The 130,528-nt window shown below is 40.8% G+C and overlaps 1 protein-coding gene and 1 non-coding gene across 7 annotated transcripts; both read left to right on the top strand.

Annotated features, from left to right (window-relative positions):
* The first annotated feature begins 13,041 nt into the window (after window positions 1-13,041).
* Window positions 13,042-112,691, top strand: TMEM170B (transmembrane protein 170B). 6 transcript variants are annotated; one of them, XR_003533114.1, is made up of 6 exons: window positions 13,042-13,122; window positions 64,965-65,126; window positions 65,320-65,459; window positions 65,845-66,017; window positions 96,877-97,156; window positions 110,514-110,624. XR_003533114.1 is itself a non-coding variant. In XM_027676195.1 (3 exons), exons 1-3 carry the CDS (start codon window positions 97,997-97,999, stop codon window positions 110,642-110,644), a joined length of 399 nt encoding a protein of 132 aa, XP_027531996.1. In that variant the 5' UTR covers window positions 97,539-97,996; the 3' UTR covers window positions 110,645-112,691. The 6 variants fall into 6 exon arrangements, 1 of the variants encoding a protein (XP_027531996.1); XR_003533112.1 differs by having other exon boundaries at window positions 65,320-65,501; window positions 65,850-66,017; XR_003533111.1 differs by having other exon boundaries at window positions 65,320-65,501.
* Window positions 112,692-124,856: 12,165 nt separating this feature from the next.
* Window positions 124,857-124,928, top strand: TRNAE-CUC. The gene has a single exon. It is a non-coding gene; the product is annotated as a tRNA-Glu (tRNA).
* Window positions 124,929-130,528: the final 5,600 nt, after the last annotated feature.

The following is a 130,528-nucleotide window of genomic DNA, read 5'->3' as shown; positions in this document are numbered from 1 at the left end:
TGACACTTTTTGCTATTTGTCACTACTTCACCCAAATATCTGGACAAGTAAAAAGTGCATCTGCATATTTCAGCCTTTTCTTTGCATGGTGATACAATGAAAGACATATGATGTAGAGAGGAATTTTTCCACCTTAAACTCTGGACAGCTTTCAGCTGTGCTTTAATGTTTGTCTTTGTTGTTTTCTCTTGTAGGGTTTGTTCTGCATTTCAGAAAATGAAAACAAACGTGCATGTGGCCTGTTTATATAGTCATGGTTATAGATTTCAGATTTTGTGTGAGCAGGTGCCCCCAGATAATCTACAATATATCAGGCATGCCATTTTTAAAGATGTATATGATATAATCACTTAATTAAACTAGCCACACATCCTAAAGACTATGCCTGTCTTTGATTGGTTCAAGATCTTGGTGGTGTTGAGAACCCAGAAGCTGCACCGAAGCTGCTTAGTTTTATGAGTGATTACTGTGTCTTGACACCAGTTGATAAAACTTGCGTTGAAGTAGCTGGCCATTGCATTCATAAATGTAGGGTAATAATTCTGACTAACTACATATAGACCGGGCTGCTGTACCTTCACTGAATCTCCTCCACTATATCCTTGCCTGTGTTGTAGTGCTACAAGTAACACCTATCTGGATTTCCCTTGCTCTATGGCCTTTGTCATCCTTCTCCTCAAAAATCAAAGTGGTTTGGATGTTTGGTTCACTTAGGCATGTGAATGTTGAGGGCTAGACTTTCAAAAGTAAGTGTGGGTCCATCGGGGATGGAACTGGGTTGCCTGCGCATGGAGTGTATGGACAGGTCTGTCTTGGGGTACTCCAGCTGACATACAGCTGCAGCTCCAGGAAGACAGCAGTATTCAATAGGTCCAAATGCATTATATTCACCCTTGCATTGATGCCTGAGAATTGGGGGCCTGAGCCTTTTGAATCCAGGCCCTGAATGTTTATTGGGATCATGGCCAAGATATCTGAACACCCTGGCTCAGCAAAGCTGAGCTGGGATTTCAGACCTGCATCTCCCTGTCCTCAAATCATTTCTTCTGGCAAGAAACAGACATGCAGAGGAGAAAACACATAAAATAATAATCATCACATCTTCAAAATGTGTTTGAGCTGTTGTCAGGTAAAATTTTGGTACAGGAATTCTAGGAGCAGGAAAGATTTGGTAGTCAGAATAGTAGTAGTAGAAAAATCTGGACTGTTTCCGGTTCCTAAGTTCAGCCAAGTGAAAATTCATCCCTTGTGAAATTGTCACAGCCTGCTTGCTTAGGCGACCATGACCTCTGTCGCTTTGATCCTGTAAATACAAAGTGGCCTCTTCCCCGGTCCAGCAAGGAACAGAAAATGATTCATTGCAGTCAAGCATCTCAGTGCTCAAAGTAGCCAGTAAGCTTTTCCCAGGACTTCTGAAAAACCTGCTCATGTAATAGAATGCACATAGAAGGCAAAAATACCACAGAGGGAAGCTACTCTTTCCAGTTTTCTGTTTCAACTAATTTGTGCCATACATAAAAGACCCTTAAATCCATTCCTGACAGATTCACTAACTTATGCATCAATATCCTGCTCTGTGCACCACTAGTCTACCTACTGTCACTGCAATGACAAAATGGGTCTTTCTGGTTTTATAAAGTGAAGTCACACCTCACACTGAGAGTTTCTAGGTCATATGCTTACATTCAGAAAGGATGTGGTTTTCCTGTTCTGTAGCTTGCAATACCAAGCTGCACCAAAATGGACTCAGAAAGCTTGCTGTGTAGTGCCAGCTGTGATCAATGCTTCACCGTTATTCTTCACAAAGAGGTGAAATCCACTGTTTTAGTCCTCTGAACTGGTCCTTCCCAGCTGGTATACGGGGAAGGCTAGACTCGGGTTTAGCTTGCACACTGGGTACAGTAGGACATTAACTAGGACAGGAGGGCAAATGGAAATATGTAGCGCGATGATTCTTGCCCAAATGCTCACTACAACAGACCCTTCCTTACTCTTTGCTTTGTCTACTCCTCAAATTGAAGGTCCCACCACAATAAATCTTGACTCTTTCATCCTCTGTGGCAAGTATCTAACTATTCTCTGCATCCTGGCTTGACTTCATACTCACAAGGCTGCCCTATACAAGGAATCCTTATATGCTACCTTTTTGGTTGCCAAGCATCTGCTATGTCCTTGCAGTGCTTAAGACTGAGCCCTCTGGCTTTGGAGTCTGCAAAGGGCTTCCCTGTGCTTCCAGGAGCTACTTTCTGCAACCAGTTCTCATTCAGCTGTGAGAGGCTTAGCAGAGTTCCCAGGGGTGTGGAAGAAATGTAGATGGGGACAACTGCTCCTTAAACCAAATGATAGGGAAAAACAAATGCAGTGGTTCTCCTGAAGCTTCTTCCAAAAGGGCTAGTTTCTAGGAACACAGGGCTAATTCAGCAGGGACTAGCTATGCTACTGAAGAAGCTTCATTCATTTGGTCAACTCAATCCTGCTAGGTGTTGTAACACAGAAAAGAAGATTATCTTTCCTTTTTTTTCCAGCAGGCAGTCATCGTTCACTGTCAGTGCAGTTATATTTTCAGGAAGGGATACACTCTTTTCTGGGAGCTCAGAAGGCTTTGAGTGCTTGTATATGAAGACCAAAGGTTCTCTGTCCTCCTTCCTGATAGATTTGCTAATAAAAGGAGACAAAAAGGGGTTTGCCGCATTAATGACATTCCTGCACTCACTGGTAAACAGTGGAGCCTCTTGTGCTAGGTGCTGAGGATAGCCCTGATGTGACTAGGAGATATGTGCAGTTGTGCAACTGAAACATCCACCAGCATCCTGTGGGTATTTGCCCAACTCATTGCTGGTGGCCAGAGGGCCAGTGCCTGCTCCTTGATAGATCTACAGCAGCACCACGTTTGACAAAACTGGAACCGCTGAATGTACTCAGCACAGTTATTTACTGCTAGCACTGAAACCAAGTCTCCATTTTTCTTTTCTCCTTTAGAGAACAAAGGAGAAAAAAAAAAAGCTTTATAATCTAAAATCCCTCAAAACCATGGTTTGAAACTGCTACCAAAGAAAAGTTTGAAGGAAATATTTGCCCACCAATTAATAAACTGATCTTTAAGGACAAGCTCTTGAGATTATTGCATAATTCCTGGTCTCTGACACCATAATGAGAAAAAAAGCAACCCTTCTCTAAAACCACTACCTAGGTACAAATCATGATTTTGTTTCAAGGAAGAGTTGATATTAAAATAACAAGACCAATTATATGCATTATAATTTAATAATCTTCCAGACTATCTCACTTATGCTGAAGTGGTTTCTCTTTTTCTCAAAAGAAAATATGTAGAGCATAGTCATCATACATAGGTTGGGTTCTTTTTACCATAAGTATGTTTTGAGAGTGAAACATGGGGTTCAAAACCATTTACTTTTGATCTTGATTAAATCTGGATTCTAATGAGTTGCACAATGATGTCAAAATGGCTTCTGGCCTAAGCATCTCATCATTCTCCTGATATGGCTGGAGACCACATGGGGTGACTTAAGAGACAATAGTTGATAGTGGATCTCATATAGAAGATGTTACTGCAAAATTTCAGCCCATACTGAAAAAAACCTGCAAGCTGAGTCAAGGTAGACACAGCAGTATGGAGACTGCAAAAGCAAAGGGCCAGCTCAGGGCATGCTTGCATTAACCCAAAGGAACTAAATATATTCTCCAGCTCTTTTTTTGTTTGTTCATGTGGGTTTTTTTGTTAAAGACAGCCTCAGGTCTGCTAAATCATTTATAACATTCAAAACCAGAGAGTTCCTAAAATCTTGCATTAGTTGAATTTTCACAGTGGATATTACAAATCTACCCATGGCAGCATGCAATATTTATATCTCATCTGATATTTACAGCCCTGTTCTGCAACTGTGCAGCTTCTTCCTGGAGCACTGAAAGAGCTTCAAGGGGGCTCCCACTCATGGGTGGATCTTGTGGTTATTGAGCCAGGCCCCCAGTTTAACAGCAAGGCTTTTGATGTGCTAACGTGTGAGCATGTCTCTTCCCTCTAATATAATTCTTTAAATATAAAGAATACTAAACACAGGTGAAAATGGCCCTGAACCCTTCTACCAAACCAGCAGTATTGTTCCATATTTGTGCTTTAGTAAGTGGTTCTAATAGTGTGAAGCCTGCCTGATTCTATGTATATTTAGCTGCATTTTGTTCTGCTAATAGTGTAATATATTTCAAATAGAACAAAGGTTGCCAGGGGAACTGGATGCTCTTCCCTTTGAAGAGCACCCTCAGAATCTGCTCCCAGGTCATTCTTGTCTCTGAATATTTTCTGAATACTTACATTTCAAATTGTTCCTACCAGCTTGGCATGCAAATATCTCAATGGTGATGACTGCAGCTGCTCTTGTAGAAGTTTTACAGAAGTCCATAGGCCAGATTATTAAAAATATCACTAGGGGAGAATTCTACTTCATTTGTGAAGCATCATAACTGATTTCAATTATGCTACTCATCGACTGATTTTTTTTCAGTCAGAATAATAAAATATTGGGTTCTGTACCTTCTAAAAAAGGTAACTGCTTTCAGTACTTCCTAACTGATAATGGATATTAAAATGTCTTCATTTTAATGTGCAAATTATATCCACATGTAAAGATAATCATTTTACACTGTAACCAGTTTAAAACTCATATGGTAAAAGACTTCTCTGGTTTTTAAATACCGTACATGCACCTCAACACAGTCAGTAAGTACTGACTGCATGCTTCATTCAAAGCACTGGTATTGCCTTTCTTTACTCATGTTAGGTAATATTCGTCTTAAGTTGTCTATCTTCTTTCATAAGTGCAACTGAGAAGTAAATATTCTAGTTGAGAAGCAAAGTAACAAACTCTGACCCAAACACCGGTGTTGATAAATGTAGTATGTAGTTTTGCAGCAAGCATGTCAAAGAAAAATGAATGTGAAATCAATTTGACCCATTTTTTTCCTATTTTATGCCATATTACATTGGGAGACCTTATCACTCTCTACAACTACCTGAAAGGAGGTTGTAACCAGGTAGGGGTCGGCTTCTTTTCCCAGGCAACCAGCAGTAGGACAAGAGGGCAAAGTCTTAAGCTCTGCCGGGGGAGGTTAGATAGGAGGAAGAAGTTCTTTACAGAGAGAGTGATTGGGCATTGGAGTGGACTGCCCAGGGAGATGGTGGAGTCACCATCCCCGGAGGTGTTTAAGAAGAGACTGGATGTGGCACTTAGTGCCATGGTCTAGTAGATAGGGTCGTGTTGGCCTTGGTGATCTCGGAGGTCTTTTCCAACCAGGTTGATTCAGTGATTCTGTGATTACTGAAAGGTACCCTCCCGAGTTAGGAAAAGGAATGGCTGATTTTTTTTTTTTTTCCAAAGAGTAGCTCGTAGAATTTGGTGTCAAGTGCAGACTGAAGAATGACTGTAAAAATTTCAGGCTTGTCCTTTGCCTTAGTGCAAGTCATCCTAGTTCCACTGATTTGAATGAATCAACACAACATCTTCACCAACCAAGGACCTGGCCTTTTGAAATGGCTGTGTGAAATGACCTCTGCTTTCACAGCATTCATGACTGATTATCCATGGATTTGCATTGGATTAAGGTTCAGTGCCTTTCTACTAGATTGCAAGAGATACCACCTCTAGTGCACACTGCTTCCCACCTTTCAACTGCATCTACATAGAGAATCAAGAAAAAAACTTCTTTCTTTTCCCTTCTACTTTCATTTAGATCTTTGACTTCTGTAGTTGCTAGTTGTTGCTAGTCCTCTGCAAAAGGACAAAAATTAGATCAATCAGAAACACAGAGGGTTCTGGTTGGAAGCTGTCTCTATTCCTTGGTGGGATGGGCTTCTGGGTGGCTACTGAGGAAAAGATTGTCCACCTTATCCTCTTACCCCCTTTCCAAAAGCTGCATCTATGAATCTTTCCATCACTGTAGTTCAGCATTGAAAGAAACAGTAAATGCATATGGAGAAATTTAACCGGATCCCCTTCTGGGCTACTGAACAAAGGAAGATATGGAAATGTCAGTATCATCACCATTTTCCCTCTGTAGGTTTTCTTAAAAGATGGGGATTTGTTTACTGAAAGTCATTGTTCCCTACCTTCTTGGGCTCCTTCAAAATGTAATTTAGAATTGCAATTCACCTAGCAAAAAATTACTATTAAGGAACTTAGAAACTTCCCCTTGCCTCTGCAAGCTTGCTTTGAGAATATCCATAAATTAAATATCTCCCAGACCTGCAAACCACATCTGTTGCCAGAGTTTAATCCCAAATACGAAAAATGCAGAAAAAGCTGGCTCATAAAATGTGCAGGGATACTCTTAAGTGCAGATAGATCATCTCCTTTTGCGAAGTCCCTAACAGATCCCCAACATTTTCAATATGCAAAATCAACTTGCAGCTGCATAACTGCTACAAAGGGGATTTCTGCATTGCAAAGAGATGGTTTTCTTGGTAGTATTGGTTTATCTACATCAAGGGCTTCACAGGCAATTTGGAATTTCATCTCACTGGGCGGGGCTCTGAATGAGCTACCAGCCTTGGCTCCCTGGTAGTCAAGAGTTGTGAGTTTCTTAGGTTTAGATAAATGGTCATCCACATACATGCTGAAGTTTCTAACAAATATATATATATGTACATCCCTTAAGCTTTCATTTCCTTAGGAAACCAGGCACACGCACACCTCACCCCCACAGGTGCACACACATACAGATGGGCATTTTGTAGATTGATTTAAGAATCAGTTTGACAAGTTTAATAAACTGTACTGGTCTCTCGGGTGCTGTTTTGTCCTGTGGCACACTTATATAGGCTGCACTGGTAACTGACTTTCGGAACTGAACATGTGTGGTTGGTGTAATACTTTCAACATATGTATTACTGCAAATCTCTACTTCTTTACAGGGTAACCAGACTTGTGAGTTTGGGAGTACTTTTGCATAACTTCTATTCATGGAGCTGAAAATCTCTCCTCTTTCTGCATAATCAAGTTCTGACCATTAAAATGAGAACCCAACAAAAAAGGCCAGCTTTTAACACCCATCCATTATATGAAATGTCCTAATGTTGTTTCCTATTCCCTCCCTAGATAACCATGATGATTTTTTAGGTACTTTTGTTCTGTCAGTTAACACATGTTCATCATATAGTTTGTGTCTGTATTCAGGTATTTTGAAAGTTGACTTCTTGATTGCTTTTCTGTAATTTACTCTATGTAAGGAAATGAGGGTCAGACTCTTCCACTTGTTTCTCAAGAGTAAGCTCATTCTTCTGTTGCTGCTGGACTGTTTATCCTGCGCTGAGGTAGGACCAAGTTAGACTGTTCAGCTAATGTTTAGTTCCTCTGATCCTTCCAGCAAGTGAAATGTGCAATTCCTCAAGTATTCAGTTGGATAACATTATGAAATCATATATTATTTTTTACCAGCCAGCAGATAAAATGACAGCTCTCCTTGTGCTCTGGAAGTCATTGTGGTGGCCTCTTTTACAAGTTTTGTCAGCTTAAGTAAAACAAATACCCTACTCATTTGCCTGAGGTCACAAAATAACAACCAGCCATTTAGTGTTGTTATAGGGAACCATAATTATTATCAATTACCAAGTATGCAAACGTATTTTGTTTACTCAATGGATTTAGTCCTATTTTCATTCCAGTCTAATTAGAAAGCTACATGGTAATCTCCAGCCTCAGGCTTTTCCTACCCATCCTTGACTTATCCCTTCAAAATAAACAAAGAGCTGCCACATCCACAGCAAAGCTCCAAAAGGAGGCCCCATACACAGTGACACAGCACTGGGATGACTTTTTTTTAGCAATATCCTTTTATTTTGCTTTGAAAAATTGCTTACTAACTACTAGCTTCGATGGGAAGATTTAACTTTGAAATTTAATTTTAGTGTTTCTATACAAAGTTAATATTTTCTTTCATACATGTTGGGAGAAGAAGAAAATGAATTTGAAGCAAAGATTCATTAGTTGACTACATAACAAAAAAATACAAATTCCTTGAGTATAAAGTACTGAAGTAGGTATCGGAATGAGGTTATGGGCTCTCCTTTCTTGTTTGCCTTCCAGAGCATGTTAGATAAACATGGGTTGGGGTTAGCTCACAGATATCAGACCCTGCCTCTGGGCAGAAAATGATAGTAGATGATCTCATGAGGTCCCTTTCAGCCCTAGTTTTCCAAGATTAATTTCCAATTATACAGGAGACTGAGCTGTGTGAGTCACTGAACTTAATCCACTACTTCTAGAAATCAGGGTGCCCACCATGTACCCCAAAAGGTAAGAACAGACCCTCCATTTGAGAACTGTGCTGCTGTGGGAGGAGGTAGACCCAGAGATGAGAGGCCACTGGCAGAACCTCCCCAGGGTGGAAGCTGTGAGCCATGCTATTCACAGTGGGTCTTCCCCCTGGCCTCCGGCAGGGTATTAGGGCAAGAGTTCAAAAGGGAGTCTGCTCACTCTTCCCTAGGGAAAACAAAGAACTGGCTGGTCCTAAGGTTTGGGTCTCTTTCTCCCTGCTGGGACTTGGTGGGTATCTCAATGTTTGTTGGAAGGTAGCTTGATGCTCAGCTTCCAGGTGAGCATCCAGTTTGCTGGATTACTGATTTATCCTCTTACTTCCTGTGTTACTCTCTCCCAGTTTTAAGTGAGGGAGCAGAGTGGAGTAAGTCCATGTAGTGAGGGCGTGGGAGGACCACTCCTGGATAACATGTAACAAAGCAGCTAAGGCAGCCTCCTAGGAGTTTGAGAAACCATGGTCAAGCACCAGTTTGTTTCACATCAGGCAAAGAAACATTTGAGCTCTCTCTTCTGGTGTCCGAGAAATAAGATTTAGCCATTGGCCCTCTTTATAAAAGAGCAGTATAGTCCTCGTTGCCTCCTCTTGTGGCATGTGGTTGTTGTGAACAAGATTAATGTAAGAACAGTATTTAATGTGTATTAGGCACAAAAAGCCTAATAAGCAGTTTGGAGCTAAATGAAAGAGAAAACAAGGTTCAGTGTCTGCAGGCTGAGGTTCTCAGGCTGCAAACCACAGGCTTTGTGCAGAACATGGCAACTAGACACCAAAACCACCCCCCAAATCTCATCCCATCAAACTGTGGTGTGTTTATGTTTATAATTATGGTTATATTTGTATTTTAGATGTAAACACAAACAAACATCTTTGGCAAAAGAAAACATCTCATTGCACAAACAACGTTTCTGTCAGAAAGAAGGGACCCAATACTATAGAGATGGTCACACCACCTGATGTGCAGCCAGGAGGTATTTGATACCACAACAATGATGCTTCTGTGAGAGTTTGGGTAGTTTAGAACAGAAGTTTCAAGCTTCAGTGAAGGGCAAGTGGGCCCTCATGTATATATCCTCATGTTCACTGTTGTGTGCATGACAGCACATGTGTCTTAGTTGCAGGATAGATGTGTTTCATGGGGGAAGCCAGAATGTCTCATACCTACTGAAAAGGTTAGGTAGCCAGACTCTAGCAAACAGTCAGACTCTTGTCTCTCTCTATCACATTAATATTTCCACTCAGGGATATACAGTGTCTTTAGGACCTCAGGAAGACATGTTTGTGCAAATTACCAAGCAATTCAATGGTATGTGCATTCCAAGGGCTCATAACTCAGGCAGGAAAAAAACCCAACTCAACAAATTGCTCAAAGGAACTTGTTTAGGGTAGCAATTTCCTTGCCATATTTTAGCTCTCTGTCTCCAGCTATTCAGGCTGTCTAAAATAAATCACTGTCTTTTTTTCTTCTTCTTTTTTCCCGAACAATGGGTGAAATGTGATGAGTTTGTTTGCGCTCTTTTTTTTTTTTTTAATTAATTCTCCTTCTCCCTGAATCCAACCAAAACCTGTGACTTTCTGTTGACAGCTCTCCTCTAAGACCTTAACATGCAAAAACTTTCAACTGGCTTAAAGTAGTATTTTAACCAGGAGAAGACAAAATAGCTTAGCTGTTTTACCCACCACCGGAATGTAACGCAAGCCATGTAGACAAACCATGCCTCACATATTAAAAAACATCAATAAGAAGTAAGATCCATTCCCCCTTTAGAAGCTACAAATTTCATCCTATGCTGGAAGGATGTTGAGTCCAAACTCCTGTTAGGTGGCCTCATCCCAGACAGTGGTGAGTCCATAGAAAATCATAACCAGTTGTGGGTTACGTTTTATTTTTGCCAAAGCTGTATATATTTCCCTTTGAAGTACTGTTGGTGAGGAGCATGCTTTATTATGCATGGTGTTAACAGCAGTGCAAAATTTTAACTCATTTTTCATATTAAAATAAGAAATGGTGTTCATGAGAGCTTCAGGCTAGCTTTTTAGCTACAAGCTGCAACTCTTTTTATCTCAAATGAAATAAAGGCACTGCTTGGGAGCAGGAGACCAAAAAGATGTTTCTATGCTAAAAGGCAGGCAGAATAAGCTTGGCTTGTCACCAAGTTGCACTGAATTTGACAAATGAAATTTCATTAGAAGTGCAGGGGTGGTTGTGAAACTGCCAGAAAATAACTGTCTCCCCAGAGTCTCACACTTTTTCCAGAGGCTATTTTCTCTTTGGACTCCATTCTGCCAGGGACAGTATTTTAAAAGCAAAAACCAGAGCTAAGCATCAGCATTAGAAGTTAGTAGATAATAAAGGTCAAATGTATTTCTTCCAGGAGCTACTGGAATTTATGCCATTGTTTTATCTTTTCTTCCTCCCTTGCACTTTCCCTCACAGTTGTTACCACTAATGGGTCCAAGCCAAGGCCATGAATCTAGACAAACTCGGGAATGATTCCAGAGCTAAACGCTATAGCTGACCGCTTTCTCTCCAATATCCCAAAGCAAAACCCAAGCCCCATGCCTGGCACCCTGTACTTTTAAATGCTTGGAGCTGTTTCAGACCTGGATCTGAACTTCATGGCTGATGACCCTCTCTAGTCATCATCTTTCAGTAATCCAAAATATAAATGCACATCATTATTCATCCCACCAAACCACATCTGTGTGTGCAGCTACTTTTGCCCTCTCAGGGCATTACAAAACCATGAAGTATCTCTCTTGGTTGTTACCAAGCAAAGGAAAAGAGTTCTTTGTCTTATTTCTTGCTGCTTCTGTAAGGGAGGTTCTCTACCCTTTTGGGCTCAGGGATGTAAGGCACTTCAATTTCCAAGCAGGAGGCTCTATCATGACAGTGTGTGTTTTCTGTAAGGATCAGCTGTTGAATTTATTCTTGTGTACCACCCCTTCACTGTTCCTCAGCCAGAATGTTGGCTGGGATGGCCCTGACAATGCAGCTTCTTTTGCTCTGAATCTGAGGCAAGAGGTCCGGTGATCGTCCAAAGTGTAGGAACGCAGCTTTCCTGCATGGATGCTGTCACTTGTGAGTGACTGAGACTGGCTTGAGGGACCACCTGAGCTGTTTCCACAGGAGGGTCCCCACTCAGCGACACAATCTGTATCTCTTACAGATGGCACTCCGAAGGACGCCTACTTCTGAAAACACATCTATCTCTCTGTGTTGTTAGATGCAATTTTGATCATGCTAGAGATGTTTTGTAAGCGAACTCTTCCCTGCATGCAAGGGAAGAGCTAGCTTTTATTGGTAGCAGGTAAAACCAGGTGTACGAACCCCGTTTCTGAAGTGCACAGCAGTGTCCTCAAATGGCCAAGAGATGGAAAAGGAAGTGTCCTCCAACTAATTTTCTAGTTTTCTCTTGAAAAACTTGACACCATGTGTTTTGGGCAAAATTAATATCTGCTGCTGTCAGAAAAGCAGAGCTGGCATTTGAGCTCCTTAATTTGGTTGCTAGTTTAATTTGCTGGGAAACAAGTCCTGCGCATCACATGCTTCAGCTGATAAAATCAGCAGAACGTTACCACCTTCCCTCATCAGACCATGTCACTGATGTAAATGGAAGTCATTACCATGACAGTTTATAGGAAGAGGATTTAGAGTATTGAGATAATAGAACACTAGTCTTGGCTTTTCTAAGTTTCTTAAGGCTATAAATGCTTGCAGAACTAATGTGAAGAGCATATTTCCAGTGCAGATGAAGCTGAAGGACTCAATTTTTTGGTATGACTTCTGTTTTCTAGAATCTTAATTAGAACTTTTAAAAATCACTGATAACCTAAATGTCTTGCCACTGCTTTTAGTGGAGGTAATCCTACGTGACTTTTCACAAATCCTTTTTAATTAGCCGCTTTCTCAGGGTGTGCTTTGCCAGCAGATGAATAATGCATTAATCTTACTGTATTTGCAGCTGATTCTTTTTTCTTTCTCTACAGATGGAGTTTTATTTTGAGGCCCCGTGAAGTTACAGCTTGCAATCATCCACTGTAAAATCTATTCTCGCCCTTAAAGAGTCCAGTCACGTTTTGGGGAGGACAGGGGGCATGGTCTAAAATAAAATGTTGCAGATGATATTGCACAAAACACCACACACAATTGCACACAACATACACAGTGCTGCCAGCAGTCCTGCTGCTTAAGACCAAAAACTGTCTCTCATGAAATCTGAATTTACAAGTTGATTGTAGTGCTATTGAACAAGCTAACAAATGCCATACCACTGTACAAGCTCACCCAGGAGGCAGTGCTAACACATCCATGAATGATACCAAACGGTGTAGATTGTGACATCAGATAGACTTTTTAGTCTTGAGAATTAAGAATTTATTTATGATGGTGCTTATTCTTGAGGAATAATATAAAATTGGTCACATGAGAAAAAAATTGCCATTGTCACACTTGATATTCACCATTGTTCTGCGTAGAAGATAGCCATGTGAAAGAAAACTTGGGGGTATTTAGCCAACTAGATTTGCTAGAAAACATGCCCTGCATAATTTTTACCCACGGAAAATTTGATCCAAGTTTGGGTCATCAGTCAGATGTTAGATTGAAATGTAACATAACATTAGGGAGGGTCAGCAGAATATTGAGCTTTGTGTTTAAAATATTACCATCTATGTTCTGCATTAACTACATCAGCTGCTATATATGGCACTATGGAATGCCTTTTGCAACTGGTCTCAGTAACTCTGAAAACATTATCCCTGAAACTTTCTGTTGGGAGGGGAAAGGTAAAGAAATAGGTAAGTACACTTTTGCTGTCTCTGGGCTTTATGAAAGTGTAGCTTTCACGGGGAATGAGGATGGTGAGGTTCTGGGCAGCAATTGGTCACATGAACCATGGGGAGCCTGGAAGGACAATTGATCAATCTCTTTGTTCGAGTTTATCTGTCCTAGTGGTAATCTGGGTACCAGCAGGTATTTGATGGCTTTATGGTAGGGATGGGTTAGAAGTCACTGGAAGGGCTATAAATTTTCAGACCTGAGGAACAGGCTCCCCAGGGAAGTGGTCACAGCACTAAGCCTGACAGAGTTCAAGAAGCATTTGGACAATGCTCTCAGGCACATGGTATGATTCTTGGGGTGTCCTGTGTAGGGCCAGGAATTGGACTCAATAATCCTTATGGGTCCCTTCCAACTCAGCATATTCTATCATTTGGTGATATTCTATGTAACTGGTAGAGGTTAGGGAGAAGCTTCTCCTTTGGGGAAGCTGCTAAGTTATTTGTATCTTAGCAAGGCAGCTGGTTTTACATGAATTAGAAGGATAAGTAGTTTTTTCAAATATGGTGGTTCCTATGTATTCCAGTTGTCAGGCTGGGTAGGGAAGCTCTGTCAGATGGTGAAAACACACGGTGAAAGAGATGTGGCAGGAACTTCTTATAATAGCTCTATAGATACTGTATAGTTATTGCTGAGAATCAGGTCCTACAAGACCCTACCAATGCTGTCATTTGCTGAAGTCCATGTAAATGGAGGGTATGCTGTACCTTGCAGAATGGGAACCTGGGGCACCTGTCCTTTGAGTAGCAAAGGGGAAAAGTCAGGGAACAGGGAGATCTAATGTCAAAAAATCTGAGACAAACTCCAGAGAAGATTTTCAGCTGTGGTATTTTGAATTGTTTCCTACCACATTCTGGGAACCAGTAAAGATTCCTGAAGATATTTGCTAGATAGAACACCCATTGCTTGTTTTAATTAGCTTGATCTCATTTTTAATAGGCACCAGCTGAAAATTTTGAGTGGGATTTTGCATGCAGTGTTAATGCAGAAAGATGGGCCTGACAGAGTTCAAGCTTGCATCCCAGTTATTGCAGGTGTAGTTCCACCAGTCTGGTCTGGTACAGCATAGAGGGAGCAGCAAGACCCAGCCAAATTAAACTGTGTGGGTTGGCGCTGTCTTTCATGTTTCACTTGAAAGACTTAAAAGATATAAAAGCCATTTAGGTTCCTTTTTTGCTCATCTCTGTTTAAAGCTGCTGAAGACTTCTGTTGAAAGCAAGTATTGCCTGTAGTGAATAGTTTTTCTATTAAGAGAGAGTTAAAACACGCCAGCAATCTTTGACTGGTAACAAACAAACCAAGCTCTACTCATTTCCCTCACACAGAGCCTTTAAGACTTATTGACATGCCTGAAGTTGAATAAAGCCAAAAAATGAGCTGTGATAATGGCTTGTAAACACAGACTGTGGCCACACCTTGCAGTGTCTGCAGCTTAAGTGAACTGATCTGCCAACCTAGACCTGCCCCTAAATGCCAGGAAACAAATCACTGGTAATAAAACACAATGGCTGTCCTCCATCTGCAATCAATTTCTGTTTAACTAATGATGTTAAGTGGAAAATAGCCACAGTCATCCCTTATTAGGTTCTTGAATAAACAACGGCTGTAGCTCAAGTGCTTCATTAACAGGGAGGGAAGCAGCTAGCAGTTCTTTTTCCAGGTGTCTGTAGTTGCTAGGGTTTGCATAGCTGTGGGCAGGCAGGCAGGCAGGCAGGCATGCATGGCCCACGTTACTGCCATCATCCTTTGTGTGATGAAAGGAAGTGTGCCTCTGTTTACTGCTCGGCTGGATAAGTAGGTGTGCTTGTAACCATAAGGTAAGTTCTGCAACTCAGTGAGGAGACTAAAACCTTCTGCTATTTGCAAATGGCTTTGGGCTCGACCATAAAAGAAGTCCAGTGGGGTCTGGGAGAAGTTCTGGGCCTCTGAGAGGAAATTACTGAGCTATGTTTATCTCTAAGCTCTCATACAGAAAGCCTAAGACAAGCCACTTTACGTGTTTACTAGCTCCCCTTGAGCAGGCTTGGAATGGCACTGCTGGTGTCATTGCAGTCCCCTCGAGCAGGCCAGCTGCATATGGCTAGGATGCTTTTTCAGGTTCAGTAGCAGAAAGAGGTTCAAGATGTAATGTTGGGATCAGGGCCAAAGGCAAAAGTTTTCTAAAGCTGAAGTTGATGATATAACTTTGATTTGTCTTGCTAAAAGCCATACACGGATAACACCTCTCAACTTTTCTAGGCTTAAGGTTATTCACTCCTTAAGTTAGTTTTTTGTGCCATCTATAAATTACAGAACTCAGCTCTCTTAAAGTGGAAATTCTGTGCTATGTATGCATGCAGGGCTTGGCTGTTCCCTTACATCAAAATGCCATGCCAAATAAATAATCATAAGCATACGAAAATGTCATAAATGAGAGAAGGGAGAAAAAGAATAAAATAAGGCTCCTTAAAAATATTCTGGGAAATGAACAGACATGGTGAGCAAAGACAGTATAATTTGTAGGCCGATGAGTGAATCTGTTCTTCAGTGACATTCTAATGCTGCCAATAAGGAATGCATATATTCATGGGACTTAAGTGGATGCTAGAGCCTCTTGCTTTAGTATTAAAGCAAATAAAGCTTTAAGATGCTTTCAGCGAGCCCCTTCACTTCTTGCCTGCTCTTTGTTAGTTTAAAGAAAAAAAAAAATCCAAAAAACAAAACAGAAGAATTTCTAGAGAAAAATATTTATGTTCATTTGGGGCAACCCAAAGCCTTTCATTTGTTTTTGTTGTGAGAGGCAAATGTTTACCCTGGGTCTGAGCCCAGCCTGCAGGTGTGGTGGCTGGTCCTGTCTCCCTGCATGCGCCGGCTCACGTGCGGGCGGCTCTCAGGGTGGCCCTCGGGGTGTCCTGCCTTGCTGTGCTCCGCTAAACTGTTTGCATTGCTGAGTATGTTGTAGAGCCGTCTTTCTTGTGAAAATCTGAGGTTTTTCTGGCTTAGGTTACATTAGAGAAACTGTGAAAGGAAGGCGCTTTTTTTTCTGGTTTTCTCTTCGTGCTTTTCGAATCTAATGGCTTCAGTCAGTTGAAAATTGAGAAATGCAAAAGGGGTTTCTCCCTGGCTTCTCCCTGGTGTCTGACTGCTTCTGACCATCAAAGTATTGGTTCTAAGCATTTAATGTTGGCCCTGATCTATTCCAGCCCTTTTGTATGTATCTGTATTTAGTTAGCTACTTTGGATACCCCATCTCTAAAGGAATAGTAACAGTGCTTGTGCAATTGGGGTTTATATAAAATAGCCATCCAAAAAAACAGGCTATATATTGGTGCAAAGAGTGTTTACTTTGGTTGTTTCTTAGGTGAATCCTGGTGATTCTGATACACACTGTGGTAACCTCACACAACAGTGAAACAAAACAACTAGAGGTTATCTTTAATTGGCCAAGGTGATATTAAAAAAATGTTATGAGGAGTCACTGGAAGAGCCCAGCCCTTAAATACCAGGTTTCTCAACAGCTGATAACCATGTCATCTAGATCTCTGCTGTCCCTTCTGCACTTACCCTTGCTAATTCGGTGGTACTTTCTCCAGTTGGTCAAGGATGTATTAATCTCTAATGTAAACTACAGCTAAATCTCTGTATCTCTGTTTCTCTTAACTCTCCAGTTGGCTGGAGGTTGAGATGTGCCTCACTTGCATTTTGTCATACTTGGAAAGGAGGGAGGATTAAGCTGGCTTTAAACGTGTACCTGGCTGCAGTCTAGGAGTTACTGGGTTGGATGCAGGCATAAAACAGAGGAGGCTTAGGCTTTTTACTACTATTCATTTTGTCTGCCAGCATCCCCTGAGGGCTGCTCTATTTTGCATGAGGATTATCAGGGGATGGACTTCAAGCTTGTGAGTTGTCCCTGAGGCCTTACTGCTGCATTAAAGAACAGCAAATGCAGGAGCTGCTCCCAAGGCCAGGCTTCCCTTAGATAAACTGTGGTGAATGTATGTTGTTGAAGTAGCTACTTGCACAGCACATGGGAAGCAAATGGAAAGAATATAAAACTTGCTATATAGCTTGTATATTTTCTACCTCCACTGCTAAGTTAGTCTAAAGCTCTTAATTTTTTTCCTTAAAAATAAATAAATATAAAATCTAAGTACTTGGTATTTTCTTCAAGATCCATTACAAGGTACTCTGTTTTTCTTACTGCTTCATTGGACACTATATCCAAATTTCTCTATGGTGATTTTTAATCTAAAGACCTGTGCACAGCATCTCTGTAATTGGGTATATTTTAGGCAGTTGCTACTTCAGGCCTTCATCTTTCTGTATTTCAAAGGAGATGAAAACAACCATTTCTGTCAACTGGAGGTAGAGGTTGTAGATGGAAAAATGAATAAAAGTGTTATTCATGGCATGAGATGTAATCCCCAAAATCCAGGCTGGGAGAACTGCTGCTCAGCTGAGACGAGTTTAAAACCTTTAAGGCAACTTGCTTTCCTTGTAAACTAAGGAATTGGGTATAAATATGTTTTACTGTACCTTAAAGTACAAAACAAAACAGATGGTTGAAAGGTACTGCACTCTCTTGTTAATTCTCACCCTCTTTACAGGGACTTCTTCTAACTCCTCCACTCTTATGGTCTGGATTTTAATACAGGTATTGATTGCAGTTTTCCTCCCTTCTTGGCAAGGGGCCTCTCCCCTTTTTAGCCTTTGGTCAGAAGGCTACTGAAGCCTGATTCAGAACTTTCTGCTGATGCAAACCTGTGATTAGGTATTGTCTGGAAACCCTACCAATTACACAGGGTGTATCTCTTCAGCTGAATACCAAGGATCTAGTGCGGAAGGTCAGGGCCTGGGGATGAGTTGCCGGACAAGTGTCACACAGCAGCTCAGTTTACTGTAGTGCAAAGCACCAGAGAATGTGGAGAGAAAATCTAAGATGGTATGTTGGGAGAGGACATCCTCCGGAAGGGCATGTTGTGCTGTCTGCACAAACCAGGTGGAGTAGTTTTGTTGTCTGAACTGCAGAACCAGATAAAGCACTGAGGTCTGAGTAAAAAAAAATGTATTTTTCTCTAAAAAGATATACAAATAATTGAATGTTGGAATTCTTGCAAAATATGGGAGCTGGCGAGGCGCTGTAGAAACCAGCATGTATTCTTGGTCTCGTACTCCAGAAAATGTATCATAAGCTGGCAGTGCTGGACAGTGGAAAGCTCATAAGGAAAAAAAATTAATGCTGTGTACTCTAAGGTGTTGCATGTCAAGAGGGTAGTGCTTGATTCAAATGTAACTCGACTGGGGGTCATCTGAGCCTGCAGACTTGTTTCAGTTTGTTACTAACTTGTGTCTTTCTGCTATCTGCCTCCAGATAAGCAGCTAAGAGGACAACAATTTAGTTATGCAGCTCTCCTGAATCCAAGTGTGAGGTGGATTGCGCCCAGAGAGGAAAATGTTGCCCTTGCCACATTACCGTGCAGGCAGAGCTTAGTCATTTGTTTTTTGGAAGATGCTAGTGCTAGGTAGAAGTTACATTTCTCTGGGAAGGAAGGCTGAAATGTATCCTGCCTAGCCGAGATGCTGAGAGTGAAGTGTCTTCAGGGGCTTATTGAGTCTAACACCAGATTCCATTTACTGCAGAGACAAGAACCTAGGCTACTTGTCTTTGTTAGGTGAGGTTAGGATGCTAATGCCCCAGATCCTTGGGTGCAGGACTGGCTGGAGAAATAAAACCCTCTAGCATTTCCTTCTGTAAATCCCAAGTATGCAGTTGGGGGATGTGGTGGGAGGGGATGTCTGCATGGGTGGACACCGAGACAAATGTGATTGTCCCATTTCCATTGATTGAGGATGGAGTGATCCTGTTCCTCTCTTTGGTGGGCTATGAGATGTGTACTTCACTCCTGCTGGGCAGCACTGCAAGGCAGAGACTTCCCTTCCATCACAGTGACTTGGCATTTTGGGCAAGGTGCAGGGAGATGGGTTTGGTCAGTTTCTGAGAGTAAGAAAAAAGCTGTATCTGAATCCTGCTTTCTCTTACCAGGCACACTCCAGATGCAAGCAAGCCAAGGTTCCTCATTTGACCTCAATTTATACCTTCCTAGAGAGAAATGAGGAGGCTCTGCAGCAGAGAGTCCTGAGTAGAAGAAAGTAAAGTCTGCCGCAAACATTTCTCTACCCATTGTAGTAGCAGGAGAGAAGGGAAAGTTTCTGCTTAGTGAAAGAAAGAGAGTGAGTGCAGCTAAAACCTTGCTAAACATAGGGAGATACTTGCTACCTTTCAGCTCCTGCTTAGTCCCTATGATTTGGCACCAATCCATTCTGCCCACACAATTTCTTCAGTGGGACTTGGCTTTGCAAAAAGCTCCTTAATCCAACACAGAAAGGTTTAATGCAGTTGCATCCAGAACAGTCCTATTTCACTTGATTTAAATGAGAAAGTTAAATCTCAGTCTAGACAGAGTGCTCTCTAGCTCCTGTGAATCTTGCACCCTGCAAGCTGTATCATCTATGAGTATGTTTCTCATTTTCCAGACGAGCCCAGGGGATCTGCACCCCCACCCCATAAAATTCCTGTCTGTGCTAAATTGCCTCGTAGTCCTGATTTATACCTCAATAAAACACATCACGAGAAGGAGAAAATGTTTAATTGTATAACTGACATACTTAGGCAGGACACATTTTTGGTGGTTATTTATGCACTTATCTTCTTTAAAAGGGGTATAAAGAGCCATGACTCATTTACAGTGGAAACAGCAAAGGATGAGGAAAACAATGTGGTGAAGGGCAAGGATTAAACCCTAAACTAGTATGGCTTCTGGGAAAGGACCTCTGTTAAAAGATTCATGAAAAAATATGAAGAGATGAGGTTGGATTTGAGATCTTAAGGTATTTCAAGAAAACTTTGAGATTCTTCCTGTCCTTTATCAAACGAAGCCAGAAAAAACCCTTACATTGTGACTGTTTGATGCTGGAAGTTGGAAAGTGTATTCTTTTTTCAAAACAGTAACAAGTGGAAAAAAATCTTTTATGTTTCTTATGGAATCATCAATTCCAAGTTCTTATTTGATTTCTTTCAGCCCGACCCCTTTCAAAATGGCACGGTTGTTTTCTTTTAAAATAGTTTTCTCAAGAATTAATACAATGCTAAAGACTGGGACAGGTATGCAAGCCTTTCTTCAGGTTTCTGCTGCTAAGTTTCTATTGGCAACCATGTCCTACTGACAAAGCACCCTGACACCACCTTAAACAAGTGTTCAAGCAGCACATACAAGGTGAGACAATTCCAGGATGATTAGAAATTGGTTCATTACTGGGAGACCAGCATGTTTTATTTAATTACATCATAAATGTGCTTCCTTATCTTTACTATCACCTGTGTAAGAATGTAGTTTCTACAACTGTTCTTTGGGTGTCAAAGCTAAGGAGCAAAGTTAAGATTGTAGTTCAAATCCAATTTGGTATTATTACTGATAAGATGTTTATAATGGCATGGAGTTTGCACTTTGTTCTGCATGATGTAATTCTTGCCTCAAGGGCCATCTGGACTTCAAATGCTGAAGAGCAGGTGTGTGGTAATGCATAGACATGCCATATGTTTGTGTGTTAGTCAGGCTGACAAAGAGAAGAAATAGTTCATTAAATGTCTAGGTCAGTAGCATTCTTAACTTCCTTGCCTTTCACTGTCTAAGCCCTTACCTGTGGCATTGCCCTTTGCAGGGAAACTTGGCTGCTATGGTGCCATGGACCAGCAAATGGGGAGTGTGAAGTCAGGAACCTGTGCAGGTTTCAGAGTGGTGGGGTACAAGGCCTCCTAAAATGTCTTATACTGTCCGTAGGAGATGCTGAATTTTTCCTGCTGGCATCTAGAAATTTCCCTTATATATGAGAAATGACCAGTGCGATCTTCAAAAGTTCACCTCTAATGGCAGCATGGACCAAGTTGTTCATGTCTTCGTACTTATGTGCTGCACCCCAATAGGCTGTACTGATCCCCTGGGCCATTTTTTGCTAGAGATAAGCCTTTCCCTTCTTTCCCAGAGGAAATCCTCCTGGCAATACATTCAGTGCAAATCCATTTACTACCAAGACTTGCAGCATTATCCCTACCCAGGATACGAGCTCTTGCTAACTTTGATGCTATGACATACTGCAAGCAAGCTGAACAAGGAGCACTCTGCCTGGCTTCTGAACAATGTGGGTGTTCAGTCAGTCACTGAGAAAGAGAGTATTTTCTTGTGGAACTGAAAAGAAAGGCAGCTACACTTCTATTAAAACAGCTTTTGACTTTGTAGAAAGTGAAACTTACCATTATCCAGTGTTTTTGGCTTCCACCTACAGTATGTTAATTGAAGGAACACAGGAGCTTTGTGCATCAATGATGGTTATCTCCATAGGAAATCCAGCATTGTGGTTACACTGGCTGGTTTTTTGCCTTTCCCAATTGTAGAACTTCTTTTCACTTGCAGGATATCCTTGTTCCAAATATTTCTTCACAGACCCAAGTACTTTTTTTCCCTCCTCTGAAAGAAAAGGTCAGTGAAACAGAGATAAGCAAAGGATGAAGATGTCTTTCCATTTAATTTTTGTCCTGCCAATTCAAACAGTTCTATTCCACACAGAGTTTCCCTACATGCCTCTCCTGATAGTACACAAGATTGTCCTCAGGAAAAAGCTCTGATTCTCTCCAAAATATGATTAAATAACTTTGCCACTGTCAAAGGTATGTGTTTTTAATCAATGGCATGACTTTTTTTATATCCCTGTTAAGGTCTAAGGAATTTTGGTAGGTATCATAAACTGATATATGCTGTATGGTTGTACTTCACTGCTCCCAATGCATTTATCAGGGAGGCTGATATCCAGAGCTGTTCAATAGCTCTGGAATGCTTATTTTAGCAGTTCCTTCATCTGCATATCTGTAGCCTATGTTGCAGCTTTGTGCTGGGGAAACAAAAGGACAAACAGACCTCATCTGGGATAAAATCATCTACTTTGTAGGCTTCGCCAAATAAGCTTTGAGAGAAATGCAGCTGGTAAATCAAAGCACAACCAAATCACATTTTTGGTTTGAAAATATAATACTTTATGAGTTTGAATAGCTCAGCCTTTTCTAAAATATTTTTGTTACTATTTTGTTGGGATAGTGTCTAGAGCCAGACCACCATATGGATTATGCAAATCTAAAACAAAGAGTTGATCTCTACACTAAAGATCATTAATCTAGCTTTAAAATGAGCAGTCTTGCTTTCAAAGGTCATTTTGGTTTGTTTTTTAAACCTGCTTGTTGTCTTGATAACATAAACAAAACATTGCTGAGGCCCCACCTTTATTCTGATAAGGGATTTAGAAACCGTCATCATGCATGGAATTTGCCTCCTAAGCATGAGGTGTGTGGGTGACTCTGCACTGATGATCAGTTCCTCAATGTGAATTTTCTGAGACACTTCATGTTTCAAAGACTGACTTGAACTACATGGAAAAAACCCACCAAATGACTCATGGGAGTTGTCAGGAAATAGCTGAGCAAGCTTGTGAGAAAATTGTGAATTAAAGGAATATGCAAAGAGTTTATGCCATGCATGAGGGTGTGAAGTTTTAAATGGGCTTAGGGCACGGCTGAAGTAAGCCATAACGTAATCCTTCTAGCACGCAGGATGAGCTAGAGGTTGAGTAGAGTTACTTGGCTTTGGGATCTTTTCTGTTTGCCAGGAGAGTCAATCTGAAGGAAACCTTGGAAACAGAGCATACTTACTTTGTTTTCAAGAGCTTGGTAACTTTCACTACTTGTACTTCCAAATCCAGAAAAGTGGTTGTCACAAATGACTCTTTCTCTTGGCTTGTCTGGAGAGTCTCTGAGGTGTGACAGTGGCTGCTGCACTTCAAAATGCTTTCACTATTCTCTTGGTACCATGTGGAGAATTCACGAGGCATGACTTCCTTCCTGCCCTAAATTCTTTTAGACAACATTTATGCTTTGTCCAAAATTATGGAAGACATGACTGCACAAAATGACCGCTGCCTTAAAGTATGCTCCTATCATGGCACTAACAGCTGCCCCCACTCCCAACCGAAATAGATTTATAACAAAGGCCCTGAGTAAGCTGTAGGGTCCTTCAGCTGACAGCAAAACTGCTGGTAAAGGTTGCACAGCAGTCTCCTTTCTCTGCTCCCACAAATGAGGGAAACTGATGACCTGGCAAAGTCTTTTCCTATCTGCCTGGGTCTTAAGCACAGAAGCAGCACTTTCCAGGGAAAAAAAAGAGAAATTATATTTTTGTATGCAAATAGCAGCTGGCTGCTGGTTGTATTTTTTGTTGTTTATTCCCCCATTCTTTATGCCCCCTTGACTTCTAAAAACTTTTTAACATGTTAAACCCAATTGCTTACTTCTCATCCAACCTGCAGAGGATTTAAAGAACATGATCAAAAAACCTGTACATCAAATATGTTAAGTGTCCTGGGGATGAAGGGGACAGAAGTGACTTCTTGTCCCAAGCCCAGTGTACTTAGCTCAGTATGCATTTGGAACTGTGATCAGACATGGGCCAAAGAGTTTGGCCGGGTGAGGGACAACTTCATTGGGACTCTTCATGAAAGCAGTATGTACTGCCTAGCTGCAGGACCACTGGTTTTGGCTTCACTTAGTTCGTGTCTCTGGACTGTGTTTTGTAGTACCTTTAGTGATAACTTTTGCTCTCCTCTTCCCCTTCTTCAGCCCCTGTAGTGTGACCCAATGCACTGCTTGTGGCCCTTTCCCTTGGAGCAGAGGGCAGGAACCTTACTTCCTTCTCTGTCTTCCTACCTGGCAAACATTTTTTCTGCAAGGTGTGACCTTGAGGAAGGGCAATCTGTGCCTGTGTTGTCTCCCTTCAGGGGAGTGATGGTCAAACAGCTTGTGCAGGGTTTCTTGTTCCTGCTGAATTGTCATCTCTCCTATGACTTGGAATCCATACAAGAGTAAAGTAGAATGGCCTTTTGCTGAGGGCTTTAAGTAAGAGTGAAGTCTGTTGACATGTTATTTCATCTGTTGTTATGGGAGTTTTGCCCAAGAGTAAGGCACAAAGCCTGCTTGTGAAGTGCCTAGAGCATTCATCACTTTTTACTTCAGAGACTCTTGAAGGGAGTTGCATTACTTGCCATCATGTTAGGCAGCAGTAACCTCATGCTAGATTCCACGAACCAAAGGCTGCAGGATGATACTTGAGCTTTCAGCCAGTGCTTGACTTCATTGCTTAGGCAACCAAATAGCACTCCAGAGGTAAAACGGGGTTTCTCAAATGACTGCTTTGGGATCATTACCCTTACATTTCAATTAATACCTTCATTCATTCACAGTTTGAGGCATACAGCAAACATTTGTTTTGACCAAATGGTACCAAGAGCAAAACTACCCTTCTATGATCCATGTGGTTTACCAGCGTAAATCATAGTACTAAAAATGATGGAAAGACAGATCCAATTAAAATCCTTTTTTAAATAAAAGCACTACAGAAATTCTTGTCAAAGGCAAACATAAAATCTTAAGCTCCCCTCCTCTAAAGAAGGATAACATTGTACTTAGAAGGCTAACTGCTGTTCTATATACTGCAGGATTTTACTTTGTACCCTTTCATAGCAGTGAGCAAAGAAAGTAAGACACAAACCATGTGCCTACCAGATCTGCCATAAGGCATTTTCCCCCCTTTCTCTTGCTTCATAATGAACAAATGCTCTGTGCCTTTGCTTCACAAACAGATTATTTACTTCTTGACACTAAATTCTCCTTTTATTTGGTACGTTATTTACACCAGTGTATTTCAAATGTTGTTCTTTCAAGTATGAATGAAGTGCTACAGGAAGGTATTGGTTTCTAATTAGGAGAGCAGCCTGAGGAACAGGCTACAGAAGCAGTCCTTGTGACATGAGCAAGTAACAGTGAGAGAGCAAGCAACGGTATGAGGACCTGAAGTGACTTGTAATGGTGGCTTTGGCAACAGAGTCCACATTTTCTGCATCACAGAAGGGTCTCATCTTTGACAACTCTTGATATCAGGATTCCAGCTACTGTCACTTGTAGCTGGAAATAGCCATCTAACGTGCGCTGTTCACAGGGTAATGGGTCAGAAGAATTCTTCCTGCTAGATGAGGAAGTGCAGAGGAAGTGTCAGTAGGTAGGGGTGAAGAGAATTGGGAGAAGTTGGCTAAGTGCCAAGGGATAGATCATAGAATCAAAAAAGGGTTTGGATTTGAAGGGACCTTAAGGATCGTCTAGTTCCAACACCCCTGCTATGGGCAGGGACACCTTCCACTAGATGGCTGAGGCATAAGGCTTGATTAATGTGTGTTTGGTTTTGCTGTTCAGAAAGTGCATGGGAGCTGAGAGATTGCAGAGGTGCATTTGATTTGAACTACAGAGAATGTACCCTGGTTCCTGAGTAACCTGCAGTGAGAATCACCTGATGCTTCTCTCTTGGAAGATCCTGCCTGAAGGTGTTCACAAGTCTGCCAGGCTTTGACCAGGTGGTCTGATGGCTTTTGGATCAAACCACAGGCATTGATCCTGTAACCAGTCCCAGTTCCTGGAGCAAGAGCCACTTCTGATGTGGCTGCATGGGACAGGTCTGAACTGCAACTTTACCTCCACACTTAGACCATAAATACCTCTCAATGTATTGAGCAATCTGGAGAGTGCCTGGTTGAAGAGCACTGCCCCAGAAGTCACCCTTCTTCAGGGCTGCATTGCCTTTCTCAGCAACTGGCTGCAAACCTGCTGGAAGCCATCTGCCTCACCTTTTGTGAGGAGGACTGCAAGGGGAATAATGATGGGTTATTGCACTATCTCTAGTAAAGAGATGTAAAAGTTGCTCAAAGAGCCCATTTCACAAGAGAAAATCTGTTGTTTCAGTATATTTGTTGTAAAATATTAAGAAAGCAATATTAGAAGCAACATATTAATGCTGTCCTGTGGTTTTTGATTATACTAACGGTACTTTCAAAAGTGAATAAATGCCAAAGTCAAGGTCATCTGTATGACCTTTACTTGAGTTTAAGTTCATAGAATGATAAAAGTTTTCTCCTTGTCACTCAGTGTAGTCAGTCTCTGTTTCCTTTTCACACTGCAAGGCTCCATGTATTATCTGGTATATACTGCATGTCCCCTTCAGACCTGAACCTACGTAGTTATTTTTATGTTTGGCTGTTGGGTAGTGCTGCTGTTGTATATGTCCATGCAGTGTTTATCTTCCCAGTGATGAGAGGCAGCTTTTTGGAAGGAGCAGAGAAGCACAGAAAGTTAACTCATCACCATCCAAGGCAGGATGTACTTCACCTGCCATCAGGCATCTCATCTGAGCCACTTCTCAATGGATAAGGAAAGACACGTCTAAAACCTCTTTTCAGCTGAAGTATGCTACTTTCAATTTACTTTTTTTTTGGGGGGAGGGGGTGTAAAAGTACGCAGTCTAAAATATTGCTTTTAATTTCCATTTAAAACATGCTTTTTATATCAAAATTTAGATACCTATGTTCTTAAACAGTTTTGTTTTGGGAAACAGTAAAACCAAATGTTTGAATTTTTGATGATACTAGCTGAGATTTTCTGACTTTGACCCAACTTTGCTTGCAGCTTGTTGTACTGAAAAGCAGATTTATTTAAGGTCAAAACAAACTGTGAAATTGAGGAAAAAAATTCCAAACCGTTATTACTTGTACGTAACATTTTTTTATGCTACTTGATTAATTTAAGTATAGCCCTGTGCTTTTGGTTCTTGTTGTATGTACTTACTGTCCTAGCAGAGTAGGCCAAAAATGTTTCAGAGTAATTAATTGGAAGTAGATGAAGTATCTATTTTCAAAGCCTGGCGTTAAACAAGGTAATGGGCATTTTGCAGGAACTGTGCAAATGTTATGGATGCAATCTGACACTATGGAAACCTTTTTTGGTACAAGAGCCCATGACTCTTCTTTCAACATTGTTCACTTCTTTAGCAGCACATTATGACCCCTGGTGGCCTAGTGGTTAGCGTGCAGGACTTTCACTGCTGCGACCACGGGTTCGATTCCCAGTCCCTCCCGGGCAGATGGAACCCGTTAGCCCTGTGTGGCCATCCATCTATGAGAAGGACACTCTAAACAAACCTACGTCCTGAGGACCTCACTGCCATTGTCCAAGCTTGCTTGGCCCCGGCAGATGAACCTTAGGATTAAAGGGTGGGCTCAGTTCAGCGCAGGCTGTGTCCCACCTAAAAAATCCATTGCGCAGGCTGGAAAGGTAAAAGACCTTTCCCCAAATCTTCGTTCGCGAAGATGGGCCATTATGACATTTTACAAGAAGTAAAGCAGAGGTCTTCCAGACCTCTACTGTCTAGGCATAGCCCCTGACTATTGCTTGAAATATTGGCATTGAGACAGGTGGGGGATTTATGTAAAAATAGTATGTGACTAAAGGCATATGAGTAAGGACTAAAGCTAAGAAATACAGATATAAAGGCTATTTGTGCAGTCTGGACTCAGAGTACTTGACTTTGTAGCTATTTGTAATAATTTTATTTGTAATAATTTTTGATGCTAGGGGTGCTGGACTGAGATGTGGCATGGAGGATTGATGTGTGTGCATATATACATGTGTGCATGTATGTATATATGCATATTTAAAGCATATATACTGGTATGAAACCCATGCTGGGTTAATCTTCTGACTTTATTTTGTCTGCGTGGAGACAATTGAGGGAGTGGGGACCTAGACCTTCTCAGCCTTCCTGAGAGGTACGAGCCAGCAGGCTGATGCAGGACCCTGCAGTACCAGCTGAACGTGGCATGCATGATGCTACTTGGGTTGATAGGGGAGCTTCACTTGGACAAGGGAGGAGTTTTGGTGGCTGCCTGTGTTATTAAGCCGTATTAGTTCACAAAAAAACCAGTGGGCTGCACGTATGCTGCTGATGGCAGGTGTTGGTTCTGGCATGACAGGTTGCAGCAGGATGGTAACTGCCTTGCCTGAGGTTAGCAAGAGGAAGAAAACAAACCCAAAGATTAATTTTTCTAGCCTTTTGCTCCTGGAGGTGGATGAAATTTGTTTGTGTTTCCATGTCAGATGGTCCATGGGGATGTTGCAGCTTCACTCCGTGTGGCACAGCAAATGCTGCTGACACTCTGTTGACAGCATGCTCTATAGCTCCTGGGTTGAGCTCTGTCAGCTCCCTGAGCAAACTGTGCCAGGCCTGTTTTTAAGTAATGCTAGTTCAGTGCTCAGGAAAAAAACAAGCTGGGCTAAGTCTTGGGAGTGTGCAGCTTTTTCCCCATCTGTTGCAGAGTAGTAGGGAAATGTTGGAAATTCTGCATGGGCAGTTATAACAGATGTATGCAAGGTCTTGAATACACTTCTGTACTTCACACTTTTGTGAACTTTCAGGTATAAGCTGTTGTTTTGGGCCTCTGTCAACATATTTGCAAGTTGGGGACAATGATAGATTGGTAGGTGTCCTGGTTTTGGCTGGCGTAAAGTTAATTTTCTTCCTAGTATCTGATGCAGTGCCATATTTTTTGATTTAGCATAAGAATAATGTTGATAACACACTGTAGTTAGTGCTTACCCTAAGTAAGAACTTTCCAGTTTCCCAAGCTCTGCCAGCAAGGAGGTGCACAAGAAGCTGGGAGGGAGCACAGCCAGGACAGCTGACCCAAACTGGCCAAAGGGGTATTCCAAACAATAGAACATCCTGCTCTGTATATGAACTAGAGGAGTTGCCCAGGAGGGGCCAATTGCTGCTTGGGGACAGGCTGGGTATCAGTCAGCGGGGTCGTGAACAGCTGTGCTGTGCACCACTTGTCTTCCTTGGATTTTATTTTTTTTTCTCTTTTGTTTGTCTCTTTTTTGTTACAATTATTATTTTATTATTATTATTATTTTATTTCAAGTATTAAACCTAACTCACAGTTTTGGGGGTTTTTTTCCAATTCTCCTCCCCATCCCACTGTGGGGATGGCAGGCTATGTGAGTGAGAGGCTGGTGGTACTTATTGACTGGTTGGGTTTAAAGCACCACAATAGGGGTCATATACTGCACCAGTAAGCGCTCAGTGTGCACCACACCATGCCACTTTCACATCACACTTTGGGAGGTACAAACTGGTAGTGGAAAAGCTGTAGGCATGCCTAATTGCTAGGGTTCAAACCCATATCCTTGCTGAACGAGTTGCCTAGGGAAGATTGTTACACCTATACATGTACTTGCTCCTGGGCAAAATCTACAGACTTACCTTATCCCACCCACAGTGCTGTGAACATGGTGTTTGCCACCCACCGAGTCTTTAAGTGTGCATGGGGGTAGGAGGAGTTAAGTGTCATGAAACAGGAGGTAATAAAGAGACTAATGAACAGCAAGCAGGGCAGACATGAGTTAATGTGAAAGTAGAGTAAGTACAGTAGTTAAAAGCTAAGGAAAAATAAGCTTGGCTGTCCTATTGGAAGTGCATCAGCAGGAGTCTGCATGTTCTAATTTAGGTGAAGAATTAGTCATAGGCGCAGAGCAGAGCCTTAGGGAGGGTGCAATAATCTGCCTCCTGGTGGCCCCACTCTTCCTATCTGCATGTCAGGAGCCCCCCTGGTGCCTGATGGGGGACAGATAGCCCATATCCTTCTCCAGTCTCTGGCTCACAAACTCAATTTATCAGGGACCAGCTTGGTCCAGGCAATAAACAAGCAAGAAAGGTTGAGGTGCCAGTGGAGAGGAGCTGCAGGCACTTTTTAGGGTCTGTGTGGGCAGCTGTTAGGAGGATGATGTTCCACACCGTGCAAGCTTGTGTATTCGGAAGGGGGATGGGAACACTCTGAGTGGCACCAGTGGCATATGGCCAGGATCCTTGAGGACGTCATTGTCACAGACTGCTTTTGCCTGTGTGAACATAACCCAGAAGGGCAGCTGTGATCCTCTGCCTGACCGTACACGAGCTTGCACTTGCTGTATGCTGTGCCAGAGGCAGGAGAAAAGGTTACAGGTCAATAGCTCAGTTTGGCTTCAAAGCTGATGGTATAAAGAAGTGCCTTTTCCCACCCACTCACTCCCTCAATTAACGATTATGAATAATCTGTTCTGCAAGACAAACATCAAACATTTAAATTTACACACACAGCCCTCCTGAGTTTGAGACATAACTTGCCATTCCTCTCAGGTCTGGTTGCAGCAGCAGATGATGATGTTGCCATGCTGGTGTGCCCAGCCCCTCTGCCAGAAGCTGCTGCCACTATGGCAGAGGCAACAAGAGAAGCAGCACCCTTCCCTCTGTCCAAGGCAGCCTGCAGCCTCACATGCTAACACCAGCTGAGGTCAGCGCCTGTGTGAGGGGGGACGCTGGGCTCTGATGTGTGCGGCTGAGAGACATGCTTCAAATATTTCTATTGTAGCAGTAGTAGCTGAAGTTTATCCAGCCCTTGGCAGGACAAGCAGCAGCTTTCAGCCCATAGGGATTGCAAATTGCTTCTGACCTTGCCTGTTCTACTTCAGCAGTTTTATATTATGGGAGGTAAAGTAGTTGCTACACAGACCTCTTCCCCAGCTCTGAGGCACACACTTTGTCATCCCTGCTCAGAAAGCATGCATTAGGGGATATCACTGAGATCCAGGCCCTCATCCTGCCTTAGAAGCTTTATGTTCTTGAACTCCTGTGGTTCGTTCTCTTGGTCCATTTACTTCCCATATTACAACTTTACTTCTTCCCAGTTCCTGTTTTTGTTTTCTCTCACTTCCTTGGGATTTCTTGGCTCCCTAAGTTCATATTCTAAACAAAGCCTGTAAGAAAAATGAGTAAAACCACAGCAGAGCTTCCAAGTTTGAAATTTATCATGGTTTTCGATGAGTAATTGGCAATTGCATTGCTTCAAGAACTATTTTTACAATTGGCATTGAAAGCTTATGACAACGTGCATGTCTTCTTTGGCAATCATTCATCGTTGAATTAGTAGTTATAAAATGTCACTCAACCAGGAGGAGGAAAAATAATCTAGTTAAATAGTTTAGTTGTAAGATGCTGGAGTGTTAGTGGTTTGGTCTAATATAAACTTTCTATGGGAAAGAGCATGAAATTAGAACTATAAAGAAATGTACAAAGTACCATAGTTGGTGGGATAACGATTAATCTCATCACTTGACTAATTGACAGTTTTAAAATGTTTTTATATATATATAGTATATTCCCTCCACCACGTGAGGTGAACTGGGAACCTCATAACGGCTCTCCTGGTTTTGCACCGTGCCAGTGAGGACTTGCCCTGTGGCTCTGGCCTGAGCACTATGGCACAGGTGGATCAAGAGCCTACACTTGCAGACAGTTAATATGAAGAGCTGAAAGCAAACCAGATGAGTAGTCCCTCCTTCTCCTTTCCCTGCAAGACTTTGCAACTACGTGGTCTAAGTATGTTCACAAGAGTTGAGGCATGAGTGATCGAGTGAGACAGTGGAATGGAATTAAACATTGGTTTCCATGCATCGCAGCTGAGCTATAGGGTACAAAAAGAACCACAACCTCCTCCAGTTTTGCTTTATGCAAACCTGTGAGTAATTACTCTAGTACTCTGCTAAACTGGGCCTTTTAGGTAAACTAGGCAAATGAAGTCTGAAGTCTGTGAATCCCTTCTAAATCTGAATTTGAGTATGACAGCGGGTCATTCAGCTGTAGTTTTGTTGGCCCAGATGTTTGTCACCCCTGCTTAGAGCATAGTGCTAATAACACCAAGGTTGTGCATTTGATTCCTGTATGGACCATACACTGAAGAGTTAGACTTGATGATCCTTGTGTTTCCTTTCCAACTCAAAATATTCTGTGAAAATAAATTAATATTCTGTGAAAAATGCCTGTCATGGTGACAGGATATGTTATACAAAGTAGACAAGGGGCTTGCCCAGCGAAGTCCATCTCACAAACACTCTGCGGTGCAGTGGAGTAGCTGCCTTTGACCAAATGCTCCTATACTTGCGAGCTGGCAGAAGTATTCTGGTTCCCTCCACTGCTGTGAATCATTTTCCATGTGAGGTTGAGACTTGCTGGGCTATCTGAAAACTGTAACATTAATGGAAGGGGCTTCCATCCAAGATGACAGAAGTTTATTAGTGATGTGTCTCATGAAATGAATGACTACTAATGAAGTCAATTACAGTCTGAGCTGTCAGGACAGTAATTGCAAACGAAAGGACTAGTTTGGACTCTCACATGTTCAAAAAAAATAAAATAATCCCAAGCATACCTTTTTATTGAAACCAAATGTGTTCATGTGAAAGGCAGGAGTTACTTAAGAAAGATACATATTTAAATATGCATAGTTAAGTGTCAGTTGTCAACTACTCATTTGAAGCACTATAAATAGTACCTCATTCATTTTTATGTTATCACATGCGTATGACATTTGGAGGTTAACTTGAGTATGCTTTCCTCTAAGCACCAATCCAGTTCTGCATCAGGAATATCAGTTCATTTCCTTTCATGCTTATTTTCTCTTGGCTTGCTTACAGCACTATCAACTAATCAGAATTTGAAATTTTGCCAGGGGGTAATTGTTTTCAGTGTTGGAATAAATACAAAAACACCACTGGTGACATTTTTGTCATTCATTTTCACTCTGTGTTTTTGGTTTTGTGGTTTTTTTTTCTTTCCCTAATCACAGTGAGTTCATCATGGCTAGGCTTCGCGAACGAAGATTTGGGTATTTGGGTCACAGTGAGTTACATCCCTAGATAAGTATCTCCTTAGCATACCAGTTAGATGGTCATCCAAGCCCAAATGTATATGTTGGTTTTGCTGTCATAAAGACGGGCATACCACTTGGCAGCAAATGCTTCTTCAAGTTCAGAAAACCTCTGACATAAATGTGTGTGTGTGTGTCTATATAGGTACATACATAAGGGGGTTTTGGTTGTTTTGTTTTTTTTTTCCTAAAGTTCTGGAAACTATTTCCCTTAAACTCCAACAATAATGAAAAACACTTGTTTGTAGCACGGTCTGCATTGTTGCATGGATGCTTGCCTGGAATTTGCTGGCTTGGGGGTCAGATGAGCTCAGGACACAGACAAGGAGGTGAGCGTGGGGAGGCAGGCGGGGTGAATACCTACCAGCAGGCAAGCAGGGCTGCCAGCACCATAATGAAATGTGGTGTGTGAGGTGGCTCACCAGCCTATGCAAATAACCCTGATATTCACAGTTTTCTCATTTACAAAAGCAACTCTTAAGAGTTTCATGCTCCAGCAGCTCTGCTGCAGAGCGTACAACCTCTAGGAGAAGGTACGAGGAACTTATGCCCAACCTTGACTTGGGCCTGCTCCAGGGGAATTCAGCTCATGAGAGCCCAGACTACGGTTCAGAGTGGAGCTGAGACTGTTCTCGCCCACAGTGGTGCAAATCTGTTGTCATTAAGCGAGTTGGATAATCAAACCAGAACGTTTCCCTTGCCAGGTCAATAACTCTAAAATGTAGTCTTAATGGCTCAGTCCAGTGGTGTGCCACACAGCTCTGACCAGGAGTTGTATGTCCTCTGCTCCTCCTGTGAGAAAGACCATCCCTTGCCCCTGGGGTGTTCAGGACCACACTGTTTCTAGCGGGAATAAAAACTGTTGTACCTGTTGCTCTGATCTCTAGGCCATTTGGACAGTAAGTTGCCTGTGGAAGAGTCATTTCTTGCTTTGTAGCTACAGATGGATCTGATAATTGATGACTTTGGTTCATTGCAGTGTAGTTGTACAGAACTAATCTGGGCAGAACCTTGAACACAGTGTCATGTCTTCATTGCAGGTAGTTCAGTTGAGGAAAAAGTCACCTACTGGAGCACCATGAAGAGCTGTGGTTTCACTCTTCCAGAGATCTGCCTTTGGAAACTATGTGTTCAGTTGCAGTGGAAACTGATTTCAAAGGGAAAAAGTCAGTAACAAATGAATAGGAAAGATGGCATTGGATTTGCTTAGCTTAGCTGACCTGGTTGTATCCATAAAAATGTGTGGTTGCTCTTACATGTAACAAATGGGAAGCAGGTGTAAAATACCACTTCTCAATTTTTTGCTGACATGGTGCCCTGGTTTTGTGGGAACCATCTTCCTTAAGAGGAGTGAATCCCATTGCTCGTGCCAGCTCTGTCAAATCTGGCAGCAGATTCAAACCTTGGGAGAGATGACATAGATTTGCCTTTCATCAGGTGGCACATTTTTCAAATGTGCTAAGTGATTAACACCGGACAAGACTGGGATTTGTAACCTTCTGGTGGCCCTAGTAGTGTTCAGATGCACACAGGGGCAATCAGAAAGCAGTTTCAGTATATCTGCTTCAGTCTGCCAGCTGTCACAAACTCATAGTTGCATATTATCTTGCCTTTTTTTTTTTTTTGGTTGGGCGGATGACAGAGGAGGAGACTGTACATTCAAAGGAGTTTTATGAGAGGTCGTTTTTTTCTGGTGGCACTGGAACGTGCTTTTCTAAGCGTGGAAACTGCGGAGGTCAGAGGAGTCTCTTCCTGCTTTTGCAATAGCAATAAGTTTCAGTTTACAAAACAGTTTCCCTGGGACACGAACACAAGGCATTTGACAGCCTTGTTAGAGATAAGTTGTTTGGGGATATTTTTTTTCCAGATCATTTTTATAACAGTTATAAGAACTCTCAAACAAGAAAAAAATCAATATATTTTGAAGTGCTCAAAGCTTAAAAAAAAACCCCAAAATCAATGGGGGAAAGAAGGGCTAGGTGTGTTTTGTTTTCTCTCCATCTAGATTTTTCTTTAAAATAATTCTCTCAAAGCCTCAAATATTTTCTCCCACATAGGAGAGTTATTTTTAGTCCAGTTTATTATTATTCAGTAGTAAAGCAGTATCTTCCATGATAGATAACTTTGAGAATGCTCTTTGAGAAGGGAAGGAAATTTGACCTAGTCAGTCTCTTAGTGGAACAACTAAGAGCCCTTTCCAACATGAGATACAGGACATGTCTCCCACACACACCTGTGAAGATGCATATTCGTAAGGTAGAGCATCTTTGATATCTCCTGTGATGGACATGAGGTCCATGAAGACTTTTCAAGTAGGCTGCAAGGGCCTACAGGGTTTTCCAACAGCATGGGGTCACCAAGTAGGACTGAAATAATTCGCCTTCCTTACCCACTGCTTGTCCCACAGCCCCCAGTAATGCTGTGTGGTCCATGCTGCTGGCACTGCCAGTAAATGAGCTTGTAAATAATCTGGACAAGATCCTGGGAGAGATGATTTGTCTGATGGAGTGGGAAGTGGTAGAGGTTGACCTACTCTTCTGTTCTCCCACCTCCTGTAGGATTTTGTTTCAAGAACTCTCCTCTCTGTCCCTTTGCTTTGGTGCTTTATTCCACTCTGTTTTCCTCCTTCAAAGTTTTATTGTTACTATTTTTATGCCCCCCCCCACTTTCTGCTGCTTTTATATTTTGAGAGCCAATGATGAGAACAGTCACAGCCTAGGACTCGCTACGAAGAGAGCCTGAGCAAATAGCTTTGATAGCCTTACTGCTATCAAGGGCAGCTTTATTATTAATTTGTTCCACTGAAACTTTTAAATTTCCAACAAAAAGTTTTGGAGGATTATCTCAGAAGTGGGAGCATGGCAGTAGAGCTGCTGGGGAAGTCCCAGAGGACTTGCCCTGAGAAGACAGCATGGACTGGGTTGAAAGAGGCTCCATGTAATAATTCTTGCTCCACCTTCCCCTGACACTTCAGATGAGTGATCCTTGCCTTTTCCTGAATTAAAAAAGGCTGACCAAAGAGGTCCCTTCCAGCAGGTCAGTGTGTCTGCGTCTTCGTGATAAGCATGCTTTATGTCAAACAGCTTAGGTCAGTGCAAGTTTTCTCTGCCCTTGGGCCGCTCTCCTGTTGTGATAGCTGCTGCTGCCCTTCCTGCTGGGAGTGAGTATACTCAGCAAGGGAAGAATGCCATGGCAGGTTGTGGGAGAGGAAGCATATCACTGATGAAGAGGAAGAAAAAGGTGGAGACTAAGACTTTGTGCAAGGTCCCCTCCCAAATGCCTCTTAATCATCTTGTGTCACACCCCTGGTGCCTCCTGTTTAATTCCAGGAGGTCCTTAACTCTTACCTAGTTTCCCAACTATTGCCATATGCAAGAAAATGGTGCTTATACCAATTGCTGCTGAGGCCTTTTGAAACCTTGAGTTGATCTTTGATGGCATGACTCTGTAGCCAGCCAAGGTGTAGTGGATCAGCTCTTGAAGGTTGGCCATCCCCAACTCCATAAGCTCCGTACGCTAAGCCCAACGAGCACATCGGTGTGGAATGACTCCACGCTGCAAAGGCTGTTTCGTGTTGTTTTAAACTCAAAAGCTGGAAAATTCAGAGCCAGCACTAAATATTTGTTCCACTTTCAAAGCTGAGCATCAGGGAGCCATTCCTTAAATAGTGGATGTCTGTTCTCTGAGCCCAGATGTGTTTATAGCATGGGTCTTGCCAGTGTTTTCCTTTCCTCTTGCTGCTCACATGTATGTGCGTGTAGCTTTCTAGCCATCCATCTTTACACTTTAAAGTTGGTGTGAGGAGTAGCAGCTGTTCCTTCTTCAATACAGGTGGCAATAATATTGTACAAATTGTTTTGAACCCTAATCAGTAAAGCTTGCTACACAAGTGATCCTGTTTCTTGCCAGAAGCGATAAATTGGACTCAGTTTTGGATCAGATGAAATGTTAGACAAAATACATTAGTCAAAGACACTTCAGAGTATCAGTTACTTTCCTGTGGTATGTAAGCAATAATTCAGTTCTTAAAACCTTCCACCTGGATTTGGAAGGTCACCTGAGCTCCCGTTGCAGGCATTTAGCAGTGAGTTAGTGTGAGGTATCAGTGAACTGATAGATTGCACTGTGTTACTGTTTATGTAACTAGAAACAGCAGTAGGCTCCAGCCTGGAATTTGGGATGTTGGTTTTTACTAATCTATATAACTGGGTACAGGCTGGAATGTTCCTGTCACTGTCATCTTACACATGCAGCCAATCTCAAATTATCACAGTTTTATCCATTCTTTAAATAGCCTAAGTTGGGCAGACCTATGGTAATGACAATGCACAGAGATGCACGAAGCACAAATTGGCATCTCCTGAAAGTCAGTCGTTCCTTCCCTTTCACCTTCCATGGCTGCCTTTGCCCTAGTGTGTGCAATGGAGAGGTTCCTTCCCTTTCACCTTCCATGGCTGCCTTTGCCCTAGTGTGTGCAATGGAGAGGTTATCCTGAGTGAACCAAAGGAATCGAGAGGTGAGATGCTTAGGAGAGGGGAGCTTTTTCTTTCCATAGTGTATCTGCCACCTTTCCTTGCCCTGAGTTAAACTTGCTGCTTCTCCCAGGGAAAGAAGATGCTGAAGGAGGGCAGTAGAGTTATCCTCTTGTTACTGGCAATGTGCTCTACAGTGCTGGTGAAGGGATCTGTCAGGTTTGGGCTTTGTTTGACTTAGGTGCTGCACAAAGCTTAACAAATGATGTGGCTTGGAGTGATGTAGTTGCATCACTTCAAATAAACTCAGTAAGAGGTTGATGTGAGAAGGGATAGATTCCATCTGCAACTCTTACAGCAGATTCCTTCCCCTGACCATAAGAACAGCAAAGGTGAAAGTTCTGAGAGTTTAAACAAAGTTTTCTACTTTTATTTTTAAAGCAGTCATGCTGGTACTTGTGTGTAGAAATTTTCTTTCTAATCCAGCAGAGGAGACAACATGTAGAGGAAGTCAGAATGGCCAAGACAAAACCATGATTTTCTCTACTGCAGTCTGAGAAAAATCATGTTCTCATTTACTGCACCTGTACCTCCATCATATTTCAGCACCACAAATTGGAAAAGAATGAAGTCAATCGTCAGGGTGTTTAAGCCAAAACAGCCAGCTGAGTCAAATAAGGAAAAGATGGGAGTTATGACTTAAATAAGTTGAAGAGTGGGTGGTAATCTGGTAAATTCTGGGGCAAATCACAGGAAAGCCAATGCAGAGTTGAAGTCAGGAAGGGATTAGAAGAAGGTAATAAAATTCATAGTAATTAGTGTAAAATTGTCTTGTGAACTAATTGCAATGCAATTTTGGTAAGATGCTCACTGTTTGGTTGGTAGAGGTAATGTTTTGCTATCTACTTAAATATACAGCTATTAAAATTTCTATGAAGACATATGATTTGTTCCACATGATGTTCTGAGTGAAAAACAAACCAACATAAGACTAATTAAAGGCATCAAATTAATTGCAAGCTGGCTAATAGTCACACTTTCTAAAGTAATTGTAAATGAGGAAGGATTCAGAATCCATGTTCCTGAGTGATAAACCAAAGGGCTCATTCTTTGAGGCCCTGAGGCTCAGAGTACTCAGTTGCTTGGGTTTTGACCTGAGAACACATCGTATTTCATTAGACAAAGACAATGATGATGATGCAACTAGTGATGAAGTAAAAAGGGACAATGTCAAGGATAGGACTGCTCTTTAGCAACCTCTGCATTGTCTGCTAAACTAATCTCATCCCAAAAAATGTGTATTTAAATCTTCAGTCAAATTCAAAGTGCTTACAGACCAAAGATGTGCTTTTAGAGCCATAGCTCTAAAATGTAGATCTCTCAGTCTACATTTGACTGGGAGGTAGTGTTTTGGAAACCAGTGACTCAGGCTTGTTTATAATGGATAATCAGCTAAACACGTGCTCCCTGTGTGACAGAATATATCTGAAAGCAAATGCTACTGTATCGGATTAGAGCGGATTGCTGAGTAAAGGTCAAGGAGGTGGTATTTCCAAGTGTACAGCATTAATGAGACCATTTCTGAAATGTTTACGCTTTTAAAAGGATTTTGACAGATGGGCAGAGAACAGGGAATGGCTGAGCTACATGAGCGTGGGTTGAACTGTGCTGTCTAAAGAGAGACAAGAGAATCTCAATCAATTTATTTTGTCAAAGATGACATTTTATATTCATCTACTAACACCTGAAAGCAGAGAGAGAATTAATAATTGCAGATTATCTCTGAGCATAGCAAGGGGGTCAGGTGCTGGAGGTGGACAAATGCAGATTAGAAAATGGGCTACTAGAAATGCCTTTTGCTTTCAGTGTCAGCAACTAACCGCTTAACTCAGGATGCAGGGCTTGCCTGTTACATGAAGTCTAAGAAAACATTGCATCCGTTTCAAAAAGAAAGGATTCTAGTAAGCAAGAGCTTGTGGTAAAGGCACAAGTGTTGTGCTAAAAATGCTGTGGCCATTATAATTCAAGCAGGTCAGGCTAAGTGAATTTACTAAGTTCAGCAGCTCTAGACAGAACTGATTTCTCCCATGTAATTTTAGCAATTTGGAGTAAAAACACTGAATGCCTGGAAACAATCAAATGTTCGATTGTTGCGGGTGGAGATGTAGGGAAACTCTATTTGATCCGAGCATCTCAGGGGAAAAGGGGAGAGCAGGCAGTGAATGTCATCTTTCAGCCTGCCAGCCAAGTGTGAAGCTCCTTGAGGATGCTGCCACCAACTACCAAGCTGTCACCCAGTACTCTGTGTTTGGCTCAGTTGCCCTGCTCACTCAGTGCCATTCCTGGTGTGTGTTAAAGCAGGCAGTCTGCTTAACTTAGGGTTTTCCCGTGGTCTCTTGAGGAAGGGTGTCTTGTGCTTGGAAGCTGTAACATGTGAGAAGATCCAGCAGAAGGGTCACTGGGGTAGTTCTGTGGTAGCAGTGTGGGGGCCTTAAGGGAGGAAAAGGTGGCCGTATGGATGCTTTGTGGTATTCTAGTGATTAAATTTCCTGGAGAGAGAGTAAGCCAGACCTCAGGTCAGTATCTTGAGTCTTTTCAAAACACAAACAAGGATGAAATCAGCATTTACTAATCCCTTTCACCTTATGCCTACCCATTATTTTTATGGTTTCACAGCCAGGGTGTTTCTGTTGGGTTTGTTCCACTTCTGAATACTGCAAATACTGAGTAAAGGTGAAGCTTTTTCATAGTAGTTTTTGAGCAGCAGTCAGCCTTTCAAGAGGGATGTGGAAGGACAAAGTTCTTTATACACTAAGGAAAATACCAAGATTGCTCTCTTTTGGGCCCATGAGGAGCTGAATATTTATGTCAACTTACAACTGTTTTTCAAATTTGTTATATCCTCAGAATATAAATCCTACGGAACACAATATTAGGCAAACTGTACATAAATACATTGAAGGCTGAGTGGTAACAGATGTACTGTACCTATCTACATAGGACAGTCTATATCAGGATGAGCTTCTTGGTTTTCTGTGGGATCTGAATCCTAGTTTTGGGACAGCAGGAACCTGTCAGTGACTGGAAGTACGGGTTTGTATGCATGTGAATCAAGATTAACCATGAACAGCCTTCCTCTGTAGGTGCAATAGGAATGGAAATGTTAGGCATTTGGCAGCATTTGGATGTAAGAGGAGGCATTTCGTGTTAGGTAACATGCAGCCTGCAAAGCTATTCCTTAGGAGACTGAAAGGAGTTGGGTAGCAGGCACACCTATCTTCACGGTAACCGCACTCTGGTGAGTATGATATGTGGTGGCAGCTAAGTAGGAGTGAGAGGAAGGGGTTCACGAATCTCTCTGAAAGTGAGACAAGAGTTGAAATAGAGGCACAGAGGGTCATTACTCGATGTAGAGATAACTGTCTCTTAAATGAGCTGCCTCCACCACCCCAGAGGTCAGCATGGACAATCTATGAAGCTTATCTGGCATGTGTGAGTTGCAGTGGTGTAATAAAACATATGTTTGACTATCCATCCTCTGTGTGAGTGTTTGGTACCTGAAGAATCCTGCTTAAGGTACCATGGGCTAGGAATAAGTGTTTGCAGCACAAATACACTGAAAAACCCTCTTGATTCCTTCAGTAAGGCCTTCCTCTTATTTTCAGCACAAACACTGCAGAGCAAGGCTTTTTTCACAGGTAGTGCAAACACATCTCATGTTTTTCTGAGGTACTTTGATTCTTGGGAGGCTGGAAGAACCTTGTTTTTACATCCATTGGCAGCCTAGAATAATTTCCCAAATGGAATAAACATTGCAGTCAGAAGAAGGACTTGTGATGTTAGTATGATTGTGTCTATACTGGGGCCTTCCCTATGACCAGATTTTAGGTGGGGTGATTTTTAAAAGGTATTGATTTTCACAGCTATGATAGAGCCAAAGCAGGTTTAAGGACTGGGGTCCTCTATATCTTCCTTTCATAGCAATGGCATTGCCCCTATGTTTATTCTGGTTCATGAGACAGATTTAGAAAAACTTGTTTTGATAAACTCTTTGCTTGCTTGCCTTGGCATTCCCAAACACTGTGTCAACTTTCCACAGAGCTGTCTCGGTTGGGTCAGTTGGGGAATGCAGCTCAGCAGTGCTCAGCCAGCAAGTGGCATGACTCAAGGAGAAGATAATTGGCTTTATTTTTTTTTCCCCTGAGTAATTACACAAGAATTGCAAAGCAACTTTCCAAAAGTTGGAAGAAGGGGTCTTCCAGAAATAGATTTGAATTTTCTGTTGGATGTGTGGGAGTTGAGATGTGATGTTAAAATTGTGATAATTTTGATAGCGATGGTAATTGTAATACTTCCTTTGGGTGGGAGGTGTTTCTAGATGTGTACCTCATTCATTGTGTGTTTTTCTGTGGCTACATCTGCAGCACAAGCCACAGTTTCTTGTGTGGCTGCTGCCAGCTACTTGGAGAGCGAGTGTTGGGGAGTCTGCTCTCATACCAGCAGGAGGAGAGGGGAGAAAGATGCACGCAGAAAGCTAGAGACAAGACCTAAACACTCAGTGACCAATCTGTGTCAGAAGATTTCCAGAGTACCAAAGAGAAGTGTCTTGGCTGCCTGGAGGGACCTTTGTGGCTCACTCCATCTCTTTTGATCATCTCTCTCCCATTTTAACACTTTCTGTCCTGAGCTCCACTGTGTAGATACACAGGTGGTGAGTACCTGGAGGTGGCTTAGTAAACATAGGAAGAAGGGAGTGATTGGCCACTATAAAACTAAGTAAAATAAAATGAAAACACAGACAGTGGGAGCCAGAAACTAAACAACACAGAAAAGAGAGGGAAGGCTGATAGGGTAGTTCACACTTTCTAGTAGGCTGGCATGTTTGCTAAGAGAAAAAAAGTAAGATTTGGGCATGTGGCACTTCTTCAGACTTGCATACTTGAAAGCTTGTCTATTGTTTTCTTAATTTCAGTTTGCATAATGCAAGGTATTGCTTCTCTGAGACCTGTTTGTCATTTACATGCTTATAGTACTGTGACTCTGCCTGTCACCAGGATGCTGACAGAGAAGTCATTTTGCAGGCATTTGCTAATGGAGAGTGGATGCTGGAGGGATTCTGGTTTGGGCATTGTTTTATTTGTGGAGGCAAAAATGCTGAAGACTGAAGAAAATAAGTTAAATGAAGAGGAAATGCAACCTTATTCTAATTTCCAACCAAACCATATTACTGACCAGGATAAACACATTTTCAGTGTGTGGAAATGACAGTGTCTTTCAGCTTTGGTACTCGCTCTTTTCTGTGGTATTTCCCCACTGGGGATGTTTGGGGGCAGCAGTCAGACCTTCCTCCACCTTTCTTCACTCAGGTTCAGCTTCTCAACTAGCCGGGTTTCCACTTCAGGAGGTCCCAGCCAGCATGAGCAGGTGGCTGTCGGGAGCAGCAATCCCACCCTTCATCCTGTGCCACCTCCCAGGCGTTTGCCTGGCTGGAGAAGAGCTGGCCACTGCCCTCCTCTCCTCACCCTCCAACAGCTCTCTCCTCCCATGTTGTTATTTTTAACCCTGATCGGAGTCCTGATTCGCTTCACCCTGTGGCCTCCTGCTTCTGCCAACAGAAACAGACTGTGAAATTGCAGAATTAACCGCAGTTTCTTCAGGCTTCCCAAAGCCCTTCTCAGCCTGGGCAGCTCATCCCCATCTGCTGGAAGTATCTCCCCTGGTAATGTGAAAGGTGGCACAGCTTTTTCCACTACGTCACATAAGGCCAGCCTCATATTGCCTCTGTTTTAGACTTGGGGAGAAGCCTGGCACAATATACCTAGGCTTCAGTGAGAAGTTATTGGATGCCACAATACATTCATAAGTTGTAAGATGTGTTCATAGTCAGGTATTTTTCTTCTCAGCTTTCCTCATGTTTTTCACTATGAAATTTCACCCAGTCTCTTGGTATTGTCCTCAGGACCGTTCCACCCATGATAGTCAAGAAGGAAAATGTATTCCCACAACTTTGTTATTTATTTGGAATATAACTCTAAATTGAGACCCCTGGTGGCCTAGTGGTTAGCGTGCAGGACTTTCACTGCTGCGACCACGGGTTCGATTCCCCGGTCTCCTGGCCTGATGGAGGTCGTTAGCCCTGTGAGGCCATCCATCTATGAGAAGGACACTCTAAACAAACCTACGTCCTGAGGACCTCACTGCCATTGTCCAAGCTTGCTTGGCCCCGGCAGATGAACCTTAGGATTAAAGGGTGGGCTCAGTTCAGCGCAGGCTGTGTCTCACCTAAAAAATCCATTGCGCAGGCTGGAAAGGTAAAAAGACCTTTCCCCAAATCTTCGTTCGCGAAGATGGGCCATTATTTATTTAACTCTAAATTGGAAAATGCATCAGAAATGTATTTCTGCATGAACTTCCTATATTTTTTTCGGTCTGACTGCACTGACCTTGATAGGCTTCAAGCATAATCCACCACCCCAAGCCCTGCTGAAGTCAGATGACTTCGTTCCTGCCCCTATTAACTGTGCAGGTGTACACTATATGCAGCTATATCTGGAGTAGTCAGACTCCCTTTGTCGTCAGGAAGAGAGTAAATGTGTTTTGGCTCTAATCAGTCTGACCTGTTTTAGTTTTCTGCCTAAGGATGTGGACTTACGTCTTTTCATGGAGCAGAATTGAGTTGCCAATAATGAGTTCAGGTTTGGATATCTAAGTCAGCAGATGTTTACCCTCAGACTTTCCAGTTACTTCATGTGGCTCCCAACCAGGTCTTGGCAGATCAGCATTTAGTCATGACCACTCACGTAGTTATAGCAACAATCATTTTTGAGTTCTTGCCTCTGAAGATCCTTAACTAAGCAGATATGGTGCTATTAGAAGAGGGCTCACAGGTTATTATAATTTAACTGCCCTGTGTGTGGTGAAGAGCTGTTCAGTGATGACTGATACTGTTTCTATACCTTTAATGACAAACAACAGTTTACAGTACAAGAATCTCAGAATAATTCAGGTAGGAGAAAGGACCTTTTGAACTCACCTAGCCCAACCTTAGCTCAAAGCAGGGCCAGCTATGGCTTTGTCCAGTTGATCTCGAAAACCTGCAAGAATGGAGGCATCATGGTCTCTCTGCTTTGGCTGTCTTTGGGGAAAATGACTGTCCTTACATTAGGTCAGAAACTCCCCTGTTTGATGTACAGCTTTTGTGTCTCATCCTCCTGTCATGCACCTCTGAAGAGCCTGTCTCAGACTTCATGGTAACCTTCTCATAGGTACTGTAGGGCTGTTTGTAGATCACCCCCAAAGCCATCACTTCTCCAGGCTGAATGATTCCTGGTTCCTCAGCCTCTCTTTATAGGTGAATGCTCCAGCTGAGACCATCATAGTGGCCCTATGCTGAACTCACCTTAGGCTATCAGTGTCTTTCCTGTATTGGCAAGGGGGGTGGAATGGGTGAAACTGGATGCAGTGTCTAGCTATGCTCTAATGACCACAGAGCAAAGGGGAATAGCCAGTTCACCATATCTGCTGGCTGTGCTCCTGCTGGTGCAGCCCAGGGCTGTGCCAGCTGTCATTGCTGCTGCTGTGTGCTTCTGGCACGTGTGTAACCAATTCTGTACCAGTGCTCCCACATCCCTTCTAGTAGCCAGTTGCTACCCAACCTATACTGTTCAATTAGTAGGGTTTTGACAGAAGCTTTCTATGAGAGCTGTGGTAAGAAGTAGCAGTCACTCTTATTCATTATCATAGTCATGCATATAGTATAGCTTTTAAAAAAATCAAAAGTCTGTTGGTATTTATTTGGAATAGTTCTCTAAAGCAAAATGATCACTGGGATTCATTATTTAGCTGAATCCTGATAGAAATAGAAGTATGAATCTGATGTGTGAACTCCCAACAGCTCCCATAAAAAGAACAGTTAGTTCTGTTTCTGGGAGCTGCTGGTGCTGTTTGGAATGAAAGCTGTGAAGTGCTGGGGTACTCAAAGCTGCTTGTGTACAGCCTTTTTATTTTCTTTTTAGCACTTGGTGTGCACAATGTGCACCCACTGTTGAATTCACCCTTGTGACTCCCTTGTGAAGTAGGAATGAGTTTTACTCACTGTTTAAAAGGTAGAAGCCATGGTGCACAAACCCAGACACATCTGACCTAATTTTAATTGTCAGAAAGTTAGACATGCAGTCCCAGGCTAGGAATCCACAGTCCTTCTAGAAAGAGAAAAATGGGTCTCTCCAGGGTTTCCTGGATTTCATCTCTTCCCTACTTGTTTTCAGGGTGAGAAATACCCTGTCTGTTTTAACTGATGCTGGCAGAACCTGAACAGTCAGTCTAAATTATTAGTATTTAAGTGAGACTTGGGGCAAAATTCCTAGTTAAAGCTAAGCCTTGGCATTACGATTTAAGTGGTTCTTCCCCAGACTAGTCACAGAGAACTGAGAGTGCTTCTAGGTTTTCCTCCAAATTAAACAAAGCCTCCAGACCATCCCTTATGTTGCCTGAGGGATGTCATGGAGATGGGGGGGAGCGGGCTGAGGGAGATGGCAAACAGATTATTCTCTTCCTTCTCTCACACTCCCACCTTTGGCAGGACTTTTGCCCTCCATTGGTGTTGGCATGGATTTATTGCTGCTGGGGAGATGAACAGTGGGTTGTACTTGGTGTTTCCATTCCCATCTCCTTGCATCTGTGCATGATCCTGGCAACAGGGACAGAAACTGCCCTCTGCTCCTGTTAAAAAGGGACTTAAATTATTTTGCTGTGGAAAATGTTGCCTTTTGGCTACCAGAGTGCTTGGAGGTATTCCAAGTTATTGCAGTAGAAATGGAACTGAAATATCCCTAATTTTCTCCTCCATGTCAGGATCTTGACTACTAATTTCAGTGTCACAGTCATACAACTAAACCACTTGTTTTCTTCAACACCTCTGCAGACACCTGGGTGGAACCCAAGTGGTAGTGAGTTTTGGTGGGGGATGGAAGGTTTTCCTGTAGTACAGTTCTCGAGAGATAAGCTGAACTCTCATGTTGGAGGGAAAAAAAAGCACCAAGTGTATGAAGCACAAAGCGAAGTGGAAGCCCCCGTGGGACACAAACCACCAGTTTTATTTCCAGTCTGTGGGAATCCTGGCTGGCATACACTGTTCACAGGTTTGAGTAGGAGAACACTTCAAATGAAGGAACTTTAATACTGAAAACAAACTTTGATTGCTTTTTTCTATGTATTGGAGAGCTCTCCTGCATAACCAGCTCATATTAATGAGAAGTGCTGAAGGTCCCTGTCTCAGGGACTGTCCCAGTCCTTCCTCAAGGTGCCCTGGTGCTTTGGTTATAAGAATTATGCAGTAACCTAAATGACAGCTAGCCTCAATTAAGATTTAGTTTGGAGACTAAAAACTATCCAATGATTTAGTCTCAGGGATTAAGGAAAACAAAACCTTACCGACGGCTGGATAAAATTCACATTCCTTTCAATTGTGATCATCCTACATCAAGGAAATGTTTGAAATGTTGGCAGTCTCCTATGATATGCCTGTGAAAGTTATTATATTTCTTTAAGTAATTTAAGAAAAAAGAACCAAGAGCTATAGCCCAAATGTGTTATATAAATCTTCATTTTTACAAAAATAGTTTGATTGATGTCAGGTCCCAGTGGGTGACCCTTAAAAGAGACCACATCAAATGGAGGGGCAGAGCTGCAGCTCTCCACCCCCACATTGGCTCTTTTCCTCCTTGCTTCTCCTCACCAGAGTGCCTCTAGACAGCTATGTCATCTGTAGCCATAAAATAAATTGAAGAATGTCTGTCTCACTAAAGGCAAAAAAGGAGGCCTTCTCTCATCTCTGTTGAAGTGGGCCACATCCTTATCGGGGCTGCAGAATGAACTGTGTACCTTCATGGAGGCTTAAATGTCTGTAAAATCTCCTCCATCTCCTCCGTACCCTCAGATCAAGGCATCCTGTGTTAAGAGGGATGTTTTTTGTGGGGTCTGGGCAAAGAGTGACAGGAGTCCTAGCTCCATGCCACCTTTAATTTGCTGTTTAATTACTGTAGGAACAGCATCATTTGCTACTCCTGCCTTTCAACATCAAAGTGTTAATTCTAGAGGAAGAAGAAAGTTTGATTTTCAGAGGAGCTTTCTGAAGCACAGCTCCTCAGAGGAAATATGCGTGGGGATAGTTCATCATAAGTGGTGCTTCTTACCCTGATGAATATTTATGCTGAAGAGTTCAGCCCACCATTGAGGGTGTGCAGCTCACAAGATTGCTTGACCGATATCAGAACCAGGTTTCAGGGGTCGAAATACACCAATTATTGTGGTAGAAAAGTTTGCGTAGACATGTTCTTTCCTTTTTCTTCAACAACAGTGGTCTGTTCGGTTGCAGGTTAGAAAAAGAAAATATTTTCTATAGCGCTTTGCATCACAAAGGAGAGTAGAAACAATCAGTGCTATCATTACATAAGGGCCTCTTACTTTCAGAAAGACATGCAAGAGTAATGTAAGGCAAAATAAAGTCCTGCTGAGGTGTCCTGCCGGACATATTTAGAAATGCTGTATTGCCAAACAGGAGTTCATCTGTTCAGATAGAAATGGCACTGGTGGAACAAACTAGTACTTAGAGGGAGGTGAAATGTATTCCAAGAGGATTTGTCTACCTTAGGCCTAGGGGCAAAGAGGAGGATAGGGATGTGAATGCTTCATGGTGACCTACTCCCCTATGGCCAAGTTCCTGCACCAGACCATCATATGATTGCCTGTCTCAACATGTCATGTGAAACTTGTGAAGAAAGGACGTGCTGGTGCCCAGCGAGCCAAGGCAGCATCTCTCAACCCATGAACCTTGGTGACAGAGGTAATTTCTTTCACTTCACATGATTTTGTAAAGATTCCTTTTCCTTTCTTTAATTCTTTCAATGACCACATTAACAAATAACCTCTCCTCGGGTGTTCAGTCCCTAGTACTTGTCACCCTCTAAGAAGAGCCCTTTGTTCCCTTTCTAGTGTCAGACAACCAGCAGGAGGAAGCCAACAGATTGACAAACCACTTTAGAGAAAAATGTCACAGAACTTAGACCAGCTCTGGTTTAAGCATCCCTAAAGGCCACAAAATCCTTTAGAACTTTCCCTGTTCATGTTGACTGCATGGATGTTGCAGTCATTTCCATAACAACAACTAAGGTCCAGAAACCAAGATTAGGCTTTCTATGAAAGACAATTAGAAGATCAGAGAATCACAGAAGGGTTTGGATTGTATGGGACCTTAAAGATCATCTAGTTCCAATCCCCCTGCCCTGGGAAGGAAACCCATAATGCAGCAAAAGGCACTTGTTTGGATGCCCTTTTGGGCAGAAAGCCCAGTGCAGTTCAGACACAGGACAGGAAGATCTTGATCAGTAATTGCGTGGAGGGAAGAGCACAAATATATATCTGGGTTTGATCTCTATTTGCTCCTTACCTCAGGGAAGTTGTCTAGGCAATATATTGAGAGTCTTTCCAACAAGAATACCGGGTGGATCTATTATGGGGCATATTGCCCTTCCAGCTTTTTTTGTCCTGCCATATAGATACAACCATTGATTTTTAAATCAGAGGGATCACAAAGATTAATTGAGGATCATTCATTTTTGTCCTGAAATATATTTACCTGCCTAAAACTTCTGTGAAACTGTTTAGATCTCTTTTTTACTTCTGATCGAGGAGAACTGTTGATTTAGTCTTGGACAGAATGTCTGAGAGTCAGAGCACACCTACTACATGCTCCAAACCATATGGCATACTCCAATGGCATATATTACACCCATTGTTTTATCACTCACAGCAGAGAACAGTCTCTGCTTTTCAGGCAGTTCCCCAGATGCTGTTAGTGTTTTAAGCATTTGATATTCATGACATACTCCTTGGGTAGGGTTTGATTCATTCAAAGTATTTTTCTACTGAGTGGCAAGAACAATAGCTTCCAGTTTTGATTTTTGTAAGTGCAACTTTAAATTCTCTTTAAAATGCCGTTATTTGCTTAAAATATGCTACTTCTGAAAAAAATGCCTGCCACAAAGCTTGTATAGTAAAGCACTTGAAGAATGCTTTTCTTTGAAAGAGAAAATGTATGTGAGAGAAAGCTAATGAAAGTGATCTTGCTTTTAAAAAAACAAGCTGTAACCTACAAAGATATTCTGTGTAGTTCTGGAATTTTAACTGTCATTATCAATTAGCCCACCTTAATTACTGGGGGCAAACTCTCCAGGAGCAGAGAACACTCCCAAGTTTGGATATAGGAGGACAGGCTAAATACATAGTGTTGTGCTTTAGGGGATTGCTAAAAGCAATCAGTTACAGTTTTGTGTAATAGCCCCTTCAAGTTTGTGCTCTCTGTGGGAAACCGTGCAGAGCAAAATGCATGGTGTAGTGGTAAGAATAAAAATTCACTTTTGGAGAAAGGGTAGGCAGGACCACTGGCAGAAGGAATTCATGGGGACTGTTCAGATGTGATGGAGAATGCCATACCTTTCCCAAACTACTTCACCCTTCCTCATCTCCCTTCCTGCTTGAAAAATCAGATTCCTCCTTCCCCACTTGCACTCCTCTCACTTTATCTTTCACAGGCCTGAATTTTGAATGCTCCTGCTATGAGATGCTGTGACTCACCCACATTCAAAGCTTGGTCCCCACATGTTCATTTATCTCTGCTATCTGGGTGCAGGCTAGCTCTCTCAGCCACACTGGCTCTTCCTAGTGGGAGGGTCAAAGCTCGTCCCAAGAGGCAGTGTGGCTTGTCTGGTGAAACACAAGTTGCTATTATCAGCCTTGTTTTGTTTTCCTGAGAAGCAGACAAAAAATTTTGTGTTCCAGACACCCTCAGCACAACACTCCAATGCCCATCCATTGTTAAGCTTTGCCCACTGTTTATATGATGCTTTTACCTGTAAAGATAAGGGGTTTTTAACAGACCTTATGAAGCAGTGTTGCTTCAGAGGAAGAAGCCTCAGCACTGAGCTGGATTTTCTCCCTGTTATTTCCTGGCTTAGGGAAGGCTGTACTATCTGCAGCTGGTGGATACAGACTTCAGTGACCTACAGGGATATTGCTGAGGGATGCTTTTAGTGAGGTTTGGCTGCTACACACGTGTCTCCAGCCTTTCCTCATCCTCTTGGCTGAATATGGACAGGGGAGAACTGTTCAGTGCAGTAAAAATTCACAAGTTGTTGCAAATTGCTTAGCTCTACTTACTCTACAAGAGTTTTATGCAAATGTGTTGTTCAGCCCAGGAAATGATTGCTGCAAGTAGTCCAAAAGAGGGCAGAACAATGCATTTTCTACTTAGAGTACACAGTGTGATCCAAATCATATCCTTTTGTCGTATCCTGTCACACCCTGAATGGTGTAAGTCAAAAAGGCTGGGCTGCCTGGGGCAGGCCACCATGTAGTATTTCCTGAGTACTCATGCTTGGTCTCTGTACAGTCACAAGTCAGTTGTGAACAGCTGCAGAAAGTGAAAGAGAGGGGCAGGTACTGCTAACACAGCTTTGTAGTCGTTATTCAAATAATGTGTGCAGATGCCTTCTTACCAAAAGATTTTTTTTTTTGCTTCAGAAATCAAATGCCACCCAGCATCACAGACTAGCAAGTAGTAATTATGTTATGTTCCTCCATCACTATGAATTGCCTAAATAACGAAAAAAAGTTGTGATGTAAATTCAGCCACACAAAAATATATAGGCTAGAAAGCCTCAGAACAAACAGGAGGCAGACTATGGTGAAATCTACACTTGCAAAGAATGATCTCTTTTGTCTATAAAACTCTGTTTTCCTTATACTTGAACTTTCTCACATATTAAACCTCTGTTTAGAGAACTACCAGTATATCCTGATGCTTCCAGGACTAACTGAAGTATATTTTACTGTAAGTTCAATTCTAAATATAAAATCAGAAACTTCCTATCTGATAAATCCAATCAATGATATAATTAAGAGCTAATGATGTGTCTGGTAATGCATAGCTTAGAATAAGGATGGTTTTTCTCTGGAAGAGTTTACAATGTATTTCCTCTTGGCAAACAGCAGGTACGTGGGTTTTGACCCCTTCTTAAACAGGAGTGGCAACTCTGCAAATAAATTCACTGCTACCAGCCAACTTCCTCATTTGCTTTTGAAAGTGAGGCAAGACTTTTCTGATTACTCGTTAAACGCATCTTCATTAAACAACTTAACATGATCCAAGTAATCCGAGGAGGTAAATTGCAATGGTCAGTTCACACAGAAAAAAGTATTTCAACAAAAAAAGCCCATGAGAGTAAAACAACAACTAATATGGTCTTTAACAAACACAGAACTCAAATCAATTGGTAGGGTTGTTCAGAAAAATCAAGAAGGTCACTGCATATCTAAATGAAGAGGGACCAGACTGTTTATAGGCTTGCAGGTTCAGGCTTAGCTGTTAGACAGCAGCACCTCTCCAAAACACCAGCAGTCACAAGGGAGAGGTTTTGCCAGGCAACACTTACCTTGCCAGGGATGCTGCTCCTGATGCTCTCCACTGACCCTTCTCATCAGGTTTCTTGTGTCCTTGTTAAGGTTAACGTAGTCCAAAGAAGCCACATCTGCCCATTGGCTCCATAGGGAAGGCTTGTTTGTAGGAGTACATTTTTACTCTGCCTCCCCTCTTATTTTCTAAAAGAGAGAAACCACAAATGTTTTTCTTCCTGTTTTAGTTATTTCCTCTCTGCTTGGCAAACCTTGTTTTTGACAGGATCTCTCAGATATTTGGGCTGTGTTCCTTGAATCAGAGAGCCCCTAGGGACAGTTCAGTGGTCATCTCTGACTGTCTTGTAGTCACCAGATTTAGTGGAGCTATAATGGGTAATAATTTCATTTTATTATGGTGATTTACTTGGCAATCCCAATTCCTGAGGATTTTTCTAACCTAGCTACAGTGCTAAAAAAGAGCTTTGTCGCTCTGGAAAGTCAGATCGAGGCAGGGGAAAATCTAATCGACTCAGGAGAAAGGCACTAGTGTCCCTCATTCAAATAATACTAAGTGATCTCTCTGTATTGGTCAGTACTGAGGAGTCTCTAAACTCTCATTGCACGATGGAGCATGTCTGAAGGGGGAAGAGAGGGTCTTCTAGAAAGTGATAAAGTGATGGTGTGAGACAGTAAAAAAAGAAGTTATACAAATTTGTTTGTCAAGATAAGATCTAAAAAGCTCAGTGAGTGGGAAAAACGAGCCAGACCTCTGAGGTCAAAAATGGTGGGCAAGGGAGGGAAGTGGGAAGCACCAGGATCTGACAGGCTGCCAGCAGTAAAGCTGGAGTTATCAAGAGAAGGAGAGGTACAAAAGAGAAAGGCTCATTCATTGCCCTTCAGCTTCTTGGTCTCAGTGCACGTGACTTCAGAGTATGGTACTAGCTGAAGCAAGGGGGAAGGTACTAGAAAAGGTAAATTTATTAATTTCTATGTGCCTCACAATTACAAAGAAGCCTCTCAGTATGTCTCCAGATCTCTTCTGTTACAAAAGTGATCAAAGCTAATTTGATCATCCAACTTATGAAGAAAGCATTGTTTACATTCTTATCTTTATCCAAAGCTGTTCTGTGTTAGTCTGAGCTTTTCCCACCCATAATACACTTCTAACACATTTCTCATCTCCTGCTGCACTCCTTCCTAAAACTGTACTTCCCTTGTGCTTCGCGATCCAAGCTGGCTGAGGTCCTATCTCTATGACGGCTCCATGGTTGCTGATTCATTTTTAGGTGGCAGGGTCAGGACTTCAGGTTCAGGTCCACAAAAACATGTTGCCTGCCTTGCCCTGGTCCAAAGGGCAGCAGCCTGGCTAAGGCACCTGCTCCTACATTTATAGGTATGACCATGTGTACCAAAGTGACTTGTATCAGCTTCATCCTGGCCACAGAGCCCATTAGCTGAGCTTTCTAGGTTGTGATCCCTGCTGCACTGGGCCACTGTGGCTGAAGCAGGGCCAGGCTCTAGCAACAAGGACCCCTCCTGCTTTTGCACCTTTTCCTCATTGGACAGTGAACCAGAGCCTACAGGCACCTCAGTACCACTGTGGGCTGTTTTCAAAAGGTCTGCTTCCTGCAGAAATGAACCTTCCTTAACAAAGGCAGGAATTTGCAGCCATGTATTAGGGCTGCATGTGTGTGTTACCTCCAAAAGAACAGCGCATTTAGAAAGCAGAAAGAGTCCTCAGGCATTTGGAAACCTTAGAAAATGCAGCTAATTAGACTGCATCAGGCCTGAACAGGCTGGATTTGTTATTCTGATGAGGTACGAGTATTATTTTCTTAACCTGCACAGTGCTCAGGGCAAGCTATGACATATTGATAAATGATGCCTCTTACTGGTGAAACCCACTTGTCTCTTTGTAGGCATTTATGATCCTTTTCATATTAAACTCTGCTGCACTTGGAATATTGCTGTTTTCTGTGTCAGTGGAGAGATGGAGTATTTGCCTGATCCTCAGAGGTCTCATCACAGGTTAGTAAACTCTGTCCTATAGTTTTAGATACAAAATCCCAGCTGGGATGTGGGTAGATGCTCCTGATGTAGTCAAATAATAGGTATAACAAATGCAAGGAAACATGTCTGAGGACCCTCTTTCATCGAGAAATGAAAGGTTAACTTCAGATGAAAAAGAATAACCAAATGCTTTTGCTGCAGTGTGTTGAGCACAAAAATATAATTACTTCGGTTTTCCCATCTCTTTCAAGTCAAAGGCCGTTCACAGCTTCTCATTTTCCTCAGCTGGACCAACTGATGCTTTGTGTCCAGATTGATACTACTAGCTGTGTGTCTTGTTATTTGAAATGAACATGTAAGTCAGTTTGTTCTTCCATGTATGAAACCCATTTTTCTCCAAAATCTTTTGCTGAATAATAGTTCTAGGCCTCCTTGACTCAAAAAGACATTTAGCAATACTTCCTAATGGCTTCCGAGTTAGTAGAAACACCAACAAGGTGTTGCTCAAACACCAAAAGAAAACAGACTCTTCATTTCAGGCAGCTTCAGCTGATTTTAGACTGCATCCACATTACAAACATCAGCTACTGCCATGTTTTGGCTTGCAGAACCTTTTCCTCACAGAGGGATTCCTGGTATAAACACCAGTGGCTTTACTATTGAAAAATTTGCTGTCTGTTAATTCTTTTACTTTCTTACAGCCTACTTGTGTTGCTCGGCCAAAGTTGTTTCCAGAGGTATTCCACATGTAAAAGAAATCCTTTCCCTATTTAACACTGGTCCAACAGGTCCATTTATTCTCCCAAATAGTAGCTTGTAACCCCTGCTATAGTCATCTGTAATAATTTTTCCCAAAGTCTAGTGGCCATCTTCTTCTATTTTCCCTGATACATCTCTTGCCAAATCATCTTCTCATAGCCTCATATGTTTATAACCCCCTTTGAGATAATTAGTGCCTCGTAATGCTTCAACTCATCGAGTTCTGTCTGAGCTTCAGCCCCCAGAGCTGTCTCTGTATCTGTGCCCCAGTTCCTCAGGAAAAAGTAGTTTTATATAAATTGCTTTTACATAGCACAGTTGTTGCATGAGACATGACATGAAACAGACATTGCACAAAATGACACAGCAGGCTCAAGGACTCCTATAATTGCTCCTTTCCTATTTTCACTACCTCTGGAACGTGACCATCACGGCAGGCAATGCTGTTTAGCCCCACGCTCCTCTGAGCCAGGGTCCACAGCCCATGAGCTGCTCCTGGAGCCCAGCTTAGCTAATTAGGCTTAACAGAGCAAGCCTCTGTTTGCGGCTTGTTTGCAGTTTTTCCTAAGGGCATTGCTTAGGCATAAATTGACCATAAAGTGATGAAGCGTGCAAGCAGGTTAAATACTCAGGGAGAGATGGATGTACCACCCCACTATAAGGTAGGGGTTCACAAAAGTGGTGTAGCAGGTTAAGGCAGTGGACTGAAAGCCAAAAAGCTTGAGGCTCTTTTCCCAGCTCTACTGTGGAGTGTGATCTCTGATAAGAAATTGTCACCCTTTTAATACCTTCTTTCTCCTCTTCTCCTTGGCAGTGTAAACTGCAGAGTCTCTTTATGTCAGGACTGACTTTTGGTTTATATTTTTTTCATCATCATTAAAAACTGCTTCCTCTCCCCCTGGCCCTTACATTAGATGGATACACTTATAGTGATCCCCAGTACATACCTTGGAAAAATGACAGCAATAAAGAAGAAGGAACTAGTGAGACCTGGTCCTAAAAACTAGGAATTACTCTGTGGGGGTCTGCATTTGCTTCAGTGTGTATCAGTGAGCTCTTTGGGACAGAGTCCTTTAGTTTTCCAGAAAAAATTGTATTTCAGACAGTTCTGTTCTTTGGGGATTTGGGTCTGACTCCACTAAACACTTTAGAAAGCCTTTTTCTATTTCATTGGAACAACAATCTACATTAACAGTATCCCAAATGTAGAAATATCAAAACTGGGTACCAAGTGTCTCCCTCTCATTTCAATATACTGAGTTAATTTCTTTGCTGAGGGTTTGAAGCTGATTCGAAGCATTGGCAGATACCAAAAGTAAGACCATCCACTATTTCAACTGGGCTTATGTCAAAATTATGTGAAATGATAAGTCTCATTGAGCTTACAAGTGAGGCTATAATTGCTCAAAATTGTGCTCAGAGCATTAGAGATTTGCTGGAAGATTCATGGCCCAGAAGGAGCCTTTTACAGTAAATCTGGTCCCACGTGTGGTTTGACATCGCAGTCTGAAAATGGGTACAATTTAAAGAGTTTTGTGTCTTGCCAGGAAGGCTGTAGCACAAAGCATTTGATATGTTTTTCACCCAGTGGAAAGAGAATATCCCAGACTTCTGTCAGTTTGCATGCTGACTAAAGTGGTGGCTCTGAGGGAAAAGACCACAGTGGCTTCTGGCTGTGTTTTACAAAACTGAAAATACGTTTCCAAGAGGCAGATTCTGGGTATGGTCTATTAGTTGTGTTGCATGACATGCAGCTGGGTTGTGAAAGGGTAAATCAAATCCTTTCTTATGCACCTCAGTGCCAGGGTGAATTAAACACAAGAGCAGTTTTCTTGAAGCAGTGCCAACGGTGCAGAACAATCTCTGCTGGACTGGGTGGCTGCTGTGTCTCACAAATGAGATGGGTCTGGGATCAGTGGGAAGGGAAGGTATGGGGCAATCTGAGCCCATTGCAACTGGCCTGATAGATTCAACTCAGTTGTCCTCAGGGTCCTGATTCACCTCCCACCTTTGGGATGCTTGCAGTCAAAAGAAATAATAGATATAATTTACTATGAAATGAAAGACTGGGATTAGCTTCATAATTTATAGTCAGCTGCACTTTAAATTCCCTTTTTTTACTGCTTTCTAACTGAGAGCTTCTGAGACATGACTTTGTCTCAGGACACGTAGATTATTGCACTAAAATTTCTCTGAGATACTTTGTTTATCTGTGCTAAGGTTAGATTGCTCAACACACACTTAAGTAAATAATGTAAAACCCAAGGACTAGCTACTGCAAAATGTTCTCCATAAAATAATGACGTATGTAACCGGCATTGTTTGAGCAAGAGCTTATTATATTGTTCCAGTATTTTTTAGTCTAGTAGGATGAAGGCAGAGCAGTAGATACTATCTGGGAGTAAAGCACTTGTCCTTTTTCTGGGGACCAGAAAAAACAACCAAGGCTGGCCCTGAGAGAGTAGCAAACTTGACTCCAAGGATAACTGAGCGGTGCACAGGCTGACGTGGGTGTACATTGTTCTGACAGGACAGGGGTGAGCAGTGTGGTTGGGGGCCTTTTTGAGGAGAAGCATCAGACAGTAGTGTACAGGGAGGAGAAAATGGAAAAGATGTAGATGTGGCATGCACGAAGGTCTGTGGGTTGTTGACAAGTGGGAGGCGTTCAGAGGCAAAGATTTGTTTTGGGTGAACTATCCTTCATCCCTCCAAAGCTGCATTTCTGGGGCAAGACTGGTGTAGGGGGCAAGAGGAGCTTCAGAGGAAGGAATTGATGTGTCAGCCTGAGCGTCTGCATGCTTGCTTTTTGTACACAGGGGAAGGAAAGATGTGAGGGTACTACTCGTGTACTAATTGATCACAAGATCATCCTAGGTCACTGACATGACCTGCCATTAAATAAAGGGAAATAAATTGCCAGGTGGGGAATAGAAATATCAATGCTATCTTGTAAAGCACCAACAAGATATCATCTAGAAATCTAGGCCCTGACTTCCAAGCAAAATAAATTCAGGGACAGATGCAGAGACAGGTCATTAGGTTCATTATGTAGATGATTAGGGGTTGTTTCTTTGTTAGGGAAAGGTATTAAAATGTCTCCTGGTTTGTTTAGCTTTGGAAAACAAAAGCTTCAAGGGTATACAATTGCTATCCATACATATCAGGAAAAGAAGAGAGCTGTTTAAGCTAAAGAGGAACTCTGACAGAAGAATAAATGAAGCTCAAGTGCTCGTGCCAGCCCGGAAAGGAGACCTCTACCCACAAGAGCAGGGAGTATTAGTGTGATAAAAACAAACTTCATTTGAAGGTGCAGATGGAAAGACAGTGTATGACCTGGGGCTGTAAAATCCTTTGCAATCTTGTGTCCCCATTTGCAGCAGGGTTTACAATATCTGGTGGTGAGAACAAAAGCTTTTTAGTTGGTAGGCAGTTTTACACAGGAAGTATTTAAGATCCTCCCTCATGTTTCTAGTGCCTTGTGCTTGCGCGGGTCTGTGCTCCTGTGCAAAGAGCTGCAAAGTGCCATTGCTCTGACTTACCTTTGCTTTGGGTTTATTTGGACAAGGGTAGAAGTTTGCCTTGAGACTGAGCTGTTGGTTCATATGGAGACCAGCTGTGAAGAAATTGAGAACTTCTGTGAAAGGCTGAAGTATGTGCGAGGGCACTTGGAGCAGCTTGTGGGTTGCGTGTCTTGTTAGTCTTTGCTGTTTATTGCCCTGTTGCTTAAAATTAATGGGAGTTGTATGTATCTTGTAAATGAACATATAGGATCATTTCCAAAGTCTCTGTCCATTTATTTCTCTCCAAAGTAGAAACTAATGAGATCTGCAGAAATTTTTCATTGTAAATAAACTCCTTCACAAATATTTGAATGTTTTTGTTTTATAAGTTAGTTGTAAATATTTTTGTCATCGTTCAATTGTTACCAGAAATAACTCAGCTCTGGAATTCACTCCCTGATAATACATTACATCTTCCTGGAATAACTACATTCCAGAGGTCACATTCTGCAAATAGCTTTCCTAAGTTAAATTACTTGCCAAATAGTCTGAAGGATCCTATATGACTGCTATTGCAAAACCCAGCTTTCCTGGTAGCCATCTGCATTTAATCACTTTCAGGGATAAAAGTTATGTGCAGTGCTTTTGGACTCATACTTTTCTTTTGAGAGCATATACCTGCAAGTATCTTCATTATTCAGATTTTATGTTCATGTGAAGGGTGTTCATACCTCCCATTCCCAAAAAGCACAGTGGAGTACTGCTAATAATGGCTGTTCTTTGTTGTAAAGTTATAGTTTGGCAATAGCTTCAGTATTATCACTGTGGTGCTGTAAAGAAATGAGGACAATATGTTTGGGCTTTGTTTAGAACAGAGCACTGCAGTTTTCATATATGTTTTTTCTGTAATTTAAGAACTTCCAGGCTTAGTAAAAGCTAGAAATCAACCGAGAGTCTGCAAACTGCACAAATAACAAAAAACCAGTTATTCTTTAACTTGTACTAAAGTTATTACTATCCTTAGATCAGGACTGAGTTGTCAGGGAGAAGGATGAAGGGGTAAAAAGGGATGGATGGGGAGCACAGATGGAGTGATATTCTTCAGAGGACATTCTTCTGAATTTAAGAGAACCATTTCATCTCATCTCTTTAGCATGAAAGACACTCAACTTGCTAAAAGAAAACTTTACAGGACTAAGGCCTATACCCCCTTTTTCCATTATGCCACCTAATTCTTACAGCTCTGTGAAGTTAGTGAAAAAACTAGAAGGCAGAAGGACATGGCTTTGGCACATGGACAAATGTGGCCTCTGAGAATGGAGCACCACAGAAGGGCATCGAGCAGAGCAGAGCATTGGTAATTGAAAAATACAGGAAATTGTTCCTGCAGTCTCCAGGGAAAAAGACTTATTACAAGATCAGAACAAAGCAGTTATTTCTATTATTTTCCAGGTGAAAAAAAAAAATCCACAATCATATATCCTTCTTTTTCTTCAAAGTATAATTTACCATGAATGTGCAAGCAGAAAAAAGGCTGTTTCTGATCAGCCTACAAAAACTTTGTTTCCCTGCTAACAGTAAAACAGTGGTATGATCCTGAGTATTTGGTAAGAAAATAGGAAGGTGGAAGGTCCTTCTAAAACAGACATTACTCCTTCTTTTTACATTTTGTATGGAAAACACTGAATCAGGCAGCTTATCAAAACCTGCAGTATTTTGACTACATTTTTTTGAGTTTGGGAGCATATGATGCTTTTTTTTTTCCCAAATGGTAACATTTTACTCTCGATGAGATGTTCATAATGGAGAATTTTATTTAACCAAACCCCTGATTTTTCCATGGGTAACCATTTGCAGTGGCAAAAGGTTTTGTTTCAGCTCAAAGAATGGGTGACGGAGGAGAAGGATGCACAGCAGGAGGATCAGGGACCTAACGCAGCCTCAGCCCCAGCAGGGTCTTGAGGGGAGATGTATTTTCCTTGCAAGCTTTTAAAACCTTGGCAGTGTTTTGAAACAGCAAGGAAGTAGCTACCAGGACTCAACAGCTCTCTGGTGACCATCATGTTCCTGAAGCTCTGCTTGACTGCAACATGACTTTATATAGCAATTTATTCTTTAACAGCTACAGGAATCGACCTCATGGAACACCATCCTCGGAGCTGGCACTGTGCTGGCTCTGAGCCTGTGAGGCCCCCTAACTTCTGTTACATCCTGAGGTTGCTCTCTTTGGAAAGCCCAGGCCTGTCCCACCAAGCTCAGGGGTATCAGTTCCAGTGCAGTGCTGCCAAACAGCTTTGCGGGGCTGCTCAGGAAACAGTCCCTGAAAGAGTGAGGCTTGGCCTTTCTAGCAGAGAAGGACGAGGGAGCAGCGCTGGACTGTGTTCCCCAGGGAAGGCAAGATGGACCAAGACATCAGGAGAGATTTATTGAATGTAAACTAAGGCTTGTATTGAGCACTGGTATTGCAGGGCAATACATATCGGACTGGAAGTACACCTTGGGGGACAGCCTGGAGTTAAACCTTTGAGTGTCCTCAGGATCCCATGTAAAGGGGTCTGTCTCTGCCTAATGGGGAACAGTTGGCTGAAACACTAAGCCACAGCTTGGTATGAAAGAAGGGTTTTCTGCTTGGTGGGCCAGCAAACATCTGACAAGTGGGAATCATGTGTTCCCCTCTTGTAGTTGCTGTGCAGAGGTGCAGTGGTGGATGGCACTGCCAAACCTGCCAGGACCCTGGATCACGCAGCATCATGCCTTGTTGTTGCAAGACTATATGGAGCAGTCACTCATCAGTAGGTAGTTGCTCCCCATCAGGGAATGACACACAGTGACATTTGGATGTGATGGGTGGGCCAGGCCCTGCTCATTCAGCCAAAACATGCAAGGTCTGTTCTGGCATTAATCTTGCCAAGGCAAGGGGTAACCATCAACAATTTTTAACCAACTTGAGATAGCAGAATGAATTTATATCACATCAGCTTTTGCATCACGTGGCCATGTGGTTTCCCATGTGGTGCTAGCAGTATCTAGAGAATGTACTGTTTCTCTTAAACAATGCCCTGCCTGAAAAAAAACAGGTATATTGATCATCTGCCCTTGTAGAAAGGATGAGGAAGAGTATAAGGAGAAAGAGAGAAGAAAGTTTGCCTGCTGAGGACTGAGGATGAAGTGTGACTCACAGCTAGCAGTCCTGAGAGAGAGTTAACCCTGGAGCTCAGCCCTGGCTCTCCTTCCGGGGCTCTCCTTTGCTTGCAGAGAAGGTGGTAAACCCTGGATGGAACTACGTCTGCAAAGGATGAGGGAGGGCAGAGGGAGCTTTTATTTAAGGAACCTTTCCAGGAAAACCAGCCCATGAGGTTATTCTTTTGCTGTTCAACAACCTACATTGCAAGAGAAAGGGAGTACAATATTCTCAAGATTAGGGAGGAGGACTTTGTGTTTTGAACTGATTCAGAGGGGCCCCTCTCAAAGACTTCAGAACAACACTAAAAATAGCTTACTCTGCTAATACCAAGGAAACACTTTCTTTTGGCCAAGAAATTGCAATCCTATTTTTTATGCCCACTGATTTTAGAAGGGAGAGTTATATGTCCCTTTGTGTTGGGCCTCTTTCTGAGTAAAGCACATTAGGAAGATCAAGGTTTCTTTGTACTTTGTTTGAAGAACTATCAAATAGCAGCAGTATCAGATAATGTGGATTATCATCTTATAACTCTCTACAATTTTATGTGTTTTAATTACTGGTACAGAAAGAGTTCTGTGGGACATCTGAGTCTTAGAAACAGACCCTAATTAAACAAGCAAAGTGTGCTGAGATCTCTGTTTTCCTCAACGGTATCAATAACAAAAGTCTCTCACAGGTCAACACAAACTTCCTCCTCCCCCTCTAATTTGAGCTGTGGGTAATGAGCAGTGTAGTGTTTTCATAATCATCTGATTTACGTAACAGCAGGTATACTCAAAACAGAGAAATAATTGGGCCAGGAAATCCACAGTGGCTGTTCCAGTAGCTTTCCAGAATCCCTGAAAAACCACACATCAAATCCCCAGCTTCTGCTTTACACAAAGAAAGCCTCTTTCTCCCTGTAGATCAGTGTTGTTATGAAAAAACATTATAAAATCATAAATAGAAAAGGTAATCTGTTCAGTGTAGAAACATATCCAAGCTAAGTGTGGCCCCACTTCATCTACATTCCAGTAGGTAGGGACTGGGAAGAGCATTAATGCAAGCTGAACACACCTTAGAAACCTGAAGATCATTGACTGCTTGCCTAAAGGAATCAGGAAGCCTAACAGTTGACCTTAGAAGCATGGAAAAGGGACCATAAATCATGATCAAGAATATGCCTAGATTATAAAATGTGCCCATATATAGAATACGGGTGAAGGGTTGGCAATTTCTTTCAATAACTTTGTTCTTCTGTCGAAAGGGTATTTTAGCTCCTGTCTGGACAGCCAGCTCTGGACTGGTGAACAGGGTTGTTTTTATGTTTGTTCTCAGTTAAGCTGTTGGCCGCGCACCGATTATAGTAACCCAAGAGCTAAATACAGTTCCTGAATCTGCGTCATCCCTTGTCTTATTCATTCCCTTCTCTGTGGTCTGTTGCATGCTATAGTACTGGGTATTTAACAATACTTGACGTGACACAGAATACTGCAATATTCCCAGAAAGAGACCTCTCTGAGGCATGCAGTGTCTGTATTTGTGCTCCTGCTTGCTATACTGTTCTCCAAAGCAGGGAGATAAGAATGGGATTATCCCATATCTGCAAGCTACAGGCTTCTCAGACCTTTCTCTCAAGCATCCGGTGCTGGCTAGCATCAGAGACAGGATATTGACCCTTGTTTCTAAGCGAGTCTGGCAATTCCCATATTTCCAGGCACTGGACAGAAACAGACTGTTTTCTGGTAGAGGGTGGCTCATATTTCTTGCCAATGCTGACAGTCAAATGCCGCTTTCACATTCTCTCTTACTGCTAATACACAACCTCAGGCTGAAGGTCAGAGGGTAGATCCTGGATGTTCCCATGCAAGGAAAATCAATTTAGATTCACAAAAGACAGAAGAGTCAGTGCAGAAGGTCACCACGTGGTCTTAGTTGCTCTTCAGGTTTAGAAATTTGAACAGGGAGGAAGGAGGAGGATGAATGAGTATGAATTGATGGAGCACGATTGCTTGTGAACTGGCAGACACACAGGCAGAAGGGCCATTTGCAGTAGAGACTGACTTATCCCACTGTGCCAGGCCCTGGACTATCCCAAAATCTCATAAATATTTGTAATTTGACCTCAGTTCATCCCATGGTGAAGGAAGATGTCTACCAAGTTTGTATTTCAGATCCAACCTGAGACTTATAGTTTTATTTTATAGAGAAATTTTAAACCAGATAGTTTGCTTTGAATCAAGAAAGGGACTTGGACAAACAGAGAATGACCTGATCCCTCGCACCAGGAAGAATGAAGATGCTTTTGAGCTTAAAACACTGGGATAAAACTACAGTTCTGCTCTCTTGGTGTAGCAGGGTAAATCTGCTTGGCTTGTAACAGAAAATTTGCCAGAAATTAGAGCAGAGAAACACTCTCCAAGGGTTTTGGGGGTGATTCTTTGCCTTATAAAGATGCTCAAAGCAAGAGTCGGGTAGTTTTTGGAGGGGTCAGGGCAAACAACTTTGAATGAAAAGCAATGGGATAAGCAACTCTGAGGGCAGTGTGTGCCTCCCTCCCGCACACAGCGTGTGGAGGAGGTATCAGTCCTCTCTACCTCAGCCCCCCACTTACCTTTCTGCTTTCAGGCTGGTGAATGCACTGGAAGGAGTCACACTGCATACGTCGCACCAGGATGTGCTTACAGCTTGTGTTGGGGATGTTGACAAACTTATGCTGCTCATTGTTGCATTGTGCTCAAGCCAAGTCTCACAAGAGGAGACAGACTGTTGCTTCTCTGAGAGGCTAAAGTCATCATTTGATGAAAAAGCACCCAATGAGTGAATTACCCCTTCCGCCTCTTTACATTTTTGAGCACTGCTCAGTAATAACACCATGCACGGCTTCAAATTTAAGCACCAACGTCCCTACAGATATAGACTGTTTGCAGTTTTTATGTATACAGCAGAACATGACAGCTCCCCAAGGGCCAGACCAGTGCTGCTCTTTTCATCTGGAGGCAGATTCTTCCTGTAGAGTCTAATGCCTCTTTGAATTGAGCAGGGTTACATCAGAAGTAGAATATGAATCAAGATCTTCGTTTGTCATTAGGCATTTAGTTCACATTTGGTGTTGCTATAAATAGGTCATTTGGCTGCAATCCTTATTTCCAGATTTATTTTTATTTTTTTAACCTCAGCTACGCTTTTTTAGACCATGAGCGTGTGATGAATCTAAAAATGTCAGACTTGGAATGGGAAAGGGCAGATAACTGAAGCATGGCTCACTCCTGTCCCAGGCTGCTCCCTGCCTGCCCATTGTGGACAGAAAAGGGCCAAATGATCAGTCTTGGCACAGTCACCAAGGGTTGTTTTGAGTTCCTAGGAATTTAACCCTATGACTTTGACCTTTGACAAGAACACTTAATTATTTCCAGCTCTCCAACCAGGTCATAAACTGGCCCTTTAGAAAAGTTTCCTGCTTTCCATAAAAGACAGCTCTCGGCTCCTGTCATAGCAGAGTTTATATTCTTTGAATGGAGGGGCTTCTTGAATCAGCAGGATACTGTGGTTGGGTTACAGAGTTCAGCATTTGGTTTTGTTTTTAACAGTAGATGAATCTATGCTCCAAAATGCCATCCTGTGTCCAGATTTTATATCTCCCGAACTTTTCCTTTTGTTTATTGTTTCCCCAGATATTGGAATTTGAAATTGTTCCTTTGTAAAACCAGAATTTCAGAATAAAACAAATTCCACCCTTTTCTTATTTTCAGGACATATAATGTATGGATAATAATCAATATTTTTTTCATCCAAATACCCAGCAGTGACTGCCTTGCGCTCCTGTGAGCCTTAAAGTTTCAGTAACAGTTTATGAGTGTATCCCTTCCCTTGGCTGACATATTGAGCTGCATAAAGCACACTTTCTGTACAAGGTAAGAGAAACTTTTCACCTCTTTCTATAATGCTCTCCATGCATTCATTTTGTCAGGGGGACATTTCTCCTTCAGTCCAAAAATAATAAATGCAAAATGTCAGTTATGGCAGACTATTCAATAAATTGGAATGCAAGACCCCAGCTGCAGTCTTAATGAAGAAGTATTTCATCCCACACTTTCTCTGATTTAGGTAAACACACAGACCTAAACAACTGTGATGCAGCAGGGAGTAGAGACTTTGCCTGGCAGCTTGGCAAGCCTCTTGCTTCTTGGCAGCACTCAGAGGAGCAAGAGGGTTTTGTGCAGCGCTCCGTGCACACGGCACTCCCGGTAAGGAGCTGTTGAAACCATCGAAGCTTCACTTAAATGACGGTAAAGTTTAACAGAGAATGTAATTCTGTCTTCCCACTTAACAGCTTTACCAGTAAGTTGCTGCTTTTTCCTTACATGGGGATGTGGTTGGTGGGGACATTCTTTTAAAATGAAAAGGCGGCTCTTGGTACCAAAAACCACTTGCCCACATTTCTAGCGTTTAAGGCAGCAAAACAGAGCTGAAAAACAGACTTATTCTGAAACACCTATTTTTAGCTTGATTTCCCAGCTTTTGCAGCCCCAGGCTCTGCCTACCGGATCTGAGGCAGAGCTCAGTGCCCCTTGGGGGCACTGGAGCTGCCCCAAAACATTCAGCTCAGGTCCAAATTTATGTTTGCATCAGCCCAGGTGTGAAGCCCAAGGTCAGACCAGAGTGAGGGGTCATTAGGAATGCCTGCACACTGGGAAGATCTGGCCAAGTCTGAGCTCCAACCAGAAACCTCCACTGCCTCCATGCCTTCAGCTCTGATTTGGCATCATTGAGGTGCCACAACCAGCTGCAGGACCATCATGAAGGTAAAGTCTGTGAGATGTCACTGAGGAGAGAAATGAACAGCACACTTTCCACTCCTTTCTGCGAGGAGGGGGAAATAGAAATGCATGCATTGAAGATCAACAGTGGTAGCAGTGATTGCATTTCTTGGTCTACAGAATTAATTAATTTAGACAGTGACATCATTAAACTTGTCTTGAAGATCAGAAAGCAGCTGGAAGCATCTTTCCTGCTTGGAGGGAATGCCCCATGCCTCAAAGAAGGCTGGAGTCCTACTTGTAACCTGGGAAATTCCAGCCCTTACCCTGCCTCTTGGAGGCTGCCAGCTTCCAAGCTGAAAGCTTCCAGCTTAGTTAACTGTGGGAATGAAGCCATAGCTGAGCAAAGGGGGAAAAAGAAATTAAAAATAAAAAAGGTGGAAAGCTTTACAGGCCACAAGCCTTCAGAAAAAGGGCTGAATTTCAAGATAAATCCATTTAGCTCAAAACACAAATGGCATGTTTGTAAAAAGACACAAAATCTCAGTTGCTGGAAACAAAACAGCGATTAGTGGCACGGCTGAAGTCTGTGTCTTGAAAGGTTTGTCTTTTTTTTTATACTTTTGCCCCTTCACAGTCTCTTGCCTATACACAATGTCCTGAAAATGCCTTCTACTGCCTTACCCTCACCAACAGCTTTTTGCAGAAGATGAACTGCATATTCTTTCCTACAAGTCTTTTCTTCAATTCAAGCCTGCAAATGAATGACTTTTTAAATTGCAGTTCCCTGCTGCCTGAACCAGATTCTCACCCAGAGGCTGCTTTATACTGCTCCAGCAATGCCAAACTGCTGAACTGCCCCTGTGGTATGAAAGAGACCTGGCCATTAAAAGGAACATTCTTTCATGTCTCTAGAATATTTTCCATATTCTACAGAAGTACCAAATATTCTGTTTTCTCAAAATGATAATAACAATTAAAAAAAAAACAAACTCAACCATATAATGTTCCTACTCCCCAAATATACCATATGGTACTATAAATGTCATCTTTCAGGGCCCTTCTTTTTGAAAAGCTAAGAAGTTTTATGGCATAAATATTTTCCCTGTGAGCTTAAGAAACCAGTGTGTCAGACACTGTATTTTTTTAACAGTTATGGTATGTTAGATCATGGTCTTTTGTGGTTAGGTATGACATCAGGCCACCACAAAGCCATACGAGGAGAATCACACGGAGAAAAACATGTCAACTTAAGAGCTTTCAATATTCAGGGGAATTTGGAAAAGCCAAAACCTGGGTATGGGGAATGATCTGTTGTTATTCTGACAAAGCTAAACTGAGGTGACTTGCAAGCATACATACTTATTAGAAGTTGTAAGGAATAGATAAGGAGAAAAGAATTACTATTTGGATATTTCAACTTCAGGAAAAATATCAGAAAGGCAAGCCAGCCACTGCCCTCCGCTTACCGTCAAGTAAATACTTGATAATTCAAGTATTTATATACTTGAATATAATACTACGATCTCCAGCTCTTGGTGCCTGCTTTGCTAAATGAAAGAGGCAGCCCAAATTGCTTACAGGCACTTGGAATCTTGGTGTACCTGACCTGCTGCTTTCTTAATGTTCCTATTTATCCATTCCATTTATCTGTTGTTTTCTTTCCTTAATGCAACAATCCTTAGACCTTTCAGCCAACATCATGAAGAAACACGCAAGAAAAAAAAGTTTTCTTGGAAGACATCTGTGAGAGCAAGTGCCAAAATGCTGATGGGCAGCTGGAGTACAGTGATGCCTCAGGGTGGCTGCAGGTGATTTAGGTAGGGAGGGACCTCGAGACACAAACCTGGGTGGATATAATCTGCCATGTGGGGTTTGCTGATTTTGGGCTGGTTGGTGGAGCTGCCCTGGCTTGTCATGGGTGCAGAGGGGTTAATTCCTGCCTTGTGCTCATGCCATAAGTATTCGTCCACACAGAGTAGTTGGGGAGCCTGCTCTGCCCCTGCAGATACAATGAGTGGTTGCCGTGGAGGAAGGGCCCCTCCAAGACATGTAGCACAGCTTGGGGGGAAAGTAGGTCTCTATCTCTGCAACAGGCAAGCAACCATTTACAGAGATTTGCATCATCTGCTGAGAAGTCATTGCCTCCATGGAGCTCAGATCCCAGAGTTGAAGAGGGGTTTTTTTTCGTTGGTTGGGGTTTTTTTGCAGAGCAAGTGCCTGCAGCTTTATTTGGGAATTTGCTATTTCTGTTTCTGACCCATAAAAGCACTTGTCTGCCTGTAAGGTTTTTTCCTCTTTCTAACTATCCTAATTGAGCTAATGAAAATTATTCCATCTACCCATGAGCTTTATCTTGGCTAGGACTTACTCCATCTCTTTGCCATCATTTAGCAAAGTGTGGTTCCCACTGCTGGCCTTGTATGTTGAAGGACAGAGGCAACATGCGAGATATCCTGTATCTCCGATAAGCCTTGGAGAATTAGAGCTATGAGCAGCCTCATACTGAGGTGTGTACATGCTGCATACATAAGAGGAGATGTCTCAGATTGCAAAGGCAGTCCTGTTGGCATTTCTTAACTTGCAAGTCCTCAGCTTTGTAAGCCAAATAATGTCCTATTAGCACAGACTTGCATTTAGGCATTCAATAAAATGCCTTCAAAGGTACAGATTTATTGACAAATTTTTTCCTTCCTGAAATTGAAAGGGTAAGAGGAACTTCAGATTCAAATGTATTTTATAGACCCTCTGCTACTCCTGCTTCATGGTCTGCTGTCACCACCGTGCCTGGCCCTGCCAGAACAGAGAAAAAATATTAGATGCAGCAGCCAGAGCTGTTTGACCTCCAGCAGCAGGGAATGCAGTTGGTACCAAGTTTCTCTAATTCCCCTTTCTGAGAAGAGACACGTCTTCTACACCAGTGTGTCTTAAGTACTGGAAAATACATTAGTTGCTGGGACTGGTCATACATGCAGGACTATTTTAGGAGGTAGTCCATTGATACTGTTTTCTATTGTAGCATATATTGATTTGATGTCTATAATCAGTCAACTTAGCAGTATTTTTTTTTTACTGAAAAAGTGTTCTGTGACTATTTTATTATTTTTTATCTTTGTAATTTTTATGTAACTGTTATTACCTTCTATTCTTAATGTGGCTTTCCTTTGTGATGTGCAGCTGAGATGTATAAACAAAATTTTTTCAGAAATAATTTCCTGTGATCCATCAGGCCATTCAGACTTAAGCAGTCTGCCTTCTACTTTGCATACTGACTATTCACAGCAACGTGATCATGAAGAATATATAGCTTGAGAATTCCTGTGAGAAATTTTTAGGGAAATCTTTCTGAATTAAGAACTCACTCAGATTTATTGTTCTTTTCAGCTGTTTACAGACAATCTACAAACTTGGTGAGAGAATGAATTTGCGGACTTCATTGCATGAAATTGTAGCAATTATTAAGTCATACCTAAACAAAGTGGACTGTGATTATTAAGTTGAATCTAAACAAAATGGACTGGATTTTGACTTCCTCCTCCTGTTATTGTCTTTGCTAAAAGACAATACAATACGCTTGTACAAAAGCAATGATAGCAAATGTCACACGGTGTTTCTTATCAGCCTTTACACAGGGAGATGAAGAATTTTCTGATAACATTTAAAGTTATTCTTTTTTTAGATTCAACATGTTCACAACATAATAGAATAGGATATCAGTTCTTCTGACTACACATGGGACAAACCCCCAAGAGCCAATCCATTTGTTTTGCTCTCCACTTTGGATAGCTAGACACTAGCTTAGATATTATCCTTTTTTATTTGCTTTAATGTGCTCAAGAATGGTTTTGTTATTGTTTTTAGCTGTTTATGTGTTGATTGAGGGCTTGGAGGACTTCTGTGGTCAAAAGCTCTGACACAGGTCTAAACCCCTGCATTGTTCCCTGTTCCCACAGCTTGCGGGAGAGCTGCTGAACCCGACCTGCCCTGCTGCTCTCCTGAGTGAGTAGTCATGGAGGGCAAACTGGGGCTGTAGAAAGTGTGAGGCTTGAAAAAACAGAGGGATCCTATATTCTTTGCATTATGACAGAGAAATAAAGTAGGCTAAGCTCCTAGGTGTGTCCTCATGTGCTGCACCAAACAGTGCATCCCATAGCTTGACTCTAGATTTTCAAAGCACTTTCCTGAGTGGTACTGGGAAGGGGTCTTCAGAAACACCTCAAAGCCACAGTTGCATGTTTGCCTGCTTCAAAATGGCCCCCACCCAGCTCGTGGAGAGGCAGGGAAAACCCTGTCAGAAACACGTGTCTTTAGACCCTCCAACAAGGGCTAGATACTCAGCATTTGCTTAGTGTGGCATTGGTCTGGGCATGCCAGTCCTTCTAAGCCCTTGAGGACAGGGAAGTGCTACTTCCTTTCCCCTGGTTGTTGCAAAACACTGTTATTAATAATTGTCTGATACTTATCAGAGAGCAATAAGGAACTTCTGGACTGTCCAGGGAAACATTTAGTGCACCTTTTCTAAACAACCAGATGATGATGATGTCCATGATTTTCAAAGAGAGAGGTGGTTTCCGGAGGCTAGCAGCTGCCTTTGAAGGTGCAGGAACTAGTGCACAGAGCAGCAATGCCAAGCAGACACAGCAGGGAGGCAGCTTTGTGTGTTGTCTGCAGGTGGTATTGAGAACAACACTGCCCTGGCCTAAAGGAAGAGTTTGTCTTAATCACAGCAGAACCTTTGGAAATTAGTGGAGTGATAAGGTTCCTTGTTCTAGCAGCAAAATCCTCTCCCTCCTGTGTTCTGTGAAAAAGACAGAGGATAAGTATTCTGGGCTGAGAATGATACAAAAGGGGTCCTTAAAAGTTCTGCAATCTCTGGCTTCAGGCCCTTAGCAAGAGATTTCTTCAAGCTGTAAAAAAGGAGTTTAAACATTTTCTATTTAACCTCTTTTCTTTGTCCAGAGTCTTCTCATGTCTCCAGCTGCTGTATTCAAGTGCTTCCCCATCTGGAAGGGAGCCAGGCACAGGGCAAGTGATTTTGTAAGCTCAGAGGTTCCCTCTTACAGCATTGGAGAGAAGAATGAAAGCATTAGAGAAAAACAGCAGTGGCTCTTCCCTGGCTTGTTTTGCCTTTTTTTGATATGGTCTTATCCCAAAAGCTGACAGTTGTTAGCATATGGATTACCATGCTGGTGATTTTCCATTACTAAGGAAAGGTTAAAATTTTTACTTCTGACTGATCTAGTTCATCAGAACTATCAATAAAAGCAATGGATGAAGGTGAAATCCTTGAACTCTGCATTATCTAAGGTGTGACTCTTGCATCTACTTATATTGGTGTGCTACTATGCATTATAAGCCCCTGATGGCAAACAGAGTTTAGATAAATACAGCTGAGAAAACTGATAATGGCTGGAAGTAAAAAAACCCCCAGTTGTTCATTGTCTTTTAGATGAGGAAGTGTTATCCTTTTTTCTGATGCTGACAACTTTCCCTGGCAGAATAGCCAGTCTTTCTAAGAGTGTAAATATGACTGTCGCTGTATGAAAGCTGTATTTCTCCTGCTTTGTATATTAAATTGTGTGTAAAAGACCTCTCATTTGTATACTGCACAAATATGCTAAACCTCTTTGAAGCTGGTTGAAGGAAAGATTTTACTAGTTATTTTTCAGGCAGTTCTTGGCTAATTCTGGGTGCATAAAACATACAGAGTACACAAGAGCCTTCCATCCCTCCGTTGCTTGCAAGGAAGATGGACTTGATGTTGTAGAAAAATGTTTCCACAGTATAAGCAACCTGTGGTGCTGTTCGCATGAGCATGGTTTGGAGGAACAAGTATCTTTTTGATGTTTTTTTTCAGTCTCCCTCTAAATGGACTTCAGTTTTCCATTAAAAACTTGGGGTAAGAATCTGGACTGGAAGAGGTGGAAACAGTAAACTAAATCAGGCAACTCTGAGCATCACATGAAGTAACATCTGTTGCAGTACCAGTGAAACTCCTAGGAAAAACTTATTTAAAAGGAACATGGAGAAATGGAGCACCTTGCTTGTGTATGGCAATCCTCCAGCCTCACCACCAAGAGCTTCTGTAATAAGGACTCCATGAAACAAAGCAGTCACATTTAAGCGTTCTACTGGCAGTTCTCATGGAGTTTCTTTAGTTATTCTGTGTTCCTGCTTTCAACAGTTGAGGAGGACAAACACAGTAGACCCATCCTTCACCTCTTCACCTCTCAAACGTTTTGCCTGATAGCATTTTCCTCCATTTTCCTTAGTGACAATGGCCTTGGAAGAGTCTGCCCCAGAGAAGAGGTCTGGGTAGGAGAAGAGGAGTAAACTATGATGCAGAGTGTGGGGTATTCTTTGAAGCCAAGGTTGTGATCATTTGCTCTATCACAGTTTGTGCCTTCTCCCCTATAGCTCTGCTGTATGTTGTTGTCCACCATTGGCCCATAAGCTCACAAACCAGCCTTTCACTGGGGAATGCAAACAGATGATCTCTTCCAGAGCCTCCTCTGGCCTCTGCAAGGCCCCTGTGTCCTATGACAATTCTGTTGTAGTGTTCAGCAGTAGGATCATATGAATTTTACTCAGAATTCTGATAACAGGTAGGATGGGGCCATTTGGATATTAAGTGCTGGCTCCCTGCCTGATGGACCTAAGGACTAATTACACCAGGAGTGATTGGTTTTGGTTTAAACAAATAGATTCTCTTATGAAAGGTTTTTTTTAGTATATATTTGAGAAGGGGGAAAAAAAGAATAATTAGATTTATTCGGTTCAAAGCATATTAAATTCAAAGCACAAATCTGAAGTTGAAACAACAACCTTCCTTCCCCACCCCAACACAAGGGAGTATCTGGATTTTTAGACTGGAAGGTCACTGGTGAGTGACAAAAGGGACTTTTGTTCTGCCCTTGGCTGCACTTCTTGCTTGGAGGCTGACCCTCCTCAGGCCAGCCTCTGTCACCCTGCTTAAAAAGGTGAGTGTAAAGGGAGTGTAAAGATATTGACCTATTTGGCAAAGGGCTTTGACATCTATCTGTAAAAAAGAGCTGGGGCTGAGTTGCCTTTGCAAACTTTGAATATTTCACTTTGGTACGTTACTTCAGCTTGGAAAATACTACATGCTAAATTTGGGCAGGTTTTAGTGTTTGTGATTCATTCACAAGGAATTCCAGACTTCTTTAGGCTCTTCCCTTATTTGTAGGTATTTGCTGACTAGTTTACTAAATAGGCTGTTCTGAGGCTGTTTGCTACACTTGACACCACTTATCTCTTTATACGACTGAGTCACACACCACAAAGTCTTACACTGGTGTGTGGAAATTAATATATGCCCAGCCTTGAGCACAACCTACAGCTTGGAATGGTAGGGTGAGAGCTCCACCTTCCCACGCCTGGACTCTGCCGGTGTGTGACTCAGGGCTGGCTGAGCAGGCAGTGGTGGGATTTCTGGCTTGATAACAGGCGAGGACAAAGAGGAGCTGTTATCTGGTGAGCACGAAGAAGTACTCTCCATGCAGACAGGGTATTGGCACATAAACTCATGAGCTAAGCACTACATGCAAAAGGTAACTGTAATACAAGGATACCAAGAGCATTTTGTTTGTGGTTCCTTCCTTGATAAAATAATATGCAAACCGTGACAGCTCTTTCCTTTAGCAGCTTCTCTTTGAATAAGATTTCTAAGCCATATTCTGAAAAAAAATATGGAATTTTCAGAATATGTCTCATTATTTTGAAACCTCCTGCAGGAAAGAGAGATGCAGTTACAACCTGCTCATGCTTTCTCTTAAATGATTTCAAATCTTGTATGTGAACACACTGTGATCTCAACTGGTACCCAGAGTGATATCTTCCATGAAAACACACAGCTGTCCCTTAATGGGAGATTAGTGATTTCACAACATGTCTTTTTCTTACTGTTATTGTTTTCTCACTAATGAAACAGGCTTGTGCTATGTGCTATCATTTACATTACAAATCTCGTAATGTAATGAGTTGGTAATTTTTTTAAAAAGAAGACATACCCATAGGTTTTATTCAGTCTGGTTATTTCACGGCTTCAGAATTTGTTGTCCAAGTCCCTAGTTGCCGCAGATGTAGATAAAGACTTGAAAATCTGAATCTCTTAAGGCTCAGGAACATGACAGAAAATAGCCCCCAAAAGGTCACACACAGTTTGGTTCTGTGGGAGAGGAGAAGGTAAGGAGGAGGAGATACAAAAGCTGGTACAGGATATTTGCAGCTAACACTGCTGTCAGTGGGGCTGCTGGCACTATGTGGCTCTTGGGGCTATTTGGAAAGTTTTCACTGTTTAGCCTCAGAGTCTGAATTCTTCCAGCCTTGTTTAGTCTTTCTGGGCTCTCTTAAAGGTCAGCTGAGAGAAAACATGAATTGGCTCTTACAGAGGCAGAGCCTCCCTGTTTGGCGATGCAGGGAAAGTGTCTAAAGCATGGCGCTGTGAGAGAAATTAGCTGCTTCTGTTTGCTTCCTTCCCCTGTAGTAAATTTTGTTCCCTGAATGAATGAGACAGACTTAGTACTGATTTTATTCCCGACAGTCCTCAATTCACAACCTAGAAATGCCTCCAACTCCACATGCATCCCTTGTAGCCCACAGCTTTTTCTGGAGCTGATGAAAAACAGAGCTGATGTCATGGGATATTTTTACACAGTGGTGTCTAAAATACTTGATTTTTGTAATAGCGAATGAGTGCACTATACATTTTTGTAAATGGTTTCAATTTTTTTGTTTACATTTATGTAGATTGACAAATAGCTGAACTTACATGGAGCAAGTTGTTTGGGGTTTTTTTCAAATCATTTTTGAGTTCTGAAGCCCCACTTCCACCTCTGTCTTCTTTCCCCAAGTCTCCATCAACAGCAATCACCAAGATAAGCCCTGTGAAGGACAGATCGAGCTCTCGAGACAGTGGCCTTTGATCGCAGAATAAGAGCAGGTGAGTAACTGCACGCTTACAGCCTCAGGCCTGAGCAATGGTTGCTGCAGTGGAGCTGGCACATTCATTCACAGTCCCTGGAGGAAGATGCTGTGGTCCTGTCAGCCTCACATCCTTGTGCTGTCCTAGCAGCTGTGATATGCCACCAAAGCTTCACAGAGAAGTTCCTGAGATGGTGGCAAAGAGAGTGAGAACCCAGATGAATAGTTGTCATTAGCCATGTCAGATATAGGCTGGATGTTTTTCCAGTTTCTGGTTTTCTTCTCCTTCAATGCTGCTGAAGTGTTTGGGCAGATAGTCTGTTCCCTGTCAGCTCCCATTATTAATTTTTTCCTTAAGTGTAGTATCAAAAGCTCTTGTACTTTTTTTTTCTTATATTATGAGTAGCCCAGTCTCTCCTGCTGTTTACATTTCTACCAGCAAATCACTGCTTCTGTCATGCACTTGGCACCCTCTTGCTGCTCACTAGCAACCCCGGTGGGCACAGCACAACCTCTCTCTTAGAGTTGCCCATTAGAGTAAAATGTGCTTTTTGGCAATTCAGCAATTGCTGGTCTGCAAAACTGAAAAATAGAAGTTTACTAAATGGAGCATGGAATGCTGCTGAATGCAGAGCTGTTTAAAAGCAACCCTGAACTGTAATGAATGCAGTAGAGGTTCTCTCTGTTTTTGTGTTTTAAAAATCAAATCAAAGAAATGAAAATGTTTTGGATTTTATTCAGGCCCTACTTCAGCAGCATCTGCCTTGCCTGGGGGAAACAGTTGTGACTAAGGTGGTAGGCAAAGGGCTCTTTTCCAAGAGGATTCAGCTATTTAATATCAGTTTGAGATGCTTCTGTCAAAACACAGATCCCCAAAATCTTCATGCTGTCCTAGGGGACCTGGAAACATAACTCTAGGCCTCTAGCAATTATATCACAGTTCTGCATGAAATGATGGTGGCTGCTTTTTAGCCACTCATTTTTGAAAGGGGATATAAAAACATTCATAATTCTTTATCGCTCAAGTACATTTTAATTGTGAATCTCACTTCCCTAGAGAACATCCTAAGCAGCTAACTAGAGCATATCCTGAAGAGGTACTCTTTGTTACTACTCTTCCAGGTTCAAAATAATTACATGTATAATTATGAAGGTAAAGACTGACTCTACTTATGTGGTGGTTAAATACTCATTGCAGGCCAGAGATCTTACTCCAAGGGTTGTGAGGTTTATTTTCTGAAGTCTAGTATTAAGTGAACTGTTCAGTTTAGAAAGGAACAAAGCTTACTGAATCTTCATGAAGGCTCGTATTAATTCAGATTCATCATTTGGGTCCTTTCTGCATACACAAACACAGAGACTCTAAAGGCCAAGGTCCATGAGATTTAGCTGAGTAAAACATTTTGAGACAGCCTTGTTCCACCACAAAGCCAGTGCTGGCAGTAAGCACCAGCCTGCATAATAGAAAGGAAATACTCTTCTTGTCTGCCTATAAGCAGGTGTTGCATCAGACCGAATGTTTTCCTAAACATAATGTCATACTTTGTTGCATCTGCGTCATTTAAGGGAAAATCTAAGGATAATCTTCTCATTGCCATCTTCTCTGCTTCCAGCTTTCTGAATTACTTTCACTGATTTCATGGCAGGAAATGCTGATCCTGTGTTGCAATATGTGGCCCAGCCTGGAATAGTAATTTCAATTTAAATACTCAAGGTAGAAAATGTTCCATTAATGTTTTGCTACCTAAAGGGCCATGCTAATTAACTTTCACAAGTTTCTTCTTCAAATCTTTCTCAAATTGTTATTAATTAATATATGCTTTCCCACTGATCTTGTTTGTTTCTTTGTTTGTTTTTTTGATACAATGTTGTCTGATCACTATTATTAAACCATCTGCCTCTGGAGTACAAATAATTTCCCCAAACCTGCACCATTCTTGCATATCTGTAGAAAAATAGTCACTGAAAACAGGCACTGAAAGCCTTGGTGGCCACCAAGACAAATGTGCTATACTTGCTTCAGACAACACTGGGGAGACTGCCTCCATTTCCCAGATGCTGTGGGACAGGGAAGGTGGAATCTGGTCTGAGAGAAGTGGAAACAACCTGAAAGGGTTTAAACAGTTCTATCCACTGAGGCTGAGGGAAGAAGGAGATGAATCAGTGACTGGCAAAGAACAGACCCATCTGCATCATCAGGGAACAAGAGGGGTCTGCAGACCTAAGGTTTATGTGATTTACACAATCTGTCACATGTACCTAGCGAAACACTATTCAGAAGAAGCAGTCTGAAAGTTGCTGCTCTTTGATCTTGACCACATCTTGGCTCCTGAAAAGGTGGCTATAGCATTTCTATTTCAACCTGCTAAGAAAATACAGTCCATCAAATAGGTTGGTGTAACTAACATGCAGAGCCAGGACAAGCATAGGGCAAGTTGTGCAATTTCAGGCCAGTGCAATTTAATTATGGATTTAATAAGACAGTTCCTTCTCTTTTGGGAGTTTGTCCTTTTGAATGCCCAATGAAAATCTCTGTCCTTCATGGGCACCTTGCAACTGTGATCTGCCTCCTCCATATCTGCTGTTCTGATGGAGCTGAGCATAAAGCTGCATGATGTGGTTGCCCTTATTTCTCTCTCCCTTTGAGATTCAGCAGCTGTTTTTATAAAGAACCAACCTTTCCTTTTTGCAAGCCCAGCCCTTCTGCCTTGGAGAAGTGCCCTCTCCTCAGAGCTGTGCCACCTTTGTCAGAGTGTTTTATGTCCTCTCCCCAGGAAAGGATTACAAATTATGTCGGGAACACGTCTTTTAAAACACACAACCTCTTATTAGACAGTGTTTTTACGTAAAACAACAGGAAGTTGTTTTCAACAGGAATACCCTGAGTATAACCATGATATACATACATGCCCTTTTTTAAAAAAAAGAAAAAAGAAAAAAGAAAAAAAAAAGAGCCAATAACTACCATCTGCCACTTTCTTAGTAAACATTGCGATATTATGTCATGAACTCAATTACACAGATCACCGGGGTGTGGACAACCGGTTGCTGCTTTTTAAAAGTAAGTGTTGAAATAAAACTGCTTTAGGTGCAGCAAATCCATTACTGAATGTTCACCAAAGCGAGCGGGCTCATTTCAGGCAGCTGTGTGTGTTCCCTTACGTCAGTGGAAAGCTGCCTGGGCACAACTAGCTTGTTTCTTATTGACTCGTGTAATTACAGGCAGGGTTAATAAATGGCACCACTTATTACAAAGGTTACCCCAAACCCTTGTTCTGCATTCTGTCTTTGGCCAAGCCTGTTGAGAAATTATGATAACTCTCACCAGATCCACTTTTTGGCCAAGTGTTCTCTGTGAGAGTGAATGCCACATGTCCTGCTGAGGGTATGCCTTGGGCATGGTTTTAGAAATAGGTTAATTTATTTAGAAAAAGTCCAGACTGAATGGCTGAAGCACTGCTAATATAGGGGAGAAAGAGGAGGCAGAAGAGAATTTTGTTCTCAGGAGAAAAAAATTTGGTGATCCCCCTGAAGTCTGAGATTGGAAGCTGCTGGGAAAGATCAGAAGTGGGGCTCAGAATTGGTGGAAAGGTGCTTAGGTTCAGTGAGCAAAGGCATAGGACAGAGATAGAGCACATGAAAAGAAAGGACAAAATTGGCAAAAAGATTCAACAAGCATTTAACAAACAGGTCCCTCCTCCCTCTCCCCCACCTCCTAAGAAATCATAGTTCATTCATTAAAAAAACAGTGGAAGCCTGAAAGCGCAGAACTCCGAGGTTTAAACTTTGCTTAGGTTGAGCCTTTTTAGATATAAACAGTTAGAAATAGTTCTTAATTGCACACTAGGTGTGATCATGCAGTGAGCAACATCTGCTAACTGAACAAGGAAAGCATCTTTTAGGAAGGGAAACAAATTACAAGTCTAGAGGCAATCTGTATTGCAAATATAACTGGTGAATCATGATTATGATTCCTAATCTATTGTTCACAAGGCATTGCATCATCTTCTGTGGAAAAACTACAGAAATCTACTGTCTTACACCAGATATTATTCAGAAAAAAATTTATACTTTTTCAAATTATTACTGGCATCAGTTTCAGCTGGCACTTTAGGAATCTTTAAATATCTATGTACTTGGCCTATTTTGTGTTCACAGAGCATATGAATCAGATTCCTGTCTTTCTGCTTCAGTATTAGTTGTAAATTGATATTCGGTTGGTGAAATGACTCCTGGGAAGATTTAATACCTTCTTTCTCTCTTTTCATTTTGGCAAATCTCCTTTCCCCTTTCTACTCAAACTGACCTGCTGTCTCTTACTGATATTTTGAGCAGGCAATGTGGGGGAAAGGAAACTCGTCTGTGAAAGTAGGGACCAAACTGTTTTGATGCACATAGCAGAACTCCTACTGAGTTTATTGGAAGAAGATCAGTTCAGAGCCTGTCTCTCTTCTTTTTGTGTTTGTTATTGTTTTGTTGTTGTGGTGGTTTTGTTTTGTTTTGTTTGTTTAGGTTTTTTATTTTGTTCTGTGTTTCTTTTTGGCCAAAATGCAACCACATGCTGTGAATATGTATCTCTTGCATTCATTAAGACACAAAAAGAGAGCTTTATAAGGTTCCCATGACCTGTTTATTATTCAGGAGTTGTCTGTGCTTGATGTGGTGGGCACATTGTGGCCAATTTGTTACACCTGTTTGGTTCTCAGCTGAAACCCACTGGTGCAAAACTGCAGCCTATTGTACTAAGGAGACTGGCCTCTTGGCAGGTTCATTGTGAGTAAATCATATGTATCCCTCTGGCTGAGTAAGACCTTGATGAACTTGTATCAAAGGGTTTTCTGAACTCGTTTTTAAGAGCATGATGTGAATTATATGGAGCAGGTGTGAGTGCCAGGGGAAGGCGGAGGTCGGTGTCACACTTCACAGCAGAAAGCCACCCACCATCAAGGCTGCTTTTCATGTGCTCGGCCAGTATGAACCCTACTGGAAACAGAAGGCCCTCTGAGGCTATGTGTAGGCCTGAAGGAACAGAACAGGCTTTTGAGGGAGGAAATAAAAAACATTGGAAAAATTCCTGCTTCAAATCAAGGTAATTTTTAATGACTTGTAAGTCAAGACTGGACTGAAGTAAAAAACCATCATGATTTACAGAAATCCTCTCCCTTGCTTTCAAAGTAAGTAGAACACTTTCCAGATCAATTCGCATCAGTCCCTCTCACCAGAACAGAGGATGACTTTGTAAGGGGAGCCAGTTACAATTCTGACAGTGTAGTGCTACTTTCTGTGAGGAGGGGGTATGTGGTCTTGTGTCAGATTATGCCACGTTATAGGGGGTGAGATAGTGTTCTTTAGGGTGGCAAACAATTTCCTTGACTGGGAAACAGGACCATGCTCTGTGCTTTTTTCCCACAGCAATGCTTGGATTTGACTCTTTTTTTGCTATTGGTGTTCAGTTAGAGCTACCCAACACTGGACTCTTTCCTCCTGGAGATACAATGTTTGACGATGCCCTAAGGCTACTGGTAGAGTGCCTTAAAAGGGGCAGCCTCTGGTTTTACTTCCAAAAAAATTCACGAGCTACTGCAACTGATAGAGGTTTTGTAAGTACGGGGAAAATGTGGGTAAAGGTTGATGAAACTTTCTTTTGCAAAGCAATTTTGGATGGCTCCCAGTGGTTAGGGAATGGTTATATTGTACAAATTCAATAATATCAGCTGGGTAACTATTCTTGTTACTGTGTTTCCTAAGACACTGATTTCTTAATTCTTGTTCTTCTGATAGTGTTTCTGTGTATCCAGAATTAGATGCTGCAGAAGACACCTAAGCCTGCAGTAGAAATTCCTGTGCGCTTCATGGAGGCTTTATCTCTGGTCCAGTGTAGGATAAACCTGAATCATGAAATAACAAAGCTTTCAATATTCATGTTCTATGAACTGCTCTGATAAAGTATTTGTATTTTTTATATTTATATATATATTTTTTTTAACTGAATTGGCTTTTTCCTCCCTCGAGGAAAGGAAGCTTCAGGAAAATCCTGCCATGGAAGGTTTCTCCACTGTAGTCCCACTAAGTTAAAATGGAGATCCTTCACCATGAAAATGTTGTGCCTCCAGGAAAAAGTTTTACTTGTGGAATCTGGCTGGTTCCAGCACGTTTTGGTGTGCAAGGTCTTTACACTCAGCCTTGAGGGGATTAGGGAAGGGGGATGCCTACTGTGGTTCTGACATAATGCTTTGATTTCAGCAATTGGGACTGGTGGTGGAGGAAACAGAAAAGTAGCAGTAGTGGGAATATAGTAAATTACTAAGAATGTCAAAAGGAGTTGAAACACTGCTGTACAAAGCAGACTTCCTGAAAAGCTGGATAATTTCTTTCCTATGTTGGCACATATCTTAAAAAAATCTGTAAGCTTTCTTATATATTTCTGGTTACTTAAAAAATTGGGGGAAGGTGGATTACAGTGTTACCCAATATCAGCATGTATTATGTAATTCTGAGGCAGTAACGTTACAAAATTTAGAGACAGTTTGATCAAGAAGATGTTAAATAGTACACTGTATAATAAAAGTTGCTACCTATAAAGGGGAGAAGAACGTTTACTGCCATTTCTTAAATCAAGGGTTACATTTGCAGAAGTGGCCTTGGTTGAGGCTTTGCACTTCAAAGCTGTAATCTTCTGAACTCACATTCCCAGTAGAGTTGGGTTCTGTTGGTGCAAACTGTTATGCCTACATGCACAGCCTCACATGCAACAGCTAATTCTTGAACAAAACCTTCTGGCTGGATTGAAACCCCTCACAATCAGCAGGTAGTTAAAAAAAATTCTTTTTCCATTTTCTCAAAACCAGCATAAACCTCCACAAACCTTATTGCTTAAAGAATGCAAGAGAAGATCTTGGGTAATGCACTGACATCTGCAAACCAAAACTAGTTTTTCACTTCTCTGTAGTCTTCATTTGGCATCTTTCTTTAACCTTTGATGAGAGTCCGTTGTGCCATGCATCATTCTCTTACTTGGTCTTTGCAGTCTGGAAATATAAAGGAGAATACACTCACTTCTCTGATTAGAATTCTCCAGCAGGGCTAATTTGAAAGAACATGATGTTACAATGGAGTCCATACAAAAAACTAGTAAAAAAAAGTAATAAAATAGCAAAGTTATAGCCATGAACTAGAGGTTACTTGACGTCAGTAACAGTCTTGGGATGGTAAGAATGATAACTGATTAAGGAGCTAAGGATAAGGCAGCAGAAAGGACTTGAGGCTGCTATAAGAAAGGTGAAAGCTAATGCTTTTCCAGGTTAGCATTTGTCAGCCAAACAATCTACACAGGATTTGTAAGAAAACAAGTGAGTGCAAAGGACAGTTTGAAAGTAAATGCCTGAGGAAGGGTTAGGATCTTCATTTTTCCCCATCCCGAGAAGAGTATGTGTGATATGCCACCTCCACCATCAAATGTGCTTTGTATTTGTTTGCATTGCTTTCTGCTAGCCCCATTTCTTTCACTAATCTCCTCTATGTGAATGCTTTTGGATGCACATTTATACTTTGATGGCAGGAGTAAAAACAGGGAGTAAGGACAGAGGAGACGACTTTTCTTGGCCAGCCTGCTGCATTCTGAAGTTCTTCAGATTTCATGGTGGCCTGGTTACATTCCTGCTTTCTTTTCCCTGTACATGTTGAGTGACGTTGCCCATGATGGAAATCACAGATGTAAGCTGGTTTAACACTCCCTCCCTCTCACCTCTATTTAACAGACCCTCCCTCTCACCTCCACCCACGGTTTATGGCTAGCTTAGTTAGGTTCTTTTGCCTCTTTTATTATAAAATGTGGCAGGTGCTGATGGCCTAGACTAAGGAAGTGTGATGTAGCTTTAAATATGATTTATGTCTTTTAGCTATTCCTTAGGTCAGGTCTTGCATCGACCTAAAACATAGTTGAAAACTGCAGCTATAAACATTCATCTATCAGAAGCAAAGACTAGGAAAACTAAAAACAGTCATTTGATGCTCTTTTGCTTTATTCTCACATAAGCTTATTTTTTGGCTGGATATTTCAGATGTGCTTCCTTAGATTCCTCCTCTGGACCAGACACCATAAGTTGCACCACTCACCTTAAATCTTATTTTCAAAGTAGCTCCAGTGCAGTTTGGGCATTAATTGACAATGAGCACATAGCAAGGCAGTGCTTGGAACAAAGATATATATGACAGAAGCAAGGTCTCCTGTGTCTGGTGTAAGTGTGTCAACACGCATCTCGTTCATATTTTAACGGTGACTTAGTCAAAATGGGGTGTGTGTGGGTGTGTGTGAATACAAGCCAGTAAACTACTTCTTCTCATGAACATGTTGCTCTTTCAACCTCCTTTGAATTCAGCTGGATTAAAGCAGTGCACAAATAATTCAAATTGTTTGCCAGGAGTATGATGATCTACGACAATTATAGTGTAGAAGAAACATGCTGAAATGCCCAATAACCTCCTCAACACCCAGCAATTATGCTGGTACAGCACAGAGCATAACTGAAATGCTGGTTAAGAAAACAGTTAATGAAGTAATTCTAAAACTTTTTTATTTTTCTGCTAGGCAGCATATAAGAGGTTCCTAATCATCCGTGAGGTGGAGAGTGCTTTACAGGACAAGGGGAAAGGAAGAGAAGGTCTAAAGAAAAGAATCTAGACATCTGAACATGGAGTCTTCCCTTGAACCTAAACAAAGATTTACTGTATTAGCAAGTCTCATCTAAGGAGACTACTGACCTCTAGCTCCTGTGACTGTGCTGCCACATGCCAGCCATCAGTGCAACCATCTGTGGTGCTGCATGCTGAATATTTTCCCCTGCTAGAGCATGTGAAAGGCCACTGACCACCCCTGTGTGCAGCAGCAGATGATATATTGAAGAACTTGACTGGTTTTTCTGGATATAGATGAACAAAACCAGTAGCTGATATTGCAGTGATAGGCCATTCAAAGAAAGTGAACTTGGAGTAGAAGCCATTAGGAGGGCATGGACCTCTGATTTCTGCTTACAGATGGGTTATTAATTTTAGAAAGATAACTTTACTTCCAAGAACATTATTCTGATCCTTCTTACCACATTTTCAGAAGTGAAAAATAGCAGATTGGGATATTTAACATCTCTGCTTCCTGCCTTCCCAATAATATCTCTATGAATCGTGTTTGTCAGTTCTCTTTCTGTTTTTCAAGAGACAGAAGCTGCAGATGTGAAAGGAAATTTAGACATGTAAATATTCAGCAAAATTTGATTGCCCTGCAGGGAGAAAACCTGCCTGACTGTCCTCAATTCCTAGTTTCTGTGCAGACTAGTCTTTTGCAGCTTCAATGCCCTTGTCACAGTTACTGTGTTGATTAACCAACACCTGTTCGCTAATAAATATTCTAATTGTTCTGAAGTATAAATTGGGAGTGGGGGAGGATTGCAGATCATATCTTACATAACTGTCAAAGGATATATGAAGTCTTTGATGGTCTCTTGGATAATATAAGGTATACTTGCATTTTCATTACAGTAGCCATCTCCTCCTGAGCAAGGCAGGAAAGTACGTGACAGAAGTCTGTGTTCTTAGAAGGCAGCGGTAAGCAGTGCCAGCAATATCCGGTAGATCAAATGTTTCTAGGCTCTCATGTTGCTTGTCTGTGAAATCAGATTCAACTGCTGGCTCCCAAGAAACTTATAACGTGAGTAACATTCCCAGCTAAAATACTGCTTTGAAAACCAAGCGGCACTAAATGCATATTACATCTCCCTCATCACTACTGCTAGGCATCCCAGCATGCAGTTGTTAATTCCAGCTGCATTTATAGGTGGGCTCTTGGGCAATTAAACGTTAATTCTCCGATGTCATTTGCTATTCTGGCCACAAAGCCAATGCTGAATTACTCACATTTCCATCAGTGTTTGTTTACTCTAGTAGAAGAGATTCCCATGAGCTCAATACCCTTGTCCTTACTAAGTAAATCAAAAAGCAAAATAAAATTGTCTTTCAGCCAAAGTCTACAATGGTATATGGAGAATCTTTTTTTTCTGACTAGTAATAATAAAGAATGCATGTGTGTTGCCAGACTTGCTCTACTCCCTCAGCTCAAAGATAGATACATATCTATATCTATCTATCTATCTATCTCTCTCTATATATAGCAAGCCTTGAAATTTGACCTTTGTTTCCAATTCAGTCGTTGGTTGAGTCAGCAGAGGAGTCAAAATGAGTTGCAGCTGAATGATATGGAGGTTAGGAGTAAAGGGAGCAAATGGTTGTGCCCAGTGATATACTATAAGAAACAGAAGGGAAATCAGAGTAAGTTCAGGAGATTGGCATCAAAACATTGAAAACAGGAGGTTATAGTCACTAACAGGCTTTTGCTAGGCTTTTAGTGTTGTTATGTGAGTAACATGAAGACATGTTTTGGACTACGGACAATGTATTAGTGATAATAATCGTAATGTCAAATGTTCAGAGAGCTCACTGTTTGCATTTGATGCACATCTGGTGTTATCTCAACTTTTAAACTTGCCACCGAAATCTCCATGATGCTGAGCTTATTGAAACAAAGCCTAGTTGATGTAAAACCCAGTAGGCTCTGCAATGGGAAGCAGTAAATGGAGTAATTTCAGAAATGTACTTTTTGATTGATGTTTCTGTTTTCATGAAGAATGACATTTCAGCCTTATATGGATAACCTGACTAAAGCCTAGGTAATACTTACAGACCATCTAAACTTTGACTTATTTGGAACACTATCAGAGCAGTGTGTTTTTGGACTATTCACTCTGGTGTGGAATCTCGTCCTTTCAGTTTATATTATCATGCTTCATTGCAGCACCTGGTAAAAACTGAGTCTGAATATGACTACACTCTCCAAATATGCCTCCCTGAAGTTGATCTCTTTGTATTTCTTACCTGGCTACATTTAAAGCTGCTGAGACTTTTATGTAAAATTTTAGTACCCTCTACCTGAAAGAAAAGATCAAATCTAGACGTGTTCTGCAGAAAACAAGCACAGCTACTGTAACTTATTTGCTCAGGTGGTCGTACAACAGCCCATGACATTATGTTAGGTTTTCTTGTTGTTGGTCTTTTCCAATTAGCATCCTAGAATGAAAAGTTTGCATTGAAACACGTTTAAGCACTGAGGGTCAGTATCTCCTATTTAATGCCTTGGCAGGGGAATCTCTGTTGGACAACTTTGTATTTCACAAATGACATCACTGTCAATATTGGAGCCTGTAAAAGAGTAAAGTAATTTGGGTGCCAGTCTGGCCTTCCACTACACATATTCAACATTTCTTTTGGATTCTTATTTGTATTTATGGTTCAGCCTGTGAAGATCAGAGCGATCAGAGGTAACAGTGACATTGCAAACCATTGGATACAACATCAGCATAACTTCATGCTTAGTAAAAAGACCCTCATGGAGGAGTAGAACTGAAAGGATTATCTGCTCTGCTAAATCACATCCCTGCAACAGCCTGACCAAACCAAGTTCATCTCATGCACCAGAGGCTACAAAACATCTCCCAATGCCTTGTAGCAACTATAAGGTCTGTAGTAAAAGATGAAACATAACAAAATGCACACCAGCTGAGAGTCTGCCTGTTTACCTTTGTCTGTTTCTCTTTTCTGGGTCTTTTATGACCTATCCAACATTTTATTCTTACCGAGTCTGAATATGATTAGCTTTTGCCACATTGTGGCACATTACAAAAGGGCATTAGGTTCAATTCACCACTATGAGGCATCTGGTCTTGCTTATTCACCATTTACCAATGAGGTCTCGGCTCAGTCTGGAAATCTGAGTCCTGTTCTAATTTTCACAGAATCACAGAATATGCTGAGTTGGAGAGGAGCCACAAGGATCATCGAGTCCAGCTCTTAGCCCTGCACAGGACCATCCCCAAGAGTCACACCACGTGCCTGAGAGTATGATTCTAACACTTCTTGAACACTGTCAGTCTTGGTGCTGTGACCACTTCTCCAGGGAGCCTGTTCCAGTACCCTCTGGGTGAAGAACCTTTTTCTAAGGCTCAGCCTAAACCTTCCCTGACACAACTTCAGGCCATTCTCTCAGGTCCTGTTGTTGGTCACCACAGAGAAGATATCAGTGCCTGTCCCTCTTCCTCCCCTCAAAAGGAAGTTGCAGACTGTGATGAGGTCTCCCCTCAGTCTCCTTCAGGCTGAACGACCAAGTGACCTCAGTGATCTCTTCATATAGGATGATTTTTTCTTAAAAATCCTTTCAAAACTGCAAAATCAAAATTTAATATAATCAGCAAGCCCCTGGCATAAAAATCAGATTGTACTTGCATTGGTCAAAATAAGAATAATACAGCCAAAAGACACAACGAGCAAAGCACCTTCCACTATAAAGCTTTAAGAAAAGACTGGGAATTTTCAACTGAAAGATGTTTTTACTCTAGGCTCTAGGCTCTAAGAGTCTCTGCACGCTTTTAGGTGAAGCTGGACAGAGTGGGATGCCTCTGAACATGTGAAGCAGAAGAGCTGAAGGTGAGAGAGGAATTGCAGGGAGAATTCCACTCAAAAGGAAGGCAAGCAGCAACCTTAAGTGTGCACCTTACCCTGAGCAAGCCTTGCAGTGGCCAAGTGTCCAGTACAATGCCATGAAGACTGGAAAGGAGGGTGGGTGAAGGGAGGGCAGCTATGAGTCGGGCAGCCCTCCAGAAGAGCTCTGGCAGAAGTAGCTGCTGGTAGACAGTGTTGACTCATTGCACCCTGGTGGCACAGCTCTCCTCAGCTTGCATCATCGGGATTCTGAGCAGCGCTGGTCTCCTTTGGTAGCTCTGGCTGCAAGAAAGTTGTGGCCACTCACTCCAACTTCCTCCCCAGACAGACAGTCTGTCTGGAAGGCTATGTGCCAGGGTTCATGCTGTCTCAGGGGTTCAGCCCCCAGTTAGGAGGATTTAGTTACTAATGCATTTGTAATACTGATGCTATTAGTACTTACAGTACTGTCATGGTTTTTACAGAAGCTGTATTTGTTTGCTCCTACATGAACAAATAGAAGCAGAAAGGGTAATTTTTTTTTTTTGCAGTGAGAAGTGGAAACCAATGCTTAAAACCTTTTCCCTCACATCCTCACCCACTGTGCTGCTTTACCCAGAGGGGCTGACAGAAACAGAGAACTTGGACCAACATACATTTCTCCTCATTTTGCAAACTAACCAAGTTCCTCTTTCAGATGTGAGGTAATACATGTGTACACACTGTAAGACCACACCGTTAACTAATCCTCTGCTCTGGAATCTGTCTGAAAAAGGAGTAGAGCAGTGAGACATTTTTCTTTTGTAAGCTGTTTAAGTAAACAAAATTAAATCTTTTCTTGGCCAGTCTTAAAGATCAAGTCATAAAAGCCTGGAATAGTTCTGTTGTATACATTTCCCTTGGAAAGTATCTGCTTCAGTTTTTTCTCTTTGTTAATCAGGTCTGAAACCTCCATTAGAGAATAGTTTATTCCCAGCTTTAGTTAATATTTTTCAAGTGTGCTGTATTTGTATACATTATTTCCTGCTCTCTCAGCTCTCAAAGATTATCTAAGGACAGGACAGCTAATGTCTACCTGAAACCAGTCAAATTTTTTTCCTGATGTCAGAGTAGGGACAGGAAAAATATCTGTAGAAAACAACTTCTAAATTAGGGGTCGCCCTTTCCCTTTCGTAAGATTTCTTCTGATTTTGTGGGTTGTTTTCCTTGAGTCATTGATTGTTTAAAAGTGGGTTCATTATTCAGTGCATATTACAAGAAAACATATTTCAATTCTGATGCCTTAAGGAAGTTTGTTCACCTTATGCATTCATCTTGTATTGTTTTTTCTATGATGACTGCTACCTGCATGCACAAATTCTACTGTACTGATTCTGATCCTTACCAAGCTAGCATAAGGTGGGGAAAATGTTTGTGAGAAGATCTTTATATTTTATTAGGACTTGAATTTTAGAGTGGGTTCATAGCAGCTGGTGCAGTCAAAAGTTAATATCAAGTATCAGGAGTATTAACATTACATTCAGTGACACTGTGGGTCAGATCTGCCTTTCCTAGCAGTAGTAAGTTTGTTTTATCTTCTTTTTCTTCCACTATTTCCACACAAAGCAAGGACTTAGGACATACTTATGTACAGTTCCATCTAAAAATGTTTTAAGAATGCCACCTTAACAACTCATTTGCTCACTTTCCTACAGGTGTATTTGTTTTCAGACTACTCAGTTTGTTATTCTAGTCTCAGAATAATCTCTGCATAGCTTTGTCAGTGCTGTCTTGGGATAGGAACTGAGGGAAGAGTGGGAGGATGATCATTTTCAGGGTCACTGCAGCCTTAGGCATCCTTACACCAATTGTGATCTACACCTCTAATTAGGGCTTTGGCCAGGGAGCCTGGCCTGTATTGAGTACATTTGTTTGCAAAACCTGCCTGACCTCAGGCATTTCCATGCAAGCAGGTGCATATTACTTTCATGCAGTCCAGCCTGAACTAATCCTTGAAATGGCAGTGAAGGAAAATGAAATGCAGAAGGCAGAGCTCCTCCTGTTGGGCACAGCCCCATGCAATGCTGCTTCCAGACCCAGGGTGGCAAGAGGGTGTTGCACTGTGACGCCCTCAATTCAAGTCCCTATCAGTTATGTGCTCTGTACAACCAAAAGGCAAAATTTTCCCCTCCTGAAAGAAGGAGATTTCTTACAGTAGATGAAAGAGGACAGTGGAGCCCAGACATAGTGACTAAGTTCATCCTTTGAGTGAGAAAGCACACTTCCCATCCTCACCTGACTGTTTTTCCCCATTCTTAAGACTATTGAGTATCATGACAGCCCAACTGAAAGGGACTGGAAGAGTGCCTCTGGAAGGGTGTTAAATACTGGTTCAGTCAAGTACTTCACCATTCTTTTTCTCTTCTTTTTTTCCCCTTAGAGTTTACAAATCTATTAAATCAAATATTTCTCCTACCTATTAAATTGCATGCAAAGCACTGTGGGCAAGTAGCCAGAACAACAACAAAGCCACCTTGAAAGTATTTATCTCTGGCAATACTTTATACTCCTGATTTCTGTCTGTCTGAATCTTTCAGTGCATTTTAAACTGTCCATGAACTAAATCTCGCAAGTAAGGTTATCTCACTTTTCCAGCTGGAGAAACCAAAAACCAAAGGGGTTGCAGATAGAATTAGGAGACTTCTTTGTGTTTGAGCACTACCCAAACCCTGGGACCCACTGGCAACAAGAGGGCTATTCACAGAGCATGATGTAAATCTGGCCATGTGATTCACCTGTCAACATGAGGTTAGTCTAGAAAGAGATGCCATGTCTCCTGATTCTTGGTCGTGCACCTCGGTGATGCTGCTGACTCTTTCCTTTCTTTAGAAGTAATGTTACTGAAGAGTCAGGCAATATTGAAGGCAATACAAACAAGCACTCAGAAGAAAAACTTTGGTGTCATGTTGCATCATACATGTAAAATTTTATGAAGTATCAAGGGCTGCTCCCAAACTGTTAAAACTACCTGCAGTTCCATGTGACTTTAGTTTTTTTTTCCTCACAACAGGGGAATCCCCTGGCTGTAGGAATGAACTGACTTTTTTTTCCTCTTTTTATCTACCTTGATTCCTTTTGCTCCATGCTGCAGAGGTAGATACTTTTGGAAAGCATAGTTCTGTGACATATTTATATGATCAACTTGAACTATGAACTAGGAGAGAAAAATGTAAAGGGGATGACAGGAATTCAAAGACTTGGTAAAATAGTTTGACAATTCCAGGAATTCAAATGGGAATCTCACAATGGTCTGAATTCATGTATGCTTGTGGTGCTGCCAAAAATTTCAAATTAACCAGTAAATTAAAATCAGGAGTCAGATTTTGAATTTCATGGAATTGTCCGTGAAATGGTAGGGGTCAAGGAACCAGTGGACATAAATTAATGATGACAACACAGGTGTACTTTTTTACAAAAGGAGAAGGAGATGCCCTCAAAGATATTATCTGAAGTAGACTGTATGGATAAAATGGACAATTAGGTTACAAAAATCAGTACTGCAAACATGTTAGGATAATCAAAAAATGGGTAAGACTAGATAAAATTGGCTATACTATAGAGGAACAAAAATACATACTAGTGACCCTTACTGGCGGAATGGAACTGTTCCTTCCCTAAGGCAACTGCATCTCTAGAAACACCTGTGACAGTTCTACTAAACATAATTATAGTTGTCAGATTAAAAGAAAATATGATAAGATCAGATAATTCTGCCATTCAGAACTGAATGTGAAGTCCACTGACATCAATCAGATATTTCCAGGTAACTTTAACAGATGCTGGGTCAGCAGTGGGAGGACCTGCTTAGGAACCGAGGTGCTTGTGGGTTTGCGGGTTTGTGGTATTGCAAAGCACATTGTGTAGCACAGCTGCCGTGGGGGGAAACTAGAATTTTTGAGGAAATGTTCTGCTTTGTGATACTGCTTTGTGACACCTCCTGTCTGCTCAAGAATGCATTGATTGAGAGGGAAACGAGAGGTGGAGCTCAGTGTAAGGGTGCCACAGTTCATAGATACACATGTGCAGATATCCCTTTAACTGTGAAGGTTGAAGTTACAGATATTTCAACAAAACTCAGATATTTTGAAGCTGAGTTTTCTTGAATTCTGAATCAGAAAAGAAATTCAAATGTATTGCAAATCAGATATCCCATTGTTTACGGTTGTGTGTAGAAACTATGTATAAATGCCTATATACTATCTAGACTGTGACATGCGTATGTGAGACTTAAATAAAAATTAGTTTAATAAAGGAACAGATTTCTCTAGCAAACTTCCAGCAATTCCCAAACAATCTAAAAATAGGATACTTCAAAACTAATAGCTTGACAATGTCCTTGCTAGCTAATGACCTAAGCATACGAGAAACCTGATGTGGCTATCATGCATCAAGTTGTTGACATGGATTGTGAGATTCTGGTATGTTATTTAAAAAATAATTGGGGAGAGAGGACTAGGCTGAAAGAAATAAGTCTTGCAGGAAGCAAATTTTTTGCATTTTAGCCAAACAACCTTTTTGAACGTGACACTGAAGACAACAAGGAGCAAAGGTTGTTCCCCACTTTTACTTTATAAACTCCTGAGGGAACAGTGAAACTAGTTTAATCCATGTCTTGAAAATAGTCGATCCTGCTAGACTATTCCCAATGTTTCCTAATGACAATTTTAACAAGTAATTGCCTGCTTTCAATCAACTTATATGGTGAAACACAAATGATAATTTAGACTTCCTGTGAACCCTAATAACATTCTTATTCATGAGAAAAGATTCCTTTAAAGGAGTTCACAAAGAGTAAAAAAAAATCCTTTTATAAGTAATAGCATAATTGATATTAACAGCAGTACTTACTTCAAACTGCTGCACATGTCTGAATGTGCATGTGTGTGTGTACATGCATGTGTTTGTGAGGATGTGCAAAGAGAGTAGAAGAAAGCTTTATTTTTCTGAATAATGGTATTGTTTAAAACAAATATGTGAGTAGCCAGTGGGACTTTTCTAAATCATGATTAGTGCAATCTTTCAAGCATTTTAATACATGCAAACTGTTGGCTAAAAGTCAATGTCTTTGCAGAGAAATATTCTCTAAACAGATTAAGCAGACGCTTTTTGCCCCCCCCAGCTTAATTGAATAAAAAAATAATAATTAAAAAAGATATTCTAACTGCGGGTTCCAAGTATCCACAGGTATTGTGTTGAAATAACATTGCCAATAAAGCCCCGGCAGCACTCCAGAGGTAGTATCCGTGGTGCAGAAGTCCTGTTGGCAGGGTGCAGCCGGCTGAGCAGAGGATATCTTCGGTACCACAGCGCTCCATCTACCGGTACTTGGGAAAAGTCTCCCGTGCACCTCTGCCTCCCTCTGCCGCCCTGGAAGCCCTCTCCAGATGATTTTTGGTGACTTAGATCAACCTGTGAGGCTACTTTCATGCTGGGGAGGGTTGGGATATTTATCCCGTAGTATCACCTTACTTCCTTCCTTCTCCTACATTGCTGTCATGGCATCTTCATCCATCACTGAGGTTAGGGGCTGAGATCACATTTCAGCCTTTTAAGAGCTGAGATTATGAAGCCAAGGATCTTTGAATGACCCACTTCTCAAACCACAACTAGCTGTGACTGCCAATTCTTCTGATTGAGTAGTAACTTGTGTGTGTAAATTCATGGTCTAGAAGAGGGGCAAGTACGCAGAATCTATTGCTAATGTCTGAGGTATTGATTTACTATCTGCATTTGTAATGTCTTGTCACTGACTTGAATCAAAGGCCAAGAAAAACCCTTTGAAGTGGGGGAAAAAAATGTCTGCATATATGAGCAGTGCCAGAGTTATCCATTCAGTTAAAATAGATCTTTAATTGCAGTGCCAGTCAATCCACGTGGCCAGTGCTGGTTAGAAAAACTTGAGTGGGAATTCTTTTCTTCAAGGGGACCAAAAGATGATGTTGTTTGGATTTGGACATTTTACTATGACAAAAAGCTGTATTCATTATGCAAAAAATAAATATTTGTTTCAGAACATGACAATGGAGCATACTCAGTGTTGTCTGTTTCTCTCAAAAGACTTAAGAAATCATTTCATTTTGAATAGCATTACATTTCCAAGTGGAAAATAATTCAGCCAAGGGCTCTCCAATGAAATTTATCATTATTTCTTCAGCTTCTGAAAGCAATACCTGAAGTTAATAGCAGCTTATGTAGACATATTCTAATCTTCCGCAGTGAAGAGAAACTAAACTGACCCTACTTTTCCACCTGTAAAACTGATTTCCTTTGACCGAAGTCAAGGTTTATAGCTGGCTCCTTGCAGTGCCTTGCAGCTGCTGTGAGGGAAAAGGGGAGGAGGAATTACACTGGAAGGAAAGCGAGTTCATCTGGGATAAAGATCAGTCCATGTGTAAATTTTCAGGTGTTCCTCGTGGACCCTTTCACCAGCAGGTTCGTACATGTAAAGGCTGCCTGGAATCTCTAAGCTGTTAGTGATAGCTCAGGGCTGGCTGTCAGGCAGACCATGTGAATTGTGTGGGCTGCCCCTGAAATACCACACAGGAGTGGAAACATGGGGTTTGTCTGTACACAAATGGCGAATGTTTATTTGTGGGGCTGTTTCCCCTCTCCCCTATTTTCCCTGCAGTTACAAGTCCTTTCTTAATCCCTATTCTGTGGAGTAGAGCGTTATCAGAGCTGGTCATACCCCTGCCCTGCCAGCCCTCCCTCTGCCACCCTACCAGTAAGCCCTCCAAGCCCTCTCTGACACAGCCACCCTCCCTGATGTGTCCCCACATTCTCTGCTATGCCTGTCCTCCCCCACTTCAAGGTATCACAGGGGTATGAAGTGGTCTCACCAGGCCCTTACAAAAGAGCTACTTCTCTTTTTTTTAACCTTTAATATTTAAGGGACTACCTTATCTGATGAAATATTAGGATCATATTCTTTTTTTCCTTTTTTTTTTTTTCTGTCTTATTTCCCCTGCTTTAATCACCAGGGCAGTGCTGCCTCTTGTGATTTCTCCTCCCTGAGATCTTTCCAGCCCTCACTGCCTTTGCTTGCCTTGCTCAAGCATCCTTATTTTACTCCCCCTGTAGTTTGCAGTTTCAGCAGCAACCTGAGCCTTGCTGGGGATCCCTTGACATCATTGCTGTTGCTCTGTACATTGCTGCCTACAGAGCTCATAATAATCCCTGCAGAGAGCTAATAAACTCAAGACTTCTGTGGCAACACCTCCCAAGTGAGAGGTCTTTGCTGAGGACAAAGAGTTGGCTGCAATTCCCTGCTCGTATGAAGCTACAGTTTGGAGGATTTAATTTGTTCTTTCTGCTGCTTCATTAAAGGCACTCTATTCCTCCAGCATGATTTCCTCCCAGTGTTGAGCTACTGAGAAATGTCACTGCCATGTACCACCCTTTTTTTTTTTAAAGTCAATCCTTTAACAATGTCTTCCTCAATGATATAGTTAGCCTTGTTTTCACATGACAAATGTCTATTCAAATTGGTATTCAGCTCACCCACTAGATGATAGAAGGAGGACTAAGTTGAATAAATGAGATGAATTATGGCCCCCTGTAAGATGAGTCTCTGCCTGTTTATCACTTCTACACTGTCAACAGAGCTTGTCCAAGTGTGTTGGTCGTGTTTGATCAGAAAATGTTCAATTAATTTAAATGTTGTATGACTGAGGTTTGACAACCCCTTTTAGCCTCTTAGGTGGAGTTTCAGTGGAAGCTGCCCTGCAGTTTTGGTGGATCTCTCTTGGGAAGGAAGCCAGTTTGTTAGCCTAGGACTTTGGAAGCTCTGTGTTCCTGCAGCCTCTGCGCTGCTGCAGAATGATCGGCCCTCCCTGGGGGAGGCTCAAGAGATTTCCCAAGTCTCTGTCTCTAGGGAGACAGCATCTGCACAACCTTGAAGGATGCTCCCCAGCAAATATTGCAAGAGTCTGCAGGCTACAGCAATACTCACTTGACCTCTATGTGAATGAGTTTTCTGTACCTCAATGGTAAAACGTTATGGAAGGTGTTTTAGAAAGTTCTGGACACAAGTGATTCAAAGCTAGTATTTCCAATGCATTCTTCTTTGTACGGAATAAAAAAAATCATCAATATGCAGGTTGAAAACTCACTTGCCACCAATGCAAGATTATATGCAGATATATGCATGTTTCCATACATGCCTCTGGCCTATCAAATTGTCTTGCTGACATCTCTTAGTAGGTTACCACAGGACTTAAGAACTAAAATAGTCACCAAATGTTAGTTTTCCTTTTATTTGTAAGTTTGACTACACCACAGTGTCCTGCGGAATATGCTTGTTCTTGGGGCATTGGTTTACAATACAAACAAACTTAGGGTTGGGGATTTTTTTAAGGACATTTAAAAATGTTTGTTTTCTCAAAGTTCAGCATGCTGAAGTTAAAAAGAATAAACCAGAATAACTGTTTCTAAATATTTCATTGTATGTTTCACATTCAAACCTAAATAATATGCTATTTTCTCACTGAGCCTGACTTAAAATATGGAATAATTCTGCCGTAAAAATTAATGACTACTGCATAACTAAGGGAACTATTTTCTGTAAGGCCTGAATTATACAACTGTAAGGTGGTGGGATTACAAGAAGAGGGAGAGAGGGGACCTTCCTTCGATCGTCGAACAGGGACCTGGCCCGATAGCTGAGTTCTTTCTCCATCACAGTGATTCTGTGCTTAGTCAGTCAAACCCAGAGCCCTCTAGGGAGCTGGTCTCTGAGTTTCTCATTGTCTGGCTTGATACCTACTTGCAGAAATCCCAAGCATTGTCAGCTGCAAACAAAGGGCTTTGGGAGCACTGCTGAACCAGATATCCTGCCAATAGTCTATCTGAAAAAAAAAAAATCCAGTCATTGGTATCAAGCAGGATATTAGTTGATTTATCTCTTGTGGCTCTTCATCTATAAATTGCATCTATACAACAATACATATAAATTGCAAATATATATATTTATATATAGAAAATATATATGTATGCTATTGAATATTTTATATATAAAAATACAAATATATATTTTATATAGATATAAATTGCACCTATAAATTATTAGTTACTTTACCTCTCCCACCCCTTTCATCAAGGATGGTGACATAAAATGATGTTTATGAAGTACTGTAGCAAGCACTGCTGAAGAAAGGCCAGCGAAGAGGTATGTACTCTAAATACGGCCTAGGGACGCATATTTAAGAATGAATGGGAGGGAAGATTGCTGGCTTTTACATGGCTAAGCACCGTACCTCCCGTGCTTCGAGAGAAGCCGCGTCCAGCTGAAAGACTGTGTTCTCTTATTATATAAAGCAAAGGAACAGACTAAAGCATGGTTACAGAATCAAGATTCGCTCATGATTTCTGACGTTTTGTAACTTTTGATGGCTTTAATTTGCAGCCACGCTGACTGTGGAACTCCAAGGTTCTAAGGAATAGGCACGAAGGTTACGCAGCGTTGCCTGGATGTTGCATCTGGATAACGGTTTCTCCGCTGCAACCCGTGCTGCCACCTGAGCTCCAGCCTTCCCGAGCAACATTCATCCTGTGCGCACCGCTTTCTTCGTCCTGTCCCATTCTGCCCCGGTGGGGCTGTATCCTCAGATCCCGCCGAGCTAGCCGCGGAGGTGCTCTCGTCCGCGCTCTCTGGAGCTCCGTGTGCTAATGCTGTGTGCTGCAAGGTGAGAACACTTCTGTTTTCAGAATTCAGATTCTTCATTGTACTCTTCTCCGATGTTTAAACACACGCAATGGCATAAACTTTAATACAACTTTAATACCGGGTAGTGTTATCACTTTATTTTTCCCTTTCAATATATATATATATTTATGTATCTGAATGCATATAGATTTTATTTAACACGCTTCTTGCCAACGCAAGTTTCCTTGAGCGTCGATTCCCGCTCTCCTTGAGTCAAATTATGACTCCGAATCCTGCTTCTCCCTTTGGTGGGAGGAGCGCGCGCCCCCCGGCTCCTCCCGCCGCGCCTGCGCGGGGCCGTCCTTCAGCTGCCTCCGCTCCCGATCCTCAACTCCCGCTCCCGCTCCCACTCCCTCCGCTCCTTCCCCCTTCCCTCCGGCCGCCGTTGGCGTCTGGCGCCGGGATCCTCCGCGCTGCCGCTGCTGCATGGAGCCGCCCGCCTGAGGGCCGCCCCGCCCCGCCCCGCCTCGCCCCGCCCTCTCTCCAGGTGATGCCGGTGACCAGGGTGACGATGCCGCCGGCGAGGCGACAGCGGCCGCTGCTGATGGAGGAGGAGGAGGAGGAGGCGGCGGCGGCGGGGGCGATAGGCTCAGCCGCCCGGCCCTGCCCCTGAGCGGCGGGGAAGCGTCAGCGGCCGGCTCCCCCCATCCCCCAGGATCGCTCGGCTCCCCCCCGGCCACCGTCTCCCGCTCTCCGTCCTCGATGTCTCCTCCGCGGCGCGGAGACCCCTTCGTTGCCTCCCCGCCCTCTCGCTCCTCGCCGCCGCATCCCTCCCGCCCCGCGGTCCGGCGGCTGCCGGACCCCGCCCGGCGGCGGCACCATGAAGGTGGAAGCGGGGGACAACTCCATGATCAACCTGTCGGTGCAGCAAGTGCTGAGCCTGTGGGCTCACGGCACCGTCCTCCGCAACCTGACGGGTACCGGGGCAGTGCGGGTGCAAGGGTGCGTTGGGCGGGCGGGTGGGTGGGCTAGCGGCGCCGCCGGCGTGGTGGCCGCTCCGGGGGTGGTGCACAATGGAGGGCGTGGGGCTGGCGGTGGCGGTGGTCTCCCTGTTTGCTGCATGAGGGGAGGGCTGGTTTTTGTGTTCCCGAGTCCCTACATGTCGTGCCTGCATGTGTGTTCTATGAGCAGGTGTACAGCGTGTGTGTGCGTGTCTGCTTCGGCGAGGGGTTGGTGTGCGCCCAGGGAAGCGGGAGGGATCTGCGTGTGTTAGGTGTTGGGAAGACCGGTGAGTGTGCCCGGTGTCTGGTATGCCTGCATGTGTAAAGGAGATGAGCGTGTATGTAATCGAAGAAGGCTAATGATATAGGGTGTGTGTATGCGAGTGAATCGATGGGTACCTGTGCGTGAGTGATAATAATGGCCAGTCTTCGCGAACGAAGATTTGGGGAAAGGTCTTTTACCTTTCCAGCCTGCGCAATGGATTTTTTAGGTGAGACACAGCCTGCGCTGAACTGAGCCCACCCTTTAATCCTAAGGTTCATCTGCCGGGGCCAAGCAAGCTTGGACAATGGCAGTGAGGTCCTCAGGACGTAGGTTTGTTTAGAGTGACCTTCTCATAGATGGATGGCCTCACAGGGCTAACGAGCTACCATCTGCCCGGGGGACTTGGGATTCGAACCCGTGGTCGCAGCAGTGAGAGTCCTGCATGCTAACCACTAGGCCACCAGTGTGAAGGCTTGTAGAAAGTGTGTGAGTCTATAAATATGTATGGAAGTCTAGAGTATGTTTGTGGGGGTGGTTGGGGGTTTTTTTCCTTGTGGATATATGCTCATTGGCATTTGACAGAGAGCTATAAAAAACAACCAAAAAACTCATAAAAATAAATGTGAAGAAATCAGAGACTTCCCCCACCTCCACACACCCTGAATATACCTGTGGACAATGAGAGCTGTGGGAGTGAATGAGGTGGCAGATATTTTCTGACAAATAAACATAATCTTAAGCATCAAGGGTTCTTAAAGACTCACCTGTTAAAAAAAAATTCTGTGAACCAAAGTAGAGTCAGGCCCTCATCCTCTGTTAGGAGAGGGGAGATTTAGCTGGCTTTGGCAAGAGGGGAGATTTAGCTGGCTTTTTTTCTGCTCAATCTCATGCTGCAAAATGTGTGTGCACTACTGTGAGAGCCAGGGCATACAGTGGAGAGTACTATCTTCTGATTTTTTATTCTGTCTAGGTGTAAAGAAAAGCATAAGCTTCCAACTCTGAATAAGCAGGGATTTGGTATCATTAGCAGAGGCGTAACTGAGTAAATTCTTTCTGCTTGGTATTGGGGTATATTAAGTGGTGACAGATTAGTGGAAAATTTTGAGTAAAGGGTCTGTGTTTTAAATATTTATGAAAATATTCTCATATTTATGAAAGAGTATTGTGTCATCTTTTTTGCATTCTGTAGTAATGATGGATAGATTTATTCTTTTTTCTCTATCTATGAAAGGTGGAAGAACTGTGATGAAAATAGAGGTGTAGCTGAAGTTGAAGCTGTAGTAAACAGAAAATGATCATTTAAGGGTTTATTATCTTTTTTGTTCTTTTAACTTTCAGAATGCTTTTTTTATTTCTTTGATCTGTGAACTTTTTAATGTGTGTCTGATGATTAAAGTGTCCGGGGATTAGTGTGGCAACACACTAATACAGCTCACTTTTTGAGTAGTTATTTTTGCATACCAGCTCTAAAAATATATCTTGTACTCTTAAAGGAAAAATTTCACAATGGATTTAACTTTTCTTTGTGCCAGACATCCTTGATAAAGTTTTTCCTATTAGACCATTATGCAACATGGGCGTTGCATACAAAATTCAATGCTGAGAGTTAAAAAAGCAAAACGGCTTGTTTCTCAGTGCTTTTGCAATATAATGAGGGATTGCATAAGATATATTTAATGTGGAATGGTTTTTCTGTTAATTTAAAGAATATAAAAATAATTTCTATCCATCATAGTATTGTTGGAGAATATGTCACTGTCAGCTGAAATTGCACTACAGATTCAGAATTGGTGCTTAAATGCAGGTTCTTCTTCTAGCTATAACCTGTTGACCTGAATGTTCTTATGCACTGTCAACAGTCCGTGACTTTCACTAGATTTAAAATCTTCTATATAACATAGAATATATATTGATTTAATAATTTATATTAGCAAAAAGCTGAATAACTTACATAAGCCTTTCCTAACTACTTAACGAAGTAAACTTTGTTTAAAATCAGAAGTTCTGTTGTTTTCCCTGCTAAGAAAATAGGTGTGTGAATGAGTTTGTCTTATTTGGCTACTAAATTCATTCCCTTTAGCATCTCTGTAAAGTATAAGAAGAAACTTCTCCAGAGTACTGGAAAAAGAAATGCATTAATATACAATGTTTCATGAATATTCAAGACTGCCTTGTGTTTACTTTTGGACTTAAAGTTGTGCTCTGGACTGGGCTTTTAAGTTCCACAAGTAAAAACTTATCTTCTATAGATAAACCATGTTGATCATGTTTGTGCAAACAAGTTGCAAAATTTTATCAGCATCCTTCTTAAAAATATTTTCTGGAAATTTCAACAGGGACCTGATATAAGTCCAGCCTAAACCAAGAATGCTTCAAACCCTAACAGTTTGATTTTGGTAGGCTCTTTTTCCCCTTAGTTAGAAGCTGAAAGATTATTTTTATACTGCGTATCTAATTTAGGTTCAACATAGAAAAAAAGAAATCCTGTCTTTCATATAAGGCCTCAAATACCCAGGAGACCACAGGCAATTTCATTCCTGCCACATACACATTACACATCACACCCTGTGACAGCTAAAGCTGCAAGCATTGTTCCTTGAGCCTGGACCCACCACCATAATGCACTTGCTTCCTATCTTTGTGCCCTCTCTTGGGAGAAGTAACCGTGGGAGAGGTGGCTTTTGTCTCGTTCTGTGTTACGTCCTCCAGTAAATCCCAAGAATGCCTCCTTTATATGAACTGGTTGTGTTTTAGAGTTAGTGGTAGATAAGGGTTTACTAGATCAAGTCAGATAGTAGCTGAATTTGAACTGGAAAAAAAAAAAAAAGAAAATCCTCCCTTGAGTATCCAGTAAAATAAATTTTTTAAATGCTACTTCAGTAACCAAGAACTTGGCAATATTTCTAATAGAAGCTGCTAAGCTCCATCCTGTACTCATTTGTCCCCGATTCTCTGGATTGTTTTTGTCCCATATCCTGTTACTTGAGAGAACTAATCTGTAATTTAAGATTTAAATACTCTTCAGCAAAGTACTTCTCTTCCACTTAAAGCAGCAAAAGCATTAGCATCTCCAAACAACAGTTGACTGTATAGTTCTGTTAACTTTGAAATTACCAGTTAATGCACTAATTTAGTAGAGAACCTGGTGCTGAAGAAAAAAATGTAGCACGTAAGGATCTGAGTTACTGTTGCAGGTATAATATACTGTCACTTCACCTGAGTGCTTTGAATTAATACATCTACAGGAATATAACATTGTTGGTTTTTTAATTCAAAATTTAACATGCATTACCTTATTGACTTAAATTTGTATTTTTTTATTCATAGCACAGATACTGCTTGACTTAACTCTGTAGCTAATCGTGATAGGCTGGGTACGTGGCTTAGAATTGAGAGATACTTTGTTTTGGAGTACTCACTTTTGATTTATGAAATGTTATAGGCAATCATTATTCATCTGGCAAAACAAGCTAAGAACTAGAGGAAAAGCACTGAAGATGAAGGACTGAGGAGGTACTCTGTGTTTACTGAAGCTGAGTAGCAGTAGGACAGCATGCTCATATAGATAGTATTTGAAAATGCTAGCATTTATCTATTTTGAGTTGACTATGTATTTTTATTTGTGTAAGTTGAGGCTGTTGATGGAATGTAACTTCAAGTGTTGATAAATTGAAAGTGATAGGAATGTTAACCTAAACAGTAACATACTTTAAATACCCTTTTTCTAAAGTTTAAGGTTGTGTATGCCTACACTAATATATGTATAATGTGCATCTATAGAGCATAAGCATAATGTATGTATGATAGGCATCTGATAGTATAAACGTCGAAATTAACAAAGAAGTACTCTTAAACTGGTGTGATTGGACATCAATTGCAAGTTATTTGAGCCTTGCAACTTTCCTGGTAGAAAAAAAATCCCCACCAAAGGCAAACCAGCGGAAAGGAGTATAAACTGAAAACAAGATTTAAGATAGTGTTTAAATGCTAAGAAATTTCAGTAAACCTGAAAAACGGATCTCAACTGTTCTATTAGAAAAACTGTGACATCTGTGCAGTAGATTGAATGTCACTATGCTTGTGAGCTTGTAAATACTGGACCTTTTCTACTTCCCTGTATTTCTTTAGGAACTGTGGAGTTTTGATACACATATGACAAGTTTTGGTGACTTAAAGCAATTTGAATACACTAAAAGTAAGCTCCAAAACTTTTTTAGGATTAAGCAAAGGAGGTTTCAAAGTTTTTTTTAAAATTTTACACTTTTCATGTCTCTTTAAGGAAACTCTGTGAGGGCATGACTAAATAAACTGACGGTAGGTTAATATTTGAAACTCTCTGCCAGATACAGCTAAATCATTACCACCACAACAGCAAAGTACTCGCTATGTGCAGCTCATGTTGTCAAAAGAGCAAACTAATTAGTATAGCTGCACAAAGACTGAAATTCGACAGTGCTTTCTTTTTACGAAGGTAACAAAGATGATTATCTATGTAAGTTTATGCTGCTTAAAGTATCAATCAGTATATAGGACATAAATAGTTGTACCAGTATGTTCTTAAGACACTTCAGTCTCATTTCCTCTTCCTTGTAGATACTGCAAGTCAATTCAACAGTTAAACGACTCAGTTATTTTTGAACAAGTGAAGTCTTGACCATTTGTGTTCAGAGGTCCACATTCTGTTTCTCTGTCTTATAGTGGCATCTTTCGATGTTACCCTCAACCCATTCTTTGTGTCTTTCAGTGTTACTCTAGCACACTTCTTTTGAGAGTCATCTCTCGTCATGATTCAGGGGTTGCATGATTATAGAACATGAAATATATAATTCTCTGCCCTCAACATGTCAGGATAAGAATGTCTGCATTGTCTTCTAGATTTATGGATCTTGAAGTCTCCTCTAGTTTGCTTAAAAGATTGGCTTTCCCCTTGCCTTGTTCATCCATGTTAAACAACTTACTCAGTTGGCTTCATCACTCGCTCAATTAATGAGCTGAAGTAAACAAGTGAATGTGTTGAAGTAGCAGGCATAAAAAGAGTAAATAAAGGAGAATAAGAAAGGATAATTCTTCCTGCCGTTCCTAGGGAAGCTGCTTAAAAGCTATTTGTCTTGTTTCAGCTCCCAAGACATAGGTGATATTTTAATGAAGGGAGGTCATATTTAACAAAGCTGCAGCTGCATTTTTGTCAAACAAGGAATATTTCTGGATATTCTCTAATTTCCTTTTCCATGCTTTCAGTACGTGTGTTGCTTTTAAGTAGTAGGAGAAGAAAGTGTGTACCAAATAACTCAATTTTATATTCCTTTAGCCAACAGGACATTTGGTGCTGGTTCTATTCTCATGCCTTCTGCCCTAAATATAAAGTGGGGGCTGATGCTAATTTTCCTAGAGCCTTATTTGGAATGTAAATAAGACTGAAGATAGTTGCTTATTATGGAGCTATTTTGTTGTGTAAGGGTTTGTAAATATTTTTGGTTTCTTAGCTACAGGAGAGTAGTTAGTCTTCCCATAAGCTTTCATTTTCTTCTAGTAAGCGTTCCTAAGGCTGGAAATCATTTGTTTTTTTTTTACCTGGTGAGGCTTGACAATGACCACAAATGCTGATTTCCTAAGAGGTGATGCAGTGCCTAGCAAACCCTCTGGAAATTACAGGGTATGACAGTGTTTGTGGTAGAGTCAGATTCAAATAGACTGTCTTGGTCTGGTTTAGTTTGGTTCTAAGGTTTATTACCTCCCCTGGCAGGGCTGCTGGGTTCTGTATTGGTAGATTCTTTGGTTAATCTCCTTGCTTATGTGCTTCCATTAGAATAAAACAGTGGGAACACCCAAGCTGTGCTAGTAATGGGCAAGGCCTGTTAGGACTGCAGGGGAAATTTGCCTCCCAAACTATCCATGACCACAGCAGATTAGATCAGCAGTCAGTCTTTCTTAATGTTAGTGAGGGGGTTTGTCATCTATGGAATGACTACTTGACATTCTTGCCACTTGTCACAGTAGCTTCTGAGAGTAATGAGACATTTAGTGGAACAGTACCATGGTCTTTACCCTTTTGTAAAGATTTTTGAGACCCAGCTTGGGGCCAGGGATGAAGGGATGGAGGTTCTGAGGAGAGCTGCTTCGAACCACTCTCAGTATATGTGTGCATGTATCCAGGCACTCAGAAAGAGAAGTTACACCTGGAATTATAGTTGAAGTGTTAATTGAATGTAGATTTACCACCCACTTTCCTTGCTGCTCTCTTAAAAGAGCCTTTTGGTTACCATGGTTTAGAGGAGTTGTACATCTTTGGGCATAGTTTTGCCTTTCATGCCTGTGTGAAAGGAGAAGGGTTGAGTCTACTCTCGAAGAACTGGTAAATGAAAAAGCTTAAACTCTGTATTTGTGCTATGGATATACATTACTGACATTGGACTCATAGGACTGTGATTGTTGTGTAGCAACCATTCTTTCTCAGCATCTTTTCATGGTATGTTTTGTGCTGCTCACGATTTTTGTTAGCTAGTTGGTTTGTATTTCTACTTGAATAGCTGATGTGAGTCAAGCTGCTTTAATACAGACTCACCTCATAAACAATAAGTATTCTGCTGTTGTAAGGAAGCTGGTCTTTGTTCTTTTTATGAGGGGGAACTCCAGCAGAAACTCTGAACTAATGACAGTGTCTTGGTGTTATGTCCATCAGGAATATGTACCCCAATTTGCTGAATTCTGTGATGATATATACCTACTACAGTTGACTTAAAGGGGATTTTTTTTTTATTTACCCACCCTTTTGATTTATAGTGAAAGTTTTTACAAAATTGCCACTAAGTGAGAAAGGTTCTTTAATTATTGTGTAGCTTCATTGATGGTTCTAACTCTTTTCTTTGAAGGTGATCATCATGTCTACCATTCTTCAAAGAAATGTTTGTACTCCATACATTCTCACCATCTCTTGTCCTTGTTTAATAATTTAAATAATAGTGCCTACCTCTCTCTGAAGTTCTGTGCTAAGCAATTGGAAACAAGGAGTTACATGTATTAGAATTTCTTTTTAAAATTGCAGTGTTTTTGTTTGCGCCTTTGAAGCTAATTTGATGGAACGCTCTATTACAGCTCCTGGGTAGATAAGCTGAAGTATTTAATCTCAGTTTTCCCATTTGATGTTACCTGATGCTGTCTCTTATTGATGGAGTTAGGGGGAGAGGGGGCAACAACAAAAAACCCCCATGCCTGCCTCAAAATATAAATTCACCATCAAAACAAACCCAAACCCCCAAAACAGTTCTTGACTTTTTCCTCATTCAGTCTTTTTGTCAGGGAATATTTCATTCTGCAGCAGTAGTTACAATACCTGTTAAGAAATTGCAATTAACACTGTTTAAAGAAACCATTAAAGGAATTTTGACTTCCTGTAAAAATACATCTGAATTAAGATTTTTGCCAGAATCCTTTTTATAATTTTTATCATAGTAGTTATTCTTTTATGGTAGACTGCTTTACGATGGAAACCAGTATTGCTTTTCTCTTACTGTTGATTGTATGTGGTGTTTTAAAATTTCTTGCTTATAAAGATCTTGTTTAAAAAACATTAACCCTTTATTGACTGCTTTCTTTCAGAGATGTGGTACTGGGTTTTCCTCTGGGCTCTCTTCTCCTCTCTCTTTGTCCATGGTGCTGTGGGAGTATTAATGTTTGTGATGCTGCAGAGGCATAGGCAGGGGAGGCTGATCTCTGTCATTGTGGTCAGCATTGGATTTCTGGGTTCTATAACTGGAGCAATGATAACCAGTAAGTCTGCCTTTTGCTTTGTTTGGGCTTTTTTGTTGGGTTCTTTTTTCTTTCTTATTTTGCATATAACTTCTAAAAAGAAACAAAAATGGTTTTTTAAGTGAATTGTTAATTGTTTATTAAAGATTTCCTTCCCACCCCCCCAAAAAAAGATTAGTCTGTGCTGATGTTCTAGGTAAAATGATGTTTGGCAGGCCATCTTTTACAGAGTTTCTTATGGTGTTAACCTAATGCCTACCACTCAAGATACATTTTTTTTTTTTTGTTTCTTGGTATTGTATCCACAGATAAGATGCAACTCTTTTTCTGTTAAAGCTGTTAAAACCTATATTCATTGTTAGAACACTGCAGAAAGTGGGAGTATTTTGTGTAGTAAAGCACAGAAGCGTTACACCTGACCGAATGTGACACATGACCAATGTTGCCAAGAATGTTTTGAGGAAATGCTGTTTAGCTGTTTTAATCTAGAGTTGTTGGTATCAGATACTGCTTTTTCATCTTTCCTAAGAAATTTTGTTATCTGTGTCAGTACTGAAATATATGCCATAAAACCCTTAGGACACTTTATTCAGTCTTTGGCTTTATCGTATCTGGCTACGTTTATCTAACTTATAAATAGACTACAGTAGCTTTCCCAAGCAACTAGGAGCATGGTGAGTTTTCTGTTGCAGGGGAAATAGTGAATATTATTTTTTGCAGGAAAGAAGCATGTGCTTCATTGTGTGAAACAATGCTGGTAAGGTTTCAACATTCAAATCAATGTATTGAATGGTGCCTATGTTTACTGAGCAATAGTTTCTGCCCAAAGATCTTCACTGTTGTTGACAAGATGGCCTAACTTGAAAGGCCTTCGGGGATAAGGAACTGTAAATCTAGCAAACATCATTTAGTCTGTAGGCAAGCCTTCCTGCCTTTCATTCCCATTTCCCTGTGTATTGCCCAGGTCATCTGAATAGTGCTATCACTTCAGTTTTGGACAGATTCATGGATAATTTGTGACAGATTATTTCTTATTGCTACTGAAAATCCTTCTTGCCTGCTGGTTTTCAAGGTTAAATAAAAATGCAAATTTTATGAGAAACTTCATTAAGACTTTCCTCAAACGGTTGTTTTAATTGGTATATATTTCTCAGCCTAGAATTTCTACTCTTCAACATAGTATAGTTCAGCATAACTCTACGTTTTGTTTTTTTTTTTTTTTGCTAAGGTGAGGTGGAACTAGTTGAGTGCCTTGCATTATACATTATGCTGATTTTTGTCTTATGATTAAAATGGCAGTGGCCTGTTACAGGGTCAGCCATGCATGGGCATTTCTGAAGAACTGAAATTAGGAAATGTAATGGTAGAATATCCAAGCTGAGACTTTCGCAGCTTTCTGTGGTGGGGAAGGTTCAGGATCAGCGTTTCTCGAATGGAAACACTTTGTGTCTTTTATCTATGCATCAAAAGAGGAGCAACACAGTTGCACAGTTGTATTTTTGGCATCCAGTTTCTCAGGTCAAAACATTTAGCAAGTGAGCAGTCCTGTTTCCATGCAAATGCATCTGAGAATTTCTCTAAGCTTAGACTGTAGACTTTTTGTACTGTTCCCAAAGATTTTGCATGGAGCATTACAGCTTGGTTAGCCAAATATTCTTACTTTCAGGTATTTTTTGTTTCTGGCCAAAACAGTGTTGTTTCATTCTGGAAGAAATTCTGTGGAGAGCTTCTGTAGAGACAAATTATGGTGATCAAATACTAAAGAGGATTTTACATAGCTATTGTGTTGCAAACTCTGAGATGCAAGTTGAAGTATTAGTTGTTTGGATATGCCTTGTCCAGTGCTTAAGAAATTGAAATAGCAAACTGACATCAACTTCTACTTTGTATTTCCAGTCTTCTGTGTTGTTTGTGTAGGTGAATGAAGGCAATATAGATTATTAAATAATGCAAGTTTAATTTTGCTTGGGTAGATCTTTCCAACTTTCTGAGGTCTTCTGGGGATCTCTTTACCAGCATACAGAAAAGCAGGAAACTCCTTAGTTTCTAAGTTTTAAAAAATCATGAAATTTGATGGTTATTAAAAAAGGTATTAAAAATTTACTAAATAGCAGGAGATACATTAAAAAAACAACCTCCAATCAAGAAAACCCGCCACAAAACTCAACAAAACCAAGAAAAAAAACCCAAAAAACCCACAACAACAAAAAACCCTTCCCAAGCCAACTAAGAACAGATAATATCAGGCAGCTTAAGGCAAGGATTTTAGCTGTATGCCATCCAGAAACGTTTGCTCTTCCTCTCCCCCAGCACAGTCCTTTTTGGTAACATATTCTAATTTCCCTTGTTGGCAGCCTATTGTAGCGTACTTTGGCACTATACCAGCTGTGCTGGGTTATGCATTACAGGTTGTATTACACACTGTTATTTGAGTAATAACACATAATTATCAAACTACCAGGTTTTTTTATTGTTTTATTATGGATATTTTCCAGAATATCTCAGTGTTTTCTCAAGAAGCCCAACATTTCTGTTATTGATTAACTAATAGCACCAAATTCTAGTATGCACATTTGGCCAATTTGAATTCACTTTGAGAATTCAACCACAAAAATAATTTTCATGTCAATAGTGGGCTCAGTCTAAAGGATCTCTTTCGTTTTTTGACAGCAGCTAGCCAAGGAACAAATGGAAAAGCTTATGCAAGGCAGTTGAGTGAAATACCATAAGGCAGGCTTTTTGGTGAGATTTTTCTGACAAAATATACTTTATAGAATATGTTTGGGTTTTTTAAAAAACAACAATAAAAAATAAATTAACCCAAAACTTACCTAACAGTCTCATTAATAGTGTTTGTAAGTACTGGTATGGCCACAATTATTAGTGAATTCTACTCTTCTTAAAAATTTTGTAAAAATGAAGTGTTCCTTTTTGAAGACATCAGATGATGCAGATACAGATTGTACTTTCAGAAAATCTGTTGAGACTCAGTATATTTCTGTGTTACTGCTGGGTTTTTGATCACTTCAGCAGACTATTCCTATTAGTGACTGTGCAGAACAAAAAAAAAATTCAATTTGTTTTGTCTCTTGTCTATTATTGTAAAAAATTGTGTTGGCTTTTCAGTTTTCTTTGAGCCTTAAAAAGCCTCTGTGATCTCTGAAAGCATGTAGTTATGACTAGACAGCATCTGATACCATGCATACTGAAGGCCGACAACTAAGTTTTGGGTTCGGTTTTCAGGAAAAAGTTATTCATTCTGAAATAAAAGATAGTAATGTTTGACCTTCAGAGAAGGAAAACAAGCACTGTACAGACAATATTAGTTCAGAAAGTATTAAATAAAACCTTAATTCTAGGTGAACTTCTGAGGTTTGGATTGAGTACATTATTTTACCTATGGACACAGCTGTATACAAGCGAGTATTTCTTTTTTTGAGTAAACATTTTACCATCCTTAAAAGACTCGGAAATTTGAGCAGAAAATATCACTTATCATTAGCATTTTTTGTTGTGTTTTTTTTAATCAATACAAGGATTCATCTTTCTCAGGCACTTGCTCTGTGACATCCCTTAGCCCTGTGACTTTTGTTCTTCAAACGCACATGATAGTTTCGGTATGTGAAAGACAGTAGAGGGGAGTTAATAACATCTGGCTTTGTTTTTGATTGATCCTGGCCATTTGGTATTATACTTTAAATGTGAATTTGTGCACAACTGTACAAAAAAAATGGTCTCTTGATTTTTAGTGTGTTATAGTTCAAAATCTGATTGTATTGGTTAGAAATTTCCTCTCATACACTTCATGGATAACACTGCAGTACTTTGATCTTTTTCGTGTTTTGCTTGATTTGCTAAACAGTTGTTAACAGTTGAGTCTTTTAAGTCAAAACTAAACTGACATAATATGACCAGGTTAGTCAACTGAAATATTAAATGAAGCTGATAAATGTGTGTTTACAATTATTTTGTAAATGCTAACAGCTTTATTGTTGTTGTCTTCTCCCTGCCTATACAAGCAGTATTAAATCACACTTTGGACTTGATCATTTTTTAGAGGATTCTTTTGCTACTTTTCAAACTGGCAGAAGGCAAAAATGTAAAAAGAAACATTTGAATATGTTTACAAGGAAACAACTAATTCAATTTTCTTAAGTCAGACTGATGAGGAAAAGTTATTCTGGTTCAGTTGGGAAAATCATTCCTGAAGGACATAAATAACTAGAAAAACACAAGCAAGGCTGATAATTGTGTAATGCCATGAAGTAATAAAGTGTTTGGTAATGTTTTATAAATAGCTGATGCATAGAGACAGTAAATAATTTATCATATTTCAACCTTGGCTTTTTCTGTGATTTGATAATTGTTTTTCTTGTGATTCTTAGGTGCTGCAGTAGCTGGAATTTACAGAGTAGCAGGGAAGAATATGGCTCCCCTAGAAGCTCTTGTCTTTGGTGTTGGACAGACAGTACTGACATTAATTATCTCATTTTCAAGAATTCTTGCAACGCTTTGAGACTTATGTAGAAGGGGGGAAAATCAACTAGTCTTAAGAAAATCTTTAATATGAGGAGAAGCTTCCTGGAAGTGGATTCATCAGCTTATGAACTTGAATTCTTTTGCAAGAGAAAGGAAACTATGTGGAAAGTGCACTACAAATCTAGAGGCTCAGTCAAATGAACAGACTGTCCTCTAGTGTTGGAACTGTTGTACTTCTGCACTGCACCTCACGTGCCTCGGTCACAGGCAAGGTGCAATCCTGGTGTGTGGAGTGGAGATGAAGCACCTTGAACAGCTGCCAGTCAGATTAATGATTGGTGATGGGATCATTGTTCTTAACATGTAAAAAAGTATTAAGGAGTGGTCCTGAAAATTGCTGTATGTGCCAAACTTGGAGTTTAATTCTGAGTAGGTGGCTGGGTAAGTTTTGAAATACGGCAGAGTGCTGTGAACATACACAATTCTCCTTGAGCTCTAGTGAAATAGCAAGATAACTGACTTTTGTATTAGCAGAATCTCTTTCAATGCTGAATGTTCTTGTTCAGCATTCAAAACAACTGTTAGATCTTTCAAAATGTAGATGAATGTTGATGGGGCTTAAGAACCACAGCTTTAACAGTCCTGATATAATTAGCACTATGTGAAGAATGGCTCATGGCAGTTTTCTGAAGCTTAGCACATTTCTTCGTGATTTTAGCTTGTCAGAAATCAGGATTTTAAGGAGACTGTATGAAGGATACTAAGTACAATCTGTTGTGTATGCACAAACAAACCTTAAATTGATGTTTTCCTTGAAATTATTTTTTCTTAAACATACAGATGGTTATCAGCCATTCTGCAAACCTCAGAAAGGATATTTGTTGCAAATAAACTCCCTATATTTATTTAAGCAGTGATGGGACCCTTAACCCTACATGTATTCTGTAAAGAACACACAAATATAACAGACTCTCAGACAATATACCTATGAGGAAAATGGAGAGGTGTAAAAACATGAAATACTGGTTTTCTACTGAACAAAAATATTAAGTTTAATAATAGTTGCTATACTCCAAAAATTTGGAAGTGGGGCAGCACTAATGTATTTACTACCTTGTTTCTCAACTTTTCGTAACTTTGGAAAGATTAAGATACCTGGAACTTTCAAATACTTAGCTTCCAGTAGTTTGTGCTTTTCTAGTTTAAAAGGGACAGTAGTGTTGTGCATGTGGAATGTCTTAAATGTGAGTGTTTTGGAGTAAATAGAAATTTCAAGTCTAATGACTATTTATGAAATACAAAATTTAAAAGACATAAAGTTCTGTGAGGAATAAGGAACCTTTTACATCTTTCCTCGTCTGAATGCTTTTCAGCAGTTGGCTCTGAATACTGAAAGGACGAGTAAATTGCTCAAAGGTTTTGCTGTTATGATGTCAAAAAGATTTTCCGGGCTGTTGAAAACAGTGGGCACCTACTGCACAGATAAAACAATATGGTTAAAATATAGCTTACAATCCAGTCATTGCTTAGTGCTTCAAAAATAACAAATTAACCTGTCTGCCTTTATCTTAGTCCACATACCTTTTTTTTTTTTTTAAGTACTAAGAAAGCTAATATTATTTGTTTTCTATACAAGTATTATTTGTTTTCTTTATTGAAGTCTTGTTTGGAAAATGTACAGTTATGGGCTTTGCAGGGAACAAGTTAAAATATAGGTTTTTAAACATTTTCAGTGTTATATTTTTGGCTTTGAATTGCTTTAAAAATGTGGCTGAATACATATACTCTCATTGTTTTGAGTGTCTTCAAAACCTTATTTTTGTAGTTTGTTTTTTTGTCTTGTGGCTTTTACATTCTGCTTATACTTTTTGGCAAACAACCATTGCACTTTAGTAGACAATGAAATTATTACAACTGTAAAAAGCAATTGAAACTTCTCCCCGTTGTCTTAAATTGTGAGAAAACTGGTTTCAGGTATTTAAGTCAAATTGAATAATAAAATAATTGAAGATATTTCTCCTAATGTGCCTTGTTACATATGTATTTAGGGGAGAGGATTAAAAAAAACAACTGTTAGATCTTCATCCTTGTTCTATTTTGGTTATTTCGATTTCATTTGGTTACTTGATACAATGTCTTATTCAACAGACATCAAACATTTTGTTTGACAACCTGGAAATGCTTGTCTGAATCAAAACCAACCATATAATGAAGCACTGTATTCTGTAGTTTAGATTGTCTCCACGTTAACTCACACTCAAAATTCTTCCCAGGTTCCAAATTTCCTTGAACATCTCAACTCGTATTTTTTCTAGAGGCTGTTATGCTGCCAATGATCAATGACTTGCTGTCTTTCACTAAGTTAAACTGCAGCAGACTACTACTAACTGATGAGATACATATACTTTTATTGATGAACTTCATTCTTCGTTTTAATTACAGTGCCAATGAAATTGTTGCCATTGTAATTTTCCTTTTTTTACAGGAGGCATATTTGCAGGTTTTAAGTTACCTTTCTCCAAGTAATTTTTATTTCTTAGATTCTTGTAATCACTTTTAAAAAACTGTGTGCTTAGTTGTCTCTGCATTGTATGGCATTATTGCCTGGCAACAAGGGACAGGCAGATAATATAATGCTTAAGTGGCTTAACAGAGACAAAGCTTTATTTGACAGAAGTTTGTTTTCAGGTGTTTCTTGTGAGGAATTTATGAGGACAAATAGTTTGTCTATGAAGTATTCTTTGATCATAACATAAATGTACTGCATAATAACTCCAACAGTGAAAGGAAGTGTAAGTGGCCTTATGTCTGCAAAACTTCTAAGTTTCATTCCACATCCCTAGAAAGACCATTGTTAAGCCTAGGGTGCTTTAGTCAGTAGAGTTTGTGGATATATGTGTGCATGTGCGTATACATATATATATATATATATGTATATGAATGGTGGCTTTGCAGTGTTTTATACCTGACACATACTAACAACTGAAATAACTTTTCCAAGAAACATAAAATTACTTTAGATAACCTTCCCCTCCCCCCTGCCCCTCTTTGTTATTCTACAAAGATATCTTGTGTGTGAATGGCACTGATGGTACTCTGGTTCCCTTTGGACAATACAGTGTTGTGCAGATGTCCATATGGGCTGTTTTAGCACTATCTTCAAATAGCCCTGCCTGTCTCTGCATTGTATCACTAGGCACATTCTGCTTTCTGCAGAACAAATAATGCGTCAACACAATTTAGTCTTTGGAAGAGGTGGGAGTACTGAACATAATATTTATGTGAGAAAGCTTCTACTGCTTTGTTAGAAGCTACTGTTAAAGATTTAAACATTCTACACACTTTCAATTTATCAGTATGATCATAGAATCATAGAGTATCAGGTTTAAAGGGACCTCAAAGATGATCTGGCCCAACCTTTCTTGTCAATAGCATGGTCTAAACAAGGTAGCCCAACACCCTGTCCAGCCAAATCTTAAAAATGGCCAGTCAATGTTGGGGAATCCAACACTTCCCTGGGGAGATTGTTTTAATAGAATTATTCCAGTCTCCTATTGGAATCTCACAGAGTAACTTGTACCCGTGACCCCTCATCTTTTCCATGTGATTCCTTGTAAAAATGTAACCACGCTTCAAAAATTGGAATATGGTGGTAAGTTCCTCCCTAAGCCTTCTTTTCTCAAGGCTGAACCAACCCAGTTCTCTGTCTTTTCTCATATCTCAGGCTTCCCAGGCATTGATTTTCCCTGTGGCCCTTCTCTGGACCCTCTCCAGCCTGTCCATGTAGATTTTTTGTGTAGCAGGGACTAAAACTGAACACAGTATTCCAGGTGTGGCCTGACAAGCAGCCTGAATAGAGTGGGATAATGATGATTTTATCTCTGTTGGTGATGCCCTTGTTGATACAGTCCATCATCCCACTGGCTTTCTTTGCTGAACAGCACACTGCTCACTCATATTGAGCTGTTTGTCCACCAGGACACCCATGTCCCTTTCCATAGAGCTGCTACTCAGCCATATGGATCCCAGCCTGTGCTGCACTTCTGGATTATGTTTTCCCAGGTGCAAGACCTTACGCTTGTCCTTGTTGAACTTCTTAGGGTTCTTGTTTGCTCATTCTTCTGGCCTACGTATGTCTTTCTGCAGGGTGACTCTTGCTTCTAAAACATCCACTTCCCCACTCAGTTTGGTATCATCAGCAAACTTCGTCAGGATATGCTTGAACCCGTGGTCCAGATCACTTATGAAGGCATTGAAGTGTTGGGCCCAGTATCGGTCCCTGAGGGTCCCACCTGTGGCAGGTTGCCAGTTTGAAAAGGAGCTATTTGCCACCACCCTCAGGGATGGTTCCTCACCTACTGCACAGACCTCTCGTCTGGACCATCACGCATCAGTTTCTCTAGGAGGATGCTATAGGAAACCACATCAAAAGCCTTGGAGAAATCCAGCTAGACAATGTCCATGGCTGGCACTATGTCCACTGAGCAGGTTACTTTCTCATGGAAGGCAATCAGATTCATCGAGCACGATTTGCCCTTGGTGAATCCCTACTGGGTCTTCCCAATCATGTGATTCATCTGATCTGTGGTAGCCCCCCAGAGGATTCATTCCATAACTTTCTTAGGGACTCTAGTAAAGACTGATGGGCCTATAATTTCCTCAATCCTCCTTTAAGCCCTTATTGTAGATGGGGCTCAAGCTCCTGTGACAAGTCACACACCAATTCTTCCTTCACTGTCTGGGAGTGTGGTCTGTGTTTGCATCAACTTGGATTTCTGTGTCCCAGGGCTGGGGGCCTGGCAGTGCTGATAAAGATGGAGGTGAAGGAAGTGTTGAGAAAATCTCTGCCTTTTCAGTGTTGTTGGTGACTGTTCAACTCTCTTGTTTTAACAGGGTGCCAATATTTTCTTTCTGCTTTCATTTACATACCTGAAGAACCCTTTCTTGGAGTTTTTGACATCTTTGGCCAATTTCAATTCAAGATGAACTTTTGCTTTTCTAACTGTATCTCTTCACACCCTGTCAATGTCCTTATAGTTCTCAATGGCTATTTGTCTGCTTTTCCATCTCTGGTATGCTTCTCTTCTGGCTGTGAGCAGATTCAGAGGTTCACAGTCAACCCAAGGTGGTCTCTTGCTCTGCCTGCTTTCCTGACCTTAAAGGGGTTGGACTGGTTTTATGTTTCCAGGAGACTTTGTTGAAAAACTCCCAGCACTCACTAGCCCCTTTATCCTCTGTGCTGACCATAGCATCTGTCTCGACTGAGGTCTGAGCATGCTGAAGTTTGCTCTTCTAAATCTAAAACGTATGTCTTCAGCGTGCACAGCAAGATCCCAAACTCCACAATGCTTTGATTGTGGCAGCCAAGGCTATCACTAAGTGGAATATTACAAAGCAGGTTTTTTTTGCTTATAAGTAGCAAGTCCAGCAGTGCCTCATTCTTGGTTGGCTCATCTAACATTTGTATTCCAAATATGTCCTCTATGTATTTCAGGCACTTGATGGGTAACATGTGAGCTACTGTATTGTTCTTCCAACAAGTCTCTGGGTATCACTCATAAGAACCAGATTCTGGTGACCCAAAGCTTGCCTAAGTGACCCAAATATTGCTTCGTTGGCCTTATTGTCTTGGTTTGGAAGTCAGTAGCAGATGCCTTCGGTAAGAATCGGAGATGACCTCTCCGATCTTGACTCCGAGGCATTCCATAAAGCTTCCACAATTACCATGCATATTGGTATACATACACTTGAGGTGGTTAGTCTTCTGGTTCTCATCTTGGGAATCAGCTAAGGAATATTTGTCACTGCTCTGGTTGGCCTGACCTGTTGCCGAGATCAAAAAATTTGGTTTTGACTCAAAAACTTCAGCTCTATTGTAGGAAAAAATCTTCCAAGTAATTATTGTCGTTCATCTTGTGATACTTTTGACATTATGAATCTCCATACTTGAGTAGCGATGATTTGATGTTTACTGTTAACTTTTTTTGAAAAAAACAATAATTTAACCAGTTTTGAACATTTGACAAGGACCAAAGAGAGTAGTCCTGATTTTGTCTAAAATAGCTTTCTATTTTTGAAGTACGATGTTTTTATTATGCTAAGGGAAATAGTATTCCCCCGCAACATATTGCATTTTATTATTTGATATTTATTTTGCTTACAATTTGTAATTGAATGCTGTTGTGTGGGGCTATAAGGCATATTCTAATAATGCCTTTCCTGCATAAAATCTAAATATTTTATCATGAGCACATTAAACTGCATGGTTTTGTACACAGCCATTCCACATCACACCTGTGTAATTCCAGATAAGCAGACACAATAGTATTTCTAGGTGCAACGAAGTGTGGATGAATCAGTTAGGGCCCCCCTCCCAAAAAAATTATGTGACACTAATAAGGCTTAGAAATACAATTGTAAACATGAACACTTTTTTCAATTGCTTTTTTGTTTCTAGAAATAGGCTTTTTCATCATATGTGTATTTCTGTTAAGGGGAAAATGTGGAGATTGGTTGTTAGATGGCAACTGCAACATAATCTAATTCCAAGCGATTTTAGTTAAAATGATATTCTGAATTTTGTTCATAAATTATAGTGGAGTACTGCATACATATAAATGCTAGAGCATAACTTTATTTCAAAGTTACCAGATTTTAACATAAAGCTGCATCAGCATATTGATGGGATACCTTTTCAATTATTACTTTTTTTTTTTTTAACCTCTAAATTGGGAGCAGCCTAAGGTAAAAAGACTGTTTAAATCCTCAGCTGTTTCTTCAGAAGGCACAAGTGTTCTTTGTGTACAGGTGAATTTAACAGAGCTGAAAAAGGTCAGTGGGAAAAGCATCTGTACTTTGTCCCAGGAGTGAAATCTTTAGCTGGGCTGCGTTAGTTTGTGTATTTAACTGCACATCCTTTGGGGAAAATTAACTTATCATGGAAAAAGGATTCAACTTGTTTGATATCTTGTGAGTGTGAAAGATTATGTCCTGACAGCACAATGCTAGCCACAGTTGTGCCTGAAGTTGCACTCAAAATCAGTTTGTGCATTGATTTAAAGTCTAATCACAAAGATATGTTAAAGCCCCTGAAGATGTATTACTGCTTATTCTCCCAGTGTAGCAGGTGTAAAAACAATTATATTCTAAAGCAATGATCTAAAGAAGTATTTTCTTTCAGGAACACACAGTTTTTGCACTGCTAATTGTTCATCTTGTAGTTACTGAAGACTTTAGGAAGTTACTACCTGAATTTTACAGGATTTGTCAGTTGTTAAAAGGAATGGATAGCATGTCCCTTTGTACTTCTTGTGTGAACTGAAAAAAAAACAATAAGTATAAGGCAAAGTAAATATTGAAGAGATATTTTCAATAAAATAAACAATACTTGGTTGATACAAATGGCATTGATTTTGATTTGAGATCTAACTTTCTAAGTTTACTTGAGATATTTAGTATCACCATTGTAAAATCTGTTTCTGGATTATCCATCAATACAAGGTATATTGATGAAGCCATGGGAGCTAAAAATCTAAAATCTTTTAAAATTACTTGGCTGCAGGTTTTACTTGTTTGAAATGTGCCTAATTTTTATACAGATAATGAAGTTCTGAAGGTCCTTAATATTTTTGGGGTTTTAAAGGATAATAGGTATCTATGTAACTAAACTTTTGACTGCGACAATATATAGAATAGCACATAATTCTTCAGAAATGCTTACAGAAACCACTAAGAATAGATACCTATTTTACAGTTAGAAAAAGACTATAGTATTTAGCATCTGTATTGATAACTTTAACAGTTGTACTATAAGCTTTACAAATCCAATCAGCATTCTAACCTTTTGCATTTGGCTGAGCAAATAAGGAGGAGAGGAAAACAGGAATTTGAAAATCTTTAAACATAAAAAAGGTAAAAATATCCATTAGTCCACTGACAAAATTGTGCTCCTTCAGTGTGGTTTTTCATCAAGCGTGACTTAAACAATAGATCATACACAATGCAGCATGGTATCTCCCCATAAAGTGTCTTGTGGATAGAATGCATTCTTCATATTTGTATTAGAAGTGAACGTTCATATCTTCATTTTATGAAGTTACCTAAGCTGAAGGGTTGAGACCTACATATTGTTATGAAGTTCAAAGATAGCAAGAACAGTGATGGAGAAGAATGATTTAACATGTAGTTGATCTATGCTTTGTACAGGATTATATTACACTGTACAAAAGATATTTGTTCTGAGTTGTGGATGTACTGCATGCTCATATAATAGTTTAGCTTCAATTTTAAAAAGTGTGACATTTAAGCTGTAAATACTGTATACTATTATCTTTCTTTTTTTAAGCAACTTTTTTATTTCCCTCTTTGTGTAAAGTTCTCTATGTACATATAAGAAAACACAACATTTTGAGAAACTTTTGTAGTTAACTTTTGCATTTTAATTCCATTAATGATCTAAATATGACCATTTGTCTGTCTATTTAGTTCAAAGTTTTCATTGTATGGTTTCAGGTTCTTTTAAAAACAGCAATAACAGTTGGGCAATTACTTAAAGTAAAACATCTTCCTGCACAGTTTCCTCTTCCATGGTTTAGAATGGAGTTACAGTGGAACACTTGTCCAGTTGTAAGATTTTAAAGCACCTTTAAGTTTATCTTTTTTTTCTTTTTCATGGTAGGAAATGTTTTGTAGTAACTTATATACAGAATTTAGAAGTCAAACACAATTTCTCGTGCTAATTTATTTGATTAAAAATTTCTATTAAAATATTTTCATAAACTTTCCATAGCTTATTGCATGTTGTTCCAAGTAATCATGAAGCTATGTGTCAACTTCTGTATGAAATACTCTGATAACACAAGTTTTACATTTTGTGAACCTGATAGAAATGTACAAATGTACACATAAAATAAAGCTAAAATTGGTAATTAAGTGATGTACTTTCTTCTAGACTATAGTGCTCCTGCAATCATCCTAATTGTGATTTATAGACAGAAAAAAACCATCAGTGGGACCTGTGTTACCACCAGACCAAAGTGTGTTGTGGGTTAGACTCTGATTTCTCCATTATTTTTCACATATTGTTTTATAACCTCTGTTTCTGATTGTTAAACTTTAGCATGTGGGAAAAGAAATGCCTAAGCAAATGAAAAAATCTATAAATGGCTAGTTACAACAGAAACTGAGGCAGCTGTTTTTTGTGGTTATAATAAGGATTTGCTTATGCAACTGGATATGTGTAGTTTAGAAAACAAATTAGTTGCAGAAATGAAAACCAGATTGATAAAGTTCATGAGGTTAAGCCAGCTCACACTGGAATGCTGTCTGGGGAAAAATATGCTTAGTCACCATAATGTAAATGGTTTTAGGTTTTTTTGTGGTTGCTGACCTACTGAGATATATAGATGCCATTTGTTCCTGCTTTTGTCACATGTACTTCATTTTTAAGGAAGTCTAATTCACCGTAAGTGTATTAGTCATTCCCTCTTGGAGATGGCATTTTGACAGACTATGATGTAAGCTTTTTATTGCTTATTTAAAATAAAAGATAAAGTTTTATTTGCCTTATATTTTCTTAAAGCAGTCCGTGAGAGCATTCACTAGTAAATCTGCATCTCTTCCATGCAAACTGAAAGTACTACTTTTAGAGATGGCATCACAGGAGCTGACTTACAAAGAGCTTAAGGGGCTTTAGAGAGTATAAAACCAGGTTGCAATGTCTCAAAGTAGTGTTGGGTTGGTTTTTCGTTTGGTTGGTTGGTTTTTGTTTTGTTTTGTGTTTTGTTGAGTACATTTGGGGGTTTTGGGGTTTCGTTTGTTTGTTTGTTAATTTGTAAATTAAAGTTGCTTTCAAGATGACCTTTTAGTGTGAGTGATGGAGGCACAAGAAGGGAAATCGATCTGGAGGAAAGGATTCAAAATACCTGAATCTTCCCATTATAAACTGTGGAGGAACTTGTGTAAGGAACAATGCAATACCGTGCAAAAGTATAAGCTTTCAGAGTAACTGCCAGAAGCAAGCAGCTACTTTGATTTTGTACCCTGTGTGGGGTACCTGCCTCTGCAGAACAGCTGGGTACCTTTGGGATCTGGCTCTGACCGCAGCAGGGATGCCTCACCAGCTCCCTGGCTGCCTGCCCTGAACCGCTGCAGGAACATATGTGAAAACTGAGCTGTGTCTGCAGCAGAAACTGGGTGGGACAGCAGCACCTGAAAGCTTTGGAACTGCTCCAAGGTAAGTCATCTTTGTAACGAAACTGGAGCCCTCTCTCTGGGAAGAACGATGTCTAAATGCCATTTTCAGTATGCTGCAATGGCTGATTCAGAACTAATTTAGTAATTTTTTTTTTCCTTCTTGAAAAATAAGATGTGGTTATATTTAAGACATGTTTTCTCCTGAAGAAGAGACTTTCTTGCTTTCTGAAAAGCTTAGTTTTAGGGAATGGTGTTAAGCCATTGCATCTTATGTTGCTTCACAGAAGGGCTTTTAAATCAGTTTACTCTTCCTGATGCACAAGAGAAATAGTGTCATCTTTAAAATACCAAAAGTAATTAGCCTGGTAAGGTGGATGCTACCAGAATAAAACTCTACGTTTATAGTTCTACATATTATAAAATATATGACGTATCTACAAATGTATATGTAAATATAGAGATGTGTAATACAGAATTTTTATGTATGTCCATATTTACTTGAGCTCCTCATACTGGCTGTACTTGTGTAAATAATTGTGGAGTCTACCCTTTCTTTTAGAAGTAATATCTGTTATTTTTCTCTTTTAAGTATTCCTAATAAGCTTTGGCACAGAATAGTAGTGTAGGTGGAGCTTATTCAACTGTAAAATAGGATACATGTTTTAATTATTCAGAGAGCATGAAGGCCTGATTTTTATTTCAAGTATGTTCCTTTTGTCCAAATAAATTATGGCATGTGTCAGCCCAACTGTGTTGATGGATAATAGAACAGCACAGATTACTGGCATTCCAGGAATGATAGATATTGGCACTATCAGGGATTTTTAAAATTGTTAAAAGCTGACTGAAAATATTATTGTAGAATAGCAGCTTGAAATTTTATCAGTAGAAGGGGAGCCAGAGTAATCAGTTGTCTGAGCATATAGCTTCCTATTTAACATGGACTGTATTTTCAACACAGCTGTTCCAAAACCAGACAAAACTATCCCTTTGCACAGTGCCTGACTGTCAGCTGAGTGGCACCTTTGTTCAGTGGTTGCATTTTACTTTAAAGCTGCCTAGACCATCCCCGGTGCTATTAAAAAAATAATTAAATAATGGTGCCTTAGAATGTTTCTAATGCCTGCACCATTTGTTCTTTGTTTAGTGTTGTAGCAGTTACAGCTAATGCGTGCCTCTCTATTTCCAAAGCATGCTGTGTGTAGCTTCTGCTTTTAGTACAATGGAAGTACCCTCCCTCAGTGCAGGATTTAGATGTTATTTGTTGTTCACTAACTATCTTGGGAGAGGTGTGCAGCCCTGCTTCTAGGACTGGATAGCCTAGAGCTTTAGTACCTCACTGTTCCCCTCTTGTGCTAGCGTGCATACACAGGACCTACCCTAAATGGGCTGTGGCTGAGTGTAAGACCGTAGGAAACAGTAATCTAAAGACAGGATGGGAGTATGAGGCAATAGCATTGTTCAGCTTGCTAAAATGATAGTGTTTAGGTAATTATTTTTTAAAAAGTCATAATTAAGCCTGTTATCACACAGCTAAATGACTTGAGTGGTTAGGGATAAAGCATAACAGTGCTTGAGAAGTCAATCACTGCTGGATAGTGACATGACAGACCCACTGGATGTAGATGAAAATGCCCTGATAGTGGGTAAGATGTGGCTTGAGTGGCACAAACTATGGAACACCTTGAAACAAAAGCATAGAACTTAGATAGCACGGAGAAGCAGACCAAGAGATGGGGTGACCAAGACTAAGATTCACTGGGTTATGGTAAGGATTTTGTAGTGTGCGAAAGGGAGCAAGGAAAGGTCTATTTCTCAAAACTGGGGAAAAAAGATGCTGCAATAATAAGAAGGTAGACAGCATGAGCTTCATCTAGAAGACCGGGAGAGATTTATTATTCTAAATATAAAAATTTAGATATCCACATCAAAGATCATGCCTCAAGTTTACCATTTTTAATTATGGCAGAGCTGTATACAGGAAGGGAAATAAAACAGTGAGATATGAAAGAAAAGAATAATGTATTCTACTGGAAGAATTAAAGACAGATTCTAGACAATATTCCTACTTCACCCAGCGCTACTTCAGAGTCAGGTGCTGCACGAAGGCATTCATTCAGGGCTATTGCCCTCATATAGGAGGAATACTTCTTCTTTCATGTAGTTCTTATTCTGTGTTTTTTGGGGTCTCACCAGTTTGGAAAACTCCTGCCTCTATTGACTAATGCCAAAATAATTAATTTTAAAACTGTTCAGTTCAAATAATATTTAACTTATTGTTATCTGAATTGTTAATTTGGTGAATATTAGAACAGGTGCTTTGCCAAATTAACCTTCCACAAATATGAGAAAGTATTTTTCTTAATTGTTTTTAAAACAAGCAAACAAAAGAACCAACCAAATACTAAGTGCTTCACTGCACCAGATTGTATGCTCTGAATTTTTTTGTTATCCTGAAGCTGTGTATAATTCTTACTTTAGGGGATTGTTATTGTAAAAGTGTTGGATGGTTTGTTTCTCTGTCACGGTAGTTTGTCTAATATTTAAGTAAACCATCTGCAAAACAGAAGTTCTGTCACTAGGTGGTGATCTTGGACTGTCCATTCTTTCTCTTCCTCCACCCTCTCCCCTTTCCTCGCACTCTGCACTTCCCGATAATGACCAAAGCAATAAGCCTGTTTTAATGCTGCTTCAGAATATTATGTCTACAAAGGTAAAGAGTCTTAGCATTTAAAGGTGTAGAACAGACTGAAACTATTCGTCCTCATCTTCTTCCTCTCATCTTTATCTTTTCTTATAATGTCCTGTACTCAAGGCATTATTTATTATTTGTGGCTGGTAGCATGCTTAACATTGTGCTATATAATGTGAAAAAATTCAAAATAAAAACTAAAGGAGAGGATGAGAAAATCCAGAGCTGGAACACTTAAATTTTAAATTACTCGTTACCTGACTAGAAAAAGAAATGAATATTAATTTTATTTTTTTTTCAAATAAAGAAACAGAGTGGTAGTGTGTTGATTTGGGAACTCAGGGCACAAGCTTTCGCTGGCGACAGGTAGTAAGGAAACAGTAAAAGTGGGATTGGGAAACAAACTGGGACAGAGGGGAATTTCTCCTTGAGTCTGTACTTCTATTTGACTTGCTACAGCAGGTGCTTTCTTTGGTATGCCTCCGTTCTTTCCATGCAGTGCAGCTCTAACTCCACACCTTTTACAGTCCAACAAAGTGGGCCTGTAAAACTGGGGAATTTTTAAGGAATTGAATGTGATGGTTTTGTCATCTGTATTTGCTTGTGCAAGTGAGGACTCGAACTCCCATAGGCCAGCTTTAGGCTCACCTCTGTCAGTGCACAGCCACTGTATTAAATGCTCTCATTCCATTGTGTATTTTGGAAAATGAAATCTCCTTTGGCTTTCTAATTGGTCAGATTCCTCCACTTCTATATATGAAACATGTCTTCAAAGCCAAGATCTCAGAGGTATTAAAATATGAACAAAGCCCAAATTCTCGTTCTTCAGTTTTGTGTGGATACCATTGGCCATTTTACTGCACAAGAAAACATTGTGGAAAAAACCAAAAAAGTCTAGAAACTAAAAGGACATTTTCAAGCTCTGTTGACCTTTTCCTCCTACTGTTCTTTGAACTTCTTTTGTTTTAATTGGCTCCCTTCTAGAGTCTTAGGTACCCAACTTTACGATGTTGGCATCTTTGGCTAGTTGTTTCTACCAGAATAATTGATGTACAAAGGTTTTCTTGCAGTTTTCTTCTCTCTGACTCTAGGATGGGGAAAAAGAATTGACCTAATCACCCTTCATTTTGTTGTTGCATCCTGTCACAGGAAAGAAAATACTTTTTTAATGTTACCCTACTTTTCTGCCATTCTGTGGGTAGCAATAGTGGCTAGTTTGTGTTCTGTTTAACAGATTGCCCATTTGGTTGAGGGGAAAAGCTCCCACCACTACCACACCCAAAAAGCTAAAAAGCACAGTGTGGGGGTGGGGGGGTGTAGTTGCAGGGAGGGAGAAGGTATGTGAGTTATAGACTTGTGGGGCCCCCTGGTGGTCTAGTGGTTAGGATGCGGCGCTCTCACCGCCGAGGCCCGGGTTCGATCCCCGGTCAGGGAATTCCCCCGGGCAGATGGAGCTCGTCAAGCCCTGTAAGGGCATCCATCTAAGAGAAGGTCACTCTAAACAAACCTACGTCCTGAGGACCTCACTGCCATTGTCCAAGCTTGCTTGGCCCCGGCAGATGAACCTTAGGATTAAAGGGTGGGCTCAGTTCAGCGCATGCTGTGTCTCACCTAAAAAATCCATTGCGCAGGCTTGAAAGGTAAAAGACCTTTCCCAAATCTTCGTTCGTGAAGACTGGCCATACATACTTATAGACTTGTATATCCTCCCACCTCCAGAACTTTGAGATTCTTGTTTCAAATATGGGATACTTGAGGAAGAAGTACTTCAGTGCCAAGACATGGTCTTACATGTAAATCTATGCAAAGCACTACCCATGTGTTTGGCAGTCAGACTAATTTCTTTGCAGACAGGGAGAATTTGGTCAACTAATGCCTTGACTGGCATGTCTGAGGAAAATCAGCCTGAAAGCAGCCATATCAGTCAAAGTTACATTAAAATCTCGGTCAACTACAAGAGAAACTTACCAGTTCCCACTGGAAGTAAAGCTATTTTGAAGGACTTATGTCCCGTGGGAAAGATTCCAAACAGTTCTGAAGTGAGCTTCAACTCCACTAGCTGTTACAGTGGAGAGGGAAAGTGCCTGAAATTCTTCATATAAACATTAAAACCCACATACTTTCACTTATCTGCCCAAACAGTCACATAATCACAGTGATTACATATGCCCAGAGCTGAGCCACTCATTTTCATACTGAAGAATTATGACTTTAAGCCTGACCCCACCTCCCAGAAGACCTCTTAAAAATAGATACTGGAATCATTTAGTTAGTGTGACTGGGAATTCATGATCCAAGTATTTGGATCAGTATTTTCCAGACTGGGTGATCCATTTGGCCAATTGCTTTCAGACAAACATAGTGATTTGAGGATGCACTTCCTTTTGTAGATTGTAGAGTATATTTTCTTTATATATACATAAGAAACCCAAACAAACAAAACCAAAACCAAATCTCAAACCTATTTTGGAGCAGAAAGATGAATGCTAGGTGACTGAATGAAGACAGGGCTTTTCTTCAAAAAATTTTTAATATGGAATCCCAATATTTATTGAAACTTTTTGTTGCTATCCCAATAGAAATAACAGCACTTACATTGCCTTCTATATCTGACAGTTTATGTCTTGACTGAGAAGTATGCTATGGTATAGAATTAACAAACACAGCAGACAAGTTTGTTTATGCTATTTTAAAAAAAAATTTATAATAGTGTATTATCCTGAAATCAATCAGGGGAAAGGAAGGACTTCATCCTTTGGTGATCTTTTTAATTTAAAATTAACCCCTTTTTGGATCAGTAAAATACCTCTTTATGTTTAACTTTGTCAGCTTCTGAGTACAAATTTTAAGTAGGTTTATAACAGAAAGAAGACTTTAAATTTCTGAATTTAAAAGCTGTGGAGGTTTGAGTTTTGGGTGTTTTCCTTTTTTTTTTTTTTTTTTTTTTTTTAACTGGGTTAAACAATCTTTGGAGTACTTCTGCTAACTGAAGTCATCCAACTAATCTTTCAACAGGGTGAAATCTGTTAAATTTATACTATAAACATCTTTTAGATATCCTGTGGAAACTTCCAGTTGAAAAAATAAATGGTGAGTCCCTGTTGTAAACTTTCAACAATGCCAATTACAGCAATATTCTGCCTTTTACCATAGGTCTGAAGAGTGAGTTTTCTAGTAAGTTTACAATGCAATAGTTGAGAGTTCTTGCTTTTGCTGAGGGGCCTCTAAGCACAAAAAATGCAGTGTGTGGATCATGTGCTTGAAAGGTACTTCAAATAAACTGAGGGAGAGATTTATTACTCCAGTAATTAAATGGAAAGAGTAAAGCAAGTATTAGATGCCATAGACTGCATGATGGACCATTGTTCCATGTCAAAACACTAACTTAGAAGTGGTAGAAGATTCATAGAATAAGTTCAAAGAGTTCCAGTTTTGAACCTGAAACTTGCAGAGCTGTGAGTTTTGGAGATGTAATGCCTTCATTTAAAAACAAAACACAGCAACAAAAGTCTAACCTATTGCAAAACAAGCTTGTACCTAAAGGTTAGACTGAGATCTGGATGCGCAGGAGGAATGATTACTGATAGCCATCTTCTGAGACCAAGCAGTCCAACATAACCCTCTGAACACCCAATACCCACCAGAATTGCAGTCAGTATGAACATATGCAGTGATGGCTGATTAAGAACTTGTTGTCCCTGACTTTGGCTGTCCATGAGAGAGGGGCCAATCTCTAGTGAAGCCTCAGCATTAACTAAACAATGAACCCTATACAATTCTGAAAATGTGCATCTGAGGCTTTAAAAACTCTATTTGCTGTTTGATAAAATGGCTATTACAAATCTTAAACCAAAGTTCTACAAGATACAGCCTAGTCTTGGGCTTCTCCAGTCTCTGCTCCTGCTATCTTCCTCCAAGTGTTTGACACTGGTCTCCCTTGGTTCATAAAGGTTCAACCTACTAATTTCACCTTATACCTAAATCATGGACTTAGAACTGAACATCTAATAGCCTCATGCCAAAAAGAGCAGAAGCAGATGGTGCTGCACCTGTGTGAAAATATTAGTGATGGTAACACTATCTGCCCAATTACTTCCTCTGAATGGGTCATGACCAGGTTATATCAATTGATCTCTCCAGGTTTTCTGCTATAATTCCCAGGAAATTTCCCTTCCCAGGTTCAGTTTCACAAACATGTAATTTAATAGGGGCATGGTTGAATTGCTTGGCTCACGTGGTTATATGAAAATAAAGGCTGAGAGCTCAAGAATACAAGAGCATGCACAGTTTGGGGGGGATGAGATGGAGGGTCATAATATTTATTGGTAGTCAATAGTGGAAAAGAGCCCTACAAAAACTGAACATGGTGTTAACTTTGGCTGGTCCTTTCTGTGGCAGTGACTATTCTGTGAAACCTTCCCAGCGCCTGCATAGTCTCCACTCTTGTATAAACAGCACAGGTAGTGATAGTATGTCCTAAAAGACTGACCTAAGTTTCAGGTGTGAATATCTTTAAGGCCAGCTTTTTTCTCAATACTTCCAATTCATTAATAGGTGCTACTCTATTGCCTTCTCATTCGCAGGTTCTTGACATGGTTTTTGGAGCAGGACTCTTAGAAGGCGTTACTTACCTGCACTGGTTCCCTGTCCCTTCTGTTCCCTTGGCCTCCTGTAACTCACTCCTTACAGTGAGTATGAGATTAAGTAAAAACATGAGATGTATTCTTTTCATTGTCATAGTCAGCTGAGATATTTTGATACAGAGCAAAAATCCTCTAGGTATGCCTGTCTCATGCATACATATATTTCTTAGAATAACACAAGCTGGAATGAAGGAGTAATTCCCAGTGTTGAGCAGTCCTGCAACACCCACAATGCTATTCAGTTGCTCTTCACAGAGCACTTAAGGGTTTCTGTGTTTCAGTAGTCTGCCAGGTCAAATTCCTGCTGTAGGTTTGCTGGCACATATGCTGACTATATGCCTCTTTTTCAGTGAGTAGAATTTTCTTTAAATAGCTTTTAATTCCTTCTGGAGGTTTCTTTCTGATTTCTCATTTGTTATTTAAGATGATGCTTTTTAATGTTTTAATTTATGTTCTCATATGAAATTACAGCCACTTTTGCATAATTCTTTCCTTCTTCCCCAGTTCCAATAGATGTTGCCTCAAGATATCCAAAATTATTTGTCTTGAACTGCCTGGGATGGTTAATATTACAAATATGATGTTATGCATAACTACTGTCAAATATTCCTGTTCTCCAAGATTTGCTTTTGGCTGGATTCCTTAAACGGGCTATGGAAAAGAGAGTTTTTCCTTCATGCAGCTTGAGACAGAAATTATGCAGCAGTTATTTAAAAATAACTTTTAAAAATCTATGAAAACTATGAATTAAAATTAAAAACACTGTTATACCAGGGGCAAGCAAAATTACTGTTTGCTCCCTACCCATGGGAATCCTTTTCCAGGTGCTTTAAGGACATGCTGTACCTGTTTGACTGTATGTATTTATGACTCCTTTTAGCTATATAAGAGAAAAGCGATAACTGACTTATGTTAGACAAAAGGACATCAGTACAGAAAACGTGATTCTGGGATTTTAGGAGTGAAGGGAATCATATGGGTGTACAATACTAAAATCTTCTTGTTCCTTGTTACTCTAAGAAAGGCAATTTGCTGGGACGCAGTAGGGAAATTCAAGCTGAAGATGCGCAAGATTTTTGCAAAGATGTCTACAGGATATTGTTATTCATTTGCTTTTCTGCCATGAGGACTTTATGTTGCAACTAGAGTAGAGAAAGGGGGAAAGATGTACTGGTGTAGTTTCATCTTTTATTCTGAGACCTGGGGTTATTTTAGAAAACAGCAATTCTAGGATAATAGCTTAAGTTAACAATATTCGTTAGCTAAATGAACACTACCACAAATTGAGTTATCAAATATACAGGGTTTAAAATTTACTTTTGATGAGGTGCATATCCTAAAATCTCTAGTACATTTTTCCTAAGCCAAAAGACACTTAAAAAGAAGGAAAATAAACCAAATCAAACAAAAACAAACAAACCCCAAAACCCAAACACTCATGCCATTTCAAATCTTTTCAATGATCCAGGATATATGTTGAAGTATATTGATGATTTCATCCTTTGACTGTTCATATTGCGAATACCACCAGAACAAGCTATTAGTATGATCTGAAAAATGATGTGTATCGAACAGACTTGGCAGTAGAACAATCTTCTTCCTGTAAGTGTTCATCATTTGCCTGTGACAGTGGTATCATGAGAAAAGGGCTGAAGGGGTAGGTAAGGAGAATATAAAGAAGTCCTATTGCTATTTTCTGTTGCATCTTGATCTACATATAAAAGTGTGTTCCCTGTCTGTATCGAATATTTGTAAGCCCTTCAGGAGAACTACTGCTATTTTAAGCATGCTCCGATCTATTTTCATAGAAAAACTTTGGATAGGTGTTTCATGCTGCTGACCTTTGTAAGTAAGCACTCCATGTTTTGCTGAAGCAGCAGTAAAAGCTGCTGCATTTCACCCATAATTCTTTGTTGCTGCACATTTCATGGGGGCATTGATCCAATGTCAAAAGAAGAGGTCAATTTAGTTTTAAGTCCTTGTGATAACAGTTCAGGATCTGAAGAAGGATAGGACATGCCAGGTGCAATGGCTCCAGAAACAAATTGCATATGGACAGGCACAATCTCAAACACTTCAAAAAACATAGAGGCTTGCAAGGTAAGATGTGTGGGGCCTGGCTTCCAATGGGTGTTTTCCATAATATCAAGTTAAGGTGAAAAAGTAGTTAATTCTGAAGTAAGAGGGTCCACATACACAGTTAGATGGGAATGGTTAAACTAGATTAAGTGTAAACATGTGGTTAAATGGGCCTCTAAAATTGATGTGTCAAAGGTCTGCATGTGGAAGACTTAATTGATGGGTCCTATATGGTGCTGACAGAGATATCTAAAGACCCATATGACTTACAAAAAGAGATTACATTAATTGCTGTCTTATACAGCAATGACAA

The sequence above is a fragment of the Neopelma chrysocephalum genome, unplaced genomic scaffold (genome assembly GCF_003984885.1).
Source record: "Neopelma chrysocephalum unplaced genomic scaffold, ASM398488v2 Primary Assembly neopelma1_26b, whole genome shotgun sequence".
NCBI lineage: Eukaryota > Metazoa > Chordata > Aves > Passeriformes > Pipridae > Neopelma > Neopelma chrysocephalum.
This window is presented reverse-complemented; position numbering and strand designations above follow the sequence as displayed.

Bases quoted from the DNA above. Each gene is read 5' to 3' on its own strand.
- TMEM170B (XM_027676195.1), top strand. From the start codon at position 97,997: ATGAAGGTGGAAGCGGGGGACAACTCCATGATCAACCTGTCGGTGCAG. The intron at 98,094-105,978 runs GTACCGGGGCAG...GCTTTCTTTCAG, and splicing joins CGTCCTCCGCAACCTGACGG to AGATGTGGTACTGGGTTTTC. The intron at 106,150-110,513 runs GTAAGTCTGCCT...TGTGATTCTTAG, and splicing joins AACTGGAGCAATGATAACCA to GTGCTGCAGTAGCTGGAATT.